Below are 144,179 nucleotides of genomic sequence, written 5' to 3'. Positions count from 1 at the left end.
TATAGTATTATTAATTAGTATTATTGACCTAATTAAGAAAACAAAACAAAAACTAAGTTTGGAGACAATAATCCCTTTGCATCATCGATCCATCAATACACCATGTGTTATGCATGATGCAATGCCTTTTTAATATATTCCATAAAATCAAAGAATTTTACCTCTTTTAGTATAATCTTTGCATTAAATTATTGATTAAATAATCAACAATGCATATAAAATATCTTTAATGATTTAGGTAAGTTTTAAATATTAGGTTTTTAATATTCTCAATCCTATGTTTGGAAAAAATTTAAATTTGGATTTGTATTGGATTTGAATAAAATGTAACAAAAATATTATATTAAAATTTGTGCAAATTCACTAAAATCCAACGGGCACCGTGGATGGTGAGAGTTCTCTATGAACCAGTGGGAATCGTGGATGGTAATGGAAATATGTTTTGAGAGTCGGGTTAGTCGAACGTCCAACTGATGCACAGAAGTCGTGTCCACATTCGGACTTTACCCTGATCAATGAGACCTGGGGGCGAAGGATGTTGATCTGTAGGCTTAGTGCTGCACCAAGGGGTCCAAAGGGTTCGTTGGTGGCTGGAGTTCCTATGTAATCGAAAAAAAAAAATCCAAATCTAAGATTTGGAAGTCATGCTCTCAAACGCGGTGTAATAAAATTATTGTGTACGCTAATACAAAAAATTACCATTTTATGTACGGGATATGTTAAAATTTAGGTTGTATTTAAATATTCAATAATGGAAAGAAAAAAAGCCTTCATGGGTATGGCGCGGTGGAAAGGCTTCAGCACGTAAGAAGGAGTATCGGGTGTTTAATTCTTGGTAGATACACTCACGGAACCAGTGTTACTTGTGGATGGTAAGAGTTTTCTCTGTGAGCCAACGGGGATCGTAGATGGTGAGAGTTCGCTCTGTGAGCCAATGGGGAGCATGGATGGTGAGAGTTCTCTGTGAGCCAACGGGGACCGTGGATGGTAATGGAGATGTGTCAGGGAGGTCGGGTTGGCTGAATGTCCAAATGATGCACGGAAGTTGTGTTCGCATTCGGACTTTACTTTGATTAGCGAGACCTGGGGGTGAATGATGTTGATCCGTAAGTTTGGTACCGCATTAGGGGATCCGAAGGGCTCATTGGTGGTTGGAGCTCCTATGTAATAAAAAAATTAAAAATAAATAAATAAGAGAGTTTTTTTTTTTTACAAAAATATTATTTTTTATTCAAAAATATACAAATGTATGTAAAGCCAAATATATATAGAATGTGTAATCGACTTTCCAAAAATTGATCGATAGTTGGCAAAGAGTCAACTAACTTTTGAAAAGTCAATATATGTGTAAATTTAGATGAGGGGTAACTGGCTTTTAATAAATTTATATGAAAATCTTATATACGCATTAAAAAACATAATATTTTTAAAAAACACTGTTGTCATCCTCATCTCTTGAGTCACAGCTATCGCCCCAACCTTCTAGCCTCTTGAATCACTATAGTCATACTCTTCGATATCTAGTTCAATTGAAACAATCACAAATAATACTATAATCGTTGTAATATCATAACTCTTAAATCACTAATAATAATAATAATAATAATAATAATAATAATAATAATAATAATAACACTTTGATGGAAAGAAACAAGTTATAATAAATGGGTTTCAAAGTATTTCTTTAATTTTAACATTTTTTATTACTTTGTTTTAAAAAATACACAAATTAGGTAGGCAAGAAAACAAAAGGCCACTATTAGATGAGGCAATAATAAAAGATGGATTGCAAAATTTAGAAATACAAGGTGTAAGGTAGAAACCCATTAAAGAATGTAGCTGTCACTGAAGCACTGCAAAATAAAATTAAGCAAATTTTTCAGTATACATAGCCAAAATTAATCTACCTAAACCATCCCCTCCATTACCAAAAATCACTCCATTGCAGATGCAATAGCAGACCAAGCCCCTATCTTCCACTGCAAAATCCTTCACTTCGTCATCAAAGGCCATCAAACCCCACCCACTAATTGAAAAATATATTATTGTGTAACTTGTGTGCATTGTGCTAAAATGAATTTGATTTTACATTGTAGGGGAAACTAACTATTTTCAACACAATGAATACCATAATCATCATAAATAGAAATGGAATTATATAAAATACATTAAAAATCATAATCTGTAATAGTAAATTTGTGATAATACAAAATGTTTTTATTAATCATTATTCCATAACATAGTATGGCGAAAGAATGAATATTATATGCCTTGAGTTTTACCATGATAATATGTATTCTTGCCTTTCTTCCATAATTGATGAAATAAAACAATAAACTTAAGAACTGTTTAAAAGTATAGATTTCAAGTTTTAAATATGATTTTGTGTGTGTAGACACTCCATTTTGTCCAAACGGCCAAACAAAAAAAGCAAAGACATTTTTATTGACATTATTACACTGTGTATACAATAGAGAGAAAAAAAGAAGAAGGAATACAACAAGGAATAATACAACAAAGATACAATACGACAGAAATAAATGCAAAAAAATAAAAGGAAGAGGAGACAAGAGTCTTGGAGTAGTGCTCGCACTTACACACCCGCACAAGGGAAATTGAGTAGTAATTAATAAAGGGTTAGTTGTTAAAAGCATCCCTGGGACTATAAATTAAGGTTCACAGGGAGAAATAGAGATATGAAGACATATAGATAGAGGGAGAGATATTGAAAGGAGTCACAATCATAGCAGCATTAAGCAATTCATAGAGAGATTCATATTTAGTGAGTAATAACATAAGCAGAGCAGAGCAATTCACAGAAACGGATAAATTCAAAGCAAAGAGGTTCATACACCAAAAGGGAAGCACAAGAACCTCACATAATTGAAAGGGCATCAATATCTTAGGTAAAGATCGACAGAGTGGATGTTGACTTTTTGAATTCGATTCCTGTTTTGATGTTGACAAAACACTTGGATCTAATGTGTGTGTCTAGTGTTTTGAATATGTTTACAATTCAGAATGCACACACAGAAAAGGAAGATGGAAGCCAGAAAAGACATAAAACTCACATCATACTGGTGTATTCCAAAAAGAGAAGAGAAAAAAGAAAAAGACATGTTTTGAATTGTAAATGCATTTAATTTCTTATTATTCAGTCTGTAATAATACATGCATCTGCATGATATGACTTAATGCTCAAATCGACCATAGATAGACCTTAGGGCAAACTTTGGTCAACCAAAGGTTGACAGATGTTGGTTTCTTTGGGTTTATTAAATAGCCCCAGTTGACCGACCCACTAACGTTGAAACTACCACGGTCAACTGAACACACTGTAAGCCAGAAGTCAAAATGTTGACAATGCCTCGGGCGACCGACCTAAAATGAACGTACCTTCCATTGTCGATCAAACCTAAAATATTGACTTTTCTCTTACCTTTGGTCGACCGACCTTATGGTTCAAAAACACCTCGGCCAACCGACCCTTATGAACCAGCAGACCATCCTTAAGTCCGGTTACCGAACCTACGAAGGTTTGGCAAATTGCCTTGGCTCAGCCAACCGGTCATTGCCCACAACCAACCAAACCTATTTCTAAAAACAAATTGGTTATGAGTGTTTGGTTGACTGACGTTGAAGGTCAGTCGACCAAACCTCTTGGGTTCTGAATTTTTTAAGGGCTTAAACGTAATTAATTTTAATTAAATAATTTAAAAAATGCTCAGTGTGTCCCTAATGGTCATATTTTTCTAAAAATATATATATACCTCTTCATAAGCTTAGATTAGTAATTCTGATTAACTTCCAAATTCTCTCAAAATATTTTGTTAATCAAAGTTCCCGATAACATTTTTATTGAAAAATCTTTTCTTTGAGGCAAATTTATTTTACTCTCTCCTAATCTCTCTCACTTATTACTTTTGCAAAATCATTTTTGAAAGAGAAAATTTTTGTGTGGGCATTTACTTTATATCATCCACTCTTACGTAAGCTTTGTTTTTCATAAAATTATTTTTGGAAGTTGGATTAAAGGTTCTCCCAATTATTTTATTTATAAATATTTTTGGGAGAAATTTTCTATTGCACAAATATTTGTGAGCTTAAATCCCAAATTCTCCAAATAATTTTTATTTGCAAAAATCTTTATTGGAGAACATATTCATTATATATATATATATATATATATATATATATATATATTCACATATACTTTATTTGTGCAAAAATTAGTTGAATGCAAAACCCTAGGTTCTCCTGTTATTCTTTCAAAAATAATTGCTAGGAGAAAATTTTATTAGGGTCATATCTTTGAGTATTTTATCATACACATCATTTCTCAAAGATTGAAAAATATTGTTTTCAGAAAACACCCTTACTCTGCTGAATACAATTCATATCTTATTAGAGTGCATGTTTTAGAGCTTAAATGTTGTATATTTTTGCTTGTATTTAGAAGCATTTTTATATGTACAAAATGTCTTTAATGTACCAGTTGAGTTCAGCCCAAAATTGAACTGTGGAGTCTCTACCCTGTAAGGGAGACCAGTTCGGCTCAGCCTGGCAATTGAGCTGGGATTTTTCTCACCCCGTAAGGAGAGATTGTAAGGTTGGGGTCAGCCTTGTTATCTGACCTAGGGTTTAAGTTGCCCCTTAAGGAAAGGTTGTAAATGGCTTCTGCTTTGTCCGTTTAAGTAAGCAAGGATAGTGGAATCCTTGGAGGGTATGCCCAAGGCGGGGACATAGGCTGGTTTGGCCAAACTTCGATAACAAATATCGTGTGTCACTCTCTCTCTATCTCATTTAATTACTGCACTTTAGTTTCCATGTGTATGCTTACTTATTTACTGTTGTAATTATATGCATGCAAGCATTTAATTTAAATGAGATATGCTGCACACGTATATGTTTGCACTGATAGCTTAATCGTTTTACATACACACTTTTAATATTAATGGGATATAAATTGTGGTGAATCAGAAAATATTTAAATTAGCCAAAATATTTTTAAAACCCAATTCACCCCCTCTTGGGAATACACCAATTCCAATAGTGGAAGATAACATGTAGGTTTTTTCTTGATTTATTCTTATATTTTCTTTGTTGTTTCATCAATATTCATTTAAAAAAAAAAAAGGAACAAAAACACTCTAATATCAATTGGATCTAACTCGTGGGTCCAAATCCAACCCACTGACCCAGATCCGATCCATTAACCTGACCTGTTGACTTAACCCCGTTGACCTGACCTATGGATTGACCTAACCTGTTGACCTAGACTCGATCCCTAGGACTCAGGTCCATTTGGACCTGGGTTCATTGACTCGTTGACTCATTCCCCTAGCCCACTGTTCATTTTTATACAAGCCAAAGACCCAATTTTTAAAACCTAAGTCCAATTTTTTTTTAAAAATCCCAGGGCCCAAATTTTTAAAAACCTACATTTTTTAAAATACTACGCCTTAGGCCCCCTTTTTTTTTTTTTCAAATCTAGGAGAAATTGAAGATGATGTAATGCATAAAGTTAAAGCAAGTTGGATAAAATGGAGAAGTGGTTCAAGTGTGCTCCGTGATCGTAGAATACCCTTAAAATTGAAAGGGACATTTTATAGGATAGCTATAAAACCAGCTATGGTATATGGATCAAAATGTTGGGCGACGAAGAAACTTAATATCCAAAAAGTAAAAGTTGCTGAGATGAGAATGCTTAGATGGATGAGTGGTATACATTGAAAGATAAATTAAGGAATGAACATATTCGTGGTAAGTTAGGTGTAGCTTTTTTGTCTTAACAAGGCTTATAAATCTTATTTTGATAATAACAAATCAAGGGAATTTAACATGTTTTGGTTAAAGTGATGATGTTTCAGGAATCAAGCTTTAGAGTTAAAAATCAAGAGATCACAAGTGATATTGAAAGCCTACATTCCAAACAAGTGATCAAAAGAAAGCTCAAAAGATCAAAGAAAGATAAATCTTATGAAAGCTTAAAGAATGTTGAAGTTCAAAGTCAAGATGGACTCAAAGGAAGACCGACATGAAGACTTCACACTTAGAATGTTTAAGTCTTAAGAAAGTCTTGTATAAGTACTTCATTTATAGTCAATATGGATGCTTTGAAACTCTTTAGGAATGATTATAGACTTAAAGACCCATTTTTACAACCTTGGAAAATATATTTTTCAAATTTCAAGTCAAATATTCCAAGGCTAAAAGCTAAAAGAATTTTCAGAAACAAATTCTTAAAAATAGTGAAATTGTACTCTTAGGTGCCTGACTGAGTTTTATTAGGTGACTGACAACTTATATGTTTTTAAGAAATGAACACAGAACCATGATAGGCACCTCATAGATCCATATCAGGCAATTGACAAGCTTTTGAGGTTGAGTAAGGCGACTGACTAAATACTCTCAGGCGCCTGATAGAGCGCTGACTTTTGAAATATGCTGATTTTTAAAGTGATATGCGACTGACATCTTTTTGTCAGGCGACCGAACTTCATAATTTTTAAATTAAAATGGTATGGGAAACATTTCAAAAGTATTTTTTTTAGGCTCCAAACTTTGTATAAACTTAGGAAATACTCCAAGTAAACTTGGGCAACACGAAATTGCTTTTAGAATTCTATAAATACATGAAAAACCAAAGGATTTTACAACAACTACTTACAATCAAGCATTCAAAGTCTCTAATTCTCATACTTTTCAAAAGCTCTCTTGCTCACGCATCCTTGCTGAAGTAATATTGATTTTTAATTGATACAACCACTCAGTTCTTGTGCTCTTACTGAATTTCCTTCAATCTAAAGAAGAACCCAGTGATAAATTTTTTAAGCTTCAAATTCATTCTTTATTGATATTTAATTTGAAGTATATTAGTGCTCTAACTTGTACTAATCAGCTCTGTTATGAGAGTGTCTTTGTTCACAAGAATTTTTTATTGTTTCTTGTTGTTTTTGACGGTTCAGGTTATTGAATTGTTGGATTACCAAGCGTGGGGTATCGCTTGGAGAGGAGGGTTCTATCCTATTTGAAGGAGTGTGTAAACGGTTTGCTCCCCCCCCGGTTAAAGGAATGGTATAGTGCAATCCTTGGGTGGTATACTTAAGGCGAGGACGTAAGCGGGTACATCCGAACCTCATAAAAATCCCGGTGTCACTCTCTCCTTATTCTCTTTAAATTTCAGCACATATATTCTGCGTGGATGTAGTAACCAGGAAAAATAAAATATAATAAAATGAAATAAATTAATTAAATTAACAAGTAAAATGAATAATATGATAAGGAAAATATATATATATATATATATATAAAAGTAAGTTATTATGATATATATGTAATATATAAAAAGTTGTACAAGCTTCTCCAAGAAGCTTTGCTTCAATTAGTAAGTTATTATAATATATATATATATATATATATATATATATATATATATATAAAGTTATACAAGCTTCTCCAAGAAGCTTTGCTTCAATTAGTAGGTTATTATAATATTAATATATATAATTATACAAGCCTCCCTAGGAAGCCCCACTGTTCTCTCTCTCTCTCTCTCTCCTCGATTCCGGGCCAGTTTTACGCCAGATCGACAAATCGAAGCCACCACGACGCTCCTGACGAAGTTCTCTACAAGTCTGCCGGAGCGGATTGTCAAGGAAACGAAGTTGGATTTCATCCCAAATCCAGGGTAAGACTTTTTACTCAATATTTAGATTTATGACAATTGATAAAAGTGTTATACGCTTAGAAATACTGAACTTTAATACTGGGAGTTTTCATTTCCAGGGGTGTTGAATTGGGAACATTGGAAATTATCCCTAAGCTGAGGTAAGACTTTTAAGCCTAATTTGACTTAACGGTAGTTATAAGAAATGTTATGCACGTAGAAATATTGAAGTTTAATAGTGAGAGTTTTTGTTTCCAGGGTTGTTGAGTTGGGAACCCTGCGAGTGCAGGGAAGATTTTCTTAGGGACTTTGCAGGAATCAGGTAAGGGGATAAACTAAACTAGTTCTTTTAGAGAATATATATATATATAGATGATATATGATTTATATTTGGGAAATATTGTTGAATATGATCGTAAGTTGAATATAGAAAACTTGTTTAGTGTGGCATGAGTATAAAATGTTGTGAAATACTGTTTTCTGGAATGAAATTATGATATGGGTTTTACAATGGGAAAACCGGCGTATGGGCCGAGATTTTTATATATGTGGTTTTCCGGCATACGAGCCGTGTTATGTTGTGATTTGCAAGCATACGGGCTGTGCTATGATATGGTTTGCCGGCGTACGGGTCATGCTATGTTGTGATTTGCTAGCCTACGGGCTGTGCTATGATATGGTTTGCCGGCGTATGGGCTGTGCTATGTTGTGATTTGCCAGCGTACGGGCTGTGCTATGATGTGATTGCCGGTGTACGGGCCGTGCTATGATAAAATGTGCAATACCGGCGTATGGGTTGATGATTTTCATGATATATGTATATATGCAAAATGATATGATTAATTTGTTAATTAATGATATGAGATATCCTTGTATCACAATTTTAACATATGTTATATAGTATCAGAACCTGGTTGGCTTGGTCTAGGCTAGCACTTGCACGGTACCGTTGCTATATGTCCATGGTCTTCGTGAATATGATATTTGTGTTAACGCCGCTGTACGGAGTGGTGTGAGATTGGATGGTCGATGTGGTTTATAAGAAGTGTGTTGATCGCCCCTGGTGTACGGATCAGGTCTGGCAGACCCATCGGACCTACAGACTACTGTTTGACTTGGCAGTGGTCGGCCAACCATTGTCAGGTCCCGCCTTCGGGCCACACAACCCACTCATATGGGGGTAATACAAGACAACAGACAACTAACCTACCAGGAATGTTTTTATGTTATTATTATTATATGAGATGAAATATGATTATGAAAAATGCAGTATGTTCTGCCATGTTTTGATGGTATATGTATGTTTTCCCAGATTTGATGAACAGTATTGAACATGTTATGTATGATATATGTTGAACACAGAATACTCATGTTGTCACACACTAGTATTAGTTTATTTCCCTTACTGAGAGGTGTCTCACCCCTAAACTTTACAAATTTTTCAGGAGTCCCAAATAGGAGAGCGGAAAAAGCCCCGCTGAAATAGTGTGGTTTATCTGCCCTTTTTGAAGGGTAAGTTTTTGGTAGGGATAGTATGACTTTGTGGGAATTGTCCCTAGATTTCATTTTTGGGATGTATATATGGAAGTGCAGTGATTGTAGTAACTCTGGTATATTGTATATGATTGTATATTTTATGCTGCTTAGGCTTCTGTTTTGTGCTCTGATGTATCCCTAGTACCCACGGGTCCAAGTGGACTATGATCTGCTGAGTTGGAATATGTGATGTTGATTTTTTTATTATTATTTAAAAAAAATACGTGGAAATTAAGCAAGTCGTGATAGTCTGGTATCAGAGCATAGGTTGCTAGGTTCTGTAGACTCTAGAATGCAGCGGAAACAATACCAGAGTTTAGGAAATGATTTGAGGTTGTTCTACAGTCTAGAGGCAGGACTTCCGTGGTAGTTTCTGTGTTTTTCCTAGGTGACGATTTCATGAAAACCATGGTAAGCTATTGTCTAGTTGTGTTCCTAGAATGTAGGACTGGGGATTAGAAATGAGTTAAAAATGTTGAGATAAGTGGTGAGGATCGGTGGGTAAATTATGAGGATAGGATTACTGAATTGCAATTGCTATTTTCTAGGATGGATCTAGAAGGAAATAGTGCCCATGCAAGTGGCAGTGATGAAGCAAAACCATCAGGTGCAGTTGGGATCGACTCTGACGCGGTATTACATAGCGTGGCTCAGCAGGTTATGGCTAAGATCGCTAAGAGTTCGAGGGAGCAGAGTGGTCCATATACAGGCCATGGGTGCACCATAGAGAAGTTCACGAAGATGAATCCTCCAGCATTCTTAAGTGGGGTTGATCCTATAGCCGCTGAGAACTGGATGCAGGAGATTGAGAAGATCTTGATTGTACTGCAGTGTACTGAGGAACAGAGGGTCCTCTTTGCCACCTATAGATTGACAAGAGAGGCTGAGAGGTTATGGAGTGCGGTGAGACTATTGGAGCAGCAGAGGGTGACTCCAATAGCTATGACATGGGACCGATTTAAAGAGCTGTTCTTTGACAGATACTTTCCAGCTACTATGAGGGAGGCTAAGGTAGAAGAATTCCCAATTCTGAAGCAAGGACAACTATCCGTCCCATAGTATGCAACACGTTTTATCGAGCTCTCGCCTCATACATTGTTCGTGATGAGGTGAAGAAGGCGAGGCAGTTTGAGAGAGGCTCGAGGCAGAGTATATTCAAGCAGGTAGTGGTGCTGCAAATCCAACACTTTGCTGAGTTAGTCGACAGGGCAGCCTTGGCAGAGGTTGGTGAGTGACTTGATGCAGAGGAGTAGGGACAGAGAAAGAGATCTGCATCTACCAGCTACCAGCAGGGTCATAGACCAGGCCAGTGGAGAAGAGGAAACCATGGAAGAGGAGGGAGACAAGAGATGGGAGGACGCGAGGTGCAGATAGGGCAAGGTCCTCCAGTTTGTAAGATTTGTGGTAGGACGCACTTGGGAGAGTGTCGAGCTGGTGGTGTAGTGTGCTATCGCTGGCGTAGATCGGGGCATATAGTGTGAGATTATCCTACCCCACCGGATGCAGCTCCGGTGTGCTATCGTTGTGGTAAATCGGGGCACATGGTACGAGACTGCCCTACCCCACCAGATGCAGTTCCAGCTCCTAGACCACATCGGGGAGGCTATTAGGCGCCACGTGGGGGCCAGTAGAGGAATACGGCACCAGCTAGGGTGTTTACTCTGACGCCGAGTGAGGCTGAGACGTCAGGTGATGTAATGACAGGTATGGTCATTATGCTTTCTTTTAAAGTTATTGCATTATTTGATTCAGGAGCTACACACTCGTTCGTGTCTTTAGGGTGTGTTAAATTATGCGGGGCTGAAACACAATCATTAGATGTTGAACTATTGGTATCTACACCGACTGGGTCGGTAGTAAGATGTAGTAGGGTACTTCGAGATTGTCCAGTTGGTATTCAAGGGAAGGCTTTGTCTGTTGATTTGATAGTGCTGGACATGCACGGGTTTGATGTTATATTTTGCATGGATTAGCTAGCAGCTAATTTTGCTAGCATAGATTGTCGTGCACGAGAAGTGATATTCAGATCTCTGAAGGAAGCAGAATTTAAGTTTGTAGGGTCTCAAGTACAATCCCCGCCTCAACTAGTTTCAGCTATTCAGGCCAGGAGACTATTACTGAGTGGGTGTCAGGGGTCTGTGGCTGTGGTGAAATAGATGTCAGAAAATGAATTGAAACTTGCTAGCACTCCTGTAGTAAAGGAGTTTACAGATGTTTTCCCAGATGAGTTACCAGGCTTGCCACCCAATCGAGAGGTAGATTTTTCCATAGATCTACTTCCAGGTACATCGCCTATTTCCAAAGTACCTTATTGAATGGCGCCAGTAGAGTTGGCAGAATTAAAAAATTAGTTGCAAGATCTGCTTGATAAGGGCTTCATACGACCCAGTGTATCTCCGTGGGGAGCTCCGGTGTTATTTGTGAAGAAGAAAGACAAGACTATGAGGATGTGTATAAACTACAAGGAAATTAATAAAGTAACAATCAAGAACAAATATCCTCTACCCCGTATTAACGATTTGTTTGACCAGCTCCAGGGTACATAGGTGTATTCGAAGATTGACCTCAGATTCGAATACTATCAGGTGAAAGTGAAAGCAGAAGAAGTCTTGAAGACCGCCTTCAGGACCCGGTATGGGCATTACAAGTTTCTCGTTATGCCGTTTGGATTGACGAATGCTCCTGCGGTATTTATGGACTTGATGAACAGAGTCTTTCACCGATACCTAAACCAATTTGTTATTGTTTTTATTGATGATGTACTGGTCTATTCGAGGAACTATGAGGAGCATAAGACGCACCTGAGGTAGGTTTTGTAAACACTTCGGGAAAAGAAGTTGTACGTCAAGTTCAATAAATGTTAATTTTGGCTTAAGAAGGTCGTGTTCTTGGGGCATGTTATATCTGGAGATGGTATTTCTGTGGATCCTAGCAAGATTGAGGCAGTAGTGAATTGGGCTAGACCGAGAAATGTCTAGGAGATCAGGAGTTTCTTGGGACTAGCTAGATATTACTGTCGTTCGTTGAGGGATTCTCAGCTTTGTCAGGACCCTTGACACGAATGACTAGGAAGAATGTTAGATTTGAGTGGGACGACTGCTGTGAGCAGAGTTTTCAATAGCTGAAGCAGAGGTTAGTCACAGCACCAGTTTTGGTTATCCCATTTGGGGGTGAGGGGTATGTCATTTATAGTGATGCGTCCTTGAAAGGACTTGGATGTGTATTGATATAGTATAGTAGGTTAGTTGCGTATGCGTCCAAGCAGTTGAAAGAATATGAGAAGAACTACCCTACACATGATCTTGAATTGGCTATAGTAGTACACGTGTTGAAAATTTGGAGGCATTACCTGTATGGCGAGCAGTGTGAGATTTTCTCCGACCACAAGAGCTTAAAGTATTTCTTCATGCAAAAGGAACTGAATATGAGGTAGAGAAGGTGGTTGGAGTTGATTAAGGATTTTGATTGTACCATCAATTATCACCCGGGGAAAGCGAACGTGGTAGCTGATGCGTTGAGCAGGAAATCCAAGGAGCTAGTGTTGGCGGCTATAGGGATCCAGCATCCGATCATGATGGATCTGGAGAGACTCGGCATAGAGTTAGTAGAGAGTGATCTCCTAGTATGTATTTGTCACGCCCCGAACCCCGAAATGGGACCCAAGGGTGAAAATGTAACTAACCTGTCCCTGTATGATAAAACATCCAAAGATATAGTACAATGGATGAGGGTCTGACCCCATGGGGTTCTCAAATACCCTAAACACATCCAATCACAAACATATACGCAGCGGAAATAGAAAACTATATACATATGTGTAGTACCATACCAAAGTCTATACACGAGCCAAACACAACTTTATCAAAACGTACAACCAACTGCCCAAATACAACTCAAAATGGCAACCCAACAAAAATACAGTCCTAGCACTTACCCAAGTGCTAAACGCAGTACACCGGCCACTATGCTCCCTACACCAGGATTCTAGTTCCGATTAATTGAAGGACCTGTAAAAATGTACGTACAGCAGGGGTGAGACACCTCTCGGTAAGGAAGAACACAGGTTATATCGGTGTGTGGCATTTAAGTGTTATCATGATGCAACATACACGTAGTTGAATGCAATCCAGTACTAATTCACACAGTGCATACGAGCACACACACATATGATCAACAATCTCGGTGTCATCACACCCTTCGGCCCGAAGCCGGTCCGCAACATTCGGCATTGGCCCGGCCAACCCGTGAAGCACAGCGCCACCGACACATGGCTAGTCCTCGACTCCCATGGCATCGTACCGGTGCTAACTTATGGATCCACGCCCTTCGTCCTGATCTGCCGAAATAGGCTCACACCCTCGGATATAGAGCCGGACACTCTTGCCAACATGGCAGGCGATAAACACACGCCCTCGGATATAGAGCCGCACACTCTCAGTACCTTGAACAATTTCGGAACCCAGTTCCTACTAGCATTTCAACATATCACACAAACATGCATTCTCATATAACCAAACAAACCACACCCATTTGGTAATCTAAATCATGGTTTTTCAAACAAATACATTTTAAACAAGTCAAGGCACGACCATCCTAATATCACAGTATAAATCACACATATACTCGGTTTTCAGCAAAACCCGGGATTCAGCCCGTCGCCCCCTTTTTCCTAAAACTATAATAATAAAAAACTCATAGTTTTCCCAGGTTAGATTCCCTTAAATGAGTAGCCAAAACACACACAGGACCGTGGACCACAGTTCCACCGTGTCCAATCTAAAAAATAACCAATATAAACATAGTTCCCCTTACCTTTCCTCGGAAAACAAATCCCAAACTCCAAGGCCCCTAAACAGTGAACTGAGTTCCAAAACCTACAAATCACAGTATAGAATATACTCACAAGACAGTTACCTATAAAACTACTGGATCAGAATTGAAAACCGAGCCTTACCTCGATTTTCGCCAAAACCCAAAAATCTCTGAAACGAGATTTCGATCCATAGAAGTTGTAGAGAATCCTTCCACGATCCTCATGGTAGCTTCCGTTTTTCGATTCCATCAACGATAGGCGAAGAATTCTAGAGAGAAGGAGAGAGTAGAGAGTTTAGAGAGAGAGAGAGAGAGAGAGAGAGAGAGAGAGAGAGAGAGAGAGAGAGAGAGAGAGAGGATTGAGTTGTCCTGATATGCTTTAGTTGTGGCCTTAGGGTTACCCAAGTATCAGAGTAGCGGAGTGCTACTTGTATGGGCCGGTAATCACCCTATCTTTGGGTAATCTCGTGGGCTAAATCTCTGCATGTGTTTGATTAGGTTTAGAAAATAATTTCAGAGTTATGTTAATGATTTGAAAGTGTAATTAAAATGATATCTATTTATCTCATGTTGGCCACGCGCTGTTTTAATATGTATATGTTTCTTCCCTTAGTGAGATGTGTCTCACTTGAATATGATTATTTCTTTTTCAGGATATCCTCGAGGTCGGGCTTAGGGAGCTCGAGGGTATTTAGTCTTTTGAGGAATATAAGGAAACAGGGTATATGCTATTGACATTTTAGATGTAAATATTTATGTTTTATGTTTTATGTCGTATTGATTTTTAAGGATGTTGAGGGATGAATGGTTGTGAAAATACTGAAATGTTTTTGGAATTATGTATCTATGGAAATGTAGGTGATGGATGAATTTTATGGATTTTTAGATAGGGTTAGTAAACTCTAGTATTATAGTATTATGGTATTACAGTATAATGTTATATGAAGATTATGTTTATGTTTTCTGCTGTGAATGTATTAATTTAAGGATTATTAGGATTTTATCAGGTATAACACATCGGACTTGGGTTTAAGGGTTCGTCGTGTTACATTACCTCTAATTTTTCTCATATTTCTTTGGCTGATTTACATGCCATGACCTTATCGAATTCATTTACATCAAGAGCACAATATAATGCATTCATAGCACTTGAATTTACTTGCAACATCTTATGGTCATTACCAGTCATCTCTTTTTCTTCTTTAGGTATTTCTTTACTATTCAAAATTTTAGTGGGGATAAGGTCACCTTGTGTGACAACTTTCCATACTTTCCAATCCATAGTTTATAAGTAAATTCTCATTCTTTGTTTCCAAAAGGTGTAGTTAATACCACAAAAGGCCTGGTCTAGTTGAGTATTGTCCCTTAGCAAAGGGAGATATGCCTAGGTGTGCCATAGGGATCTTTGTGTAGCTTCTAGGTTATGATTTACTACAAGCTCTCTCTGATACCAATTGAAAAGTAAGGTGTATTCCCAAGAGGGGGGTGAATTGGGATTTAAAATTTTCTTTTAAACTCTTTTTATAAATTCTTTCTCAACTAATTTTTGAATTCAACAAACACACATATATGATTTGATTTTCAATCTTAAATTCAGCCAAGACGCAATTTAAACCAAAAACCAATAGAACAATTCAATCAATCAAGATAATGCTTCACAATTTGAATTGTTATAACAATTTCAGCAAGTTTCCGAGATTTAATCTTTTGATGTTAAGTTGTAGCTAATGAATGGTCTGTTTAATAAACGTACGCCCTTAGAATGTTTCCGCAAGATTCAATCAATGTACTCCCCTTTTGAGGTTTCCACAATTCCCAATTACAAAATTACTTATAGCAATTTAAATAAACATCCACTGTCACGACCTGCTTAATTTCCACGTATTTTTTTTAAATAATAATAACAAAATCAACATCACATATTCCAACTCAGCAGATCATAGTCCACCTGGACCCGTGGGTACTAGGGATACATCAGAGTACAAAACAGAAGCCTAAGCAGCATAAAATATACAATCATATACACACCGTCATATCATACATCACAATATACCAGAGTTACTACAATCACTGTACTTCCATATATACATCCCAAAAATGAAATCTAGGGACAATTCCCACAAAGTCATACTATCCCCACCAAAAACTTACCCTTCAAAAGGGCAGATAAACCACACTATGTCAGCGGGGCTTTTCCCGCTATCCTATCTGGGACTCCTGAAAAATTTGTAAAGTTTAGGGGTGAGACACCTCTCGATAAGGGAAATAAACTAATACTAGTGTGTGGCAACATGAATATTCTGTGTTCAACATATATCATACATAACATGTTCAGTACTGTTTATCAAATCTGGGAAAACATACATATACCATCAAAACATGGCAGAACATACTGCATTTTTCATAATCATATTTCATCTCATATAATAATAATAATAATAATAATAACATAAAAACATTCCTGCTAGGTTAGCTGGCTGTTGTCATGTATTACCCCCACATGACTAGGTTGCGTTGCCCGAAGGCGAGACTTGACAATAGTTGGCCGACCACTGCCAAATCAAACAGTAGTATGTAGGTCCGATGGGTCTGCCAGACCTAGTCCGTACACCAGGGGCGATCATTACACCTCTTATAAACCACATCGACCATCCAATCTCACACCACTTCGTACAACGGCGTTAACATAAATATCATGATCATGAAGACCATGGACACATAGCAACGGTACTGTGCAAGTGCTAGCCTAGACCAAGCCAACCAGGTTCTGATACTATATAACATATGTTAAAACTGTTATACAGGGATATCTCATATCGTTAATTAACAGATTAATCATATCATTTTGCATATATACATATATCATGAAAATCATCAGCCCGTATGCCGGTATTACACATTTTATCATAGCACGACCCATACGCCAGCAATCACATCATAACACAGCCCGTACGCTGGCAAATCACAACATAGCACGGCTCGTACGTCGGCAAACCATATCATAGCATAGCCCGTATGCTGGCGAATCACAACATAGCATGGCACGTACGCCGGCAAACCATATCATAGCACAACCCGTATGCTGGAAAATCACAACATAGCACGACCCGTACGCCGGCAAACCACATATATAAAAATCTCAGCCCGTACGCCGGTTTTCCCATTGTAAAACCCATATCATAATCTCATTCCAGAAAACAATATTTCACAACATTTTATATTCATGCCACACTAAACAAGTTTTCTATATTCAACTTACGATCATATTCAACAATATTTCCCAAATATAAATCATATATCATATATATATATATATATATATATATTCTCAAAAAGAACTAACTTAGTTTATCCCCTTACCTGATTCTTGCAAAGTCCCTAAGAAAATCTTCTCTGCACCCGCAGGGTTCCCAACTCAACAACCCTGGAAACAAAAACTCTCATTATTAAACTTCAATATTTCTACGTGCATAACATTTCTCATAACTACCGTTAAGTCAAATTCGGCTTAAAAACTTTACCTCAGCTTACGGATAATTTCCAACGTTCCCAATTCAACACCCTTGGAAATGAAAACTCTTAGTATTAAAGTTTAGTATTTCTAAGTGTATAACATTTTTCTCAACTATTATAAATCCAAATATTGAGTAAAAAGTCTTACTCTGGATTTGGGATGAAATTCAACTTCGTTTCCCTGACGATCCGCTCTGGCAGACTTGTAGAGAATTTCACCAGGAGCGTCGTGGTGGCTTCGGTTTGTTGATCCGGCGTAAAACTGGCCCGAAATTGAAGAGAGAGAGAGAGAGAGAGAGAGAGAACGATGGGGCTTCCTAGGGAGGCTTGTACAATTATATATATTAATATTATAATAACCTACTAATTGAAGCAAAGCTTCTTGGAGAAGCTTGTATAACTTTATATATATATTAATATTATAATAACTTACTAATTGAAGCAAAGCTTCTTGGAGAAGCTTGTACAACTTTTTATATATTACATATATATCATAATAACTTACTTATATATATATATATATATGTTTCAGTATATATATATATATATATATTTTCCTTATCATACTATTCATTTTACTTCTTAATTTAATTAATTTATTTCATTTTATTATATATATATTTTTAATTTTATTTTTCCCGGTTACTATATTCCTCCCCCTTTAAAAGAATTTTGTCCTTGAAATTTACTGTTCCCATAACTCGCCATCCTTTAACCAGGAAAAATGGTCTACTCATTTTATTACCTACCCTCACTTATGGCGGAGGAATACCGTGGTTACATTTCGAGTCTTGGAAGATTACATATACAAAAAAAAAAAAAACCATTCTTCCAAAACTAAAATACTACACTAATTAAACCGTGACATGTACCTGCAAAAGAAACTACCTAACTACTTGCATTTTATCCCATCAACTTTCTTGGAATAGATGTGGATATCTCTATCTCATCTGCTCCTCGGATTCCCAAGAAGCTTCTTCTACTGCATGATTCCTCCACAAAACCTTTATTTAAGGAATTTTCTTATTACGTAACTCCTATACTTTCCTATCCAGAATTTGTACTGGTACCTCCTCATACCCCAGTGAATCACTAAACTCCAATTCATCGTAACTGATGATATGAGAAGGATCTAGGACGTACTTCCTCAATATAGCAACATGGAATACGTCGTGGATTCTAGATAACACAAGTGGCAAAGCTAGCCTGTAGGCTACCGGCCCCACTTTATCTAGAATCTCAAATGGACCAATAAACCTAGGACTAAGTTTACCTTTCTTCTCAAATCGCATAACCCCTTTCATCAGAGCTATCTTCAAAAACACATGATTACCCACATTGAATTCTAAATTCCTACGACGATGGTCGGCATAACTCTTTTTTCGGCTCTGAGCTGCATTGATCCTGTCTCTGATAAGCCAAACCTTATCACTCGCTTGCTGAACCAACTTTGGCCCCACAATTCGTCGCTCACCCACTTCATCCCAAAACAAAGGAGATCAACATCTCCTACCGTACAGAGCCTCAAATGGTGTCATGCCAATGCTGGACTGATAACTGTTATTATACGCAAACTCTACCAGTGGCCTAAATTGAGTCCAACTACCCCCAAAGTCTAATACACACGCTCTGAGCATGTCCTCTAATATCTGTATCGTTCTCTTAGTCTGCCTGTCTGACAAAGGATGGAATGCCATACTGAATGATAACTGAGACCCCAGAGCGTCCTGCAAACTCCTCCCAAATCGTGATGTAAATCGCGGGTCTCTATCCGACACAATTGATACTGGCACCTCATGAGAACGTACTATCTCCTGAATGTAAATCTCCACTAAACGGTTGAAGGAGTAGCTGATCTTGATAGGTATAAAGTGGGCAGTCTTAGTCAAACGGTCAACAATTACCTAGATGGCATTTTAGCCATGTAATATCGTCGGCAGTCCTGACACAAAGTCCATCGATATATGATCCCACTTCCACTCTGGGATGAATAACAGCTGCAACTGTCCTGCCGGCCTCTGGTGGTCAGCCTTTACCTACTGGCACGTTAAACACTGGGCTACATACTCGGCGATTTCTATCTTCATGCCACTCCACCAGAATGTTTCACGCAAGTCTCTATACATCTTCGTACTACTAGGATGAATGGTATACAAAGATCTGTGAGCTTCTTCTAAAATAGTCTTCATGATCTCAGTATCGGTAGGAACGCATAATCTGGAACGGAATCGCAAAGCTCCGTCATCTGCAATACTGAAATCCTCCCCCTGACCCATCTGTACTCTACATATCACCTCTGCTAATACTGGATCTTCCTTTTGAGCAGTTTTAATTCTTTCTTACAGAGTAGGCTGTACCACTGGGCTGGCAATACTAGAAGAACCCAAAATATAAAAAATGGGTTTAAATATTAAGAGAGGGGCAAAATTGAAAATTTTTGGGTCAAGGGCTATAAAAGGAAATTTCTATTACTTCTTCATTAAGTAAACTCACCTTACTCAACAAGCCCTCAAGTGTTAACTTGATCTCGTACTCACACATTTAACAATAGTTTACCGGCAAAGGCCCTAAGGATAGAGAATTCTACCCGCCCATACAAGTAGGTTTCCTCTGCCCTAGTACGTTATACAAGTACTGCCATATCTGAAGCTACTAGTGCACTCGCCTTTCTCAGCAAGCCCTCAGGCGAAGAGTTTGCCTTGCCTAATCGTAACATGTTTTACATACATAAATACTTCTAATAACATAATACTTTATTCATTTCTGTCATTATTCATTCATATACATCTGTTCATGTTCATAACTTTAAACATTGCATTTCATTTCACTTTAAGTGACTCTTTCCCATTTGTATTGTTCACATATGTCGTTTCATTCTATGGTCATTCCATTGTCATTTCATTACATAACATTTTCATTTCATTTCTTTGTGCTACAGTTGCTCTTTAGCCATCATTTGTTAGTCTACATAAAAATACGCTAGAATCTGCTTAGTTAGTCCACATAGAAATGCGTTAGAATCTGCTAACATGACTCTCTTTCAGTTATCTTACATTTACATGGTTGCATTTAACATACATAGGCAACATTGTCCATATCATTTTTTATTCTCAATACTTTACTTGCTTAGTCTGCATCTCATAGATTTAATATATATATTTGCACAGAATCTCATGCCACACAATTTGACAATAATTTCATACATATTCTTGTAAAATAAGCCAACCTACATTTAACATTTATATACTGAAAATACATCCCATTTCTTACATAATTCCTTAGAAATTACTTTTCACTTTCGTTCATTTATTTTCACATATACATAGCTATATAAACATTCCTAGGCTCAGAAAACATGGTTTTACATGGTTGGCATTTTAAATCCACATAAAAACATATATATAACACGTAATCCATTTTAATTCATGAAAAACCTGATATAATACATAAATTTCCTCTTTACCTGACTTTCAAACTACACCTATAGGATCCCCGAACCGATACCCACAGCGTTCACTTGGACCTTGAATCCAAAAATTCTATTTAATTAAATAAATTCCAATTAACTCAAATCTTAAGAAAAACACCTATTTACTACTTCTTAGGCTCCAAATAACATTATTACTTAAGAAAATCCTAAAATAACTCACTTACCCCGATTTTGAGATGTTTCCCAAACCTCACAACCCAACAATAAGCTCCTACAGCCTTGCAGAGAATGATCCTACGAACCTTGTGGTGGTTCTGGATCGTCAAACCGGGTCAAAACCGGCCCGAAATCGAAGAGAAAAGGTTGGGAGATCATTTTAGAGAGAGAGAGAGAGAGAGAGAGGAGAGAGAGAGAGAGAGAGAGAGAGAGAGGAGAGAGAGAGAGAGAGAGAGAGAGAGAGTTCGCGAGTTTTACACTGCAAATGAAGAATAACCTATTTATAGACAGGGCTTTGTCAACAAGACACATGGATTTGTCGACAAGGCACTGTAGAGACTTTGTCGACAAGAAGATACGTTCGTCGATGAAATTTAGAGTTCCAAAATTACACTCTCTTGGGATTCCTTCGTCGATGAGGAAATTATGTTCGTTGACGAGCTTTAGAAGGACACTCGTCGACGAAGACAGGACATTCATCGACGAGACCTGCTTTTCCTTCTTAAATCCTTCCTTTTTCCCTTATTACCCATTAATCCATTTCATTTACCATATTTCCTAATTATTTTAAATTCCGGGTCATTACATTCTCCCCTCCTTAAGAAATTTCGTCCTCAAAATTTTACTAACTAATTATCCGTTTACATGACTTAATTCATTTACTAACTACCATCATAAGAACTCAACATACATATCATCATTTAAATCATACAATCATTCTTCATTAAATTAAGTCATCTCACACTTGCTTCTCTGATGGCATCCTCCTCAGCTCGAGTGTGTACAACCAGAGTGGACCGCCTCTTCTAAGTGATACCTGCTGCTTTCCTCGATCATGATTATGATCAGATACCATAGGCAATGGTTCCCAGCAATCCTTCCTGACATGCCCTGGCTTACCGCACCTGAAGTAATTTGGGGTGCCATACCAACATTCGCCCCTACGTCTATTATTACACTTTGGACATACAGAGCCTATTGCTTCCTTCCCTTTCTTCGCTGATCCCTGACTGGCCTCAGATTGAAAATCAGAGGGTACAGGTTTCTTCTTCTGCTCTACAGACTCAATGTTGCCCTAGATACTCTTTTCCAGCACCGAAGCCTTATCAAAACTTCAGGTTCAAATTTGAACTCGGAGTTTTGGATCCTCAGGCACAAACCCAAGTCCAAAACCATGCCTGAATTATGCATGGAACCCCCTGTTCGAACCCCTTAACCATGTAACCCGAACCCCCTAACCCAAACTTAGGTTCAGGTTTAGAGCCCAACTGCCTTTGCACCAACTCAGCCCACTCGTTCTTAAAAAAAAAAATTTTAACTAGCACACTAACCTTTTTTAAAACCCCAAGCCCATCTAAGTTTTTTTTTTAAAAAAAGAAAAAATCAAAACCCTATTTTTTAAATACCCCAGCCTGTTCATTTTTTTTAAACCAACCCAATCTTCTTTTAAACTCATCCTAGTTTTAAAATTACAGATGGGTCGGCCCTATTTTTAAACTTCACTTTAGACTTGTTTTAAAAGGCTATTGAGCCGGCCCATTTTCAAAATCCAATGCAAGCCTTGTTCCAAAATCCAACAGGCCGGCCCATTTTGTTTTAAAACAAAGATTAACCGGGCCCTATTTTCTAAAAATCCAAATGAGGAGGCCCATCCAAAAACCTCGGCCCATTTGAATACCCAAGCCTATTTGAAATCAACCTTGAGGCCCACGGTTGCAAATCCCCAAAGCCCACTAAAGACCCCCATGCGCGGTCATGTTACCCACTTGGTCTCATCCGAGCCCCTTAACTCACTTTGGGTTGACTTGGGTGAGTCAACCCTCCTCTGACCCACCGAGTTGATACGAGTTGCCTCATCTTCAACCTCATGTCGATTCCCCACTAAAACCCTAGCCCTAACTAGAAACATCACAAACCAGATTCACCACACCTGAACATTGAGACACATATAAGCACCTTGATTTCCATTTTGACATAAACCCATACAGATCTGAACCCCAATTGCAACACAGAAACCCCAAACAACACTAGAATCATACACGCACATTGAACTTCAACCCAAATAAAAAAAAAATCAACCAAAAAAAAAGAAGAAAAGGGAAAAAACCTCATCTGTTTGAGCATTCTCGAATCTGGAAGATCCCCTTTGAGACCTATGAATCGCCCCCAAGTGTTTGTCATGGTCCTAACGGATGGCTTCGTGCTTCTTTATTTGACCATAGGGATGGGGTAGGAATATGTTTCTCAGTTTGATTAGGGTTCCTCCATGTCGATCTCTTGATGGCGAAGCACTCAGAAGGTCTGATGTGTGTGCCAAGCTCTGACGCCATGAACAACAGCCGACACGAAACTTGACCCCATGATCTCCATACGTGAGTAGAGGCAGGATGGGAGCTGGATTGGGGAGGAGAAAAGAGAAAGGTTGAAGGAAAATGGGATTGTTTCGGGGTGTGAGAAGAACTAAGAAGAAAGAAGAGAGAAAGGAGAGAGAGATAAAAAGAAGGAACAAGGAAAGGGAGATTGGGATAGGAAGCTGGGGTTTCTGGATCAGGATTTCCTAAGCTAGGGTTTCAGATGGGAGTAGGTTATAGAAACCCTAGGGTTTCCAAAAATAACCGGGAAAGAGGAGAGGAAGAGAGAGAGAGAGAGAGAGAGAGAGAGAGAGAGAGAGAGAGAGAGAGAGAGAGAGAGAGCACTCGAAAGAGAGGGAAGAGAAAAAAAATTGGTTTAAATATGAAAAGCCACAAGGCCACCGGATTCGAACACGTGGCAAAGTTTGACCCATTAGATCGAGTTGCGTGTGGATGCACCTGACAGCTATTGGATCTCTTACTTCCTCCAATGGCCAAGATCAATCTGTGTTAGGAGCCTTAATGGGGGGGGGGCTGCAAACTGCCAATCGTTTGAAGACACGTGGCCTTCACTACCCAAGTCTAACAGCTCCCCTCGTAGCAGTCGTTCAATCCATGCATTGATGAATGGCCACGATCACCCCTCCGTTAGATGCCTGCTCGGGTACCCCTCCAGATCCCCACACTCTTGACGTGTGGCAAGCCTGTCGCTAGGCATTTAATGCATACGATTGTAGTCTCTCGAGGTTGATGTGACCCACGTGCAGGTGTTAGTTCTCCACCACACAATATAAGTTAAAACGGATGATCAGGATCCTCTTCAGCCGAAAGACATCTCCAGATCTCACTCGCTTGTGACACGTGTCTTCGAGCGTTTAATGCCCGTGGTCCTGAGGCTGACATTCCAACACGCATGTTGACGCGTGGCTTCGCGTCTCCCTAGAAATTAATGTGTAGGTGGCTATGTATTCAATACCCTCCATCATTCGTCGTTCGATCCCCCACGCATCCACGGCTGAAATCGTAGCATCAGAAGCAGTGATGACACACGCTTCTCCACGTGCCATGTGGTAACAGGGCATTAATGGCCAAAGTTCCCAAGGCAACTGCCCTCTCACGCTCCTGCCTCCCCATTTCGGACCGTTGGATCCTCACCATTGGCGCACGCTCAAGATCGTGCCACATGATATGTTGATTTAGGTGTAATCCCAAAAGGGGAGTAAATTGAGTATTTTAAAATTCTTTAAAACCTATTTACCTCTTAGTCCCTCTTTATAGATTTGAAAAATTACTTATCAAGTTCATGTGAGGTTATTCAACATACATACATGCAATATAAGTAATGAAGTACGTTGCGGAAATTAAAAAGATAAGGGAAGAGAGAAGGCAAACACAATTTTATGAGGTTCAGCCAACCTGGCCTATGTCCTCACCTTGAGCAACTCACTCAAAGATTCCACTAAAATCCTTGCTCCTTAAATTGGGATAGAGCTTTCCTTACATCCACTACTTACAAGAGGTACAACGTCTTTCTATTCCGCTGCTTACAAGAGATACAACTCTTTCCTCAAACCCGGTTCACAATCCGAACCTTGATTACAATATAATATCAAATTTGAAAAACACTCAATGTTGCTTCTAACAAAACTAGTGAGTACAATTGAAATTCCTAACACATAATCATATGATGAAACTTGAAGCTTAATATGTATGTAACGATACAATTGTTAATGAATGAATATGTTTCACCAAATTTCTCTTTTATTAAATCTTCCAAAATATTTGTATGAGTAATAGCTTTGAAGACAAGAAGCACAAATATCAAATATGATCTTGTTAAAAAGTTTGTCTTGACTATTATGAAGATCTAACTCGATAAGCTTTTTCCCAAATTTTCAACCACAATATGATCTTTGTAATATGCAAATTAATATATATATGATGTGATTACCAAAGATCAAAACCTAATATAAGATTTTTCAGAAAATATCCCTCAATAATATATATATAGTTATGAACTTCTAGGGATATTTAATCAAGTGGTTTTGTAGTATCAAAAATATCAAATCTTTAACTAAATACACATTGAATAAAAAAACTATTTAACCAATGACATAATCTTTCACAAGTAATGATCTTGTCAAAACACTCTCTATATGTATATGAACACTCAAGATCGATCTTTCTCTAATAATATTCAATTATAAATGATGAGATGAGAAACTCTTGAAAATAATAAATGGATTTATCAAACCTTAATACCAAATAGAAATCAAGATGTGTAAATGAATTCCCTTTGTTTTTCTGAGTTGATTTTCCCAAGCTTGATGAGTATAAGTTGGAGTGCAGGCAATCGTATAGTAATATGTTCAAGTCTCTCAATTTTATGTCAAAAAGATGTTCTCTTCTCTTCTCATTGATCTTGGCTTACACACTAGGGTTTAAATGTTCAATATATAGGTGTCTTACCCTTAGAATAGATCTCAACCACTGAATAAAAAATTAGCTCGTGTGTTCTTTTATTAAAAATTATATTTTTAAACTTTCCCGCAGGTTCAGATGACTGAGGTTAAAGGCCCAGATAACTGAAGTTCTTTAAAGTTTCAAAAAATTAACTTGGACACGGGGTTAGACGATTGAAGTTGGGATTCAGTCTTCTGAAGTGTCAGGTTCAAACGACTAAAGTCTGAATTTAGTCTTCTGAGGTGCTTCTGCCAGGTTCTGTGTTTCACCATAAATTCTTCAGACAACTAAACTTAATCTTCGGTCTTCTAAAGAAATTCTTCAGATGACTAAATGATGAGTTCGGTCTTTTAGAGTGACCAATTCCTATATTTTTCTTTTTGGTTCAAAAAATCTGCTTTGCTCTCTTTCTTGGCTCTTTTATAATAATATTTTCTAGGGTTTTTGAAAATATATATAAGTCCATAAATATCCCCTATTGATGTTCATGAAATGGATGAGTCCTAAGGTCATTCTAGGGTATACGTTGAGCCTCAAATTAAATCATATGAATATGTAAATACATTAGTTCTAAGTACCCATTCCCATGACAAACTTGAACTTGTCGCTTGCATCTTCATTCTTCAACTCTTTTAGTTCTATGGATTTTTCCAAGATGTGTATGCTTTAACCTTCATGGCTTCTATGACTTGTTATCTTTCCGTGCATGCTAAATATTGTTCATGTTCACAATTTCAATGCACATATCAAATACCAAGTGATTTGTCATTATCAAATCCGGATTGGACTCATAGAGTCAACATGGTCCATCCCGCCGGCTTATATCTGCCCTTTGTAGCCCGCCATGTGGCACCACTAGTTCTGACCCAGACCTTAAATCAATCTTCGTGGATCGGTCAACATTGACCGGTCCTACCCCCTTCCCAAACCAGTTCTCACCAGTTCATCTCATTTTATTTTAAATAACTCCTTTTGAAATTTCAAACAAATCCATAAAAACCTTGAAAATTCAGAAAAATACCAGAAAAATTAGAGAAAATTCCAAAAAAATATTGTAAGTTAGTTAAAAATAATTCCATTCATTTTTGCGCACGCACATTTACACTTACACACACACATGTTCATTCACAAACACTCTCACACGTACATTTACCCTCACATGCGCATACATTCATATGCATACACTTATGCACACACAATCCATGCACATGCATGAACACACTCACACAAAGTACACTTTATTCATGTGTGCATCCTAACACCTGTACGCATGCATGCACGCACATGCATGTATGCACCCACACATGTGCACTCTCATAACCACACCCATGCATATTAAACGCTCATGCACATGCATGCGCACCCACATGCGTGACGTTCACATAGGCACACACCCATGCATTTGACATCTATACACATGCACGCACCTTTATGCACGTAGATAACACATGCACATGCACACACGCCTATGCAATATGTATCCATGCATGTGTTCACATACACACCTTAAACTCTTTGGTCTCGACCAAGACCTTAAACTGATTTTTCCCCCGAACCGGTCAGTGCTCAACCAGCTCCTCCCCGTACCGATTCACGCCGTTTTTCTCCATTTCACTTGTTTATTATTATTTAGATATCCAAAAAATTCACAGAAAATCCATAAAAATTCAAAAACTCAGAAAATTTCTAAAAAATGTTTTTTGACTTACCTTCATGGTTTTTGTCTTAATTTTATTTGTGTTATTTTAAGGTTTGGAAAAAATATTAAAAAATCAAATATATATATATATATATATATGTTTTCACACTTACAAAAAATCACAAAAATATTTTTTGGGCCCAAAAAATCATTTCTACCCCAAAAAAATTCCAAAAACCTCTCGGAACATTACTTTTCGCTTAGAAACTTCTATAAAGATTTCAAAACCCCAGGAGTGTATTTTCATAAACTATTTTCTCGATTTTCCATCCCAATGATTGCAACAAAGGTTATGGACTCTTCGGAGTATTAGATTGCCCCGGTTCTGAGGGAATACTATATAGTATCTTTTTTGTGCATTTTTTTTTTTTGAAAGTGAGTAATTTTGGAAAGCTTGTTAAATTTATTTTGAGATAATATTTATTAATTTGGTACTATTCGTAAGAACGGGTGCGCAAGGGGTGCTAATACCTTCCCTTCGCATAACCGTATTCCCGAACCCAACTCTGGTAACGTAGATCGATTCTATCCCTAACGGAGTAGTAATCAAGTGTTCTAACTGTACTTCAAAAGGTTAGTGACGACTCCATCACACATTGTTTTTCACAAAATATCTTTTTCAAAATTTACATCCATTTTTCCCAGTTTGCAGCCGCACCGATTTGCTAGAGTGGTCTCTGGTGAGTCCAGGACGTCGTGACAGGTATCAGACACGAGTCAGTTCGGTTGATTAAGATGATATGTTCAAAAAACATTTGGTCAGCTGAACTTGGTCAAACTGTTGATCCCTGAGAGGTTCGGTCAACTGAGCTGAATATAATCAGTTGGATTCGGTCAACCGAGCTGAATATAATCAGTTGGATTCGGTCAACCGAAACATTTTCAAATTTAATTTTAGGTCTATATTTTTGCTTGAATTTACCCTTAATACATATGGTATGATTTGTAAGACATAGGGGATTTGTGCAAGTGATTGTGTAGGGTCCTAGGTCGATCTATGGCCAAGGATTTTTAATTAGTTTCGAAAATCCAGTGTCAGTTGACCGATCCCTAAGGTCATTCTATGGTCTTGAGCTTACATCCACATCATGCATGTCATGCAATTATTACATATCAAATTTAAAAAAATGCAATACAATTGAAAGTAGATGTCTTCTTCTTCTTTCTTACTTTTCAAGCCTTATGGAATACGCCAGGATGTATGATTTTGAAGTCTTTCTGACTTTCATTTTCTTTTTATCTCATGTGCATGTTAAAATATAGACCTATTCATATAATAAATGTACACATGAAATACAGACAATTCATCAACATCAAAACAGGGATCAGACTCAAAAAGTCAACTCTCTCTCTCTCTCTCTCTCTCTCAATTCTGAATGAGAGTGAGAAAACTGGGGCACGACCCAATGACTGACTTCTCTCTCTCTCTGAATTTTCAATGAAGGTGGCAAAAAGGGGCACGACTTATTATTCGTGCCTTTAAAACAAGTTTGGATCTAAAAAGGAAAAAGAAATATGTTTATAAATGGGTCAAACCAAATTCAACCCAATTAATCTACAATTTAGTTGGTACCATATATACATAGAATTTAACATTTTTTATAAAAGCCAACTGAGTGATTTGAGGAGTACCAACTAAATTGTATATTAATTGGGTTGAATTTAGATTATATATATATATATGTGTGTGTGTGTGTGTATTAATTATGATATTTTATACATATATAATGTATTATGTATTTTTTAAACAAATAGAGATAAGACACAAGTTTTATAACTATATTTTTTTGAAATATTTGGGAGGAAAAAATAATAAATAGGTTATAAGCATTATTTTTCATATTTAAAATATTTTTTAAAAAAAATATTAAAAAATAAATTAAATAATAAATAAGTGTAACTGACTCACAAATGTTAAGATATTAATGAAAAATAAATAAATAAATAAATAAATATTGTTTTTTTAGAAAAATATTTAACTTATATTTGGTGAAATTTTAAAGAAAAATTTAAATAAATATATTATATATTTCTTAATGGATACTCGTTTATTAATTGGACGGGTTGGGATTTGTAATTTGTTCACCCATTTGTAAAATGAGTAAATCCAAACCCAAATCGTTTAAGTCCCACCTATTTATGACTTGATCGTTGATCCATTTTGCTACCCCTAATTTTGAATATATGTTTACTTTTTCGTGTAGGAAAAGTGAACAAAACTTAAAGAGGTGTTTAATTGTGGGAGACTATTTATTTTCATTTTTAAGTTTTGAAAAAATTATTAAAATTCGCTTAGTTTTGCAATATTTTGTATAAAACATTCAAAAATAATAAAAGGCATTGTGAATTTTTATTTATAAAAATAGTTTTATTTTTCATTCATAATTTTTAAAATAATAAAAAATATAACTTTACTTTCTATTTTTTAAATCTGTATTAAAAGTTTGAAAATATCCTTTTTTATTTATTTATTTTTTAAAATATTTCTTATATAATGTTTATGAATTTGGGAAACAATGTGTGATTTTCTAATTATTTAAAAACTTTTAGAAATAAAAAATTAAACTATTTTACATGGCGAAACATATCAATTTATTTTCTATATTTTGAAGATACAATTTTAAAAAAATAAGAATAAGCTTCTTTTTTATAATTTAAAAAAAATAAACAAGAAACTTTCATAACTTAGATAGACCCTAACATCATCTTGTTTTTGGCAAATAATTAATGTTTGACAAAGCATTTCGCACGATATACTGATTCTAGGTGTAAGACCCATGTGATTGTAGAATTCACTTGTGTGTGTAACATAGAATACCATTAAAAATGTATTTGTTAAAATTAGGAGTGTAATTAAACCATTTAAACTTAAATAATAATTGGTTGGTGCTCAAAAACATGACTTTTGAGACATGAAATTAAACTTATATGAACTTGAAAGAAATTTAATACAAATTTGAAGCACGTTTTAATTTATTTGAATTATACAAATTTAAATTTAATATCTAAATTTAATATTTGCAATACACAAGGTAAAAATTTTTAGTTTGTCGATTCAAAAACGTGTTTTTCCACAATGGCTATAGTGATCCTTTTTCAAATTTGTTGGGGATTGAATAGAGGATGAGCTCAATTACTAGAGAAAATAATGGACGAGGCAAATGTTCATGAAAGGGATAGGGCTTATGCTTAGGTTGGTTTGAATTTACCGCACATAAAATTGGTGAATTCAATGGATTTGATTCTAATTAGGGCAATATAGTTCCGTTGGTTTGATTTCCTATTGCAATGCACCAAATAACTTTAGTTTTATGAATTTCTAAACTAAGATGATCGTTTGCATACTCCTTTCAAAATCTCAAAATATTTAACAATTACCCTTTAGCTTTGTAATATGAATTGAAAGTCGCATGATAAAATAGAAAATCAACTATTAAAATTGATACAACCAAAATTAATATGCCCAAAATTGACAAATATGCCCATGGATGCGGGCAACCATAAGACCGGCCCTAGGTGTTGTTGGGTGTCTCGAACAACTCCCACTAAGCTATCAATAATCCCTAGTGTGGTTACGAAGACTGCAATTGATGGCTTACATAACCGCCCATGAGTTACTTGCAACTCATAAGTTGCTTGTGACCCCCTTGACATCATATAGTACCCCATGAATGCTAAGTTAGGGAAAGACCCACCCCTATTACTATAAAAAAGGGATCCTAGTGGGAGGTAAGCATCTCATTTTCACTCATTCACATTTACTGTTGCAATATAAGGCCCCCCCCCCCTGTAAAGACTTGAATAATTATCGTAATTTAATAATAGGAGGAGGAGAGAAAATAAGGAATTTAAATAGGGTCTCGTCGACAAACACAGGGAGTTCATCGACGAGTACACTTAAGGGGTTCGTCGATGAGGACACGTATCTCGTTGATGAGAATATACCGAGAGGCTATATTTTAGTTCTGAATTTTGTTGAGGAGGAGTAAGCATTCGTCGACGAACTTCCTTCTTGACCTCGTCAACGAAGTGATGTGTCTCGTCGACGAAGGCCAATGTATAAATAGCCTAAACTTGATTTTTCTGTAGAATTTTCATGTGCAAACCCTCCTCTCTCTCTCTCTCTCTCTCTCTCTCTCTCTCTCTCTCTCTCTCTCTCTCTCTCTCTCTCGTGTTCATCCCTTCCCCCTTCTCTCTAAAATTGCAGGCCGAATTCTTGCCGCTTCGACAATCCGAGGCCACCACGACACTCTTGGGAAAGTTCTCTTCAAGTTTGCTAGAGTGGATCGTTGGTGGGACTGCCTTGGATTTCATCCCAAATTCAAGGTAAGACTTTTATTCAATATTTGATTTTTCCATAGTTATAAGAAATGTAGTACATGGAGAGATACTGAAGTTTTGTTCTGAGAGATGTTGTTTTCAGACTGTTGAACGGGGAACCTTATGAGTGTAAAACTAAACTTTATAGGGGCTTTTTAGTTGTCAGGTAAGGGAATAAATTAAATAGTAATTTTTCATGAAAATTATTATTATTTAGTAGCAAATTTATATTCAGAAAGTATGTATTATATATGAGCATATTGGTAAAAATGTATATTTGGGAAAATACTGCTGTTATACAGGAATATGTATTTTCAGTATGAAATGTCAAGAAATATGATTTCAAAGTGGAATTTATGGTTTTATTCAGCATTGTGTGGCATGAATATTATTTTACTCAAATTGTATTATGTTGAATCAAGTTTATAGGAAAAGCATATTTGCAGTTATTTCAAGAATAATAAGATAAAACAGTACATTATGATTTCAAAATACATGATAAACAATATATTTATCCAGATTAGTATGTATGTTATGTTCGGTGCAAGGCCGTGGATTATGTATATTTTCGGCGCAAGGCCGCAGTTATGAATGTAATCTGTGCAAGGCCGCATTTTTTAATGCTATTATGGAAATCAGAAAATGCTATCAATCTATTTATGTTAAACAATATATTATCATGTATTATATGTTATCAGAACCCGAATGATAGTTCAGATCAATTCCACAAGCATGGTACCGTAGTTATACAATTCAGTTTAGTTCAGTTCAGACTTGTCCTAACTGCCCCTGCTAGTAGAGGGGGTGGGAGACGGATAGTCGATGTGGCTTCTAGTGTAGAGTTGTAGACGTCCACCTAGCAGTCCAGACCAGGGTATGGTGGGTCTATCGTACTTACAAACATTTTTGACTCGGTAGTGGTCGGCCAGCCATTGTTAGGTCCCGCCTTCGGGCTACACACCCCGTCATGGGGGGTAATACATGACATCAGCTAGCTATTCATCCTAGGTAAATTTCAGAATTACTAGTTATATCAGATGATTTATGAACTGTATGATTTAGTAGAATTATGATATTATATGTTTACTCAGTTATGCTATTAACGGTGTCTTCAAGTATATGACATGTACTGTATATCTATTATAGCATTAAATATTCATGTTACCACACAGTTGTATTTAGTTTATTTCCCTTACTGAGAGGTGTCTTACCCGAACTTAAATCATTTCAGGGAACCCAAAGAGACAGGCGGACCGAGGCCACTAGGAGGGTAAGTTTTTGAGCTAAGATTAGTAGGTTTTTGTTGAAAGATCCTTGATGTATCTTTTGATGTTTAGAGGATGGTACATATACAGTATTATGGTGGATTGTAGATAACTTTGGTATTATGCACTTTATGGTTTGGAGATTGTAATGTAATTTATTTTTACTGCTACTTAGGTTTCCGTTGTGTATGACAGGTGTATCTCCGCTACCCAAGGGTTCGGGTGACTTTATTATATGACTAATTAGTGGTATTAGGGTGGTAAATGTGATTAATTATTTGATAAGTTAAGCAGATTGTTACACCCTTTCTCTAACTTAGGCATCAGAGTGATCTCTCATAGTACACCTCGGATCCTCCAAGCCATTTTTATTTGTTTCTTCTCAAGTGGTCATAGTCGAAGGATGAAGCAATTGAAGTAGTGCAATTCTGGGCAATAATAGTTGGCGCTGAATATCAACCCAACTATGAGCACAACTTATGAGGCCCTGAAGATCAACCTAACTGATGAGCACATCTCACGAGGCCTTGAAAATTGGCCCAATTGATGAGCACCGCTCATGAGGGCTTGAAGATTGACTCGACTAGTGAGCACAACTTATGAGGCCCTGAAGCTTAGCCTAATTGACAAGCACCGCTCATGAGGCATTGAACACATTGGCTTGGAATGAGTCTTAGAATGGAAACATTAGCTCAGGTTAAGCCTGTTAGGGTTGAAACTAGCTCTGATTGAGTCGATTGACTTTGCAATTAGTCCGAATTGAGCCAATTGTCATTAAGGTTGGCTCGCAATGGGTAAGCTGAGGTTTAAATAGGCTCAGATTGATGCAGTTATTGTGATAGCCCTAACTCAGATAGAATTAGGCACTAGATGTATCAGCTCGGATTGAGCTGCTTGGAGTTGAGGTCAACTTAGAGTGGGCCGATTGAGGTTGAAATTGGCTCGAATTGAGCCGTTTGGAGTTAAAGTTGGCTCAAAATAGGTTGATTGAGGTTGAAATTGGCTCGGATTGAGCCGATTGTTGTGGCAGCCTCGGCTCAAATTAAGCCGTTTGGAGTTGAAATTGGCTCAAATTAAGCCAATTGAGGTTGAAAACGACTCGGATTAAGTCGGCTACTGTGGTAGTCTTGACTCAAATGGAGCTAGGTGCTAGAGTCGTTGGCTCGAAATGAGCCGATTGAGGTTGAATCCGACTTGGATTGAGCCGATTATTGTGTAAACCTCGAATATGATTTAGCCGAAATTGATAGGAATTGGCTCTTATTGGTAATTTGGGGGTTTGGTTCAAGTTATTACTCTCGAATAAAGAAAACTTGTTTCGAATATTCGAGAGTATTTTTTTTTGGGTTGGGGGGGGAGGGGGGGAAGGGGGGCAACTGATACAGCCAAAGTTAGTATGCCCAAATTTGACAAATATGCCTATGGAGGCAAGTGATCGTAAGGTCAGTCTTGGACGATGTTGGGTGTCTCGTATAACTCCCACTAAACTATCAATAATTCCTAGTGCGGTTACGAAGGCTTCAATTGTTGGCTTACATAATCGCCTATGAGTTACTTGCAACCTATGAGTTGCTTGTAACCCCCTAGACATAATGGAACCTTATGAATGCCAAGTTGGGGAAAGACTTGCCCTGATTACCATAAAAAAGGGATCCCAAGTGAGGTAATCATCTCATTCTCACTCATTCACATTTACCGTTGCAATATGAGCCTCCCATTTTCTAACTGAGGCATCAGAGTGATCCCCATCGCACACCTCAGATCCTCCAATCCATTCTTATTTGTTTCTTCTCAGGTGGTCATAGTTGAAGGACGAAGCAATTGAAGTAGTGCGAATTTGGCCAACAACAAAAATATTATTTTTTTATTTTTGTCAATTAGTTTTTTTTTTTTTCAAAATGATTGAACTATAAAAATTCCTTGTCTTAAAAAAATTATTACTAAATTTTATGCTCAATTAAGTATCTTTAATCAAATTTCATTAAGCTTTTATTAATATATCCATTGGTTTTACTTTAATGGTTCCGAAGCAATTTTAAATTTCATAAAATTCAATATAAATGTTATTATACTTTATTAACTTATGTATAAAATAAATTTAAAATTCAAACTCCATATTTCTAAATGTAATACGTGTTTTCATAAAAAACATGCACTATAAAAGCATTCCACGTCTATACTTTATATAGAATATAAAATATGAGACCACTCCCAATTTTCCATCCTTTTTATAACCTAACTCGTATAGTTAAAATGTAAAAAAAATAAAATTAATATAGTCAATAATTATTTATTAGATTTTTCAAGTCGACATTTTGTCCTGTTTTATTTAACACTTTACATCAACATGCATTAATAAATCATTTTAAATAATTAATTTAAAAAAGATTTATTATTTTCTCCAAACCAATAACCATTTGTAGATGTCCCAAATAAATAATCAATTTACAACCTTATTTCAAATGCCACCCGTTTGAGACTTTATTAAAATAAAAAAATATATCCTAAATAAATAAAATCTAAATAGTATTTCTATTTAAAATACAACAATTTATGGATGCCTTTATTAAAATAGAAAAATATTAAAAAATAAGCAGCATATAAGATCATTGAGTTATAAAAATATACATTGACACACATGAAGATAGTGAAAGATTAATAGTGCTAAACATATTAGTGGAAATTTAGTTAATCACAAACATGAGGTTGATGATTGGTGAAATATTTTTTAATCTAAAAATAAATAACTAATTAATAAAAAAATTCATATTCATCGAAGTAGCAATTTATGTGATGAAAGATAAAAAAATTACTAGTTACTTTTGTCACTTATTTGTGACTTAGAATCGGATTTTGATTTTATTTGAATTTGAATTTGAATTAACCTCAAAATATTCACATATTTAATTTTTGGAATTCAATTTTATAAAATTACTTATTTAAATAATTAAATTTAATTGAATCAAGCTCTAGATTTGTACAATATTATTTTTATAACTAAATTAAATCATAAGGTTTTAATTGTTAAAAAAAAAAAAAGAGTTTTGAGTTTAATAATTATAAAATTAATTAAATTTTGAAGTGTACAGAAGGGCTCCCTCTCTTTGTCTCTCCCTCGTTGGAGAGTTTGGAGCCAAAGCAAAGCTCAGAGCGTTAGTGCTTCGGAGATCAGAGCTATCGTCTCGATTCCGCACTTACATTTCTCGAACCTTATCTCATGGGAAGGCCTGACGAGGAGAAAACGACGGTGACCACCTGGAATCCACAATTTCCGGCGACTTCAGCCCCGTTTTCCTCGAAAAGTAGCCTCTTTCTTTAGCTCTTTGCCATTTTTCTCTTATACTGAAAACCCTAACCCTGATTTTGATACGAAACAGAGGGAGAGAATCAAAGCTATTTGGTTCCTTTTGCTCCTAGCCGAAACCCCAGCAACCACAATGAGAGCGTCAAATGCAGGCAAGCAGGCGATAGACGGTACAATTTTCGCATTTTCGAGATAAATTGATCTGAAAATTACTTTTTGTTAATGTTTTTATCGTAACGGTCAATGAATTAATAGTCCAACAGAATTCATCATAACCAATTACCTATTAATCTGTGAACGTAAGTCTTTAAAAATGGGTTTGTACTAACTTTGATTTGAAAAGGGGTGTTTGAAAAGCAAAACTCTTGGTTCTTTATCATTTCATACTGTTGCGGGGTAAAAATAGCAGGGATGCTCTTTCAACTCCCGTTGACCTGAAAGAGGAAGAAAAGAAAGGCTTGGAGGACCCGGGGTGTACTCCGGGGGATCACTCCGATGCCTAAGTAAGAGGAATGCTTTTAGAGAGGCTAAATGCAACAGTATAATTGTGTTGAATGACTTACCTTGACCTTTTCTCCGAATCTCTTCTTATAGAGGTTCGAGTTGACCGTAGGTTGGCTCGAATTTATTGCACGGGGGTGTGAATCGCTCTCCAGCCAGAAGTGCGTGCACCTATTACTCGGCTATTAAAGCCGCTGGCGTGGATCTTTCCTCCTCTTTATTGAGTTGGAACTGATTCCTCGTATGGATGTCAAACCCAGAGAAGGTGCAAGATGGGCGTTGACCTGCCCTCATTGGTTAGATTATTTTGGGCGTATCAGTTGTCTCCCCCCTCAGTTTCAAATTTCTGGAAAAAATTTTGAATAATTGTTTTGTCTGCATCTTGGTTTAATATTCCCAATCTATATTTGTTTCCTCTTCTTCTTCTCCTTCTTCTTCTTCTTCTTCTTCTCTCTTCTCTTTCTCTCCTCTCCTCTCCTCTTTTTTTTTTTTTTTTACCGAACAAGGTGCTGAGCAACCTGTGCCGAGCTGTCCGAGCTATTTTGTCCGAACTGTTCGTGCCGAGTTCTTTTGTTCGAGTTGCTTATGCCGAGCTGTTTTGTCCGAGCTCTTTGAAGAGTTGCTCGGACCAAGCTGTTTTGCCGAGTTGTTTTGTCTGAGCTGCTTTGTCAAGCTCTTTGAAGAGTTGCTCGAGCCGAGCAATTTTTCGAGCTGTCTTGCCAAGCTATTTTGTTCGAGCTGTCCGTGCTGAGCTGCTTAGTCCAAGCTCTTTAAAGAGTTGCTCGGGCCAAGCTGTCTTACCGAACTGTTTGTGCCGAGCTACTTCGTCCGACCTCTTTGAAGAGTTGCTCAGGCCGAGCTGTTTTGCCGAGCTATTTTGTCCGAGTTGTCGGTGCCAAGCTGCTTCGTCCGAGCTTTTTGAAGAGTTGTTCGGGTCGAGCTGTCTGACGTGCTCCATTAAGGGACGTTGGCTGACCTGTCTAACCTGCTCCATGAAGGGTATTCGGCCGACCTGGCCGACCTGTCCGACCTGTACCATGAGGGGAAATTGGCCAACCTGTCTGACCTGTTCCTTGGAGGGAATTTTTGTCGACCTGTCCAACCTGCTCCATGAGGGGAAATTGGCCGGTTTGCTCCATGAAGGGAATTTGGCAGACCTGTCCCATGGAGGGAATTTTTGCCGACATGTCCGACCTGTTCCAGGAGGGGGAATTGGCCGACTTGTTCCATGAAGGAAATTTGGCAGACCTGTCCCATGGAGGGAATTTTTGCCGCCCTATCCGACCTAGTCCAGGAGGGGGAATTCGCCAACCTGCTCCATGAGGGGGAATTGGCCGACTTGATCTGTTCCATGCATGGAAGTTGTCCGACCTGTCCCATGGAGGGAAACTAGATGAGTTGTCTGAGCCGCGCTCATGTGTTGGGCTGTTCTTGGCGTTCCATTTCATGTCCGTCTACGTGGCTGTTTTTTGGCCTGTCCATTCGTTCTCATCTGCTTGGCTGTTTTTGGCCTTTCGAGTCGTGCTCATCGTTTGGGCCTATAAGCCCGATGAGTCATGCTCATCTGCTGGGCTATTTTTAGCCTTACGAGTCGTGCTCATCGTTTGGGCCCTATAAGCCTAATAAGTTGTGCTCATCTGCTAGGCTATTTTTGGCCTTACGAGTCGTGCTCATTGTTTGGGTCTATAAGCCTGATGATTCGTACTCATCTGTTAGGTCGTTTTTGGAGCCAAACTTGGCAGCATCGCCTTAGCCACAGGTGTGTCATGCTTAGTGAGTTGTGCTCCTTTATTAGGTGTTTCATCTACTCATTTTCTCGAGGCGTTGTCACATCCTTCTTTTCCTGCGAAAGTGATAAATGCATGTTTTAAATGCACCATACCTTGGGAAGTGGGTCGGATGAAACGTTCTCATTTATGGTCCCTTGTCGATGTTGTGTCCGAGGCGATGTAGTCTTTTCGAGGCGCCGTTTGTCCTCGGGAAGTCGCGGTGTGCCTATGTCAGAGATCTCCTGTGGGTTTATGGGATTCTCTGCGTCCTTTTTCCCCTCGAGACCCAATCTTTTTTTGCAGATGAGAAATTTTGAGATTCCCGCCTCAGGGATTCGTGCCCTCATCTCTTTATAAAGGCCAGGAGACTCCTTCATTCTGCACATATCTTCCGAGTAGAGGGCTCCTTCGTTCTTTTCTCTTCTTCAATCCACGGGGTCTCCCATCTGTTGTTAGGTATGCTCCCCCTCTCTACTATATGTTTGTTTTGTTGTTCTTCATGTTCTTCGCTGTTCTTGCATTAACTTTATGTGTTTGATCTTTTTTTTGTAAGACGACCTTGTTGTTTGTGTGCGGAATTTTACTGTTTTGATCTGCTTGGGCATCTTTTCTTCTTTGTTTTTGTTGGGTGCTTGCCTGTTTGATCCGTTGGTAAAGGTATTATCTCATTCACGCTTTGTTTCCCCTCATGGAGTCTTCTTCACAGCCTTTGAGGGTTCTTACTACGGTGAGGAACGCCCGTTGTGACCTCACCCCTTCCGACTTACAGAATGTTCGTTACTTCTTTGCTATACCACAGGGTATTATTGTTAGGTTACCCTCTGCTTCCAAGTCAGCCCTTGATCCAGGTTCCGGAGAGCTCTGCCTCTATACATATTATTTAGATTTGGGTCTTAGGGCTTCCTTTTCCCCCCTTTGTCTCTAGTGTATTACGTTTCTACCGGATAGCGCTTTCCCAACTTGTTCCAAACTCCTATCTCTCGCTCACCTGTTTTGCCGTCCTTCTGCTCCGACTCAGCCACCAGCCAACAGTTCCTCTCTTTAGGAGTTGTTTCCAAATGCGAACACATTCTGTAGAGAAGGAGTTGTACTATTTCAACTCTCTACCAAGCTATAAACTTTTTTCGCCGGGCAGCTCTTCCATACATAATTGGAAGTCTCGTTACTTCTTTGCTTCGGGGGAGTTGAACTACAAGGGCTCTTTGGTCTGGTCTTCTCCTCTTGATGGTAATGTGGTCTCTCCCTTCTCCACCTTCTTCTGTAGGGCTACCAGTAGGTTATCCGCTAACTCAAATTTTTCCTTTTGTCCCTTTTCCTTTGTAGTTCGGGTGTGCCACCTTCTTCCAAGGCTTTCACCCGACGAGCAGGCCATCCTGAAAGAGCTTTGAGCCCTTGGAGAGCAAGGTATTGTCCCTCATGAGGAGCTGCTCCAAGAGTGTGTCCTCATTCAATGGGGGATCAGCCCCGTTTCCTCAAGTCTCTCCTCGCCTATGATTTCTACATGTATGTATTCGGATATTATCTCTATTGTTAGTGTTAACTCTTTTTCTCTCTACCCTTACAGATATGAACTTCACCAGATATGAATCTTTCATGGGGGAAGCTAGAAAGTAAAGGGTGAGCAGGAGTAGGAAGAAGAGAAGGGAGATTGAGGGGGAATCTTCCCAAAGGGATGCACCCGCTATAGGTGATTCAGGTGTCCATCAAGAAGAGATCAACGCTGCTCGTCCTCCGATCCCTTAGCCTCTTACTGAAGCAATTTTTCACAAGCCGACCCGTTCTGCCTCTACTCTCCGTCAGGCGGTGCACGCTGAGGATTTTGTGTAGGCCCAGTGTACTCTTCTTGACGCTCTTTCCATGAAGATCCGCCACACCTCATACCAGGTGTATATTCTTCAACTGGCTTCATTCTTCTCCCCTTATATATAGTTTTGTTGACCATTCTGTGTTTTTGTGTTCTCCTTCAGCTGGCGATGATGGCTCTGGCCCAGGAGGAGAAGGTTGCCGAGATGTACCAACAGACCTTGGACAGCAAGGAGAAGTACGTTGTTGCTCAAAACGAACTGCGCGAGGCCGAGGTCCGTGAGCGGGCTCTGCAAGTCAAGATTGAGCTCCTTCATAGGGAGGAGTTACCTGCCAGGGAAGCTGCCGCTGCTGCTACTGCCTCCCGAACTGTAGTAAAGGAGTACAAGGACTCCAACCAGTTCGTCATTGATACTTCCAAAGCATATCGAGTGGGATTCAGGAGGTGCCGGGACCAAGTCAAAACCAAACACCCTGAGCTTCCGCTGGTGTGAGCTCACATGGTTATGGCAATGAGAGTTCGAAATCCGCTGAAGATCTGGACGAGGATAAGGAGGGAGAGGAGGAGGAAGCTGGAGAGGGAAGTAAAGCAAACTAGTCTGTAGGAACTGAACTTGTAATTTTTCAAACTTTATTGACGTAATACAACTATTGTAATTGATACTTTTATTACAGCACTGCAAGAAGCGCTTTTTAAGAATAGTATTTTTTTAACATTTCCGAGTTCCATATGTTCTTAATCTCTTTCCCCCCTACATCTTCCAACTTGTATGTCCCTGGCTTTATCTCGGTTGTGACTCTGTATGGGCCCTCCCAGTTGGGCTTTAACTTGTGTGACCCTGACTCGGACGGGTTGTTCCGCGCCTTCCTTAGGACTAAGTCTCCCGGTTGGAAATTTCGTACTTTGACGCATTTCTTGTAGTACCTAGCTACTTTCTACTGGTATGCTGCAACTTTTAGACTCGCCTGATCTTATCTCTCTTCCAGTAAGTCTATTTCTGATCTGAGCTCTTCGTTGTTGGTTTGCTCGCTGAAGTACTGTCTTCGCCAAGAGGGTATCCCTACCTCTGCTGGGATGACCGCCTCTGTGCCGAAGGCGAGCATAAAAGGAGTTTCCCCTGTTGCCGCCCACTTGGTGGTGTGGTATGCCCATATGAGTGAAGGGAGTTCCTCTACCCATCTACCTTGCATAGACTCAAGTCGCATCCTCAACCCGTGCAGTATCGTCTGGTTCATATTCTCTACCTGTCCATTGCTCTGGGGGTGCGCTACTGATGCGAAGACGAGCTTAATAGATAGGTTCGAACAAAACTTTTTGAAGCATTTGTTGTCGAACTGCCTCCCGTGGTCCATAATTATTGCCCAAGGGATTCCGAATCGGCAAACCACTACTGTCCACACAAAGCGCGTAATGTTCCGCTCTGTTATGGTGGCTAAAGGTTCAACCTCTACCCACTTAGTAAAATAATCTATTGCTACCAACAAAAACTTTTTTTGGCCAGTCGTTTGTGGCAGAGGTCCGAGGATGTCTATCCTCCACTGCGCGAAAGGGTAGGGACTGGTTAGAGGGGAGAGTAGATTAGAGGGTACGTGTGGTACTACTGCGCATCTTTGACATCTGTCGCCTCGTTTGATGAGCTCGACCGCATCTTTTTTCATTGTAGGCCAGTAAAATCCCTGCCGCATGGCCTTGTGGGTCAGAGCCCTACTGGCAAGGTGGTTTCCGCACACTCCTTTGTGGATTTCCCGTAGTATGTACTCCCCTTCCTCGTTGCTTAGGCACCGAAGGTAGGGCAGTGTTAGGGATCGCCTGTAGAGCTTCCGGCCCATCAGTGTATATCTTGCAACTTTCCTCCTCAGTTTTAGAGCTTCCTTATTGTCCTCTAGTAGGGATCCGTTCTGAAGGTATAGGAATAGAGACGCTCTCCAATCGTCCTCACTGATTTTGGACTTTACTGAGTTAATTCTGTCCTCCTCGTATGAGGGTTTCCCTATTCGTTCAAGATAAATAGTGTCTTTCATTCCGAACTGGTTGTTGAGGCCAATTTTGCTAGTCCGTCGACCTTTTTGTTCTTTGCCCTTAGTATGTGTTCTATGTCAAACTGAACGAATGCTTTTGTGTATTCTTGGGCCGTAAAGAGATATTTCTTCATTCTTTGATCCCTAACCTCAAATTCTCCTTTCAGCTACTCTACCAGCAGCTGGGAATCACTCAATACCTTGATCTGTGCCACCCCTAATGCTTCTGCCAGGTGTAGGCCTGCTAACAAAGCTTCATATTCCGCATCGTTGTTGGTTGCTGTGAACTCCAGCTTTAGTGCGAAAAGAGTTTCACTGCTGTCTGGGGCTGAAAGGATGAATCCAGCTCCCTCTCCAGCAGCGTTAGAAGACCCATCAACATGCAGTGCCCATACGTCCGACTTAGTGGATGAATCGGGGAGTCTTTCTGCTGTAAAATCAGCAAGTACCTGGGCCTTGACAGCGGGCCTTGGTTGATACTGTATGTCAAACTCATTTAATTCGATTGACCACTTCGTCATCCTTCCCGAACTCTCTGACCGCTGTAGAATTTGTCTCATTGGTAGGTTTGTTAACACAACTACCTTGTGGGCTTGAAAATAGGGCCTTAATTTTCGTGCCGCATAGATGATGGAGAAGGCGACTTTTTCCGTCGTGCAATAGTTCTTTTTAGCTCCACTCAACACCTTGCTAGTGTAATATATGGGCTGATGCTTCCTGCCTTCTTCCTGGACCAAGACCGAGCTGACGACATTTTCTATGGATGCTATATATAGATAAAGGTCTTCCCCATTCTTTGCCTTTGTTAAGAGAGGAGGGGATCCAATGTATTGCTTAAGCTGTTCGAAGGCTTTGGCCTGTTTCTCCCCCCCACTCGAATCCTCCCTTTTTCCGTAGTGCTCTGAAGAAAGGTAAGCCTTTGTCCCCTGAGTAGGACACAAACCTGCTGAGGGAGGCTATCCTCCCAGTCAAAACTTGGATCTCTTTTTTAGTCCTCGGAGCTTCCATTTCCAGCAATGCTCATATTTTATCTGCGTTTGCTTTTATACCTCTATGAGTCACCATAAAGCCCAGGAACTTTCCTGCAGAAACGCCGAATACACACTTTGATGGGTTCAGTTTCATGTGGTACCGGCGAAGAAGCTCGAATGTTTCCCTCAAGTCTTTACAATGTTGCCCTGCTTCCATACTTTTTACCAACATATCGTTTACGTACGCCTCCATTGTTTTTCCGAGCTGATCTTTAAAGATTTTGTTCACCAACCTCTAATATGTGGCCCCTGCATTTTTTAAGCTGAAGGGCATCACCCTGTAACAATATAAGCGGCTTTCGGTGATGAAAGAAGTTTTTTCCTCGTCAGCTCGGCTCATAGGGATTTGGTTGTACCCTGAGTAGGCATCCATGAAACTGAGGAGCTCGTGCCCCGAGGTCGAGTCCACTAGCTGATCGATTTGAGGAAAAGGGAAGCTGTCCTTCGAGCACGCCTTATTCAGGTCTGTGAAGTCTATGCAAGTGCGCCATTTTCCGTTTGGCTTTCTTACTAGAACCACGTTGCTCAGCCACTCTGGGTAGTCTATCTCCCGGACGAAGTTGGCATGTACCAGCTTGGTCACTTCCTCATCGATTATTTTGATTCGCTTCATCGCGAAGCTCCTTTTTTTGTTTGTTTCACAGGTCGGTGATTGGGGTCGATCTACAACCTATCTCTATTACTATAGGATCAATGCCGAGCATATCTGCGGTCGACCAAGCGAACAAATCAGCAAATTCATCCAACAGTTCGCTCAGCTCTGCTCTCAAGGTGTCAGGCAGGTGACTTTTGATCTGTACACTTCTCTCTTGGTGGTCCTTCAGGGGTATATGCCTGATGTCTTCATCTACTGTACTAATTTGGGGATATTCTCCCTTTACTTCTAGATTTTCCACCGTTAGAGTTTCTCTAGCCTCCATCTTCCCATTGAGGGCCATTACATAGCAGCTCCGAGTAGCAGCCTGATCTCCCTTGGCAAATCCTATCCCTTGTGGTGTAGGGAATTTGATTTTGAGGTGGTATGTTGACGTTATAGCACGAACTGCGTTGAGGAAAGGGCGACCCAAGATGACATTGTACACCAAAGGTTGGTTGACAACAAGGAATTCCGTCAGCGTCGTGACTTGCTGCGGGTTCATCCCTATTATCACTGGTAACGTGATTGTTCCCAAGGGGTGAACAATGTCTCCTCCAAATCCTATCAGGGGAGTCGAGATCGGTTTGAGTCATTCCTTTCCGATCTTCATCCTGACTAGGACCGACTAGAATATGATGTTAGCCGAGCTCCCATTGTCTATCAATATGCGTCTAACCATGTAATTGGCCACAGGTAGGGAGAGCACCAGGGCGTCATCATGTGGCTGCTACACCCCTTCTTCGTCTCTGTTGTCAAAAGTTACGATGTCATCTTTTTTGTTTCGTTTGCTACTGGTTTCCCCCTTCTCCATTGATAGCACCTATTTAGCATATCTTTTGCGAGCACTCCCACTATCTCCTCCACTAGCGGATCCTCCGAAGATCACCGCGATTTCGCCTATGACCTGCTCTTCTTTTTCTTTTATGCCATGCCTCCTCTGTTTGAGAGGTTCCCGCACGGGATCTTCTCTCTTCACAAACTTTGACAGGTGTCCTCTTTTTATTAGGACTTCGATTTCTTTCTTTAATTGAATGCATTCTTCTGTGTCGTGGCCGTGATCCCTGTGGAATGCGCAGAACTTAGACATGTCCCGCTTATGAAGAGGTGTTCGCATGGGATCAGGCCACGAGATGTAATCCTTCTTTCTGATTTACATCAGTAATTTCGAGCGCGGTATGTTCAGGGGTGTGTAGGTGGAGAACTTGTTGTGTTGTCCTCTCATCTTTTGACCCAAGTGTAGCGCACTAGTCTCATGTCTTTTTGTGGATCTATAAGGATCTCCTGTTTCCCTACTACTGTTTTTCCTTTTCCGCTCTATGCAACTTCCTCTCGTATCCATCATCTCCTCCAGATTGATGTACTTCTGCGCTCAGACCATCAGCTCCCCCCATGTCTACCGATGACTTTTTCCCCAGCGAGTATAAGAAGCTTCTAGGATGGAGAGCCATTGTCAGGGCTACTAAGGCCACCCCTATGTCTAAGTTGCGGATTTCTAGGGTTGCCGTGTTGAAGCGATGCATAAAATCTTTTAGAGTCTCCTGCTCTCCTTGCTCCATACTCATGAGATGGCTAGTTGTTTTAGCAACTCTCCTACTGCTAAGGAAGTGGCTGGTGAAGAGTTGTTATATGTCTGAGAAGGAACCGATGGATTCGGGTCACAGTATTCGGTACCAATCTCTGGCAGTACCCTTAAAGGTGGTCGCAAAAGCTCGACATATGATTGCGTCTAGAGCCCCTTGCAACTGCATCAACATTTTAAAATTATTCAGGTGATCAATTGGGTCAGATAAACCTTTGTACCTATCAAAGGTGGGCATCTTAAATCTACTTGGAAATGGAGCCTCCATGATTTCTTTATTGAATGGCGGCTCCGAAGACCTCAGGGATGCTTCCCCGTAGTAGGGTTTGGTTCTGCCCTCTTTCATCATCTTCTCAATATGATCTATCTTTTTGATTCTTTCTTCGAGTTCCGTAGATCTTTGTTGGTTGACATCCACACTGTTTGCATCTTTTACCTTCTTGTTAAGGTAGGTTTTCTCCTCGTTCTCCACTAGTTTGTTAGCTTGTTTGTCTGCGCTTGGGTTCTCTTGCGGTTGGTGGAGGACGTGTCCTTCTTGACTCTTTTGTTGTAAGAGTTGGTTGAACATGTCCTTCATTTCCTTTTAGAAAGCGAGAAACTCCTCCCTACTAACACCAGGTGACTCAGCAGGTGCGGATTGAATGGATTGGGACGATTCTTTTGCAGCAGGGATGGAGGTAGAACTGTGTGAGGTTGGCATTGTTGGAAGGTCGAAAGTCGAGAGTAAGATATGATCGCCTCTTAAAAATTGGTTCCCACAGACGGCGCCAACTGTTGCGGGGTAAAAATAGCAGGGATGCTTCTTCGACTCCCGTTGACCTGAAAGAGGAAGAAAAGAAAGGCTTGGAGGACCAGGGGTGTACTCCGGGGGATCACTCCGATGCCTAAGTAAGAGGAATACTTTTAGAGAGGTTGAATGCAACAGTATAATTGTGTTGAATGACTTACCTTGGCCTTTTCTCTGAATCTCTTCTTATAGAGGCTCGAGTTGACTGTAGGTTGGCTTGAATTTATTGCGTGGGGGCGTGAATCGCTCTCCAGCCATAAGTGCGTGCACCTATTACTCGGCTATTAAAACTGCTGGCGTGGATCTCTCCTCCTTTTTATTGGGTTGGAGCTGATTACTCGTCTGGATGTCAAACCCGGAGAAGGTGCAAGATGGGCGTTGACCTGCCCTCATTGGTTAGATTATTTTGGGCGTATCACATACAAAAAGTGCCAAACAGTATCATCAATAGGAAGATTCCATCATCGTTTGCAGAGAAGAAAACCCATGCAGAATAAGTGAATAACTAACCAAGCAAGAAGGCAAGGCGCTTTAAACTGTTTATCGCTTGCCTTCCCATTAATTTGCTATTTAACTGATTTTCTTAATTTTGAAGGAAGTCAAACAACAGTGTCATTCTCAAATAATGAATTAAAAAATGCTTCTTCAGTTGCAGGAGGATGAGAAGTGAGAACTGTCTGCAGCAATAATCTTCTCCTTTTCAATATTACTAGTATTCATTGGAGAAGGGAGGAGGTCCTATTCTTTGAGGTCCTACTACAAAAAGTGGTTGTGTAAACTAAGTAGGAAAAAATAGAGTAATTCATGCAAACATATCCAAGCCAATCATGCACAATTACAAGCCAATAAAGGTAAAAATAAATAATTTGATAGCATAACACACAGTTTTGATGTGGAAAACCCTCTCTAAGGAGGGAAAACCACATGCCCAATGAAAAATACTCCACTATGTAATAATGGGATGCAAAATTTATCCTCCCAAGTTTGCTCCATTCTATGGTACAAGACAATGAGAAAACTTCAAATATCACCAAACAAGCTTCCAAGAACAATCTCACTGCACGCAACAAGATTCTCACAATTGAAAAAATACCCAAATCCTAGAATGTCTTCAAGCTATGCAAAGATGAAGAGCCATGGTCGAATTTGTAGTTGTATCCTTTTGTACAATGTGCTTGGAGCACTAACAACTAGCTAGATAAACTCAATAGCTCTCTTTATTTTTGTTATCATATTGTGCAACATCTCCCACTTATTATATCTAGCTGTGTAAGTAATGCATAGTATCGTTATATTTTGTAATTATAAATATATATATATATATATATATATATATATATAAGAATTTAGATGATTAGTTGTAAAAAATTCTCTCATGGTATCATTTGTGTATAATTTTAAGAGATTACTATTATACTCATTAATTGGAAATTACTTTCTTTTAAAAAGTAATAATAACAATAATAAATTAAATTATATGTCTTGAGGTGAATAAATAAATAAATATATCCATTCCCTCTCCACACGTGTTTGAGTGTTTCAATCAGGCCCCTCTCTCGCTCTCCCACACGCGCAAAAGATACGAACGAGGGGAGGGAGAAAATCGTGATTCTTCACTCTTAAGCTTCCATCGAAGCCGAAGATACGAATGATTATTTGCAGGTCATTCTTAAGGTACGCTCGGAATCCTCTGTTTGGTTGCAGCGAAAGAATGCAGGGGAAGGAGAAGAAAATGAAATATTTTGAATTATTTCAATACTCTGGGCCCAAGAGAGCGAAATTCTTCGTTAAAGCGAATCTTCTGCGAACTACTTAATTGAGCTTACTTCAATTTCTACAAGCTGTTTCAAGATTCATTTTTCAATGGCATTTCAGTGTTTAATCCGTTGGCTATGAGCATATGACCATGGATGAATTGGTTTGAATACTACATTTCAAAAGAGAAACGAAGAACTGTATTAAATACTGTTTAAATGCTTTTTTATGTTCATTTGCTAAATATTTCTTCCTTCCTTCATAGTTCTTCCATTTATTTTTGAGAAATTGTATTTTCATGTTCATTCTAATATATTTGCAGAGTTGATCGTGCTTGGAAATTTACAAATACAAGTATCAGATTAAAGCCCCGGAAAATACTTTCAGGTTTAGAGCATTGACTTATTTTTTCTTTAAATTGTCTAATTCTAGTTGGAAAAGAAATCAGTAAAGCTGCTTTTGGTTGAACAAAATTGGAATTGATAGGGATTTCTATAAAAATCTCGATTTCATTGTTTTTTTCATTGGCATGCGAATGTATGGGAGTATGGAATCTAAATTTAATTGAACTTCAGCAGTTCCTATGGAAACCAATATGTGTTTTTCAGCCAGGTGCTATAATTTCATTATGAAGACTCCAACTTTATGCAACTAAACAAGGTCTACATGCTTTGTTATATGTAAGTTGTCATGAACTTTAAGTCATTTTTTCAGAAATGAAAGAAGAAATGTACTGCAGGAAATAAAGAAGTAAAAACTGAATCTTGTAGAGAAAAACAAATCTCCAACTTGTATTATTTCTTGCATATCATCATGTACATCACAGACCTCATATATATACATGTAGAACTGTAACTGACAAACCAAATACTGCTAAATTAACAAGAAATGAATGCTGAAAAACAGAAAGAACTTTTAACAGAAAGGATACCGTCGACGGTTATAGGGCAAACCATCGACGGTTTTAGACAGAATCGAAACCGTCAATAAAGCAGAAGGCAAATGTTGATGGTTATAGGGCAAACCGTCGACGGTTTCAGATAGAGAGTAAACCGTCAGTGAAATCATTATAACCGTCGACGGTTTTATCCTGAAACATCTTGAAGCTTGCCTTGATTTCCTCGATACACTGTACTGACTTCCATGCTGGCTTCTTCATTAATATGTGTCATGAAATTTGATACTCCCCCTCAAGATGGAGTAAATGTTTATGACACCCATCTTGGATAAAATATTAGTGAAAAGACTGTAACCAAGGGGCTTAGTTAAAATATTGGCTAATTGACTAGCTAAAGAAACATGTAACGCTTTCAGAGTGCCTGCCAACAATTTTTTTTTTCGAACAATATGACAATCAATGTCGATATGTTTAGTACGTTCATGAAAAACTAGATTGGCAGCTATATGCAGTGCGACCTCATTGTCATAAAAGAGCACAACTGGTTTACATTGAATTGCAAGTAAATCTTTCAAAAATGTAGCAGCCAAGTAATTTCACATGTAGTTGACGCCATGGCATGATATTCAGCCTCTGCTTTAGACCTAGACGCTTCTTGGATTTCCATGAAATGAGGGATTGTCCAAGAAACACACAAAAACCAGTAATGGATTTTCTACTGTCTCTACATGCAACCCAATTTGCATCACAAAAAGCCTTCAACTATAAATCATTTACTGATGAAAAAAATAACCCTCGACTAGGATTGCTTTTAATGTATCTCAAGACACGATAAGCATAAGCCAAATGAGCTTCAGTGGGATTTGCAACATAGTGACTTAATATTTGAACTGAAAATGACAAGTCAGGTCTTGTAATGGTCAATTAGAGAAGTCTGCCTACTATTCTTATGTAACAAAGAGGATCTGAGAGAGGCTTTCCATCTGCTTTGGATAATCTCAAGTTCTGATCCATAGGAAATAAAGCTGGTTTACATGCCAAATACCTGGAATCAGACAATATTTCGAGAGCATACTTCCTTTGTGAGACCGCAATACCTTTTGTGGAACGAGCAATCCCAAGACCAAGAAAGTACTTCAATGGTTCGAGATCTTTGAGCTTAAAATGAGAATGAAGATACCTTTTTAAATCAGCCACAACACCATCATCATTACCAGTAATGATGATATCATCTGCATAAACCAACAATGCAATAAACGATTTATTTTCTAGTTGATTGAACAAAGTGTGATCAGCTGAAGATTGAACAAAATCATGAGCTAGCAAAGCAGAGGAAAACATTGAGAACCACTATCTTGATGCTTGCTTAAGACCATACAAAGACTTATGCAGTCTGCACACAAGATGAGCGCTAGTGGAAGTAGCTTGAGCAAACGGTAAATACTCCCTTTAAGCAGATGATCCCTTCAAATTGCAATGAAAACCTGGAGGTAAGGACATGTATACCTCCTTTTCCAAGTCTCCATGTAAAAATGCATTCTTGACATCCAATTGATGCAAAGACCAGTTCTTGGATGCAGCAATGGCTAACAAAACTCTTTCAATAACTGATTTGGCAATTGGTGAAAAAGTTTCCAAGTAGTCCAATTCTTCCTGTTGTGTATAACCTTTAGCAACCAATCGGGCCTAGTATCTTTCCACATAACCATTTGAGTTATATTTAATCTTGTAAACCCATTTACATCCAACAACTCGCTTGTTAGGAGGTAAGTGAGAGTGAGTTATAGTCCAACTTTTATTATCTTCCAAAGATTGAATATCATTAGCCATGATATTACACCATTGAGTGTGTTGAATGGCTTGTCGAAAAGATGTTGGTTCTTTTTGTAAAGAAATAGAAAGTGTGAATGCTTTATGAGAACAAGAAAGATTAGAATATGATAGAAAATTAGAAATTGGATATTGAGTGCCTGAGAGAAGACCTTTACTCAAAGAATCAGATGATGAAGTGGCATCTGTAGTATTAGCTAAGTTGTAATGGTAATCTACAAGATATGATGGATTGTTTTTGAATTCTAGTGGATTTTCTAATCTCAGGTTGCGAAGTAGTAGAATCAAGATTTTGTTGAGAAGTAGTTGGAGCTAAAGTATGTATTGGTTCAGTTAGGGAATTGGAAATAGTATCAACAGGATCTTGAGGAATGTTTTGAGTAGTATGATTTGATGGATATGTGAGTATATCAATAGGAATGAGATCATCTGTTTGAGAAATTGGTATGACTACTGATGGAGTGGGAATATCATGACCAGTTTTGAATGGAAATATAGATTCTCGAAAAATTACATCTCTAGATAAGAAAATGACATTGGTTTCTAAATCATAGAGTTTGTATCCCTTGGTGCCATATGGATATCCAAGAAATACACAAGGACAAGCTCTAGGTGTAAATTTGGAACAATTATGAGGTAGAGTAGATGCAAAACAAAGACAACCAAATACTCTAAGATGAGAATTAATTGGTGGTTTTGAGAATAACACTTCGTATGGTGTTTTATTAGATAGAAGAGGAGAAGGTGTTCTATTTATTAAGTAAGCTGCTGTGAGAACACATTCACTCAAGAAAACAAGGGTAAATTGGCATGGAATCTAAGAGATCTTGCCACATTTAATAAATGTTGATGCTTATGCTCAACTACATCATTTTTTTGAGGTGTAGCAACGCATGTTTGCTAATGCAAGATTCCCTTAGAAGAATAGAATTCAGGCATATCAAACTCAGCCCCTCTATCAATCCTTATAGCTTTGATATGAATATCAAATTGTGTCTCTATGAACTTAAAAAATGATTGAACTAGAGAGCGAGTGTCAGATATATTTTTTATTAGATATACCCAAGTAAAATGTGAATAATCATCCACAATTGTAAGAAAATATCTAAAACCAGTAATTGACTCAACAGAGAAAGGACCCCATGTGTCACAATGTATCAAATCAAATCAAAATTTTCATTTCTGATAGAAAGGCTAGTATTGACTGGCAATTTTTTATGTTTTGCCAATGGACAGATATTACAATTGAAATCAGAATGAGTATGTATATCATGGTCATATTAATGAAGAAGCCAGCATGGAAGTCAGCATGGTGTATCAAGGGAATCTAGGCAACATCTTTTGTAGTGTTTGAATCTTATGAAGAGAAGGATGACCTAGTCTAAAATGCCAAAGATCAAAAGGAGGAGGATTTACAGCGGAAGTGAAATTTACAGCAGAAGAAACACTAGAATTTACAACAGATGCTTGCAGCAGATATAGTCCAGCTACTTGCTTAGCCACCCCAATCGTCTTCCATGAGTGTAAGGTCTTGTATAAAACAAGAATGAGAAAGAAACAACAAACAACAAGAATTTTCTGTGAGTCTTTTGACTGAAATGAGGTTAAAAGAGAAAGATGAAACATACAGAACATTAAGAACTAATGAGTCTGATATTTTCACAGTTCCAATATGTGTAACGGGAATACATGTTCCATTAGGCAATTTTACTGATGTGTTTTTAATAAAGTTAATTGTAGTGAGATGCGAAATAGAACTGACCATGTGATCAGTAGCACCACTATCAATTATCCACGAATTTGGATGCTTAGAAACAGAATCAGGTAGATCAATCATACCTGATAAACTCAAAGAGTTTGAAGCAGCAGATGATTTGCTCATAGCATTCATGGTTGAGGGTTAAGGTGTCTGTGAAGAGGGTTGTAGAAACGAAAGAAGTTGTTGACACTGTTCTTTAGTGAAAGGAAACTGAAGATTTGTGGCAGAAAAATCTGAGTCATTGGAAGATAATGAAACTTGATGCGCAGAAGATGTCTTGGTTCTTGAATTCTGATGATATCCAGGAGGATATCCATGTAACTTGTAGCATCTGTCAACCGTATGCCCAGTGAGACCACAATGAGTACAAACTGGCCTGGGACGTTGCTTATGATGATTCTTGGCCATTGTTCGAGGAACATTCTTACTGAATAAAGCAGTAGTCTCTATTATCAAAGATGATCCCACCACCTTTTTTTGCTTTTGTTCTTGTAAAGTTAGAGATAAAACTCTTCAATAGATGGCATTGGATCCATGAGCAGAATTTGTCCTCGAATGTGTAAAAGAATCATTTAGACCCATAAAAAATTGAACAATATATTCCTTTTGATGTTGCTCAATTACTATTTTTAAAGCTCCGCAAGAACATCCCGGATTACAAGAACAACTGGGAATGGGTTTCACAGTAGAAAATTCATCCCATACAGCTTTCAACTTTGTGTAATAAGAACTAACAGAAGATTGATTTTGAACTAATGAAGCAAGATCTTTCATGAGTTGAAATAAGCTGGGGCCATTACTTTGTATGAATCTGATTTTCAGATTCCTCCAAACTTCTTCAGCAATTGAAGTGCTGATAACATTGGCAGCAATTTCTTGTGTGAGAGAATTCAAAATCCACGAAAGAACCATGTTGTTGCAACGGAACCATAGAATGTACAATGGATCAGACTAATCTTTAGGCTGAAAAAATGTTCCATCCACAAAACCTGTTTTGTTCTTGGCATTGAGAGCAGTCAACATTGATCTGCTCCATGTATAGTAATTCTCACCATTTAAAGGCTGAGAAACCAAGATTGAACCAGGACTTTCTCCATGATGGAGAAAAAATGGATTGGAAAAATCTTTAATAAAAAAATGAGAACTTGGCTCTGATACCATGTCAGAAATGAAATAAGAAATATACTGCTGGAAACAAAGAAGTAAATACTGAATCTTGGAGGGAAAACCAAATCTCCAACTTGTATTATTTCTTGCATATCATCATGTACATCACAAACCTCATATATATACACGTAGAATTGTAACTGACAAACCAAATAACTGCTAAATTAACAAGAAATGAATGGTGAAAAAAAAGAAAGAACTAACTTAACAGAAAGGAAACCATCGATGGTTACAGGTTAAACGGTCATCGGTTTCAGACAGAATCGAAACCGTCAATAAAGCAGAAGAAAACTGTCGACGGTTATAGGGCAAACGGTCGATGGTTTCAGATAGAGAGTAAACCGTTGGTGAAATCATTATAATTGTCGACGGTTTTATCCTGATACATCCTGATGCTTGCCTTGATTTCCTTGATACAGCATGCTGACTTCCATGCTGGCTTCTTCATTAGTGTAAGTCATAAAATTTGATACATTTTCCATTTTCCCTATCATCACATCTTGATGTGTTGAGAGTCATGTGACAAAAGGGAAAACAGAAAGTTGTTAAATGATCATGACATAAGTTTTGGTTATGGATGTGGAATAGCTTTTCAAATATTGTATTTGTGAGGGTGACAGTGGGGTCATGATGGCGAGGAAAAAGGAAAATAGGCTGAGATTTGTGTCATAAGTTTTAATTCTGAATGAGGAATAGCATCCAAGATTGATGTTCTGAACATATCAATGCTTATATTTTATGCATAAATATTTTATTTTTTCTTTTGAAGTTGTATTATTTCACTAAATAAGTATTAAATTTTTCGGAATTTGCGCCAAGTATGTCTCTTAAACTACATTTAAAGAACTGCATTATGATTCAGTTTTGCTGAGAAACACTTCGTTGGATTCATGAACCCTAAACATATACAATAAAACTTCCAGGTCAACCCCAGTGCGCAGCTCATTTGGCTGGAGGCCGTTGCTGGGAAATGTGGTTATTGGTTCAAATTTTTTCCCCCACTCCCATTGCCTCTTCACTTGTGCCTGTTAAGATATGTAAACTAAAAAGTTATTGAAAAACGTAGAAGCGTGTTTCAAAAACTTCTAGTATGCAACAATACATTTTCTAATAATTTTTTTATAGTATGCCTAAATTGTTTTGAACCTAATTATTTTTACGAAGACAATTGCATTTAGGATATTCTGCCTCTGAGGGGTAACAAATATGGCAAATGCCCTAGACGGGAAAATTATAGGAAGCTTGCTTGAGTTTGCTGTTAGCTCAAGCTTTGCTGCTGGTCTGTGGCAGGGATGCTGTTATTATCAAGGTTTGAGCTATCATAGGAAAATGAATGGAGCAAAAAATATTCAAAATGTTATGGACCGAAACAAAAAGCAAAGGATAATTACTGAACAAAGTGCACTCAATCCAATTCCAACGAAGGTTTGTTTTCTAGGCACTGGAAATGCATTGCATTATTGTTTTTTATCTTAAATTCTGCGATTTTCTTTTTCATGTTTTTGGTCATCTTATGCCTTCTATTTTTTTTTTCTTTGCCTTGGTTGTCTTAGCGAAAGTAAGGGCACTCAATACATTTTGCCTGCACTGTAATATGATCCTAACCAGGTGTTGCCTGCTAGCATGGGTTGATGGACTGGTTTGTTTCGTCATCTGAAACTGTATTGGTTTCCTTTTTTTATTTTTTTTCAATCTATCAATTTGTCTCATGTACAAAAGGTCTGAAAAGAAGAATTTTGTTTAATGGTTAGTTTAAAAAGGCCATTACCCAATTCTTCTCCTGCCAACTGCCCTAAGGGGTTGTTTGAATATGGATGATGGTTCTGACCTCTAACATCTTTCTTTTGGAGCACAAACCAAAGGCATTGCAGGTTGGTTTATCTATCATCTAACTGGGGCAATTACACACCCTTGTGAGGTCATTCGAATTTACCCATGGAAGGTTCTTTGGCTTTGATAGCAGAAGTTTTCTTGCCAGTGTCTGGATTTAGTTCAAGAATTCTACAACCAAGCTTCCCTTTTCAAGTTACCTCATTTAAGACTCTTATGTATTTTGGATAGGATTTTAGTTAATCTCATAAATTCATAATTAGCCAATTTAATATTTTGGATAGGCTTTTGGTTAAAATCTTTATGATTCGATCTGAGAATTCTTATACTAATTGATTCTAGGCTTGATAATTAGATGCTTTTTTGTGTTGATTTCTATTCTGTTTTGTCCATGGATTATCGACTCACTCGAAAAATGAGCAGCTCGAAAGCTATCCCAAGTATAGGAGTTCTGTCGTGTAATATTAAGCCCAAGGGCTAGATCGTCTCCTCAGGGAATGCGTTTAATCTCAGATTTTACGTTCTTCCAATCAAAATTAAATTGCACTGAACTCGGTTCAGATTCGGGTTTTCAAGATGGTTCAATTTCACTTTTGATGAATTAAATGACACGTAATTTAAAACTCTAAACTAACATTCACTAAATAAAAGAAAACAAGAATAGAAACCCTACGTCTACTTAAAGTAACATTGGGACACGCGTTAATAAAAACTGAAAACCTAAAACATGGAACTAAAACATGCAAGAATGGAAACTCTATTCTACCTAAGGAAACATCGAAACACGCACTAATTAAAAATGGTAACATTAATCATGGAATTAAAGCACATAATGGAAACTCAATCACACACACACACATTAAAAATCGAAACTTTAACAAAAATCAAGAACTCGAACCAAAATAAAAGAACACAAACAAAAACCTAAATTTAAATGCTATCGAAACACAATAAAAATGCAAACTTTGATAAATCTAACCCTAATTAGGCTGAGCTTCAAAAAGAACCAAAAATTAAAAACATTCGCAATTCAAAATTTCAAATAACCCAAAGAAAATTAATACTTAACAATTATCCGACTAACACAATATTCAAATTCAAAACTTTAAATAATCTTCAAAAGATAACATTTAACACTTATTCAACTAACCAAAAATTATATAAAAAGAAAGAAAAGATGAGAGAAAGAGAAAAAGAAAAGCCATGAAAGCTTTAGGCCGTGGCAGCAGGGTGCTGTGCTATGGACTGTGCAGTAGCTCGTGGAGGCTCATGGGTGGTTTGTTGATTCACGTACAGCAGAGAGGCTGGAGGTTGGGCAAGAGAAAGCAGAGAAATTGGAGAGAAGAGAAGAAGGAGAGCAGGGAAAAATAAGAGAGAAGAGACAAGGAGCAAAGCAGAATTGAAAAGAACAAATAAAACAAACTAAAGAAGAAGAAGAAAAAGAAGAGGAAGGAGAAGAGGAGAATGGGGAGCCATGGGGGCTTAATATTACACGACAGAACTCCTATACTTGGGATAGCTTTCGAGCTGCTCATTTTTCGAGTGAGTCAAGTTTTTGGCGCCGTTGCCGGGGACTAATTGGTGTCATCGAAGTGTTTCTTAGATTTCAGAGAGGTGTTTTCGAGCTGTGAACGTCTTCACAGCCTGGGTGATATCTACTTCCTCTCCTTTGACCTGTTTGCTTTTATTGCATTTATACTAAGTTTGTATGACTGGTTGGGCTAGAGATAACACGTTTAGACTAGTCAGGACAGACTCATCCATCTCATCATTGAGTGAACCTGTTTCACTTGAATCACTTGAATCACCATCTGACACGTGTAGCATCATGGCTGAAAATGAACCTCACGATATGGAGAACCCTAATAGGACACTCAGAGAATATTTGCAACCTGTTAGGACCAGCACCCCATCTTGCATTATTCTACCTTTGAATGCAAATGCTTTTAATTTTAAACCTGGGATGATTCCATTGTTACCTCATTTTCATGGCGTTGAATCTGAAAACCCATATTTGCATATTAAAGAGTTTGAAGAAGTTTGTTCCACTTTCATGGATAGAACATGCACTGAGGAGGTAATAAGATTGAAATTGTTCCCATTTTCTTTAAAAGACAAAGCAAAAACCTGGTTGAATTCCTTAAGACCAAGATCCATTGGGACTTGGCAAGAAATGCAAATGGAGTTTTTAAAGAAATTTTTTCCCATGCAAAGAACTAATGCTTTGAAAAGACAAATAATGAATTTTTGCCAAAAGGATGTGGAGACATTTTATCAGTGTTGGGAACGTTTCAAAGATCTCTTAAATGCATGTCCTCACCATGGGTATGAAAATTGGAGGGTCATCAGTTTTTACTATGAGGGATTGCAACCAAAGATGAGGCAATTTGTAGAAACAATGTGCAATGGCGAGTTTTTCAATAAAGGGCCTGAAGAAGCTTTTGATTATTTTGATTACTTGGCTGAAAATGCCCAATCTTGGGATGTCTCTGATGTGTATGATAGATCTGAAAAGCAAAAATGCATTGGTGGGGGTGGTAAGTATCAATTGAAAGAAGTTGATGATTTGAATGCTAGGCTTGCATTAATGTCTAAAAGGTTGGAGTCCATTGAACTTAAGAAGGTAAATGAAATGCACGTTTTGCCATCATCTTCTGAAAAATGCAGCATATGTGAGGATCCAGGGCATGTGACTGATGCATGTCCAACTATTCCTGCTTTTAAGGAAGTTTTGCTTGATCAATCTAACCCAGTGCATATGGTTTCTAAGAATTCTCTTGGACCTTATTCTAATACATATAATGCAGGTTGGAGAAATCATCCAAATCTCAGTTGGAAAAATGACCAAGTGGGGCCATCTACGCAGGGACCAAGTCAGTATAATCCTTATGCAGTCGCTAGCCAAGGCTTGGGGCCACCTCATTTTCCAAATCAGCCACCCCAAATGCAAAGAAGAGGAGTGGAAGACTCCATACAACAGCTAACTGTTAGCTTGCAACAGTTTATGCAGAGTCAGAGCACGATCAATAACCAAAACTCTCAGGCCATCAATGACATCAGAGGGACTCTCACTAAAGTAACCACCACTTTGAGTAACCAGGAGAAAGGAAAGTTTCCAGCTCAACCCCAGCCCAATCCACAAGGGCACAATCGATCATCTCAGCATTCAGGTGAAGGGAGCAACATGAAATCAGTGAAAGCTATTACAACTTTGAGGAATGGTAAGGTTTTGGGTGACCCTGCCCATAGTGCAGGGAGTTCAGGTAAAAATGCTAATCCTCCTCTTGATAGTGGTGAGTCGAGTACTTTAAATTCACATAATAATGCATGTTCCACACCTGCACCGTTTCCACAACGTTTGGTTTCTTTGCACAAGGATAAACAGCATGCTGAAATCTTGGAAATTTTTAAGCAAGTTAGGATTAACATTCCACTTCTAGATGCTATAAAACAAATTCCTGCTTATGCTAAATTTCTAAAGGATTTATGCACTGTAAAACGAAAACTGAATGTGCAGAAAAAGGCTTTCCTCACTGAGCAAGTTAGTGCTATTATTCAAAATCACACACCACCTAAGTACAAGGATCCTGGGTCACCTACTATTTCATGTGTCATCGGAAACTCTAAGATAGGGCAGGCTTTGCTAGACTTAGGTGCAGGGGTTAATTTGCTACCCTATAGTGTGTATGAACAATTGGGGCTAGGGGAATTGAAAACCACATCCATTATCTTGCAGCTTGCTAATAGATCCATAAAAATTCCTAAGGGTATCATTGAGGACGTCTTGGTCCAAGTGGATAAATTTTACTACCCTGTGGATTTTGTGGTCTTGGATATGAAAGTGTCATCCCACGCAAATTCTTCACCACCTGTGATTTTGGGAAGACCATTTTTAGCAACTTCTAATGCCATAATCAATTGTAGGAGTGGTGTTTTAAAATTGAGTTTTGGAAATATGACTTTAGAACTGAATATCTTCAATTTGTGCAGGCAACCTCAAGAACATGAAGAAATCCAAGAAGTCAATTCATTAGAATCTTTAATTGTAGACACTCCTTGGTTAAACTATGATTGTGATGAGCAGTGGGAGGAATTAGAAGATTCCCTTGATTTAACTGAGTCCACTGATCATTTTTCTTCGCTTTGTGTTGTAGGTGACTCAACTGAGATGCAATGGAAGCTTAAATTTGAACCATTACCGGCAATACAAACCCCCGCACAACCATCCGATGAGAAGGCACCAGTGTTAGAATTGAAGCCACTACCGCCAGAACTAAAATATGCCTACCTTGGACCAGAGAACTCATTCCCAGTGGTGATTTCTGCATTGTTGACGCTTGACCAAGAAAGTAAGTTGTTGAGAATTTTGACACAACACAAATCAGCCATTGGTTGGTCCATTGCCGACATTAAAGGTATAAGTCCTCTCATTTGTACACATAGGATATATTTGGAAGAGGATTCAAAACCCTCTAGAGAAATGCAAAGGAGACTAAACCCCACAATGAAAGAAGTGGTAAAAAAAGAAGTTTTGAAATTGTTAGACATAGGCATCATATATCCAATTGCTGACAGTAAATGGGTTAGTCCAATACAAGTTGTCCCAAAAAAATCTGGTATAACCGTTGTAGAAAATGATAAGGGAGAATTGGTGCCTACTAGAGAGACCACAGGTTGGAGGATGTGTGTAGATTATAGGAAATTGAATGCTGCCTCTAGGAAGGATCATTTTCCTTTGCCTTTCCTTGACCAGGTTTTAGAAAAAGTGGCAGGGCATGAATATTACTGTTTTTTAGATGGATTCTCCGGTTATTATCAAATAGAAATAGCTCCAGAGGACCAAGAGAAGACTACCTTTACTTGTCCCTTTGGAACTTTTGCCTTTAGGAGAATGCCATTTGGGCTATGCAATGCCCCGGCTACTTTTCAAAGATGCATGTTAAGTATTTTTAGCAACTTGATTGAGGACAGTGTAGAAGTATTCATGGATGATTTTTCAGTTTTTGGAAAAACATTTGATGCATGTTTGTCTAATTTGCAGGTTGTTTTGAAAATATGTGAAGAAAAGCAATTGTTGTTAAATTGGGAAAAATGTCACTTTATGGTCCAACAAGGAATAGTTTTGGGGCACATTGTATCCTCTCGAGGCATAGAGGTGGATAAAGCTAAAATAGACTTGATTTCAAATTTGCCTGCACCTAAAAATGTGAAAGATGTTAGATCATTTTTAGGGCATGCCGGTTTTTATAGAAGATTCATAAAGAATTTTAGCTTTATTTCTAAACCTCTTTGCAAACTTTTGATGCATGATGCTAAATTTGAATGGACCCAAGAGTGTCAAAATGGTTTCGATGAATTGAAAACATGTCTCACCACTGCACCTATCATTCGATCTCCTGACTGGTCACTTCCTTTTGAATTAATGTGTGATGCAAGTGACTTCGCTGTGGGGGCTGTTCTTGGACAACGAAGAGATAAACTGCCATATGTTATATACTATGCTAGTAAAACTTTAAATGCGGCACAAAAGAACTATTCCACCACAGAAAAAGAACTACTAGCTATAGTATTTGCATTGGATAAGTTTAGATCTTATCTTCTGGGTTCTCCTGTCATAATATTCACTGACCATGCAGCTTTGAAATTTCTACTGTCAAAAAAAGACACTAAGCCAAGACTGGTAAGGTGGATACTTTTGCTTCAAGAATTTGATCTCACAATAAAAGATAAAAAAGGAGTGGAGAACGTGGTGGCAGATCACCTTTCTCGGCTTCAACTAGAAGTTTCTGAGAAGTTTTCTTTAATTTCTGATAAATTTCCTGATGAACAATTATTTTCCGTTGAATATTTACCATGGTATGCTGATATTGTAAATTTCTTAGTTGCAGAGAAAACACCACCTCGTTGGAATGCTCAAGACATAAGAAGGTTGAAGACTGAAGCTAAGAATTTCTTTTACGATGATCCTTATCTTTTTAAATATTGTTCAGATCAGATCATTAGAAAGTGTGTGCCTAACAATGAAATTTCTAGTGTTTTAAATTTTTGCCACACAGAGGCTTGTGGTGGGCATTTTTCCGCCCACAAAACAGTGGCTAAAGTTCTTCAAAGTGGGTTTTATTGGCCAAATATGTTTAAGGATGCTTTGAGTTTCTGTAAAGCTTGTGAACCTTGTCAAAAATTAGGGGGAATCACTAGGAGAAACATGATGCCTTTACAACCTATACTAGTGATTGAAATTTTTGATTGTTGGGGTATAGATTTCATGGGACCATTTCCTTCTTCTTTTGGCTATTTATACATTTTGCTTGCCGTTGATTATGTTTCCAAGTGGGTTGAGGCAGTCCCTTGCAGAACTAATGACCATCAAGTGGTTGTAAAATTTTTGAAAGAAAACATTTTTGCAAGGTTTGGCATGCCTAAAGCCATAATTAGTGATCAAGGCACGCACTTTTGCAACAAACATGTTTCAGCCTTATTGAAGAAGTATGGTATCCATCACAAAATCTCTACTGCCTACCATCCTCAAACCAACGGGCAAGCTGAATTAGCAAATAGGGAAATTAAACACATCCTTGAGAAAACTGTTAACCCAAATAAAAAGGATTGGTCTTTGAGATTGTCTGATAGCTTGTGGGCTTATAGAACAGCTTTTAAAACCATTTTAGGCATGTCTCCATATAGATTAGTGTATGGTAAGGCTTGCCATTTGCCTGTAGAGTTGGAACATAAGGCGTATTGGGCAATTAAACAATGCAATTTTAACATTGATGATGCTGGTTGCGTGAGAAAATTGCAGTTATCTGAATTGGACGAGCTGAGGATGGATGCCTACAATAATTCTAAATTGTCCAAGAAGAGAATGAAGAACTTTCATGATAAACACATTCAGCGTAAGACTTTTGAGCCCGACCAACAGGTGCTATTGTACAACTCTCGCCTACACTTGTTTCCTAGTAAGTTAAGGTCTCGGTGGAGTGGACCTTTTATGGTGAAGAATGTTTTTCCTCATGGTGCTGTAGAGATTCTGAATCCTCAAAATGGTAATGTTTTTAAGGTTAATGGTCAAAGGCTCAAGCCTTTTATTTCTAACTTTGCACCTGAGGAATCTACTCTACATTTGCTTGATCCCACTTAGTATAGTTCATTTTCTTTTCTTTTCTTTTCCCTTTTTGTGTTTTTTTTTTTTTCTCATTTATATTTTTATTTTTCTCATTGTTTTCCTTTGATCTGTAGTTGTTATTTCTTATTCTCTAGCGTTATATTCCTTTCAAAGCGGTTCAGGTACTTCTTCTTTTTCTCGTTTATATTTTTAGAATTGTTTTGCTTTACGTTTAAATACTCTCTTGGGTAAATTCTTTCAATTCTCCTGCATCATTGGGGACAATGCTACATTCTAGTTGGGGGGTGGAAGAGAATTTATCCTGTGGTTTGTGTGCTTTAAACATATGTGGTTTGCCTTGGTAAAATGGTGTTATATAAAAAAAAAAAAACAAAAAAAAACAAAAAAAAAAAAATTCAAAAATCAAAAAGAAAGAGAGAAAGAAAGAAGAGCATTGAAGATTTACACTGCATTATCCCATTTTTAACATTAACTAGTACCCTTCACATACTTGCATATAACCTAAGAACTACACACTTGAGTCAATCATGCGTAGTTTTCTCTTTATATGATCTTATGACTCCATGAAGAGTCGATTGGTAGTACATTCGTGTTAATTTGGCTATATAATTTCCTGTATTTACACGGCATTTCACGAGGCTAAATAAACACATTCACGTGATTCATTGCACTTAGGGTTTCCTGTGAGCATCGAGAGAACACCCATGGAGACTATGACACCTTGTGAGATACTCTTGAGCTATTATCGTCCTTTTGAGCGTTAATATCAAATCAGAGTTCATGGAACTCAATTTTTTTTCTGGATGATTCCTTGTACACTAGTCTATGTTTTGATTTGCTAGCCTAGAGGTGACTTCTAGTGGGGAGATAGAAACCTAGGTCTTGTAGCCTACTCAAGATATGAAAGCTGAGCCACCCCTAGAGATAGACTTAGTTCAGAGACCACTATTCGAGCTCAATTCCCATTGATTGTTTGAAGATTACAAAAGAAGTGTTATGATTGTCTTAATTGATCAAGAAAAGACAGGAAATGAAAAATGAGCAGAAGAAAGGATAAGAAATAAAAATGCGCGTGAAATGAAATACTAATGTCTGCTCCACAGAAATATCACCAAAAGTCAAGGACACAACACATGTTCTCTACGTACGAAGAGTCTTCAACCAGTTAATGCCTCAGATGTGTTCATGACGAGTTTGTGAATAAGTTGATCTAGGGTGGTCTCAGTTGGATGTGGCGAGTAGGTGAGAAGATGCTAGGGTGAAGGACCTGACACCTCATAGATAGGCTAGATCCTTTCTAGACTAGTCCACTCCATATACTTAGCGTTGTTCCTTTTAATATGTGGGATGTTTGATCGCAACACTCCTCCTCACATATAATGAGTGAACCCATTTCTTTCTTTTTGAGTGTTTTTGAGGGTATACCAGTTAGGCCGAGTCAAAGCAACCGTTCTGTAGGTGTCCACTGGCGTCCTAGGTGTACTGAGTCACACACATCACGCACACCTCTAGAGTTTATCTGTTTATACTCGAACTTATATGAGTGCATTAACTCTAAATGTGCCACTAATTAACTTCATGTGAGTATACTACTCTCAAATCACATATAAACGATGAAACTTGTATGAGTGACGTGCTTTGGAGTCGTGTGCATTGAATATGAACAAGCTTGTGTGAAATTCAGTTATGTTCTTGTATGTGAAGTGGTATAGTTATGCCGCATGTGCATTGATTTCATGATTACTGGAGTATGTAGTTGTAGACACCACCCTAAGATTCATTCACGTAATTTGCTAGAGACTAGCAAAATGTTAGTTGGGGGGTGTGATTACGGGTCAAAACTGCGTAATTGGGCGTGTTAACCCGGGCTTTACGGCTTATATTTTTAATTAAAATGTCCAATTAAGTCTAATATTTTAATAAAGTGTCGAATTTAGTATTCTTGAGTTTCATTGCACAATTTATGAATTTTTGATAATTTTTTGTCGCAGGAAAAATCCCGGGAAACAAAACCGACACCTGTTCGTATTTCATGCATAACTTTTTCGTCCGAGCTCCGATTGAGACGATTCAAATTTCTGGAGAAAGAGGAAAGGATCATCTACAACTTTCGTGTTTTGAGTTTTGTGAGATACGGGCCCCAGAAGAGCAGAATTTGCGATGAACAGATAGCAAATAAAATGAAAAAAATAAAAAATATATATATATGAAAGGGAATTTGATGTGACCTGGCCATGCATGGCCGGGTCGGGTTGGCAAAATTTGGGTAGGGTTTTTTTTCTTTTTAAACTTCCCTAGCGCTGCTTCTAAGGAGGCTGGACGGTTCCTCTGTTCTCCTCTCCTCTCCTCTCTTCATTCCTCATCTTCTTCTTCTTCTTCTATTATTTTAGTTTTTTTTTCTTGTCTTGCTCTCCCCCTCTTCTCCCCAACCTTTCTTCATGTTTTTTTTTCCAGCCAACCAGCCGTGAGCCAGCAGCCACGACCCCCCCCTGCGGCACCATTCTTCTCTTTCCCCTGTTTTATCCTTTCCCGTCCCTTTGGCCTCCTCTCCAGCAGGTACACAGCAGAGCACAGTAGCGCTGAAACTCCTCAGGCTCCCTCTGCTGCAACTCCTACCCGCAGCCCCCTCTGCAACTTCATCACTGCCAGCCGAGCACACCCCCTGCCCAGCTCCTCTGCAAGCCCAAAGTCCCTCCTGCACGGCTGTTCACTTCATACCAGCATCTCCAGCGGCAGCAGACTCCACGGCTGTCCACAGAGTTACAAACGGCCAGCTGTGACTCCTCCCTCTGTTTTTCTTTTTTCTCTTTTCCTTCTCTATCTCTCTCTCCCTTTGTTTTTTTCTTTTATGTCTTCTTTTATTATTAAAGTGGTTATGATCAATGTTTTTATTTAGTGAAGTTAATTGAAAAAAAAAAAATTGATTTTGAATGTTATTGTATTTCAATTATTTATTTGAATTCTCAAGTAATATTAGCAGTGAATTTTATTCGTTTTAAATTAATTATTTTTGTTCGTAATTTTTGCTATAGGTTCGGTTTTTATTGTCTACGTATGTGTTTCATTGAGTTTTTATTGGTGCGTGGTTTAATTTCGTGTTCAAAGTTAGTGTCTTTAGTTAGCGTGAATTCTGATACTTACTTGATTAGACGTAGGATTTCCATTTTTTTTATTGCAAGCATGAGTGGCTAAGTTCGGTAACTCGGGGTGTGGGTCGATGTCGTTTGCGTTCCATGGTTTATTAGTTATCCTATGATATCATTGTTAAACTTTTATTTAGTTAAAACCGAAAATTGAAGGGATCGTTGATAAATCGCTAGCTCTTGCTTCTTGTTTTGTTGTTGACGTTAGGCACATCAAAACCTTGATTTAATCTAGGATTTTCATCAACTAATTTACACGACATTCGGTTGATGCGTAATAAGAGTTTTTATTTTCTTCCGTTTGGATGTGGCCAATTTACTCGATCTTTAGTGACAAAATTTCATCTTATTAATGCCTTGATTGGATTAACAAGAAGAGGAGTAAGGCCTAGGAAATTAATAAACGATGGAAGCAAGTAGACATTGACCCGTAACCCGAGTATTTGGTAAATTGTTTCAGTTAATCCGTTTAATTTGGTTGCGTTATTAGATTTACAGTTTTGGAAAATTGATAAAATTTTAGTTTCATTTTGATAGTTTACTCAACCTTTTCTCACTTTGTTTACTGTTTTCAAAATCGTAAAAGACCAAAAAGATTTTCAAACCCCATTTTTCAGCAACAGGATTTCACTAAACTTGCGTAAATACTTTGATACTCAGTGGTCCCTGTGGAATACGATCCTGGACTCATCCTTGATACAACTTGACTCGTTCTGAGTTATGCTTCCAAGTGCAGAAGTGTCAAGTTGTATCAAGGATGAGTCCAGGATCGTATTCCACAGGGACCACTGAGTATCAAAGTATTTACGCAAGTTTAGTGAAATCCTGTTGCTGAAAAATGGGGTTTGAAAATCTTTTTGGTCTTTTACGATTTTGAAAACAGTAAACAAAGTGAGAAAAGGTTGAGTAAACTATCAAAATGAAACTAAAATTTTATCAATTTTCCAAAACTGTAAATCTAATAACGCAACCAAATTAAACGGATTAACTGAAACAATTTACCAAATACTCGGGTTACGGGTCAATGTCTACTTGCTTCCATCGTTTATTAATTTCCTAGGCCTTACTCCTCTTCTTGTTAATCCAATCAAGGCATTAATAAGATGAAATTTTGTCACTAAAGATCGAGTAAATTGGCCACATCCAAACGGAAGAAAATAAAAACTCTTATTACGCATCAACCGAATGTCGTGTAAATTAGTTGATGAAAATCCTAGATTAAATCAAGGTTTTGATGTGCCTAACGTCAACAACAAAACAAGAAGCAAGAGCTAGCGATTTATCAACGATCCCTTCAATTTTCGGTTTTAACTAAATAAAAGTTTAACAATGATATCATAGGATAACTAATAAACCATGGAACGCAAACGGCATCGACCCACACCCCGAGTTACCGAACTTAGCCACTCATGCTTGCAATAAAAAAAATGGAAATCCTACGTCTAATCAAGTAAGTATCAGAATTCACGCTAACTAAAGACACTAACTTTGAACACGAAATTAAACCACGCACCAATAAAAATTCAATGAAACACATACGTAGACAATAAAAACCGAACCTATAGCAAAAATTACGAACAAAAATAATTAATTTAAAACGAATAAAATTCACTGCTAATATTACTTGAGAATTCAAATAAATAATTGAAATACAATAACATTCAAAATCAATTTTTTTTTTTCAATTAACTTCACTAAATAAAAACATTGATCATAACCACTTTAATAATAAAAGAAGACATAAAAGAAAAAAACAAAGGGAGAGAGAGATAGAGAAGGAAAAGAGAAAAAAGAAAAACAGAGGGAGGAGTCACAGCTGGCCGTTTGTAACTCTGTGGACAGCCGTGGAGTCTGCTGCCGCTGGAGATGCTGGTATGAAGTGAACAGCCGTGCAGGAGGGACTTTGGGCTTGCAGAGGAGCTGGGCAGGGGGTGTGCTCGGCTGGCAGTGATGAAGTTGCAGAGGGGGCTGCGGGTAGGAGTTGCAGCAGAGGGAGCCTGAGGAGTTTCAGCGCTACTGTGCTCTGCTGTGTACCTGCTGGAGAGGAGGCCAAAGGGACGGGAAAGGATAAAGCAGGGGAAAGAGAAGAATGGTGCCGCAGGGGGGGGGTCGTGGCTGCTGGCTCACGGCTGGTTGGCTGGAAAAAAAAACATGAAGAAAGGTTGGGGAGAAGAGGGGGAGAGCAAGACAAGAAAAAAAAACTAAAATAATAGAAGAAGAAGAAGAAGATGAGGAATGAAGAGAGGAGAGGAGAGGAGAACAGAGGAACCGTCCAGCCTCCTTAGAAGCAGCGCTGGGGAAGTTTAAAAAGAAAAAAAACCCTACCCAAATTTTGCCAACCCGACCCGGCCATGCATGGCCGGGTCACATCAAATTCCCTTTCATATATATATATTTTTTTATTTTTTTCATTTTATTTGCTATCTGTTCATCGCAAATTCTGCTCTTCTGGGACCCGTATCTCACAAAACTCAAAACACGAAAGTTGTAGATGATCCTTTCCTCTTTCTCCAGAAATTTGAATCGTCTCAATCGGAGCTTGGACGAAAAAGTTATGCATGAAATACGAACAGGTGTCGGTTTTGTTTCCCGGGATTTTTCCTGCGGCAAAAAATTATCAAAAATTCATAAATTGTGCAATGAAATTCAAGAATACTAAATTCGACACTTTATTAAAATATTAGACTTAATTGGACATTTTAATTAAAAATATAAGCCGTAAAGCCCGGGTTAACACGCCCAATTACGCAGTTTTGACCCGTAATCAATTATATAATTAAATTTGCAGAATTCTTGTTGGAGGATGTTGAAAAGTTGGAAGTTGAAAGTCAACCTCCAGAAGTGTCATCTTGCATTTCTAAGGGTGTTTCAAACATTCAAGATGTCAGCAAGGAAGGTGAAGGGCTGAATCAAGTTGATGCATGTTCTGGCTCTCACGCCTTGCATGCTATAGATGGGGATAAAACTTTGGAAGGAGGATCAATTCCTCCTGATGCTAAGCATTCAATATCCATTCTGGTAAGATTTTTTTTTGGGTAAATCCTCAAATGAATGGCTTATGAATATTTTGTTTATCCAAATTCCAGATCCATTTTCACAGTGGATTTTTCATATTTCCACTAGTCACATTCTATGTGTATTTTGCATTTTCTCCAGCTCACGTTTTCCATGCTATTGTTCTTCTCCATGCCAAGGCATTTTATTTTTTTACATTGAGCTATTAGATTCATAATTTTTCCCCTCTGAGAAGGGGTGAAACTGAGGATCTGAACCCCAGTGGTAGTGATCCATATTGGATTTCAATTTTTTGCCTCCCACATCATTCTTTACTAAAGCAGTGCCTCATGGGACTCACTGTTACAAACTAAACTGAAAAAGAAAATAATTGCTGTCCATTAATGGGATTACTGCTGCATATTTTTTTCACTAAAAAAATTTCAATTTTTTTATTTGTAATAAATATGACAGCAGTAAATTATGTTTAATACCCTTGCACATCCCTTTTTCTTCTCTCTCTCTCTCTCTTGTGTGTGTGTGTGTGTGTGTGTGTGGGGTTTTGAGTGGAGGAAATAGACCTTAAAGATATTAAAAATATATATATATATATATATATATAATTCCAAACATTGTGTATTGTCTTCTGCAATCTCATCAACCTTGAAGCCTGCCCTACAGCGTGCTTATATGTAAATATAATAGTAACTTGCATCATGTTTGAGATTACCTTGGTCTAAGTTTTCAATTTTGGAGAACCTTATTTGGTAAATCTTGTGCTATTTAATAACTTTTATTTATTTATTTATTATAAATACGTGGTTGTCTGAGACCCTTTGAACGCTTGACTAATTCACCGGTATAATGGGCTCGGCCTTTACCCCTATCCACTTAAATATAGAGTTTATTCTCCATTGGAAAGCCATTGCCCCCAAGACTTGAACCCTGACATCTAGCCAGGAAATCCTTGAGTTTACCAAATGAGCAACCCTTGGGGGGCATTTAATCGTGACAAGTCTTGTCAGAGAAAAACTAAAGGAGTAGTGTTAATGATTCATTATAAATCTGTGGCAAGTAGTTTTAGCTTTATTTTAAACATTAATTGAATTGATATTTCATTCATTGCCTTGCCCTACTTTCCTGTGCTCATCTGTCCTTTTCAGAAACGTACACGTGGATGTGACACTGAATTTGGAGTATTGACAATTTTTGGATTTGGGAGAGGAAAGAAGGGAAGGATTTTGTGGAGCTGTGCTTCTTTTGGCAATCTTTGGGTGTTGTCAATATATAGAAATGAGAGGATCTTGCGGGATAAGTTCACTGTTCATCTTTTGCTTTAGTATAGAGTTGTGTGCTTAGCCTCACCATCTGTTTCTTTTGGTGTTTTTGGGGGGTCATTCCTTGGTGATTTGTAGTGGGATTGGACAGCTGCTTTGATGCTATTTTAATTTTTATTTTCTTGCTGTATGTTTCAATGGGATGCCTTCTCCTTCTTGCTTTTTCTTCTCTCTTCTTATATAAATCCTTTTCTATGCAAAAACAATTTCAAGGAGGGTACTTTACGCCACATTGGAGCTGTCATAAAGAAAGCATATCTAGAGTCTCTTTGGCCTTGTTACTCATTGTTATGTTAAGGCATCTTGCACGTAGATGATTATGTTTACATGACATTTTAGCTTACAATGAAACAAGTGATCATTTGATTTTTAATTGTTAAATAGCTATGCAGTCTTCTAGCAAGTTGTTGGCTATTTGTTAGATTACCATATGCTTAAAAGTTTAAACTATTCGGTTGTGGGCCAATAACGTATATGAAGCTTTTAATGCTCCCCCACAGTTGCAACCTGATTTCGCGTGGAGAGATAAATAAAGGATAAATAACACCCATTACAAAGAGAAAAAGGCGTCCCCGGGCCATAAGGCTCCCCACTTTGCGAGAGTAGGGAAAGGGTTGTCACATTGCAAGCAAGATTACCCCTGCTTTTATGTAGAGAGACTGCTTCCTTGGACTTGAGCGCATGACCAATCGGTCAAAAAGGAGCAACCTTACTGTTGATCCAAGGATCGCACTCAAATAACCCACACTCAAATTAACCACCACACAGCTACACGGACAACAAGACTAGAACCCAGGATCGCCTGGGAAGCATAGCTCTAATACCATGTTTGATTACCATTTTACCTTAAAGCTTAAATTGTTAAATTGTGGGCCAACAATGTATATCAAGATGTAACACTATTTTTCGGAGGTTGGGTGAGCTTTATAAATGTGGGTTAATTTATGAAGGTGAAGTTTTAGGTGCTGGTAAGAGTAAGCAAGGGAAGCTTTTAAGTCACTGTACTTGGTTTGCTTTCCTTTGGGTTCTGTAAGGAGAGGGATCACAGAATCTTTAATGATCAGTTATGTTGTGTTGCTTTTGGATTTTGTGTTTTTCCTCGTCTCTCTTTGGGCTTTAGCGTCTAGTGCTTTTAAGGATATTTCTTTGAATGATCTGTAAAGAAATTGGAGGGCTACTTCTGTACTTTTTCTGTCTTTGCTGGAGGTCTTATACTTGTCCATTTCTATATTCTCTTGTTCTTCTTAGTAAATTTCTTTTTTGAAAACATTCATACGCACACAAACCCTTAGATGCATATATCATTCTCCTCCTTCAAGCACCACTTTTTCACATTCTACTGGTTAGGTAACACTCATCTTTGCTATCTGTCAGTACCATTACATTTCTTAATTCCAGTAACCTTACTGTTTGCTTTGATTTCTCATCTTTTTCTTGAAATCTTTTGAACAGCTAACTTCTTTAAATATTTTCTTTCTTTTTATTGTATGTGTGTTTTTCAATGGCTTTTTTGGCCAGGTAGGTGCTCCCTTAATTCGTTTCATCAAAGGAAAAGGGTATGAAACTCAGCATATAATCCCTGTTTTCATTATTTTTCCATTTTTGTCTCGATATCCTTTTTTTTAAAAAAATTCCTATCCCCTTGTGAACCACAGGGCATCTACACAAAAGAAAATTGAAGAGGACATGGGAGTTATAATCACATTTCCATTATTGAAGAAGGAGGATTCTATTAGTAAGCTATTGGTTCTTGATCAGTAATCTTTACATTTTATATATCATATTTTACACATTAACTTTGTCTATCCTTCACAGTTGTACTTCAACAAAATATGATTTTCTTCTACTACTATTTAATTACAGAAATACATGTCTAGAAAATGATTGCAATCAAATGAGGATGTTGAGATGGATGGGCTGGATGACTGGAGAAAGTGGGAGAGGGATGAGGCTAGGTGAAGGGAAATGTCCCTAATTGAAAGTTCTTAAGGTTTGAGGTATTCAAGTAATGCATATTGACCTTTTGTGATTATGCAGTGCATCTTAATGCTTGGCGTTCAGAAGATCTTTGGGGGCCTGTTGGTTCATGGAATCCTCCCAGGACTCTGATGTTGGAGACGCCACATGCCTGCTTTTCTGCCCCTTCGCGTCTATCCTCTCTCTGGGGGGTCCATCTACCTCACGGTGCTCACATGCAGACACATGTGATGCAGCACATACATATGTGCTGAGGCCTTATCTTTTTATACTCTTGTTAGGCAGGTTCATAATATTTGCTTTTGTTAATAATATTTACCTTTATTTGGTTTGTGTAAGCAATCCTTTCTTAGAGTTACTAACTCTTAGGTTAACTTCCTTCCAATCTTATTTCCTAAATTTGAGATGCAATACCATATCTTTCTCACTTGTTACTTTCACCATTATTTGGTGCATTTTCCTCTCCCCCTCTCTCTCAGCAAGACTTTTCACGTTTTATTCAGCTTGAAAATTAAAGTCAGTTTACAAGCTTTACAGGTTTTAAATGATCTATTTCTTAAATCATAATTTACTGTTGTTTGAAGACTATTGTTGGTAAACAAGATGTGTGCAAACTAGTGATTGCTCATCAAATTTCAGAATTCACCATCACTTTTGAAGAAGTGGAATGAGGTTTCATTTCTGAAAGGCTTCTTAGATGCTCAAAGTCCAGCTATTTTCAATCTCATGAACAATTTTTATTTTTATTTTTGAGTATTTCTTTGGCTTTCCTTGTGAATGATTATGGTTTGTATGAGCATGCTTTTGTGGAATTTATCAGTTGCATCAATACAACCTTTGTCACCCTAGTTCCAAAGAAAGTTGCGGCTGTTAATTCGAGTAGAGAGCATTGGAATGCTGTGAAGTGGATTATGAGATATCTTCGTGGCACTACTAATTTGAAACTTTTTTAATTGTCTAGAAAACATGTGCTTGTTGGCTATACAGATTCAAACATGGCTGGAGTTTGGACTCGAGGAAATCTACTTCAAACTATTTGATTACCTTTGCAGGGAGAGTTGTGGTTTGGCAATCCTTGTCTTTGCTCTAAGTTTGTGAGCATTTTGTGGTGTTTGAATTGTTGTAAACTTGCCCCTTAAATTATAATGGAGTTTTTTTATTGGGTCTCTTAGGCCCCGTAGTTTTTACCCTTCACATTGAAGGGGTTTTCCATGTTAAAATTGTGTCTCTATTGAGTGTGATTTTTTGTGTGCTTCTGGCAGATTCTTAATTGAATATTTTGCTGAGATTATTGGTTGTCATTGTTGGATATTTTGCTCTTCACTGGTTTATTGGCAAGGAAAGATTTATCTGTTGCTTTGGTTTTGTTTGTTGCCTTTCTTTCCCAACATTAGGTTTGTTTTTTAGTTTTTTTTTATTTTGAGGATTTATTTTCCGCTACTGATTGTACTCCTTTTCTTTTTTAACATGTCTTCTTTTATTTTTTATCTAAAATAAATAAATATAGCTTTAGATATTTTAAGTTCTTTGTGGTGCAAGACTGATTGGAAACAGAGTCAGGTCGAAAATGACAGAAAATTAAGAGAAAACTAGAAGAACATAACATAATTGGGAAAAATAAAGTGAGGGAAAATTGAAGCAAGACTCAGTTTAGGGCATAATTCTCAATATTTAGATCTCCTTCTCATGGTTATACATCAAGCCTTTAAATAGGCTTTCTCCTGACACTAGATGAGGAAACAATCTCTAGAAAATATCAAATCCTTAAAAAATAGCCCAGCACATAATTGTAAACTATTTAAATTGTAGAAACCCTAGATAATCATAAAGACTCTATATTATATCTCTGCCTATAGTAGACACAAAAATGTTGCTGAGTGTGATCCCCATCACTTAATCAAGAAATTGCTTCTCCAAAAAAGCCCCTCAATGCAGATTGCAGAATTTATCGGCTGCACACTATGTAGTCTAATTTTTTATGCCTGTATTTGTGCACTGTAATCTGTAATACAACAAAGGCCCAGTTTGTTGCTCTCATTTGTATTAGCTTAAGGATTCCTATATTTAAACGGTACATATCATGTCCTTTTTTACATGAGCTTAGGCAGTGCTGTCAAAGTTGCACTGTAGGAGTATGGGGCATCTGGCCAATGCACAGGATGGTAGTAGGTGATTATTGAAGCTTGAAGTATTTGTTGATAGAAAAAGAAATTTCTGAAGAGAGAAAAGAATTACCAGGCAAAGGATAAAGTATCCTTGTAAGGAGCAAAAGAAAAGGAGAAGTAAAAGAACAATGAAACATCATTTGTAATACTGCCAGCCAGACCCTCTGAAAATCTGAGAATCTGATCCTTTTGAAGCAATCAGAATAAAAATCCCAATGGAAAGTGAGAGAATCAACTCTATCCCAAAGCAAAGGCAGAGTCAGAGACCACTCGTTAAAGACATGGTCATTTTGTTCCAACCAAATTCCTCAAACAACAAAGAGAGCTGGTGTCCACAATCTTCTAGCATCCTTGTTCTTACCAAATCCTCTAAAAGATGTAAGCAGCACTCCAGAGAATTCAGATGTCCAATTCTGAACGAAGAAACTAAACGGTCTACTCAACAAGCGCCAAGCAACTATGGTCCAAGAAGTCTGACCTGTTCAAACACATAAGACAAGCATCCAAGGATAAAGCGTTATATGGCTGCCTATCTGCAATATATTGTATTGAAGCTTGAATTATTAAAAACTGGTTCTAATATAGTTTGATTGGTTAGCATGCAAGATAATTTTTTATGGTCAGTTTGGTCATTTATCATTATTGCTATGTGCTAGTGTTATGTTGGTAAGCTTGATTATTTCCACAGCCAACCATGAAAACCATAGCCTTATGTTGGTAAGCATGAGTATTTCCACGGCCACCCTGAAAACCAAAGCCTATAACCATAAATCCGCTGCTTGTCTACCATCATAGGAGAATTGCCAGCACTACCATACGTGATAGGCCTGAAAAACAGCCAGCAGCTTCCGAAAGCCACAACATTTGCTGGAAACTTCCTGGATTACACTGGCAGTACAGGAACACAAAAACCCTTTAGATTTTGTAGAACCAACACCATAGGCACCCACAGACATTGCCGATCTGCCCCTCACTGGAATCCCTTCACCAGAGCTCCTCCCACGCACCTGTACCTATCTAAGGCAAGCTAGGTCGATCCCATGTGCTGGTGCATGAAGGTTATTCTAGGAATGTTTCTTGAGTGAATTCCTCTATAAACATATTATTGAAGTTTTTGGTGATGTCTTTTGTCGAAGTATTTCAACTTTTTAAGTTGCTCTTGTGCGGGTAGAAATGATTGTTTCGTACTGTTTGAAGCTGTTTTTCAATGTTTATTGAGTTCATTGGGGCCTGAAACAGTGGTATTTTCTGTGTTTATGATTCGTTTTTATATGTCAGCTAGTGTCTCTCCCACTAGTCCTTGGGTTATCAATTTTGCCGCGACTGACCATCTGACAAGTGTAACCAACCTTTTTGGTTTTTTTTGCCATTAAGTATTCTAAAACTCTATCTCCAGCTACTCTTGTTGAAGGGTCCAGTGCTATGGTCAAGGGGATAGGTATGGTAAATCTCACTCCATCATCTTTTTTCTTCTTTTTTGTACATTCCTAAATCCCCCTTCAGTCTGATGTCTATCAATAAAATTACAATGTCATTAAATTGTTCTGTAATCTTTTTTCCTAATTCTATTGTTCAAGATCTAAAGACAAGGAAGACGATAGGCACACAATGTGAGGTTGGTAGACTTTACTACTTTGAGTCACTCTCTCCTCCTATTGCCTATAGTGCCGCTGCTACACCACATCAAATCCATTGTTGCCTTGGTGCAAGTTAAAATGGCTAGTTCTACTTTGAGCTCTATGTTTAATCTTGAGTGTCAGTCTTGTCAATTGGGAAAATTTTATCATGTTCCCTTTGCTTCCCTAGTCAACAAACGGGCGATTAGTCCTTTCATGTTAGTCCATTCCGATGTTTTGAGCGCTAGTTATGTTATGCGGCTTATGCCAAAGTTATGGTTTTGATACTTTGTTACATTTGTCAATGACTACTCTAGAATGAGTTGATTGTCATTTGATAAAATCATAAAAGATTGTTTTTTAATATATTTTGTGCCTTCTGTTCTCAAATAAGGACTCAATTTAGTATGTCAATCAAGATACTTCGTAGTGGCAATGCTAGGGAGTACTTTAGTACCCAATTCACTAGTTATATGACTAACTCTAGTATGACTCATAAGTTATATTGTACCGCTCCACAACAAAATGGAGTGACAGATAAAAAAAAACAGACATATTCTCGAAGTCACTTGTATCTTATTGTATCAAATGAATGTCACTAAGGTTTTTTAGAGTGATGCAATGCTCATTGCTTGCTTTCTCATCAATATAATGCCATCCTTTGTCCTTCGTGGTAGATCCTAAGTTCAATTATCTTCCCTAAGGCTCCTTTGTTCTCACTTCTTACTTGTATATCTAGTTGTGTGTCCTTGGTCCATCAATTAAGTCTAGGAATGGATTAGTTGGAACCTTGTGCTATTAAATGTATTTTTCTAGGTTGTTCCTGTACTCAAAAGGATATCGATGTTGTGGTCCTACTTTACATTGATTCTTTATCTCTGCTAATGTTACCTTTTTTGAGTTTACACCATACTATTTTGAGTCTTTGAGTTTTATTGACCTTGATGAGTCCCTTCTTCTACCCTGCCTTCCAAATCCTAACCTATTATCTTCACTTTGTCCTCCTACATCTTCCACTTCTGTGCGGAAAGGTAAATGCACTTGAATCATCCTAATTTGCAAGTGTACACTAGGTGACTCAAGGGTCTCCTCCATCTTCTACTTTTATGCCTCTAGTTCCTCGTCAGATGGTCCTATTTCCCAAGATGTTGATTGCATTATTGCTATATGAAAAAGGTAAACACACTTTTACCCAACGTCCAATCTCAAATTTTGTTTCTTATGATTTTTTGTCACCCTTGTATCACTATTTTTTTAGTACTCTTGTCTTCTATTGTTCTTCCAAAATGTATTTCTATAGCCCTACTTGATTATGGGTGGGGGACTGCAATGATTGAAGAGATGCATGTGCTACAAGATTATGATACTTGGGAGTTGGTACCTCTTGATAAGTCTCTAGTTGGTTGTCTTTGGATGTGTGCTATGAATGCCAATCCAGTTGATTTCATGGCTCGTTTGAAGGCTCATCTTGTTGCTAAGGGATATAGTCAAGTGTATGGTTTGATTTATTTAAACACAATCTATCTAGTTGATAAAGCACGCTTGTTCATCTTCTTAGCCATCACATGTCATTGGTGAAGAATGCTTTCCCGCATGGCGATCTTTAGGAGGAGGTCTATTTGTTGCTCAATGGGGTGCGTCTATGCAAAAAATCATTATATGGTTTAAAACAATCGCGTAGAGCATAGTTTAGCCAATTTAATACTATAGTACTTGGGGTTGGCCTCCAATGTTGTGCAGTATATCACTTTGTCAGATTCTTTTTCATGTATGTCGATGATATTGTGAATACTGGTGAGTGTTTTTGTGTGTGTGTGTGTGTATGTCGATGATATTGGGATTACTGGTGATGTGTATCAAAGTATACACGGCCTAAAGCATTTCTTATAGATTAAGTTTCAAACCAAAGATTTGAGACCACTAAAGTACTTCCTAGGTATAGAAGTATTAGATCTCATATGGAGCACTTGTAATAAAGGAAGTATGTTCTTGATCTATTAGATAAGATTGGGTTGTTAGGATCCAAAAACATTTTGATACCCCTATGGATCCTAATGGTAAGATAGATATGGGTGGTTTGTAGCCTGACATAGGATGGTACAATAGACTTGTTGGAAAGTTGAATCATCTTAGTCACTTTATTGGATATTTCTTTTGTAGTAAGTGTTGTGAGTTAGTTTGATTCCTTGAGAAAAAGTCATTAAGATGCAGTTATTTCGCATTTTGAGCTATCTCAAAGGTGCATCTGGGAGAGATCTTTTATATCAAGGTTGAGGTCACACTTATACTTAGGGATATATAAAAGCAAATTAGTTAGGTCAATTTCCAATAGAAGATCTACATTTAGGTATTGTATCTTTGTTACTAGTAATTTGGTCTCTCGAAAGAGTAAGAAACATGCCTAACCATAGTAGTGCCCATGGCTCACACTACATGTGATTTAGTTTGGTTGAAAAACATGTTGGAAGAGTTGGGTTTTCCACATTCTTTGTCTATGAAGTTGATGTTTGATAACCGAGCTACTATTCATATTGACCTCAACCTGATCTTCAATGAGCAGACAAAACTCATTGAAGTTGATTGTCACTTTGTTTGGAAGAAACTTGTTTAGAGGCTCACTACAATCATTCATTAGAAGTTTGATTTGCAGCTTGCTAATTTATTCACTAAAGCCTTGGGGAGTGCTTATGTTAAATTCATTTGTAACAAATTAGGAGCATATGATATCTATGCTCCAACTTGAGGGGGAGCATTAACTGTTATTATGGTCATTTAGCATTATTAGAATTTGTTAGCGTTATGTTGGTAAGTGTGAGTTTATAAAGTTTTTCGGTCATTGGTATGTACTTGACATTAATTATAAATAGAGGGAGAGACCTCCTGTTGTGCCTAGGTCTTCCATTTCACCCAATTCTTCAACAATAATAATAGAAGTATGAATGTGTGTAGTGTGTGTAAAACATTGTTTGACAAAAATGTCCTTATTTTTTTATGTTTGTTTACACAAAAATACCCTTAAATAGGTCTAGAAAAGTATGCTGTTTTATTTGACAAATTTTATCCTTTCTAATTTTTCTTAAACAAAATATCTTCACATTGCCAAATTCTAGTTGCCAATGCCACTATTCTTCTTTAAGCATGATATACATTGTTGGTCCACAATCTAATAGCTTTAACTTTTAGGTGGAGAGGTAATTGAATATGGTGTCAGAGTTATGATTGCCAGGAGGTTCCTGGTTCTAATCTTGTTGCCTGCATTTATTGTATGTGTTTTAAAAATATCTTATTCCATGTTATGAGTGTTATTTGTCATTTGTTATCTCTCAACATGCAACTGGTATGCACAGGTAAGCTTTTAACTGAAGTGGTAATCTCTTATCTTCCAATGTATTATGATTAAACAAGTTTGCATTGTGCATAAAGTACATCTTATTAAAATAAAAAATTATGAAACTAGAAAGCTCTACTTTAACTCATGAATTTTTGATCAAATGAGCTGAAAACAAAGCACTACAAATTGAACCAAAAGAAAAAATAATATATACTACAATGTGACCTTTAGTTCTTGTATATAATAAATATATTCATTTATAGAACTAATAATAAACATATTTAATCAACATTATTCACTTGAAAAAGTTGCACCTAAGAAATTTGCTAGTAATAATAAAAGATATAAATAAGGCAGGGAAAGCATATTCCAAGAAACTATTGTCAAATTCTGAATATATACACCAGTAGACTATTCATTTTAAGATTAAATTTCTTAAACAGTTCCTGGGTACAAAATAAGCTACCTTTGTTACACTAGAACCTTGGATTAGATTCTCAATACATTCCCCCGTTAGATTCTCAATACATTTCCACCGCCCCCCCTACTGAAAAGTTTTGGCTTGAAGCCTCTTCTCCACCCATGAAGGTGATAATACTGGGCTCATTTCGAACTCCGCCGTCTCTGTTTGCTGATAATTTGTTTCTGACTCCTCAAATTTCACCTTCTCAGTAGGAAGCACCTTAACCCGCCATACCTTAAATGTTCGATCCAAGCTTGCACTATAAACTAACAGTCCCTGAACAGTATTCTCTCTTTCCAAAGAAGCAGCTAAGCTTCTCACTGGCCCATGATGTCCTTCCATGACAGCAAGACACGAATGGAGGTTGTTTCCTTCCTCTCTCCTCCATATTCGTATTGTTGCATCATCCGAACCACTAAAGATTAGTTCCCCTATTGTTACTAGGCAAAGAACTGCAAGATGATGGCCTTGTAAAAATCCTCCATGGTTAAATCTGCTGGACATTCTCTCTTTTTCACAGAAGTTTATAAGCCCATCTGACGAGCCAGAGTAGAGGAAGCAAGTGCTGTGTGATGAGCTCAATGCCAAGGCGTTGACTGGCGAGAGTTGAAATTTCAGTGTCATGATGAGATTATGTGAGCTTTCTCCATAAACTCTTCTCCATATCTTTGCTGTGCCATCAGAGGAGCAGGTGAAAACACACCCATCTAGTTGATTGATGACAATGTCATTAACTCGACCTTCATGAGCCATGAAAGAATCAATACACCGATTTTCTAAGACCTTCCAAGCTTTTACAGTTTTGTCCCATGAGCCTGTGTATAAAATCTTCTCAACATGGTTGTAAGCAATGCAGGAGATGGAATCTTTGTGTTGATTGGTATTCTTCTTTGGAAACCGTAAGAACGAGTTTTTTCGAGGTAAGCTTGCAATCTTCTTTGGTCGAAAATTCTCTTTGAGTGTGACATCCCATGCACGAATTTTGCAGTCATTATGAGCAGAGAAGAGCAGGTTCCCACATGCCAAGATGGCTCGAACTTTTCCAGAATTCGCTTTAATATAGCCCATTTCAATACAATCCGGTTGCTTCCATGCATAAATTCGACTACTTTCAGAGCCTGTCAATATGAAATCTCTTGAGACTGCAATAGATAAGATGTTACCTTCATGGCGGTGGACAGAAGCCAAACAATGGTAGAGAAGAGTTGGAGAGGGAGATGAGTGTGCAGGAGAGAGTGCCCATGGCGTCTCGGGACTCATAAGTGACATTGGGATCGATGATGCGGAAGCAGATGATGTTCTTGCTGAAGCAATGTGGCAAGTGGAGTCCGATGTATTTTGACAGCTTCCAAAGGAAACTCTCCTGCCTAAATGTATTTTTTTTCTTTCTTCATCCATGATGCTCCTAAGGGCTCTTTTGCCATAGATTTCCATGGCACCGGTGCGAAGAGATGGACTTATGCTTCAAGCAAGCACTGTCTGGGATTGACAGATCTGGATTAAAGTTCGTTAAATATATAGACCTGGAGCGTTTGGATGGGGGCCAGTTTAGGCTTTTAGGTCATTAAAGGGATGTCTCATCAATTTTTAGCAGTGAGGGATCACTGTTGAGTGGGAAATTTTATAAACATGAGGGGAAATGAATGTTGTATAGTGTTGGTGATGGTGATCATGCCTGCACCCAAACATATATAGCACAAATAATGTAGTATTGTTGCAGGACTTAGGTTAAGTTCATTTGGTATTGTTGTGGTGAATTATTTAGTTTTGTCAGAATGAAATTTGATGACGCATTACACTCCATGGAGGATTGAAAATTTATGAAAATGTCTTGATTAGAATCTGTATATTGTGTGATCACCCTTCAAGAACCAGATGATGTTGCCTGTTAGAAAATTTGAGCAAATCCAACAGTGTCTTTCCCTGAATTCGAGGCAGCTGTGCATGCATTGAATTTAGCAAGTGAGGACTCAAGACAAAAAAATCTACCACATCTAACCCAATTAAGACGTCTCCCTCTTCCTGCCCTTGTGCTCTGTGCTTTCTATGCCCTTCCAACCACTCATCGGTTTTTTTATCAGTAAATGATAAATTACTCGTCCATGGCTTTTAGTGCGGGTGTCATTTAAGGCTCAATAATTTCTCTCTACTCTTCTCTGGGAAAAGTATGCTTCAGTTGATGGAAAGCTCACATTGTTTTATGAGGTGGTTTGGAAAGCCCTTCTATCAGACTCTCCTGGCCGTTGTCAGTATTGAATGCATTTCTCCTCTTTTGAAAAAGCAAAAAATAAAAAGAAACAATTTTAGGGCCTAAAAATTAATAAGAATAAGACATAAATTCAGTTGTTTTTTTTTTTTTTTTACATATGTATTTTTTTATTTTTATTTTTTTTCAATAACCAAACATGAGAGGGTAGTTTTTTTTTTTTTTTCTTGAATTCATTGTCGTTATCTTTGAAAGTATTGATTTAGGATGAATTTGAATATAATTTTATATGATATCTTGTTTAAATCTTCACAACTTCAAATTCAAATTTAAAATTTTAAGTTTTTAAAACTCTTGAACTTCCATTAAGGTTCCAACTATAGAACCACATCAATAAATAAGTGATAGCGGCCAATTGATACGTGTCTTCAACCTCTTGTTTTGCCATTTTAGAGTATTCAGGCTTGAGTGAAAATTAGAGGTTGTTTTTTATGAGTTTTTTCTTATTTATCCTTTTTTTTAAAAAAATATATTAAATAATACCTTTCTTGGGAATATAATTCCCGGAATAGTCCTGACGTAATCTCGTTATGCAGAAGAATATAGTTCTTGATTTATTATTTTTTTAAAAATATATGTTAAATAATATTTTTTTTGAGAAAATAATTTTTGAAATGATACGTGACAAATCTTGTTACTCAAAGTAGCGAGATTACGTTAGAGCTATTTCGAGAATTATTTTCTTAAAAAATGTATTATTTAACATATTTAAAAAAAAAAAAGGATAACTAGGTAAAAAATTCTGCTTTTTATGGCAAGATATCTTTTTCCTTCCTTTCCGGAGGATAAAGATTGTTGTAGCATTAAATAAATTATGTAAAACTGTGTCATTTTCCTGACACAAAAACTATAACAAATAGGTCCCATTCTTCATTTATTATACAATTGTATAATATATGATCCGTTATTGCACATTTCACATCTGCCATTTAAAATTGTGCCAATGCCGGGTTTCTTTATTTTCAAACAATAGAAATTGGGCCATATAATTTAAAGTGGGCGTTGTCTCTTATGTCTATCCATGAAACCAAAGGTCAGTCTGCTGCTAATTCACAAAAATTTCATAGCCCAAAGAATTTTGGTTAGCAAAAGAAAAGAAAAACAAAAAATAAATTAATTTTTTCATTGTATTTTCCATCCAAAATTTTCATTGCCAAAAAGAGAAGGTAATTTTTTTATGAAATTTCACGGCCACATCTATTGAACGAAGAACAATGTGAACATAAATCTACTTATATGGATTCTAAGTTAAATTAACTTATGGATATAGTAGGTGATATATATATATATATATATATATATATATATATATATATATATATATATATAAGCACTCTTTTTGTGTTTATTTTTCTTACTTGACATGAAATTTCAAATTTAATTGTTATGTCATCAGTGAAGCCTTATTAGATGATTACAGTGTCACCAAGTTCTTATTATTATAATTATTAAAATATTGATAGCATATTTTCTATGATTCTGAAAACTAGGTGAGCCAATCTAGTGAAATCATTGGATTGGTCGGACCTTGGATCAATTCTGATGGTTGAGCCTACAACATCAACATCATATCATATATAATTATATCTTTATGGACAAAACACACTTACTCCTTGAGAGATTTGACCCAAAAATAATATATTTTTTAAAATATTTTAAAAAAATTTCAAAGATCTCTTGGGATTTCAAAATGTTGTTAGTGTGATTCCAATAGGGGGTGAATTGAGTTTCAAAATTTTTTGGTTAATTTAAAGTAAGCGTCGATTCACCACATATCATATCTCATTCAAAATATACACGTGTATGTAAAAAAATTGAAAAATAAATACATACATACACGAGTGCCGCAAATCTCATTTAAATTGAATGTGTGCATGCAAATAATTATAACTGTAAATGAACAAACATGCACGTATGGAAATTAAAGTGGAGAAATTAAATGAGATAAGGAAAGAGAAACACATGATATTTGTTATTGAAATTCGACCGAATCAGCCTACCTTCCCGCCTTGGATATACCCCCAAGGATTCAACTGCCTTTGCTCACTTAAACGAAGAGAGTAGAAGCTGTTTACAACATTTCCTCATGGGAGCAGGTAAATCCCAAGTCAGATTAACAGGGCTGACCCCAACCTTCACACCTCTCTTTACAGAACGAGAAATACCCCAACTCAATTATTAGGCTGAGCCGAACTAGTCTCCCTTACAGAGCGGAGATTTCCTAATTCAATTTTCGGGCTGAACCTAACTAGTATCCCTTACGGGGTGGAAACTCTCCTATTCAATTTACGGGATGAACCTAACTAATGCAATAAAAATATTTTTTGTATATATGAAATGCTTCTAAAAAATACTAGTAAAGATGTACATGTTTAAGTTCAAAATGCACTCTCTAATGATATAAAATATTGCTCAGAGAGTAAGGGTGTTTTTCTCGTAATAACATTTTCAATCTTTGAAAAATAATATATATGATATGCACAGTAAAGATTTAAACCCAAATAAAAATTTCTCCACAAAAATGCAAAATAATGTGAAAAACCTTTAATCTTACTCTCAAAGATTGATTTACAAAAGCGAAGGCTTGAGAGAGTAGGTGGTTTTGAAAAAAAACAAAATGCCCAAACAAAAGTATATGTTCTCTTTCAAAAGATTTTCTATAGAGTAATAAATAAAGAGAGTTTGGAGAGTATAAAAATTTTATCCCAACAATGATTTTGCAATAAAAATATAAGTGGGGTAACTTTGATTAATAAGAGATTAAAAATATTTGAGAGAAAATTATTTGCTAATCAAAATTACTAATCTAAGCTTATGAAGGGACATATATAGATTTTTTAAAAAATATGACCGTTAGGGACTCGCTGGGTATTTTTCAAATCGTTTAATTAAAAATTGATTACATTTAATCCCTTAAAAAATTCGTAACTCGAGAGGTTCGGTTGGCTAACCTTCAACGTCAGTTGATCGAACACTCACAACCAATTTGTTTTCAGAAATAGGTTCGGTTAGCTGTGGGTAATGACTGGTTGGCTGAGCTAATGCAATTTGCCAAACCTTCGTAAGTTCAGTCGCTCGGACATAAGGTTGGTCTATCGGTTCATAAGGGTCAGTCGAGCAAGGTGTTTTTGACCCATAAGGTCGGTCGGGCGGGGTAGGTGGAAAACCCAAGTTTCATGGTTCGATCGACTGTGGAAGGTATATTCATTTTAAGTTGGTCGCCCGAGACATGGTCAACATTTTGACTTCTAGCCTACAGTGTGTTCGGTCAACCATGGTGATTTAAACGTTACTTGGTTGGTCGACCGAGACTATTTAAAAACAAAAAAATCCATCGTCAGTCGACCTGCCCTAAGGTTTGTCTATGGTCGATCTGAACATTAAGTCATATTGTTGGAATTGATGTATTCCCAAAAGGGGGTGAATTGAGTATTTAAAAATTTATGTCTACGTTCAACTAAACTCCAGCAGCAGTATAACCACAACCTAGGGTCTGTCTAAATAATCGTAAATCCAATCAACACATGTGAAGCATATAATGAATCAGGCATACAACATACATATGCTGAAAATGAAAGTGCAAAAAATAAATTGCGGAAATATAAAGTATACGCACGATATGTTATCGGGGTTCGGCCTATACTGCCTATGTCTTCGCCTCAAGCTCACAGTAAGAGGATTCCACTAAGGGCTCACTTCACGGGTGGAGCGACACCGAATACAACACCTTACTAGGATGGTGCACCTAACTTTCCTAATCGGGTCAAAGCCAATTCGAGACTTTTTACAAGGCAAGTCTCCCTCTTCAGGCCCATGCCTGGAATACAACAAATAATCAAATTTATGTACAAAAAAATGTGCTTCTTATGCTAAGCAGATATGTACTACTATGCTTAATCAATTAATGCACTCATATATGATAGGATATTAAACTCAAGTGAGATTTTGTTAATTAATGTGTTAACTCTCAACAGTATGTATGTCAAAGTGTGTATGTGAGAGTAAGACTTTTGATTTCAAGATAATGTGCTTGTAATGTGATTAACCAAAAGCTCTCTATAACCCTGACCAAATATCACAATAATGTTTTTCAAATGTAAAGCTAAAAAATAATAGGGTTTAAAGCTCATAAATGAGGTACGTGAAGCTTTAAAAAGCTTAAAATATTAAGCATCGATTCACCACATATCATATCTCATTCAAAATATACACGTGTATGTAAAAAAAATTGAAAAATAAATACATACATACACGAGTGCTGCAAATCTCATTTAAATTGAATGTGTGCATGCAAATAATTATAACTGTAAATGAACAGACATATACTTATGGAAATTAAAGTGCAGAAATTAAATGAGATAAGGAGAGAGGAACACACGATATTTGTTATCGAGTTCGGCTAAGCTAGCCTACGTCCCCGCCTTGGACATATCCCCAAGGATTCCACTATCTCTGCTTACTTAAACGAACGAAGTAGAAGCCGTTTACAATATTTCCTTACGGAGCAAGGTCAACCCTTGGTTAGATTAACAAGGCTGATTCCAACCTTCACACCTCTCCTTACGAGACGGGGAATACTCCAGCTCAATTATTAGTTTGAGTCGAACTGGTCTCCTTTACGAGGCAAAGACTCCCCAGTTTAATTTTCGGGCTGAACCCAACTGGTCTCCCTTACGGGGCGTAAACTCTCCTGTTCAATTTACGGGATAAACTGAACCGATGCAATAAAAATATTTTTCGTACATATGAAATGCTTCTAAAAAATACAAGCAAAGATGTACATGTTTAAGTTCAAAATGTACTCTCTAATGATATGAAATATTGCTTAGAGAGTAAGGGTGTTTTTCTCAAAATAACAATATCAATCTTTGAAAAATAATGTATATGATATGCACAGTAAAGATTTAAATGCAAATAAAAATTTCTCCACAAAAATATTTATCAAAGCAAAATAATGTGAAGAACCTTTAATCTTACTTTCATATGTGAGGAGAAGTGTCGCAAACGAACATCCCACATACTGAAAGGAACAAACGCTAAGTATATGGAGTGGACTAGTCAGAGAAGGATCTAGCCTATCTATGAGGTGTCGGGTCCTTCACCCTAACATCTTCTCACCTACTTGTCATATCCAATCGAAACCACCCTAGATCAACTTATTCAAAACTTGACGTGAATACATCTGAGGCACTAAACGGTTGAAGAAGCTTTATACATAGAGAAAATGTGTCGTGTTCTTGACTTTTTTGTAGTATTCCTGTGGAGCAAGCATTAGCATTTCATTTAATGTGCATTTCTATTTCTTATTCTTTCTTCTACTCATTCTTCATTTTCTGTCTTTTCTTGATCAATTAGGATAATCATTACACTTATTTTGTTATCTTCATACCATTGACGGGAATTAAGCTCTAACAGTGGTCCATGAACTAAGTCTATCTCTAGGCGTGGTTCACCCTTCATATCTTGAGTAGGCTACAAAACCTAGGTTTCTATCTCTCCACTAGATGTCACCTCTAGGCTAACAAATCAAAAACAGTGACTAGTGTATAAAGAATCATCCAGAAGGAAAGAGAACTGAGTTCCATGAACTCTAATTTGATGTTAACACTCAAAAGGACAATAAATAGCTCAAGGATATCTCACAAAGCATCATAGTCGCCACGGGTGTTCTCTCAATACTCACAAGAAACCCTAAGTGCAATGAATCACGTGAATGTGTTTATTTAGCCTCGTGAGATGCCATGTAAATACAAGAAATTATATAGTCAGATTAACACGCGTGTACTACCAATCAATTCTTTATGGAGTTACAAGGTCATATAAAGAGAAACTACGCATAAATGACTCAAGTGTGAAATTCTTAGGTTATATGCAAGTATGTGAAGGGTATGAGTCAGTGTTAAGCATAACCTAATTTAGTGTAATTCCTCGCTACTCTTCCTTTCTTTTTTTTTTTTACTTTTTTTTTTAAATTAATATATTAAAACCAGCAAGTATACGTGCACAGTGCCACATGCAATGCTCACCCCCCCCCCCCCCAACTAAAGTGGAACATTGTCCTCAATGTGAAAGCATAGGGGAAATAGAAAAATTGTGCATAGGAAAAGTAGGGCGTACCTGGGTGGAGAAGTAATGGAAAAGGAAAAGTGAACTACAAGAAAATGTACTTAAAAGTTAACTAAAAATAAAATAAGGTAAAACAAAAGGAAAAGAAGGGAAAAAAAAAACATCACAGTTGTCTGGCGGAGGCTTTGGAGGAATTTCATCTGATGGGTGCAGGTCTATAAATTGCACTAGTGGGTCTCCAAATTTGAGCTGCCACAATGAGTCACTCTTCATACCTGCGTGAAAGTCAGCCTCAAATGAATTAATACTCGTCAAAATACCAGACAATACGTGTGCAGATCGACTTTCTTGTTTTAACAAGAAAGGGTCTTTATTCGGTATATTTTTCAGGAAATTTACTTCTTTACGAACTAGTGTTTGAGGAAAAGTTATTGGAACAATTACCTATAGTTCTTCAGAAGCATTAGTATTAAAAGTTTTACCTAATTCCTTGAAAATTAGACTCTCACCAGTCTGCTCACCCTCTTTATCGAGTGTACCCATCATCTTACCACTGCAGGGATCTGTTTCAACATTGGGCTCCTTGACATCTAATTTAGCTGGGAGTGACGATTCCACATTTGCCAAGATCTGCATATAAGATACCACGGGTTGGTACTTCTTATTAGTATCAGCTTCCTCATTAACTAACTACTCCACTTCTAGGCCCGTTTCCTCTGATTTTTCTTTAAATTCATCTGTTTCAGCCACAACTTTTGGTGCTGGGACAACCGGTTGTATGTTAATGAGCATTTCAGGTTGGGAAACTTCCTTCTCGCTTCTCGAAGTAATGGCGGCCTCCGCCGTCTCAAGAGAAACATCGTGTATTTGTTGTTGTGGCTGTTGGTATTCTTGAGGACTAGGCTGAGGTTCAACGGGCAATTCCTCTTTTTCTAAGATGTCCAACTGCGTGTTTATCACATTAATGATGTCCCACAATTCATTATAATGATTGAATTGAGTCTGCATGAACTACTGGAGCATGTTCGCCATCTGTGTCATGCTATCATCAAAAATTCCTAACAGCGTACAACTCTGAGGGATCTGTTATGGCTGATATTGAGGTGGAGGGTTGTCTAGGTAGTATGTTGGCTCATATGCATCTCCACCACCGATTGTGTTGATAGGGTGTACTATCATGGGTGCCTGATTGTATCGTGTATTCTACTGTGGGACACTTTTAGTTAGGTAATCAAAGAATGATAGTACCTGATCTGGATCCTCACTGAAGGACTCTCCATTACACATGGTATGGACAAAGTGTTTGCAATTAGGGGTAAGAGCAGTATAAAAACAATCAGTTAACCTCCATGAGTCAAACCCGTGATGTAAACAAGTACTTAGCAAATCCTTGAATTGCTTCCAGCAAACCCGAAATGTCTTGTCACCTTGCTGCACAAACTAAATAATCTGTTCTTGCAAAAACTGAGTTCTCTGTGAGGGACAAAACATATGCAGAAATTCGCACTCCATATCAGCCCAATTAGTGATAGAGTGAGGTCTCAAGGAATGAAACCACGTATGAGCCCCATCCTGCAAAAAAGCAAGAAATAAACGCAATCTAGTAGATTCATCAGTTCTAGCATGAAAGAAACATATTGTAGGTTAACTCGAACTCTGACAGGTGCTGATAAGAGCACTCAAATTTTGTCCCATAGAATTGGGGTAGTAATGACGTCCTCCTGTGCTACATCATAAAATCAAGCTCTTCATTAGGCAAAACAGTGGAAGAGGGTGCAGTGGTGTATTCAAGCTGCAAAAGTTCATCATCGTGCGTGGTGTAAGTGCAGCCATATTTGTTTATTTATTTTTTCCAAACTCAATTTTTTTTCCTTTTTTGTTTTCTTTTTTTTTTTCTTTTTCATAAGACTAATTAAAATGGCGGGAAAACACTAATTTGAGAATAAGACCGACATTCTTCGACAACGGTGCCAAAAACTTGACTCACTCGAAAAATGAGCAATTCGGAAGCTATCCCAAGTATAGGAGTTACGTCGTGTAATACTCAACCCAAGGGCTAGATAGTCTCCTCAGGGAATGCGTTTTAATCTTAAGTTTTACATTCTCTCAATCGAAAAATAAAAATTACTGAATTCAGTTCAGATTTGGGATTTTCAAGATTGATTGAGATTTCCTTCGACAAATTAAATGAACACGCGAATTAAAACCCTAATCTTAACATGCACTGAACTAAAGACGGTAACTTTAAACACGTAATTAAAACACGCAACAATGAAACTCACACAAACATAAACGCAGACGATAAAAAACCAAACCTTTAACAAGAATCAAGAACTCGAACTAAAATTAAACCATTAACGGCTTAAATGATAACATAACACAATAAAAACACGAGCTTTAATAAAATCGACCCTAACTAAATTGAGTTTCAACAAAAAATTAAATCTTAAAAAAAAAAAACAACCGAACTTAATTTAAAAGATTAACTTAAATCTACCGCTAATTAAGAGCAAATAAATAAATACCTTACAATGTTCAACAATTACAATTTCAAATAAACTTAAAAAAAAAAAAAATTTATCATTATCCAGATAGCTAACAGATAAAAAAACAATTTAAGAACTAAACTTTTATCAATTCACTGTCTAACAAATAAAAGAAAGAAAAGATAAAATAGAGAGAGAGAGAGAGAGAGAGAGAGAGAGAGAGAGAGAGAGAGAGAGAGAGAGAGAGAGAGAGAGATGGCACTTGGTTTGCTGTGGAACTGGAGTGGCCGGCTGCAAGGTGGCCGGCCGTAGTTGGTGCTCGAGTGGCTGTTGTGTAGCTCTTGGGTGGTTGTTGTGTCGTGCAGCAGCGCAAGGAATGGTTTCTTGCCTCGGGTGCAGCTAGTGAACTCTCGGGAGGCTGGCTGCTGCTGTGGACTGTTGCAGCAGATGGAACAGAGGAGTTGTGCTGTGGTGTTGGAGGTCTTCGGTGGCTCGGAGCTGGAGCTGAGGCTGCTCGTGTTTGCTGCTAGAAGGTGTTGTAGAGGGGAACAAGGAAGAGGGAGCCGAGAGAGAGAGAGAGAGGTTAGAGTAACTGAGAGAGAGAGGAAGAGAGAATAAGAAGAGAAACTAAAAAAAAAAAAAACAAAGAGGGAGAGAGTAGGGAAGCAGGGGAAGAGAGGGATAAATTGAGGGCTGAAAAAAATAGAGAGGGAGAGAGTGAGGGAAGAGAAGGGATGTGCACGGGGGCACACACCAGCACGAGGAAAAAAGAAAGGGTTAAATAGGGAGGGAGGAAAACAGCCGTATGACTTGCGAGCTGACTCGACCCGGCTTGCATGGCCGGGTCACATCAATATTATTTTTTTTTTTCATTTTTTCTCTTCGTGAAAAAGGCCCATTTTGACCTTCTTGAAGCCCGTTTCTCTCAATGCTCAAAAACAGAAGTTGTATATAATCTTCTTGTCTTTCTCTTGAATTTAGAATCATCTCGATTGGAGTTTGGATGGAAAAGTTATGCGCAAATTACAAACTGATGCCGGTTTTAACTCTTGAGAATTTTCATAGGATAAAAAATGCCAAAAATTCAAAAATTTCTCAATAAAGCCCAAATATTATAAATAGAACACATTTTTAAAATATTGAGAGTAATTAGACATTTAATTAAGAATATAAGTCCTAATGCCCGGATTAAAATACCTAATTACGCAGTTTAAGCGCGTAATCAGCTTAGAGTTCGAGGAGAGCAGACCCTTTTTATAGGGAAATGGCCGCGTGTCGTGGAAATCAAGAGAGAGCGATGTGTGCCACTCTGTAACGTCCTAAAGCTCTTATACCACTTTGTAACGCCTTGAACCCGTCAACTGGGCCCCGGGGTGTTATGTGTTCCATTAACCTATCTCTGATACCATAAATATCATTTATGTAGTGGAAAATTATTAAACTGCCTCAAATAAAATACCAGAGTACTATACTGTACAACTAAAAAGAGTTTCCATTTACCCATATTACATAACCAGCATTTAAAACAAAAAAGTTATATGTTCCAGTATTTTACATTCACTCACAATCACAAAAAAAAAAAAAAAAACTAAACCCTGCCTAGGCTTTCAAGCCCGATCTCCACAAGGACCTAAAAAGTTAATAAATCACTGGGATGAGACACTTCTCAGTAAGGATAGAATAAATTATATCAGTGTGTGGCAAATGAGTTTTAGTATTCACCAATAACTTAATAGACACTTGCAGATAGTACTCACACATGCATTCTCATCCATAACACAGAAATCCACATACACATACATCTCATGTATTACCATAGTACATCTACCATCACAGATCATACCACAATATATCCACAATCATGATGCATTCAATTCACATACACTATTATTTATAGCGAGAGTTTCCCGAGGATTGGGGAGTTAACATGCCCATACATGTAACGCCCCCAATTTGCTCTCACACCTTATGTAACTTTGCCCATTTAGCCTGGGTGCAGCTACAACTAATACCTATTAGGGCACTCGCCTTACTCATCAAGCCCTCGGGCAGAAAGTTTACCTAGCTTCAATAACACATAATGCCACAGTATAAAATTACATTTAATACTTTGCTATAATTAACTTTCATTTGCCAACTAGAACCCACACACATTCAATATCAACCATACCACATAATCTGCATACATTTCTACCACATCACATCACAATTACCATACATTCAATTCATATTCATGCACGCACATCCATAATTGAAATGCACATTTCTACATCACACCGTTACTTTCTGGCCTCCTCGCTGCGTACTGAGCATCTCTCCCCATCGTTCTCGATCCGTGGCCCACCTAGGGACTTTACTGCGTACTTCTCAGTACGTGACCCACACAGGGACTTTCATATCACACAACTGCGCACTGAGCATCCCTCCCCTTCGTTCTCAACACGTATATCACAACTGGCATCCACGGTTACACTTTCACAATGACTTATTCATAGTAATTTGGTAAAACGAACTCCTTAGGCCTACCAACGTTTTACCCCCATTTATATAAATGAGAATACAATGAACTCCTTAGGCCTGCCAACGTTATATTGTGAAATACCCGAATAATCACACAAAACAAATCACCCAAAAATATCAATTCATTTACCATAATAATCATAACCAGTTTATTATGAAGAATTAATCTCATGCCTCACAGTTTGAATGTCATATCATACCCTAATAATTTGACCAGAAAAATTATATCACATAATACTCAGTTTCAATCGGTTGGATTTTGAAAATACAACTATCATAACGTTTCTAAAATCATAAATTCCAGTTTAATCAGTTCAAATTTAATAAAAAGTTGGTGTAATTTATTCCCCTTACTTGATTTAGAGAAAATGCCTAAAATGATCAAGAGATGAAGATCCTAGCTTTATGAAACTGTCGTAGAAAACTGATCCGGCAACTCGAGAGAGATAAGAAAGACGTTTGGGGAACGAGAGTGGCTTTGGGTGACCCTAGAAGTGAGAGAGAATCATGTGAGGGATGAGTGAGAGAGAGAGAGAGAGAGAGAGAGAGAGAGAGAGAGAGAGAGAGAGAGAGAGAGAGAACTGATTTTTCTAAAAAAAAAAGACCTAATGTCTATTTATAGGTGTTAGGATCAAGCGCTACTAGTTCTTCTAAAACCAATTGGTGGTAGAAGGGGCGCAACCTTTTCCTTTAAACGGCAGCGCAGAACCCCGCACTAAGCGTCAGGTGGACATGAGGGGCTACACCAATTCTAAGTAGGGGTGCCGACGGGTTGGCATGCCAAGCATTGTCGAGCTAGGGCCCACTGCTTTGATCCCTCACATTGACCGCTGACTTGTAGCTACCCTGGGAGCGCTCGAACCCGTGACCTCGCTCTGATACCACTTGCTAGGATCAAGCGCTACTAGTTCTTCTAAAACCAATTGGTGGTAGAAGGGGCGCAACCTTTTCCTTTAAACGGCAGCGCAGAACCCCGCACTAAGCGTCGGGTGGACATAAGGGGCTGCACCAATTCTAAGTAGGGGTGCCAACGGGCTGGCATGCCAAGCACTGTCAAGCTGGGGCCCACTACTACGATCCCTCGCAACAGGGTTGACCGCTGACTTCCCATAAAGCCAACAATAGGCAAGTTGTCCCCGCACAAACCAAAAACACCCTTATATGCTCTCGGTAGTTTGCTCTGCAAGAAAATCGTTGATGGTTTATCTAAGTCCCACCAAACCGTCGACGGTTTGGTCCTGACCAAACCCTTTTCCTTTTTTTATTTATTTATTTATTTTCCTTTTATTTTCTGGGTTCGGATCTATACAATCTCCCCTTCTTATAGAAATTTCATTCTTGAAATTCGTTAATCAATCATTTGACATAACTATATTATTACCTAACTAACCTTATACCAAAATTTCATCATACTCCATATATTCGAATAACTACGTTATCATAGTATTAAATAAAATTATTACTTAACTCAATTCATAAACACGTTACCTGCTGCCACACCACGAGCAATGTCTGCTCCGGTCAGGGTAAGTGTGTAAACACGAGTCGGGCCATCGCGAGGCACCATATTGTTCCTCCGGTTCTAATCAGGAGTGGGTGCGTTATTCGGTGGTCCATGACAATCTCGAGCTATATGGTCGTACCTGCCGCACCGATAGCACACAGTACTCCCACCCCGGCATTCCCCCCAATGCCTTTGATTACATCTAGCACAGTGGGGGTGTGATGAATTTTTCCAATAGTCTCGATCGGCCCTATCTGACCTATGACCCATAGTATCTCTGTCTCCCCTCCATGAACCCTGTCTAGCATCTGCATAGGAGTTGGGAGGCATAGGTCTTTTCCTATTCTCTGACATCTCTGCACCTCTCTGGAGTCTCAACTCTGCTACAATGGCTTTGACCACCACCTCTCATTAGCTTCTCTTGAGATTTCCAAAAATGTCACAAACCTTTCTTGAGATATTTAAAAAAAAAAAAAACCTCATAAGATGTTCTTAGTATTCTTTAGGTTTCTATAGCTTTTAAAATTTAAGAAGAAATTAATTTTTTTTTTTTTTTTATGAACTTTAAGGAAGGTCAATATTTTTTTATGAACCTTAGAGAAAGTCAATAGTTTTTGCTTAACTTAGAGAAGATCAACTTATATATATTTTGTTTGAATTTTGAGTAACTTTGAAAAAAATAAATTAAATTAATAATTTTTATTTCAAAATAATTTAAAAGCGATCTAACTAATAATCTCCCGAAAATACATTCGGGATGCTTGAAAAGTTTTAAAAAAGAAGAGGATGTGGGGGCTGTGAAGATGGTCATGGTACAACGAAGAGCTGAAATGCGGAATGGTGAGCAATGAAAGATCACCAACTTGCTTTCAGCCAAGCTTCTCCTCACGCCCGCCCGATACACCTGTAGGTTTGAGCTCTGCTGTTGCTGCTTTGTTATTCTATTTATCCCATCATGGTGTCTGTTTAACAATCGATGAACGATTTTGCAGAGCAGGCGTAGGCCAATGATAATAACTATCACCACTAGAGCCGATATAATGTAAGTTTTAGCAAAAACAGAAGAGCCTTTGCACGCCAACACAAGCCCTACGCACACAATTATAATATGTATATGTCTTTCTATATAGCAGAAACAGAGTAGGCTGCAAGGCTGCATGCATATATACATACATACATACATACATACATACATACATATGCTTTTAGTTTGCAACGTGGATGGGGATTTTTTTGAGTGCACAAAAGGGTTCCATCCTTCCTTGTTCATCCATGTTGATTATGGAGGAAGAAGGCTTCAATTCTTGGTGTGAACTATTAAGCTTCTTGTGTTTTTTGTATTCTTGCCTTGAGCCCTGGGTGGTGCACCTCACTTTTGTTTCAAGCATGGAACATTGCATTTCATTCCTCTCTCCATCTCTCTTTCTGAATTCTGAATGAAGGTGACTAAATTGGGACACAACGCAATGACTGACTTCTCTCTCTCTCCCTCTCTCTCTCTCTCTGAATTTTGAATGGTGACCAAATTGGGGCACGACCCAATGACTGACTTCTCTCTCTCTCTGAATTCTGAATGAAGGTGGCAAAAAGGGGCACGACTTATTATTCGTGCCTTTAAAACAAGTTTGGATCTAAAAAAGAAAAAGAAATATGTTTATAAATGGGTCAATCCAAATTCAACCCAATTAATATACAATTTAGTTGGTACCATATATATATATATATATGTATTAATTATGATATTTGATACATATATAATGTATTATGTATTTTTTAAACAAATAGAGATAAGACACAAGTTGTATAACTATATATTTTTGAAATATTTGGGAGGAAAAAAATAATAAATAGGTTATAAGCGTTATTTTTCATATTTAAAATATTTTTTAAAAATAATTTAAAAAGTTAAATAATAAATAAGTGTAACTGACTCGCAAATTTTAAGATATTCATGAAAAAAGAATAAATAAATATTGTGTTTTTAGAAAAATATTTAAGTTATATTTGGTAAAATTTTAAAGAAAAATTAAAATAAATATATTATATATTTCTTCACGGATACTCGTTTATTAATTGGATGGGTTTAGATTTGTAATTTGTTCACCTATTTGTAAAATGAGTAAATCCAAACCCAAATCGTTTAAGTGTAACGACCTCAAAACTACATCATTTTTTTCCTTTCTTCATAATATATAAATATTAACTATTTTGATACCCTCTACTATGAAACTCGGCCTTAGCAGGTACCGGGGTAATCCTGTATATAATATTCATACCTACGCAGCGGAAACATAAACCATACATCCATACATACTATATAATACCAGAATCCAGTACATACCAACCATAGCTATACAAAATAATTCTCTCCAGTATTATCTACCCCAAAAATACAAAATTCCGTCAAAAACTCACCCTACAACCAGGGTAATCAAATAAACTCACTATCCGCAAGCCTGATCTGCTTGCCTAGTTGGCTTACCTAAAAATTGATAAAGTAATGGGGTGAGACAACGCTTAGTAAGTGGAAATATGCTATTACTAGCGTGTGGTGACCGAATCGTAAAACTATAATAATAGTATGTAAAATTTCATGATCTGGTAAATCTGTAAAAATACATATATCACAGGTATATGTTGGTCTAACAAGGTCTTTCAATTGGTTTTCGTGATAACAAACAAAGGATAATTTAACTTGAAAAAGGTTGAGTTTTGGTGTTTCAAGAAATATGGATAAAGTATGGCTCAAAGCAAAGCTCAAATATAGCTCAAGTATGGTTTAAGAGAAGAATAAGTATAAGTTAAGTATGAATATAACTTCTCAATGATCCAAAGAGGGTCTAACATACTTGAAGCTCAAGCAAATTGTTCAAAGAATCTCAAGAGCAAAGAGAACTCAAGCATGAAGGCTTAGGAAACATATTTGTAAGTATTTCAAAGGGCAAAATATCTTTGAAATATATTTTGAAGCTTTTTCTAAGAGATTATCAAGGTTTAAAGACCTATTTAAATATATTGAATTGAGTTTTTATAAAATTCATGGGAGAGCAAAACATTTTTAAAGAATGCTTTTTGATAAAACAGATTTTAATAAGCTCAAATGACTGAACTTTTCAGTACAGATGACTGAAGTAGAGACTTCAAATGACTGAACTTTAAGTTCAGACATCTGAAGAATTACTTTAGACATTTGAAGATTAAGTGCAGACGTCTGAAGAATTTCCAGAACAGGCAGAGAGTTGCAATAGCAAGTTCAGATGTCTGAACTTGCGACTTCAAACATATGAACCTGCGACATCAGACGTCTGAACCCTGACTTCAGACATCTGACCCTATATCCAGTTCTATTTTTTAAAGGTTTAAGAAACTTCAGACGACTGACCTCGACACTTCAGACGTCTGAACACTGTTCAACGGGCAAAAATTTTAAAACTCTTATTTTTAAATTGTAGCCGTTTGAAACCCAAATTTTCTAACAACTTGGAAAACTCTTTAAGGAAACTCTTGTAACAAGGAAACCTACTTGGAAGCCTATAAATACATGGTTCTTGTGAATCAAAAATTTATCCCAAGCATTGAAATTCTCTCAAAACTCTCTTGCTCTCAAAATCTCTTTTACTCAATCTCTTGCAAAGCTGAAAGAATTGTTGTTGTGATATTTTGTTCATCAAATCCTGAAAAATTACTGATTTCTCATCTGGAGAAAAGGATTTTGGTGAATTCTTTGAAAAGCTTCAAAAGTTTATTTTATTCTTGATATTTTATATTTTGAAGTACATAGTTTTGATTTGTACTAATCTGCTCTTTGTGTGAGCTTCTCTTGTACACTAGATTTTGATATTTCTCTTGTAGATTTTGAACTATTCCAGGCTATTGGAACGTTGACCAAACAAGGGCATATTGTTTGGCGAAGGCGGGCTCTAGCCTTGACCAAAGGAGTGGTTGTAAACAGGCGTTATTCCACCCGGTAACGGAATTGCTATAGTGGAATCCTTTGGTATTTTGCCAAGGGCGAGGACGTAGGCTGTGTCGAAGCTGAACCTCATAAAAATCTTGTGTCTTTCTCTCTATTTTACATACTATACTTGCTATGTTGTATAATTTCAAAGTGCAGGTTACAAGTTCCAAAGAGAAAGAAACGAAGACTCTTGGTATTTAGAGAGTACGTTTCCATTAACCATTTGCGGAAACCCAAAAGGGAGTACGTTGGTTAATCTGTGGAAATATTAATCAAGAGAAGCGCATACTAAAAGCTAATTCAAAGAAGGTGATAAACATTCACAGGGAAATCAACAAAAGCAAAATTATCCTTGATTGAGTGATTGAATTATTTTAGCTATATTGATTGTCTTGTTCATTTAAATTACAAGTATTTTAAAGTGTGCTTATAAATTATCTGTTGTGCTTTCTTTAGTATCTTAAAAAAATTAAATATCATCAAATTAAAAAGATTCCAATTCACCTCGCCTCTTGGGAAGCTATTCCTAATTTCAATTGGTATCAGAGCCAGGTTATAGAAATTCCTAACAAGAAACTATAAAAAGATCTAATGGCAAACATTGGAGTAGCACCCTTTGGTGAAGGCCAATCCTCAACCCATCCACCAATCTTTTGTGGACACAATTATACATTCTAGAAAAAGAGAATGGAAATATGTCTCCAACGCATGGATTGGAAAGCTTGGAAAGTAGTTATGGATGGAAATCTTATCCCCAATAAAATAGTTGATGGAAAACATATTCCAAAAGAAAATAAAGATAAGACTGACCTAGACTATAAAATGCTTCAAATAAATGTAAGTGCTATAAATGCGTTATATTATGCATTGGATGCTAATGAGTTTAACCGAGTTATGGCCTGCAAAATAGCTAAGGAGATTTGGGATAAACTAGAAGTAACTTATAAAGGAACCATTGATGTTAGAGATAATAGGATAGACATGTTAACGAGTGAATACGAAGCATTTAAAATGAATTCTGATGAAACGATATCAAGCATGTACACTAGATTTACTCACATAATAAACTCCTTAAGTGCCTTAGGAAAAACCTATACTACTTATGAAATGATCATAAAAATTCTAAGAGGCCTACCCTCTATTTGGGAATCAAAGGCCACAACTATCATGGAAGGAAGAAACTTAAAGACTACTTCATTGGATGAACTTATAGGTTCACTTCTCACATATGAAATGGCATTGAAAGAAAGAAATCCTAAACCTAAGCATAAAAGATCCATAGCTCTAAAAGCATCTAGCCATAGCACTAGTGAAGAAGAAAGCGAAACAAGTGACTTAGATCAAGATGAGCTGGCTTTTATTACTAAGAGACTAGGAAAATTCTATAAAAGAAATAAAAGGTTTCCTAGAAAGTTTAATAAAAAGAAAATTGAAAAAGGAGAGACAAGTAGGAAAGAAAGTAAAGGTAAGAATGAACTACCAATTTGTTATCATTGCAAAAAGCCAGGGCATATCAAACCGGATTGTCCATTATTCAAGAAAGACAAGAAGAAAAATAAGGAAGCAATGAAAGCTACTTGGGATGACTCGAGCTCCAGCGAAACTAAAATCGAATCAAGTGAACAGGAGATGGCAAATATATGCTTCATGGCGAACAATGAAGAAGTAAATTCTTATTACTCTACATCTGAATCTCAAAATGAGTCTGGTGATGAGTCATGTGATAGCTTGTCTTCTTATAAGGAATTACAAACTAAATTATTCTCACTACATAAAAGATCTATAAAAGTGTCTAAAAGAAATATAACTTTGAAAGATCAAAATCAAGAACTAGAAAAGCAACTTGAATCATTCAAAGCTATTGAAGAAGAAAGATATACTTATAATAAGCAACTGGAAGAAGAAATAAACATAGTAAAACAAGAGTTAGACAAAACTCATAAAGAAGGCTTGAATAAGAAAGATTTAGAAATAAATGAACTCAAAAAGGTAATTGAGGATAAAGAAAAGATTATCTATGATTTTATCAAAGGTAAAGAAAACTTTGAAAAGATGATTGGACAGCAAAGGCTTCATGGAAACAAAGAAGGAATAGGCTACAACGGTAAAGCAAATAAAAGGAATAAAAAGCTGTACATGGGATATTTTGTTAAGGAAGCTAAGTTTTATGCTAGTACTTCATCAAATAACAAACATGAACACACCACTTGCTATATGTGCAAAACTAAAGGTCATGTGATGTTCAATTGTCCATTAAAAAGAAAATATGTTAAAGTTCAAGGAGAATGGAAAGAAAATAGTGGAACTAATAACAAAATAAAGAAAATCAAAAGAATTTGGGTACCAAAAACTAACATATAGTGTCTCTCATTGTAGGTTTGCCTTAGGACAACAATGACAACGGACAAATGGTACTTGGACAGCAGGTGCTCAAGGCATATGACCGGTGACAAGACCAAGTTCACTACTTTAAAACAAAAGGATGGGGGATACGTCACCTTCGGCGACAATGTCAAAGGTAAAATTGTTGGTATTGAAAAAATTGGTAAAGAATCTTCACTCACTATAGATAATGTATTATTAGTGGAAGGACTAAAACATAACCTTTTAAGTATTAGTCAATTAAGCGATAAAGGGTTCGAAGTAATCTTCATGAAGGAAAAATGTGTTATCCAAAATCCCAAAAATAAAGAAATCTTGTTTATGGCTTATAGAATAAATAATGTATATTGTATAAATCGTGAGAAAATAGCAAATCAAAACATAACTTGTTTAACAGTTATGAATGAAGTAAGTTGGTTATGGCATAGGAAACTAGGTCATGCTAGCATGGATCTACTATCCAAATTATCTAAGAAAAATCTTATAAAATGACTACCAAATACTAAATTCATAAAAGACAAGTTGTTTAATGCGTGTCAAAAGGGAAAACAAGTAAAAACTAGTTTTAAGAAGAAAAAATACATATCCACTAAAAGACCTCTAGAACTCTTGCATCTAGACTTATTTGGTGCAACTAGAACCTTAAGCTTAGGTGGAAAATAATATGCTTTTGTTATAGTAGATGATTATTCAAGATTCACTTGGGTAATCTTTTTAGAAAACAAAGATGAAGCTTGTAACCAATTAATAAACTTATGTAAGAAATTACAAAATGAGAAAGGTTACAATGTAACAAGCTTTAGAAGTGATCGAGGAAGAGAGTTTAAAAATAAGAAAGTTGATAAATTTTGTAATGAACAAGGAATAACTCATAATTTTTCAGCGCCTAAAACTCCACAACAAAATGGAGTTGTTGAAAGGAAAAATAGAACTTTACAAGAAATGACAAGAACAGTGATAAATGAAAATAATCTGCCTAAATATTTTTGGATAGAAGCTGTAAATACTACATGTTATATTGTAAATAGGGTATCAATAAGGTCAAAAATAGATAAAACACCATATGAACTTTGGAAAGATAGAAAACCTAATATTTCCTACTTTCATGTATTCGGATGTAAATGCTTTATATTAAATACTAAAGATGATTTAGGAAAATTTGATACAAAGTCAGATGAAGGTATCTTCTTAGGGTATTCTACAAATAGTAAAGCTTATAGGATTTATAATAAAAGAACTTCTACAATCATGGAATCAATTCATATAACTTTTGATGAATCAAATAATTATGACATTAAAGATATGAATGATGAAAAAGAAGTTATGTCTCAAAAAGAAAAAGACATTGAAATAAAAGAGGAAAAGGATAATGATGCTTCAAATGAAAACTTTACAGTAAATTGAATCTTCCTAAAGAATGGAAATATAACAAAAATCACCCAAAAGAACAAATACTTGGTGAAACATCAAAAGGGATAACAACTAGAGCCTCACTAAAAAATATTTGTAATCATTATGCATTTTTGTCTCAAGATGAATCTAAAAATATTAAAGATGCTTTAAATGATGATTCTCTTAGCAATGCAAGAGAAATTAAATCAATTTGAAAGAAGTCAAGTATGGGAACTTATACCAAAACCCAAAGATAAATCAATTATAGGAACTAAATGGGTGTTTAGAAATATAAAGGATGAAAATGGAGTTGTTATAAGAAATAAAGTTAGGCTAGTGGCACAAGGGTATAATCAAGAAGAGGGAATTGATTATGATGAAACTTTTGCACCTGTGGCAAGGATGGAAGTTATTAGGATGCTTTTAGCTTATGCAGCTCATAAGGATTTTAAGTTATATTAAATGGATGTAAAGAGTGCATTTTTAAATGGATATATAAATGAAGAAGTTTATGTCAAACAACCTCTAGGTTTTGAAAATTCTAAAAATCCAAACCATGTATTCAAATTGACAAAGGCTCTTTATGGTTTGAAACAAGCTCCAAAAGCTTGGTATGAGAGGTTAAGTAAATTTTTACTTAAAAATGAATTTACAAGAGGAAAAGTTGATAGTACCTTATTTATTAAATCCAAAAACAAAGATATGCTAATAGTCCAAATATATGTGGATGATGTTATTTGGAGCAACAAATGAAGATCTATGTAAAAAATTTGCCACATGTATGCAAAAAGAATTTGAGATGAGTATGATGGGGGAGTTAAATTATTTTCTAGGACTACAAATAAAGCAAGCTAAAAATGGAACTTTTATAAATCAAACTAAGTACATCAAGGATATGCTCAAAAAGTTTGACATGGAACAGAGTAAACCTATAGGAACTCCTATGAGTACAACTTCAAGTCTTGATAGAGATGAAACAGGAAAGCAAGTAGACATCACACACTATAGAGGAATTATTGGTAGCTTATTATACTTAACTGCTAGTAGACCGGATATTATGTTTAGTGTGTGTATGTGTGCTAGATTTCAATCAGCCCCTAGGGAATCACACTTAACAGCTGTCAAAAGAATTCTTAGGTACTTGGTAGGATCACTTGATTTAGGGTTATGGTATCCAAAGGACATGGATTTTAATATGATAAGTTATTCTGATGCTGATTATATCGAATGTAAGATTGATAAAAAGAGTACAAGTGGCACATGTCACTTTCTAGGACAATCATTGGTGTCATGGTTTTCAAAGAAACAAAATTCTATAGTTTTATCAACCACCGAAGCTGAATATGTAGCCGCAGGAAGTTGTTGTGCTCAAATCCTATATATGAAACAACAATTAAAGGATTTTAATTTAGAATATAAAACAATTTCGATAAAGTGTGATAATACAAGTGCCATAAATATATCTAAAAATCCAATTTCACACTCAAGAACTAAGCATATAGACATAAGACATCATTTTTTGAGAGATCATGTCAAAAAAGAAGATATCATTCTTGAATTTATAAATACAAGTGATCAATGGGCTGATATTTTTACAAAACCTTTAAGTGAAGAAAGATTTATACATATTAGGAGGGAACTTGGGTTAATCTACAGCAGAGAAGTGTATTAGATGTAAAATTCCAGAATTTATGTGCACTTATGACGTCTAATGTTAATACCCCAGACGTCTAAACACTATAGCAGAATAGTTCAGATGACTGAACCTAGGACTTCAGACGTCTAAACTCATATTGACTTTTAAACTTCCAGATTTTTAAGACTTCAAACGTCTGTACTTATCTTCAGACATCTGAAGTCGCGAGATTTAAATATTTCCAGCGCACTAAACCCTAACTTCAGACCTCTGAAGTTCCTTGCTTCATTCATCCGAACTTCAAACACTTCATCTTCCCTCACTTTTCCTTCACTCCGAAATCCCTTCTTTACTTAAATTCATCACACGACATATAGGGTTTCTGAAAGTTTGTATCTCCATGCCTCGAACCAAGCAGACTACAAACAAAGGTTCTTCCTCAGGGAGGGAAACCCAAAATATCAACAAATGGTTAGTTGCTCCTTGAGCTCAACTTCATTATAAAAATTCCTTGAGTTCTGTAGAACCAATCTTAGGTAAAGTCTTGGATGTATCATTCTTTGTCACTGAATTTCTGGATATCCTTACCTCGTTTCGTGATATTGGATGGTATGACTTTATCACTCAACAACCCAAAGGTTGTTTTCCTCATTTAGTCAAAATTTTCTATGCAAATATGCAATATGAACATGGGATTTTCTCTTCATAAGTTAAAGGAAAGAAAATACTGTTGAATTCTGAAATATTATCTCCCATTTTCAAAATTACTCTAGGAGATTTTAATAGTCCTGTGTTTGCTCAGTCTTGGATCCTAGAACAAGGATTCACTCTCGCAGAATTTCTTCCCATGATTATGGAACATGAGCCTGTTTATTTTGCACATCTTCCACTGTACAGGCAATTGAATTTAAAAGGCCAAATTCTTCATAAGTTAGTTTCAAATAATATCTTACCAAAACAAGGTTCTTTTGATCATCTTTCTTATATCGAATGTTTTGTTCTTTGGTGTCTACTTAAAGGCAAGAAATTAGATTTGGCTAGTTTGATTGTTCGTTGGATGTGGACCAAGTTGGAATCCATTCGAGTTATTCTTCCTTATGGAGGAATTCTTACTCTCCTCTTTACTCAACTTAACATTACCAATGTTTCTGAGTTTTTCATAAAAAGGACTCGATATGATCTTTTTAATGAAACTTCTCTCAAACAAATGGGATATGATAAGGGAAGTTCCGGATGGTATTTGAAAGCTGCAAAGACTACACATGCACCACCTGCATCTGTAGCAGCTTCAGCTTCAGCTTCAGCCTCAGCCTCAACCTTTGCTCCAGTATCAACAGCTGCTCAATCCTCTTCCACACAAGAACTTGGCTCATCTCCAGAAGCACCTTTTTGGTTCTTATCATTTCAACAAGATTTATCTAGTTTCTCTTCTTAAGTACGCACTGGTCTTCAGAATATCAAAGAAAAGGTCACATCACTTGACAAACGGGTCACTTAAATGGAAAAATACCCTGCCAAATCCTCTAAAAGCAGTGATCCCATGGACATTAGCTCTGCTCCTCAGAGTGGAGATGATGATGCTAGTGATGATGATGATGCTTCTACAGAAAAAGAAGGAAATTCTGAAGATGACGGTGATGAAGGAAATATTGAAGAAGAAGGGACTCAAGAAGAAGGAGACGAAGAAGAGAAAGGAGATGGCTCTGAAGAAGAAGACTAGGAAAGCTAGATGTTCTCTAGTTTAGGTTCCTATGTAACTTTTTGTTTAAAAGAATCACAACTTATGTATCTTAAATTATCTGTACTCCTGCTACAATGTAACTTTTTGTTGTATGGAACATATATATATATATATATATATATATATATATATATATATATATTATCTCTTTAGAGAATGACTTTTGATGGTTCTTTATAATTGACTTATTCTTTTTGAATAATGACAAAGGGGGAGTAAGAGTAGTGCTTAGTAAAGATAAAAACTGAAAGTAAATGGATTATGAATAAGTACATGTGAACTTAAGTAAAAGTACATGTGAACTTAAAAAAAAGATACTTTCAGGCTAAATGAAAAATGTTATATGTGAACTTGATATTGCTAAATGAACTACAAACATATATGAAAATTTGATCTTGATGAATAAACTTTGATCTTGATGGATAAACTACAACATATTTTGATGATCCATGTGTGAACTTGATTATGAATATATGTGAATTTACATGAGAACCTGGTTCTTGGATATATATGAACTACATGGATATATGAACTTAAAATTTCATATGGCTTTTAGCAAAGGGGAGTATTTGTTTTTACTTTCTTGTTAATATTCATAGTAAGGGGGAGTAATTTATTTTACATAAATCTTTTATCTTTACTCCTTGTTTGTCATCATCAAAAAGGGGGAGATTGTTGGTCTAACAAGGTCTTTCAATTGGTTTTGGTGATAACAACCAAAGGATAATTTAACTTGAAAAAGGTTGAGTTTTGGTGTTTTAGGAAATATGGATCAAGTATGGCTCAAAGCAAAGCTCAAATATAGCTCAAGTATGGTTTAAGAGAAGAATACGTATAAGTCAAGTATGAAGATAACTTCTCAATGATCCAAAGAGGGTCTAACATATTTGAAGCTCAAGGAAATTGTTCAAAGAATCTCAAGAGCAAAGAGAACTCAAGCATGAAGGCTTAGGAAACATATTTGTAAGTATTTCAAAAGGCAAAATATCTTTGAAATATATTTTGAAACTCTTTCTAAGAGATTATCAAGGTTTAAAGACCTATTTAAATATATTGTATTAAGTTTTTATAAAATTCATAGGAGAGCAAAACAGTTTTAAAGAACGCTTTTTGATAAAATAGATTTTAATAAGCTTAGATGACTGAACTTTTCAATTCAGATGATTGAAGTAGAGACTTCAGATGACTGAACTTTAAGTTCAGACATCTGAATAATTACTTCATACGTCTGAAGATTAAGTGCAGACGTCTGAAGAATTTCCAGAACAGACAGAGAGTTGCAGCAGCAAGTTCAGACGTCTGAACTTGCGACTTCGGACATATGAACTTGTGACATCAGACGTCTGAACCCTGACATCAGACGTCTGAACCCTGACATCAGACGTCTGAACCTTGACTTCAGACATCTGATCCTGTATCCAGTTCTATTTTTTAAGGGTTTAAGAAACTTCAGACGACTGACCTCGACACTTCAAACGTCTTAACACTGTTCAACGGGCAAAAATTTTAAAACTCTTATTATTAAATTGTAGCCGTTTGAAACCCAAATTTTCTAACAACTTGGGAAACTCTTTAAGGAAACTCTTGTAACAACGAAACCTACTTGGAAGCCTATAAATACATGGTTCTTGTGAATCAAAAATTTATCCCAGCATTGAAATTCTCTGAAAGCTCTCTTGCTCTCAAAATCTCTTTTACTCAACCTCTTGCAAAGCTGAAAGAATTGTTGTTGTGATCTTTTGTTCATCAAATCCTGAAGAATTATTGATTTCTCATCTGGAGAAAAGGATTTTGGTGAATTCTTTGAAAAGCTTCAAAAGTTTATTTCATTCTTGATATTTTATCTTTTGAAGTACATAGTTTTGATTTGTACTAATCTGCTCTTTGTGTGAGCTTCTCTTGTATACTAGATTTTGATATTTCTCTTGTAGATTTTGAACGATTCCAGACTATTGGAACATTGACCAAACAAGTGCATATTGTTTGGAGAAGGCGGCCTCTAGCCTTGACTAAAGGAGTGGTTGTAAACAGGCGTTGTTCCACCCGGTAACGGAACTGCTATAGTGGAATCCTTTGGTATTTTGCGAAGGGCGAGGACGTAAACTGTGTTGAAGCCGAATCTTGTAAAAATCTTGTATCTTTCTCTCTATTTTACATACTATACTTGCTGAGTTGTATAATTTCAAAGTGCAGGTTACAAGTTCCAAAGAGAAAGAAACAAAGACTCTTGGTATTTAGAGAGTACATTTCGATTAAACGTTTGCGGAAACCCAAAAAGGAGTATGTTGGTTAATCTGCAAAAATCTTAATCAAGAGAAATGCATATTAAAATCTAATTCAAAGAAGGTGATAAACATTTACAGGGAAATCAACAAAAGCAAAATTATCCTTGATTGAGTGATTGAATTATTTTAGCTTTATTGATTGTCTTGTTCATTTAAATTACAAGTATTCTAAAGTGTGCTTATAAATTATTTGTTGTGTCTTTAGTATCTTAAAAAAATTAAATATCATCAAATTAAAAAGATTCCAATTCACCCCCTCTCTTGGGAAGTTATTCCTAATTTCAGTATAGTAGCTTAAATATATATGTATCATCTGAACTTTCTATCATTCATACTGCTAATATCATACTATATATAACAAAAGTTGTAAAATTGTATACATATACATAACTATGCTCTTTATCCTTGGAATTCTGGATGTCATGATTTGACCCCTCATGACAGGGTTGTGGGGCTCGTAGGCGGGACTTAATCTGGTCGGCCCTCCAGATAAGTCACTATACTCTACACTACCTCAGTCCGGCCAAACTGCATCCACTCCTAGGCTTGGGACTAAGTACTACCTCGTCAAACCGCCCCCCCCCCCCCAACCCAGCTAACTGGGGAGCTGCATACTCTTCGAGCACGATTGACGGTACCCACACACTATTTGAGATATGTGGTTGCACTCTATCTATATATAGCAACGGTACCGTGCTCTGTATTCTTTATCTGTATCTGTCTGTAATAATTCCTCAGGGATCTGATACTATATATATATATATATATATATATATATATATACATATATACTCTTTTATTGTTTTCATTATGTTTCCAAAATTACCATAATGCCATCTTTTGTACTATAAATACTGTAATCTCTGTATTCTGTATCTGTATACTCTGAATTTTATGGTAGTAGGAAACATGACATACTATAAATATTGTATATACTGTTCTGAATAAAGCTATAATATACTGATCTGAGTAAAACTGTAATATACTATTCTGGATAAATATCTGTAATATACTGATCTGTATAAAACTATAACATACTTACTGAGTAAAACTGTAACATACTATTCTCGATAAATATCTGTGATATACTGATCTGTATAAAACTATAACATACTGATTTAAGTAAAACTGTAATATACTGTTCTTGATAAATATCTCTAATATACTGTCTATATCTATGTATTCTGTATAGTATGATACACTGTAAAAACTATATAAGTTCTTCATCACATAAATATCTACTCAGGCCACACAGACATTTAAAACTTATATTCTGTAAAACTGGGTAATAAGCTGGTATATACATATGTGTAAAATCTTTGATAGCATTATAAAAATTCCTAACATAGCATATTTCCCTTACCTAATTTCTGAAAAAACCCCCTGCTGAATTCTGGCCCTACACCCGCAGGGTTCTCCACTCAACACCCTGAAAACAACATCCCCCAGAACAAAACATCAGTATTTTCTTACCTATAGCATTTCTTATAACTAAGAGGAAGACATAATCTAAATAAAATACCTTACCCTGGATTTGAGATGAATTCCAAACCAACTTCTCCCCACGATCAGCCCTGGTAGACTTGCAGAGAACTTCACCAGGAGCGTCGTGGTGGCCTCAGATCTTCAATCCGACGAGAAATGGGGTCAGGATTGAAGAGAGAAGGAGTGAGGGCTTTTTAGAGAGAGAAAGGGAGAGTTTGTCCTGAAAATTCATCCAAAAATTTGAGTTTTCACTATTTATGGAGCCAGATTCGTCGAAGAGACACATCACCTCGTCGACGAGTCCTTAAGTAATTTCGTCGATGAACCTATTCCCTCGTCGACGAGTTTCAGTCAGCCTTAAACCCTTTCTTGGTATCTCCTCATCGATGAGACATGGCTTCGTCGACAAGGCCTCCTCATGCCCTTATCGACAAACTCCCTGTGTTCATCGACGAGGCCCTGTATAAAATTTTCCGGGCTATTACATTAAGTCCCACCTATTTATGACCCGATCATTGGCCCATTTTGCTACCCTTAATTTTGGATATATGTTTACTTTTTCGTGCAGGAAAAGTGAACAAAACTTAAAGAGGTGTTTAATTGTGGGAGACTATTTATTTTCATTTTTAAGTTTTTAAAAAATTATTAAAATTCGCTTAGTTTTGCAATATTTTGTATAAAACATTCGAAAATAATAAAAGGCATTGCAAATTTTTATTTATTAAAATAGTTTTATTTTTCATTAATAATTTTTAAAATAATAAAAAATATAACTTTACTTTCTATTTTTTAAATTTGTATTAAAAGTTGGAAAATATCTTTTTTTATTTTTTTTAAAAAAAAATTATTTCTTATATAATTTTTATGAATTTGGGAATTTAAAAAAATTATTTCTTATATAATTTTTATGAATTTGGGAAACAATGTGTGATTTTGTAATTATTTAAAAACTTTTAGAAATAAAAAAATAAACTATTTTACATGTCGAAACATATCGAATTATTTTCTATATTTTGAAGATAAAATTTTTAAAAATAAAAATAAGCTTCTTTTTATAATTTAAAAAAAAAATAAACAAGAAACTTTCATAACTAGATAGACCCTAACATCATTACTTTCTATTTTTTAAATCTATATTAAAAGTTGGAAAATATCCTTTTTTTATTTGTTTTTAAAAAAAATTATTTCTTACATAATTTTCATGAATTTGGGAAACAATGTGTGATTTTGAAATTATTTAAAAACTTTTAGAAATAAAAAAATTAAACTATTTTACACGTCGAAACACATCGATTTATTTTCTATATTTTGAAGATAAATTTTTTTAAAAATAAGAATAAGCTTCTTTTTTATAATTAAAAAAAAAAAAAAAAAACAAGAAACTTTCATAACTAGATAGACCCTAACATCATCTTGTTTTTAGCAAATGATTAATGTAAGACTCATGTGGTTGTAGAATTCACTTGTGTGTGTAACATTCAAAATGACTTAAATAATAATTGGTTGGTGCTCAAAAACATGACTTTTGAGACATGAATTTAAACTTATATGAACTTGAAAGAAATTTAATACAAATTTGAAGCACGTTTTAATTTATTTGAATTATACAAATTTAAATTTAATATCCGAATTTAATATTTTCTGTAACAATCCAAAAATTACACCGTTTTTTTTTTATATATATAAATTACTCTGATACCCCTGTAATACCTGCTATAATATCTCAGGCCCCAGATGGGCACTGAGGTATCCCTGTACACAAATTGATACACCTATGCAGTGGAAAATAAATAGTTATACACCCATACTTACAATACCAAAATTCATTGTTCCCAAACCATACATACATATTTACACATCACCCCAGTATCATCTACTCAAAAATATAATCCCCTGATTACACTTATCCTATAAACAGGGCAGTACAAAAGATCTCTCTATTTGTAAGTCTGATCTGCTCGCCTAGCTGGATCACCTGAAAAATGTTAAATCACTGGGATGAGACAACGCTCAGTAAGAGAAAATATGCTATTACTAGTGTGTGGCGACTGAGTTTCATAAATATTATACTGACAATATCTAAAATTGTAGAAGCTGGTAAATCAATATATAGTATAACTTGCATTTATTATAGTGTAAAGTATAACTATAATATCTGAATTTTCTACTTTTCATACTTCTAGTATCATACTTTATCTGTTGTTATTCTATGAATCTATATACATATACATAACTGAGATGTTTACCCTGGAAAATTGTACATTATGGTTTAACCCCTTATGACAAGGTTGTGCGGCCCCTAGGCGGGACTTAATACTGGTTGGCCTACCAGGTAAGTCAATTGTACTATACTAATCCTCAGTCCGGCCAAACTACAACCTCTCCTAGGCTCGGAACTAGTAACTACCTCGTCAAACCGGCCACCTCAACCCAGTCTTTTGGGGAGTTTGCAATCCCTCCAGGTATGGTTGACGGAAACCATCCACACACTATCTAAGATGTGTGGTTGCACTTTGATCTATACTAGTAACTATACTGTGCTCTACTAATTGAACATAACTTGAGTCATCAGGTTCTGATACTATATATATTATTTCTATAGATATCCTACTGTTTTCATCATGATTCCAAAATAACCATAACACTATAAATCTGATATGAAAATACTATAATATATGACTAAAATAATTGTAATATTTTACTGAAATAATCTGTAATGTCTGAGTAATATGGTTTTAGAAATCATGGCATTCTATAAATACTGTAAAATACTTTTCTGTGTAATATTTGTAAAATATATGTATGGTAAATATCGGTCTGTAAGATATATCTGTCTATATATACACTGTTGACTCTATGAGTCCAATCCTGTTTTGATAATGACAAATCACTTAGTATTTGATCTGTGCATTGAGATTGTGAACAGGAACAATATTTAGCATGCACGGAAGGTTAGAAAGTCATGGAAGCCATGAGGATTAAAGTATATACATCTTGGCACAATCCATGAAACTAAAAGAGTAGAAGAATGAAGATGCAAGCGTTAAGATCAAGATTGTCATGGGAATGGGTATTTAGAACTGAATGTATTTACATATTTCATATGATTTAATTCAAAACTCAAAATATACCTTAGACTGACCTTAGGACTCATGCATCTAATGAAAATCTTTTAGGAGTTATTCATTGACTTAGAGACTCTATTTAAAATCTTAGAAAATATTTTATGAAGAAGCAAAGCAAGAAAGCAAAAATGGTTATTGAAATTAAAATATAAAAAAAACTGAAGTTGGACTACCCAGACGATTGAGGATTACCCTCAAACATCTGAAGATGCAACTTCAGACGTCTGAAGAATTTCCTTAGAAGACTGAAAAATTAGTTCAGTCGTCTGAAGAATTAATTGTTGAAACACAGAAAAAGCAGAATACCTTCAGACGTCTGAACCTTAAGTTCAATCGTCTGACCCTGTGTCTAATTCAAATTTTCAAAGCTTTAAGGAACATCAGACGTCTGAACCCTAATCTTCAGTTGTCTAAACCTGCGGGAAGTTTAAAATTTTGATCTTTAGCGAGAGAACACGCAGGTTATACACTTGATCAATTTGATCCAACAATCAGAACTTATTTTAAGGCCAAGATTACCTATATAATGAACCTCTAAACCCTAGTGCCCCAACTCTTTGGATAATGTTGAGAAACTTGATCATATTGCAATACAATTGCCTGCACTCCAACTATATTCATCAAGTTTAGGCAAATCATCTCAGCTTTTCGAAGGGATTTCATCTACATATCTTGAAAGCAAGCTCTAGTGATTGAGGTTTGGGAAACAAGGGATTGGTTTGTGTTTTCAATATATAGATATCTTGAAGATTTTTCATATCTCATACTCATACATCTATTACTCTTATTGAAAAAGAAAAATCCTTGTGTTGTTACATAAAATAAAATAAAAAAATTGTGAAAGGATTTTCTAAACATTGAATATTTGGTGATCTTCAAGTTCTTATTTTCATTCAAAGGCTCAATACTTTGTTATTGCAAAATCTACTTGATTGAAAAGTCTAAAGGTTCTTAATATATATTTGTGAGAAATTTTGTGTGACAAGCAGTGTTTAAAATTTGTAGCTGATAGCCAGCGTAAAATTTGTCAGATCATTATGATATGAATCCATACCGAATATTTTCTGGGGCATCCCCTACGAGCGACGCGTTGCACTTGAACCACACGGGTGTAGCAAAAAGTGGGCGAGGGTTGGCTAGGTCGTCGCCCTTAAGCGACGCGCCGTGTTGGCGCCCAGGTACAGTGTCAAATATGCGAGGGTTCCTGCATCATTCTGGACGTGGGAAGGTAAAGACATTAATTCGGGAAACTAGGATTACATTAGCAACTTGGAATATAGGGACACTTTTGGGTAAAAGCATGGAAATTGTGGATACAATGACTAGAAGAAGAATTAATATATTGCCTTCAAGAAACTAAATGGGTGGGGGAGAAAGCTAGAGAAATCGATAAATCGGGATTTAAACTTTGGTACACTGGAAAAGAAAAACATAAGAATGGAGTAGGCATGATTATAAACAAAAACTTAAAAGATAGCGTTGTGGATGTAACTAGAGTAAGGGATAGAATTATAAAAATCAAGATGGTATTCAGACAAGAGATAATAAATATCATTAGTGCTTATGCTCCTCATGTTGGATTAGCAGAAAATCTTAAGAGACAAATTTGGGAAGATATGGATAGTATTATACAAGGCATACCAGGGACTGAGAAAATATTTATAGGAGGAGATCTGAATGGACATATTGGAAGAGATAATAAAAATTATGAGAGGATACATAGAGGATGTGGATATGGAGACCAAAATGAGTCTGGGGAGATGATCTTAGACTTTGCTATGTCATATGATTTTAGTATAATGAATACTTGCTTTAAGAAGAGAGAAGAACACTTAGTAACCTTTAAAAGTGGACAAAATAGAAGTCAAATAGATTTTTTTTTAACTAGGAGGGTATATCGTTTATCATGCAAGGATTGTAAAGTTATTCCAGGTGAAAGTCTAACCACACAACATAGAGTCTTAATGTTAGATATATGCATTAAAAAATGGAAGAAAAAGGATAAAATAAACCAGTGTAGAAGAACTAGATGGTAGAACCTAAAAGGAGAAAATATAATAATATTTAAAGATAAAATGATCAAAGATGGGGATTGGACCTTAGAGGATGGGATAGATTCAAATACTCTTTGGAATAGATTAGTTAGCTCTATTAAAAAGATAGCAAAAGAGATTTTAGGTGAATCAAGGGGAAGATTCTCAAATAGCAAAGAAAGTTGGTGGTGGGATAAAGATGTACAAAATATCATAAAGACAAAAAGAATTTGGTATAAAATGTGGAAAAAATGTAGAAACAGAGATAACTTTGAAAAATATAAGGAGGCAAGAAAAGATGCAAAAAGGGCCGTTAGTGAAGCTAAATATAGATCATTTAATAGTTTGTATGATAGATTAGGTACAAAAGAAGGGGAAAGAGATATATTTAAACTTGCTAAAGTTAGAGAAAGGAAGAACAAAGACTTAGGAAATGTAAAATGTATAAAAAGTGAGGATGATATTGTCTTGGTTAAGGACGAAGATATTAAAGAAAGATGACGAAGTTACTTTAGTAAGTTGTTTAATGAAAATCAAATAGAAGGCTTAAATTTAGAATTGTCAAATGAGGAAAAGACTAAAAATATAAGATTTATTCACAAAATTAGAGTTAACAAAGTTAAGTTTGCACTAAAAAAGATGAAAAATGGGAAAGCTATGGGAGCAGATAACATCCCAATTGAAGTTTAAAAATGCTTGGGTGATAACGGTATTATATGGTTAACTAATTTATTTAATACAATTGTAAAAACTAAGAAAATGTCAAATGAATGGAGAAAAAACACTTTAATACCTATAGAAAAAACACTTTAATACCTATATACAAAAATAAAGGAGATATTCAAAATTGTAATAATTATTGTAGAATTAAACTTATGAGTCATACGATGAAACTATGGGAAAGAGTAGTTAAACAAAGATTAAGGTTAGAAACGAAGATCTCAAAAATCAATTTGGTTTTATGCCTGGGAGATCTACCACAGAAGCTATTTATCTTTTAAGAAGATTAATGGAAAATTTTAGGGAAAAGAAGAGGGACTTGCATATGATATTTATTGACCTTGAGAAAGCATATAATAGGATACCTAGGGAAGTTCTATGGTGGGTTTTAGAAAAAAAGGGCGTATGTTGTAGGCATACCGATGTCATTAAGGATATGTACAATGGAGTAATGACTAGTGTAAAGACTATAGATGGAGAAACTAGAGAATTTCTAATTACCATAGGTGTACATCAAGGATCTGCTTTGAGTCCATATCTTTTTGCTTTAGTGATGGACCAATTGACTAAGAGTATTCAAAAGGAGGTTCCATGGTGTATGTTTTTTGCGAATGATATTGTATTATTTGACGAAACTAGGGATGGAGTAGTGGCTAAGTTAGAATTATGGAGAGAAACTTTGGAATCTAGAGGCTTTAAGATAAGTAGAAATAAAACAGAATATATGAAATGTAATTTTAGTAATGATTGGAGGAATATTGGAGACAAAGTTAAACTTGATGATGAAGAAATAAATAGCACTTGTAGATTTCGATACCTTGGATCTATTATGCAATCTGAAGGAGAAATTGAAGATGATGTAATGCATAGAGTTAAAGCCGGTTGGGTAAAATGGAGAAGTGCTTCAAGTGTTCTATGTGATCGTAGAATACCCTTAAAATTGAAATGAAAGTTTTATAGGACAGCTATAAGACCAGCTATGCTATATGGATCAGAATATTAGGTGACGAAGAAGCATAATATCCAAAAAGTAAAAGTTACCGAGATGAGGATGCTTAGATGGATGAGTGGTATAACATTGAAAGATAAATTAATGAATGAACATATTCGTGGTAAGTTAGGTGTAGCTCCTATAGGAGATAAGATAAGGGAGGGACGACTCAGATGGTATGGACACTTGCAACATAGGGCTTATAGTGCACCTGTGAGGAAGAGTGACTTAGTTACTGTGGGGGGCAGTAGAAGGGGTAGGGGTAGACCTAAAATAACTTGGGAGGAGATAGTGAGTAAGGATTTAATATCCTTGAATCTATCAAAAGAAATGGTCCATGATTGCATAAATTGGAGGAAAAGGATTCATATAGCCGACCCCACTTAGTGGGACTAAGGCTTGGTTTTGTTCTAAGTAGTGTTTAAAATCTTTGCAATATTCAAAGTCTTTTATTTATTCAAAGATTCAACTTCACAAATTATTTGATAGTAAGAACTTAGATCTTCATAATATTCAAAACCAATTTTTTAATAAGATCACATTCGGTATTCTTGCATCTAGTAAGTTGAACTAAAACCCTAAGTTCTCCAAAGCATTTACTTATATAATTATCTTGGGAAATTTGATCATAGGGAAATTTTGTGAAGCGTATCATTCATATAACAATTACATCATTACATACATACTGAACTTCAAGTTTTATCATATGGATATGTGTTACGAATTTCCATTGTACTCACTAGTTTTGTTAGAAGTAATATTGAGTTTTTTGCAGATTTTAAATTTTATATTGTAATCACGGTTCGGGTTGTGAACCAGGTGATGAGGAAGATGTGCCTCGTGTAAGTAGCGGATTGTAAGGGAAGCTCCGTCCTGGTTAAAGGAGTAGGGATTTAGTGGAATCCTTGAGTGGGTTGCTCAAGGCGAGGATGTAGGCCGGGTTGGCTGAAGCTCGTAAAAACTATATTTGTCTTCACTCTTCCTTTACTCCTTTTTATTTTCGCAACACATTTCATTACATATCTTGCATGTGTGTATGTTAAATAACCTCACATGCACTTGATAATTAATTATGTAAAATAGAATTTATTAAGATAATAATTTGAATAAATTTCAAACCCCTGCAATTAATTTGTTAAATATTGTAATAGGGATTAAGTGGTAAAATAAAATTAAAGATTTTTTAAAATATCCAATTCACCCCCCTCTTGGGGTTACACCTGAATTAACATACACTGTAATTCTTAATTCTGTAAAAACCAATAAAACATGTTTCTATGCAAAAACACTGTAAATCATGATATTCTGAAATACTATATAAATTTTGTACTAAACAAATATCTACTCAGGCCACACAATTAATAAAACTCATGTTCTAAAATCTGGAAAAGTGTATAATTTATACCCTGTACTTTAATAAACAAATACTATAATTTACTAATAATATTTCTTAATTTACTTGTATAGCATATTTCCTTTACCTAATTGACTGGGAGGCTTGTCTCCAATTCCACTCCCACGCCCTCTGCGTACTATCCTCAAAATTCGAAAATATTACATATATATATTTCCAATAAATCAATTATATTTCTCTAAACCTACATACTCATAATTTTCTGAACTATATCTTACCTGGGCTCCTAGGAATATTCACTAAGGTCCTTAACCCATGTCTGTAGGATCCCAAAAACACCATATTCTTGAAATCATAACATCCTAATTTATTCCACAAAACACCAGTATATTTCCATACAACACAAAATCTAAACTCAAGTAAGCCTAGTAATACTAAAAATACTCCAATAATCTAATTACCCTGGTTTTGGTATGGTGCCCAAGTTGACCAACAAACTATCTACTTCAATAGACTTATAGAGAATCTCCCCAAGATCAATGTGACGACTTCTAATAGTCAAAACAGGAAGAAACGGGGCAAGAAATTTAGAGAGAAGGAGAGAGAACCGAGTTAGAGAGAGAAAGAAAAGAGAAAAAATGAATTTCTCTCGCTTAAACCTAATTTTTTGCTATTTATAGACCTTTGGACATGTGGCCTCGTCGACAAGCCACGTCATCTCATCAATGAAGGCAAGAAAGGAGTTCGTCAACAAATTTCAGGTCCTGAAATCACCCTTCTCAGTTTATTTTCATCGACAAGACATGTGTCCTTGTCGACATGCCCAAGCAGGCAATTCGTCGACAAACTCTCTGCGTTCATTGACGAGACCCTGCTGCATCCTTTTGAAAATTTGTTTTTCTCTACTTTTTATTTAATTACTATAAATTTTCCAGGGTTACTACATTCTTCCCTCCTTATAAAATTTCGTCCTTGAAATTTTCTATCTGTAGTGAACACCATCCACTAAAGAAAATAAGCTAATTATTTTATTACTTACCTTCACTTATGGCGGAGGAATACCATGGTTACAAAAGTAGTTCTGGAAGATTACAAATATACTTATGAAATAAAAGATCTTCCAAAACTAAGGCACTACCTACCCTATAATCTAAAATACAACTATACATTCATCATTCTGTGCTGAATAAAATAAAACTATTGTGATCTAAATAACACTAACTATTACTATATCCCATTAAACAGGTGTGGGTATTTCTGTCTAATCTCTTCCTCAAGATCCCACGAAGCTTCTTTTATGGCATCATTCTTCCATAGGACTTTTACTAATTGAATTTTCTTAGTACGCAATTCCTGTTCCTTTCTGTCTAAGATCTCCTCTAGTGCTTCCTCATATGCTAATGAATCTGTGAGCTCTACCTCTGCATAGTTGATTACGTGGAAAGGGTCTGGGTTGTATTTCCTCAACATGAAATACGTCATGAATTCTAGATAGGGCTGGTGGAAGAGCTAGCTTGTAAGCAACTGACCCCACTCTCTTAAGTATCTCAAATGGGTCAATGTACCTAGGGCTCAGCTTACCCTTCTTTCCAAATCTCATAACTCCCCTCAGTGGAGCTACCTTCAAAAATACCCGATCTCCCATGTCAAATTCTAACTCCCAGCAGTGAGTATTTGCATAGCTTTTTTGCCAACTTTGAGCTACACTAATTCTATATTTAATTAGTCAGACTTTATTGTACACCTATTGCACCAATTCTAGTCCGAGAACTTGCCTGTCACCCACTTCATCCCAGTACAGTGGAGAACGAAATCTCCTACCATATAATGCCTCATATGGTGTCATGTCGATGCTGGCCTGATAGTTATTATTAAATGCGAACTCAACCAGCGGCATATACTGGGTCTAGTTGTAAGAACCCGAACCATGATAAATGGGTTTAAATAAATAAGAGAGGGGCAAACTGGAAATTTGGCATATTTCATCGACGAAGCCAGATTTCGTCAACGAAATTCAGAGACTTGTCGACGAGGAGAAGCCAAGGAGTTTTAGAAAATGGGAATATCTAGATTTGTTGACGAGGCCACCGATTCATCGACGAACGCAGTGTAAAATTCGTCGACGAGGGCACCATTTCATCGACGAATTGGGCCGAGTCATGGGCTATAAATAGAAATTTTATTACTTCTTCATTAAGAAATCTCAATCCTATCTCTCTCTCTCTCTCTAGAACTCTCCCTACTCTCTCTCTCTCTAGATTTCTTCAACGATCGTTGATGGAATCGAAAATTTGAAGTTACCATGAGGATCGTGGAAGGATTCTCTACAGTTTCTACAGATCGGAATCTCGTTTCAGAGATTTTTGGGTTTTGGCAAAAAATAGAGGTAAGGCTCGGTTTTCATTTCTGATCCGATAGTTTTGTAGGTAGCAGTGTCGTGAGTATATTTTGTACTGTGATTTGTAGGTTTTGGAACTCGGTTCACTGTTTAAGGGCATTGGATTTTTGGATTTGGTATTCAGGGAAAAGGTAAGGGGAAACTGTGTTATATTGGTTATTTTTGAAATCGGACTCGGTGAAACTGTAGTTCACAGTCCTTTGTGTGTTTTGGCTACTCATTTGGGGGGGATCTAACGGGGGAAACTATGGGTTTTTCATTATTACAGTTTTGGGAAAAAGGAGGCGACGGGCTTCATCCCTGGTTTTGTTGAAAACCAAGCATATATTGTGATTTATACTATGAAATTGGGATGGCCGTGCCTTGAATTTTTTTTTAAACTGTATTTGTTTGGAAAACCATGATTTAGATTACCAAATGGGTGTGGTTTGTTTGCTTATATGAGCATGCATGTGTCTGTGATATGTTGAAATGCTAGCAAGAACGCGGTTCCGAAATTATTCCAGGTACTGAGAGTGTCCGGCTCTATATCCGAGGGCGTATAAAATTGCTGGCCATAAATTGGCAAGAGTGTCCAACTCTATATTCGAGGATGTGAGCCTATTCTAGTAGATCAGGCCGAAGGGTGTGGATCCACCAGTTTAGCGCCGGTACGATGCCATGGGAGTCGAGGACTAGCCATGTGCCAGTGGCGCCGTGTTCACGGGTTGGCAACGGGCCAATGTCGTATGTCGCGGGTCGGCTTCGTGCCGAAGGGTATAACGACACCAGGATTACTGATCATGTGTATGTGTATGGGTGCTTGTATGCACTGTGTGAAATTAGTACTGGAATGCATTTAACTACGTGTATGTTGTATCATGATAACACTCAAATGCCACACACTGATATTACATGTGTTCTTCCTTACTGAGAGGTGTCTCACCCCTGCTATATGTACATTTTTACAAGTCCTTCAAGTAACCGGAACTAGCGTCCTGGTGTAGGGAGTGTAGTGGTCGATGTATTGCGTATAGCGCTTAAGTAAGTGCTAGGACTGTATTTTTGACGGGTTGCCGTTTTGAGATGTTTTGGGCACTCGTTTGTACGTTTTTGATAAAGCCATGTTCTGCTCTTGTATAGACTCTGGTATGGTACTATTTATATGGTTATAGAATGACCTTTCTCCACTACGTATATGATTGTGATTTGATGTGTTTAGGGTGCTTGGGAACCCCACGGGGTCGGACCCTCATCCATTATACTGTATCCTTGGATGTTTATCAGGTACAGGAATAGGTTAGATTATATTTTCACCCTTGGGTCTCATTTCGGGGTTCGGGGCGTGACACCAGTTACCCCTAAAATCTAGCACACAAGCTCGCAGCATATCCTTAAGTATCTAGATTGTCCTCTCGGTCAGCCCAACAGTCTGAGGATGAAAAGTTGTGCTAAATGCTAACTGTGACCCCATAGTCTCCTGAAAACTCTTCCAAAATAGTGACGTAAATCAGGAGCCACTGTCTGAGATTATGGATACCGGCACTCCATGGGAGCAAACTATCTCTTGAATGTACAACTCTGCTAGCCTGTCCATAGAATAACTGATTTTGATAGGGATAAAATGAGCTATCTTTGTCAACCGATCTATTACCACCCATATAGCATTTGGTTTCTATCGCGCTGGCAGCAGCCCTGTCACAAAATCCATGGAGACGTGATCCCATTTCCATTCAGGGATGTAGAGTGGCTGCAACTGCCCTGCAGGTCTTCGGTGCTCAGCCTTTATCTGCTGGCACGTCAAGCACTGCTTTACGAATTCAGCAATTTCCTTATTCACACTGCTCCTCTAGAAGGTTTCCCATAGATCCCAAGACATTTTAGTACTACCTGGATGCACAGTATATAGAGATTTGTGTGCCTCCTCTAAGATAATCCTCCCGATCACAGCATCTGCAGGAACATATAATCTAGTACGGAACCGCAAGGCACCGTCATCTGATATGCTGAACTCCTCCTCCTGCCCGTCTTGCACTTGCTCTATTAATTCTACGCCTAGCCTCTCCAAATCCATCTGAATAGGGCGCTGAATCTCCACTCCTGACACCACTGTTCCTGTCGTTTTCCTGCTCAATGCATCAGCCACCACTTTTGCTTTCCCTGGATGGTAGCTGATTGTATAATCATAGTCCTTGATGAGCTCCAACCATTTTCTCTGTTGCATATTCAAATCTTTTTGGGTGAAGAAATACTTTAAACTTTTATGATCAGTGAAAATCTCACATTTCATACCATAAAGATAATGCCTCCAAATTTTCAGAGCATACACCACTGCTGCTAATTCTATATCGTGCACCAGGTAGTTCTTTTCATATTATTTAAGTTATCTAGATGCGTAAGCAATGACTCTTTCATGCTGCATTAACACACATCTGAGTCCCTTCAAAAATACATCACTATATATCTCAAACCCATCCTCCCCTGATGGAAGAGTTAGTACCGGTGCTGAAACCAACCGCCGCTTTAACTCCTGGAAGCTCTGCTCACAATCATCAATCCAATCAAACTTCACATTTTTCCTCGTGAGTTGTGTTAATGGACTCGATAATCTGGAGAAACCATCTACAAAGCATCAGTAGTAGCCTGCCAAGCCTAGAAAACTCTTAACCTCCTAGACATTTCTTGGCCTCACCCAACTCACCACTACCTCTATCTTACTCAAGTCAACCGATATACCATCCTCGGAGATCACATGCCCGAGGAAAGTAACCTGCCTTAACTAGAATTCACATTTCTTGAATTTTGCGTACAACTTTCTTTCTCTCAATATCTGCAACACCAGCCTCAAATGATGCTCGTGCTGCTCAAAACTCCTCGAGTAGACCAATATATCATCAATGGAAATCACAACAAACTGGTCCAAGTTGTAACGACCTGCCTATTTTGCCATATGCTTTTTTTTCCTGTAATAATAATATTAATAATTCTAACATTCTTCTAAAATGTCATAAATACATATACAATCATCCATAGAAGATCAAAATAATATTCCCAGGATCTCAACCCAAAAATCCATTTGACCCTAGCTCATCCACTTACCCTACAAATAGGGTAGTTCAGTCCACTCCTACTGTTGCGGGGCTCTATCTGCCCTCCTGTCTGGATTTTCTAAAATTGTTTATAATGCTGGGGTGAGAAACCTCTTAGTAAGAGAAATAAACTAACACCAATGTGTGGCAACATAAGTGTTTCCGTGTTATACATAATTTCAGTACATAATTCATATCTAGTAAAAACTTTATGTATCGTATCTGAATAAAACATGAAACATCATAAAATGAAATAGCGTACTAAATTTTTGTACATGGAAATCATCTTATATAATTGTACAATACATGAATAATACCCAGGATGGATAACTAGTTAATGTCATGTATTACCCCCACATAATTGGGTTGTGCGGCCCGAAGGCGGGACCTAGCAATGGTTGGCTGACCATACTAAGTCAAACATGAGTCAGTAAGTACATTGGGTCTACCCCACCTGGTTCAGATTGCTAGGGGAGTGCCTACACTACCATGAAGCCACATCGACTGTCATCCCCCACACTCTATATAAGATGTGTGGTAGCACTATCTTGAACTTGCACTTGAACTTGAACTTGTAGCTACGGTACCGTGCTCGTGAAACCAGGTAGCTCATCTAGGAAGACATCTGAAAATTCCTTCACCACTAGCTTATTAGCAAGTTTTAATTCATTTTCTGACATTTCCTTTACAAAGGCTATAAACCCCTGACATCCCTCCACGAGCAGTCTTTTCGCCTGCATGGTTGACACTAACTGAGGCGGGGAACACACCTGTGACCCCACAAATTTGAATTCTTGCTTGCATGGGGGTCTGAATATCACATCTTTCAGATGACAGACGATATTAGCATAATTAGCTGCCAACTAGTCCATACCCAGTATTACATCGAATCCATACATATCTAGCATAATCAGGTCAGCTGGTAACACCCTCCCCTGAATTTCTACCGAATAACCCCTAAGCACTCTACGACACTTCATCACTGACCCTGACGATATAGCTACTGACAATCCTACATCTAATAATTGAGTCTCATTTTTAGACAATTTAACATAGGTTGCAGACACAAAGGAATGAGTAGCACATGAATCAAATAAAAGATTAACTTGATATGGTAAAACAGTAAAGGTACCTGTCACTACATCTACGGCAGTCTCAGCGTCTCCTGGCATCAAGGTGTAAACTCTCGCCAGGGCTACATTCCTCTATGGGCCTCCACAGGGTGCCTGATAACCTCCACTGTAAGGTCTGGGAGCAGGAGCGGTACCAACTGGTGTAGGACAATCTCGTATTAGATGTCCAGGTCAACCGTAGTGATAACAAACGCCCTTTCCCACTCGACACTCTCCTTAGTGTCTCTTCCCACATGTTTGACAGACAGGGTAGCTTTGTACTACCTGGACCTCACGACCCACAGCTTCTTGCCTCCGTCCCCTACCATAACTTCCTCTCCTCCACTAGCCCCGACTAGACCCTTGCTAGAAACCTGAAGGCGTGGATCTCTTCTTCTGTCCCTGCTCCTTTACGTCCATCCGCTCACTGGCCTCAGCCACAACTGCTCTGTCTACAAATTCCAGCAAAATCCAGAACTTTCAAAACTGCTACCTGCTTGAGGATTTCTCGCCTTAGACCTCTTTCAAATTGCCTTGTCTTCTTTACTTCATTAGGAACAATATACAGAGCAAAGCGAGGCAACTCTATGAAACTCGTCGCGTACTGCTAGACTGACTATTTTCCCTGTTTCAAATTCAGAAACTCCTCCACTTTAGCCTCTCTAATAGTGGCGGGAAAATATCTGTCGAAGAATATTTCTTTAAATCGGTCCCATGTCATCTCTATAGGCACTAACCTCTGCTGCTCCAAGAGTTTCACTGCCATCCACCATCTCTCAGCCTCTCTTGTCAGTTTATACGTGGCAAATAAAACCCTCTGCTCCCCTGTACACTGTAGCACTGCCAACACCTTTTCAATCTTCTACATCCAGTTCTCAGCGACTGCAGGATCAGTTCCTCCTGAGAAAATTGGAGGATTCATCTTTGTAAACTTCTTAATCATACATCTGTGGGCTGCAGACAGACCTCCCCACTCCTTGGAGTTTCTGGAAATTTCAGTCATGACTTGCTAAGTTGCGCTGCGTAATACTGCATCTGAATCGCCACCAGCTACAGCCGAGGGTCCAACACCCACACTACCACTTGCATGCGCGCTACCACCTCCAGGGTTCATCCTAGTAAGATAATAAACTACGCTTTAGGACCCTATAACCATAACATATCCAACACATTTCATCTAACTGGTATATCATATTCTTAATTAATTTATCCTACCTGATCTTAATTCAAGGTTCAATCCTACAACCTAAACACCCAACCCGATAATAGTTTGCTATGGTTTTCCTGAAATCATCACCCTAGGAAAGACACATAAACCATCTCCAAACTACCAAACAAAACCTCAAATTCATTTGTCCTATACTCTAGTATTGTTTCCGCAGCATTCTGAAGTCCATAGAACCAAGCAACCTTGGCTCTGATACCAAACTGTGACGACCTACCTATTTTGCCATATGTTTTTTTTTTCTTGTAATAATAATATTAATAATTCTAACATTTTTATAAACTGTCATAAATACATATATAGTCATCCATAGAAGACCAAAATAATATTCCTACGATCTCAACCCAAAAATCCATCTGACACTAGCTCGTCCACTTACCCTACTAATAGGGTAGCTCAATCCACTCCTACTGCTACAGGGCTCTATCTGCCCTCCTACCTCGATTTCCTGAAATTGTTTATAATGCTTGGGTGACACACCTCTCAGTAAGGGAAATAAACTAATACCATTGTGTGGTAATATGAGTATTTTCGTGTAATACATAATATCAGTACATAATTAATATCTAGTAAAAAATGTCTATATCGTATCTGAATAAAACATGATACATCATAATATGAAATAGTGTATTGAATTTCTATACATAGAAATCATCTTATATAATTTTACAATACATGAATAATACCCAAGATGGACATCTAGTTGATGTTATGTATTACCCCCACATGACTGGGTTGTGCGGTCCAAAGGCAGGACCTAGCAATGGTTGACCGACTATGTTTAGTCAAACATGAGTTTGCAAGTACGATGGACCTGCCTCACCTAGTTCGGACTGCCAGGGGAGCGCTTGCACTACCATGAAGCTACATCCATCTCTCACACTCTACATAAGATGTGTGGAAGCACTATCTTGAACTTGTACTTGAACTTGAACTTGTAGCTACGGTACCGTGCTCGTGAAATCTAAACTAAACCATATGGGTTCTAATAACATATAGTACGTTTCATATATTGGTACATAACTATTTCATAATCATAATAATATCTGACATGTCAATATTTCATGAAATCTTGCATATCATACATAATAACGGCATCTGAGCCAACATGAATCACGGCATCTGCGCCGACATATCATAACATGAAAATCACGGCATCTATGCCGGCGTATCATAACATGAAAGTCACGACATCTGCGTCGGCATTTCATGTAACGCCTCAACCTGGATATGCCAGGGAGCACTGCGTCTCTCCTCCTCCACCTAGACCAGACAACAGGGGGACAGGCCTTATCGGACTAATAACTGGCCCCATAGACCAACACATGTCCTTTTCAGTGTGTTTTGTTCTCACCCACACACTTCTTGAGAAAACTTCTCAGAAGGTCACCCATCCCAAGATTATTCCAAGCAGAGCACACTTAACAATGGAGTTCTTATGGCAAGGCTCTCGAAAAGAAAGGTGCACCTTGTTGATATGGATAGTAACATCTAATCCTTTTAAACCTTTCTTTCACGGGGTATCACATTCTCTCCTACTTACAAAATGCAACGTCCTCGTTGTGAACCCAAATTTCCAAACTCAGGGGATGTGAATCTCATCACACTTCCAGCTGGGTTATTTCTCTGATACCATTTTGTAATGCCCCAACTTGGATCTGCCAAGGAGCATTGTATCTCTCCTCCTCCACTTCGACCAGACAACAAGGGGACGAGCCTTATCGGACTAATGACTGACTGGCCCCACAGACCAACACGTGTCCTTTTCAATGTGTTTTTTCCTCACTCACACACTTCCTGAGAAAACTTCTTAGAAGCTCACCCATCCCAAGACTACTCCCAGCCAAGCACGCTTAACGATGGAGTCCTTATAGGAAGGCTCCCGTAAAGAAATGTGCACCTTGCTGATATGGGTGGTAACATCTAATCCTTTTAAGTCTTTCCTCCACGGGGTATCACATTATACATTGCAACACCCCTGTCCTTTATACAAACCCAGAGTGCTACTACGTATACGAAATAGTTGTATTTGATAAGCATACATAAAGAACCCACCCTAAACAGGGACAAACGGGTGTATCTCATACATATCTGTATTCATGCACATCGGAAAACATAAACATTCTTATGGGGTTCAATTAGACACATACCAGAGTTCTATTTGTATTCCTCAGTACAAAAGATCCATGTTCAAAACATAAACATATTACATCCCCTTACAAAAAAACCTAGTACTGATACAATAACTTACGTCTACTAACAAGACTATAAGCGCCAAAGTCCCTCTAGAAGAACTAGGACCGACGTCCTATAGGACCTAAAACAAAGGTTGTAAGATTGGGGTGAGACACTTCTCAGTAAAGTGGAAGATATTGCCATCTTCCCACATTATACATAAGATGTGTGGTAGCACTATCTTGAACTTGTGTTTGAACTTAAACTTGTACCTACGGTACCATGCTCGTGAAATCTAAAATAAACCATACGCGTTCTGATAACATATAGTACGTTTCATATACTGGTACATAACTGTTTCATAATCATAATAATATCTGATGTTAATATTTCATGAAATCTTGCATATTATACATAATAACGGCATCTGAGACAACATAAATCACGACATCTGCGTCAGCATATCATAACATGAAAATCACGGCATCTGCGCCGACGTATCATAACATGAAAGTCACGACATCTGTGCCGGCATTTTATGTAACACCCCAACCTGGACATGTCAGGGAGCACTGCGTCTCTCCTCCTCCACCTAGACCAGACAACAGGGTGACGGGCCTTATCGGACTAAAGACTGGCCCCAAAAACCAACACGTGTCCTTTTGAGTGTGTTTTGTCCTCACTCACACACTTCTTGAGAAAACTTCTCAGAAGGTCACCCATCCCAAGACTACTCCAAGCCAAGCATGCTTAATGATGAAGTTCTTATAGGAAGGCTCCCGAAAAGAAAGGTGCACCTTGTTGATATAGGTAGTAACATCTAATCATCTTAAGCCTTTTTTCTACGGGGTATCACATTCTCCCCAACTTACAGAACGCAACGTCCTCGTTGCGAACCCACATTTCCAAACCCAGGCAATGTGAATCTCATCATACTTCCAGCTGGGTTATTTCTCTGATACCATTTTGTAACGCCCCAACCAGGATCTGCCAGGGAGCACCGTGTCTCTCCTCCTCCACTTGGACCAGACAATAGGGAGATGGGCCTTATCGGACCAATGACTGACTGGCCCCACAGACCAACACATGTCCTTTTCAGTGTGTTTTTTCCTCACTCACACACTTCCTGAGAAAATTTCTCAGAAGGTCACCCATTTAGAGTTTACTCCAAGCCAAGCACGCTTAACAATGAAGTTCTTATGGGAAGGCTCCCGAAAAGAAAGGTGTGCCTTGTTGATATGGGTAGTAACATCTAATCCTTTTAAGTCTTTCTTCCACGGGGTATCACATTATACTCTGCAACGCCCCCGTCCTTTATACGAACCCAGAGTGCTACTATGCATACGAAATACCTGTATTTGATAAGCATACATAAAGAACCCGCACTAAATAGGGAAAAACGGGTGTATCTCATACATATCTGTATTCATGCACATCGGAAAACATAAACATTCTTACAGGGTTCTATTAGACACATACCAGAGTTCTATTTGTATTCCTGAGTACAAAAGATCAATGTTTAAAACATAGACATATTACATCCCTTTACATTTAGTCAGGCTAACAACCCAGTACTGATACAATAACTTACATCTACTAACAAGACTAGGCGCGCCAAAGTCCCTCTAGAAGAACTAGGACCGATGTCTTGTAGGACTTGAAACAAAGGTTGTAAGATTGGGGTGAGACACTTCTCAGTAAGGTGGAAGATATTGCATTAGCACGTGACTACATGATTTTATTCCAATTAAAAATAGTTGCAAAATATCGCATTCACAATACCGTACTATCAGAGATATATAAACACAATACAGCATCATTACAAGCAAGAGTCCCCGAGGTTAGGGCAGGGTACAAGCCTATACACTGTACCATTCCCTACACACGGTACTCAACCGTGTGACTTTGCCTATTTCAGTTTTTAAATCATGTATATAAAAATTTAGGACAATGACCAGCTTTGGAACTTTCAGTAATATGCCTAATTACCCCGTGGCACGAGTTGTCCACTGATAACTTTGACAGAGCCCTGTTCGTGCAGGCACTGTCAAGCATCACAGATATAGTCCGGCTGCCCCACCTAGTATATTATTTCACCAGTGGCCCCATACACTTCTACAAGTCGACTATCTCGATACCCACACTGATTCACATGTGTGGTTGCACTATACCTCAGTAAGCAACGGAATCGCGCCTCTAGCTATTTAAAGTCTCAGATAACCTGGAGTATCTTTCAACCCCTTTAGAGTGTCTTTCAACTCCTTTAGTAACAAGTTGTGGTCCCAATCAATCATATATATAATTTACAATAAAACATAACAACCTGTGCAGTTCCAATATTTTCACAATCGTAATCATGCAATCTTTCATGCATTTTTCTTTTCTATTAGTTAGTGGGGTTAACCGGCACAAATGTTCTCGGTTCAACCCTTTTACATTTTAAAGCTCGGTGATTAACCAGCACCTGTTTTCCACATTTTTAGATAAAACAATGGAATTTTAATTTTCATATTTTATTCACAAGTATAATAGTTTAGTATGTTCCAGTTCACATCATATGTCACGTTCGTATCGTCAAAACCCGCTTTAGTCAGTGTATAATTCGAAAAATATCATTTGGACAGCAAACATGGGTATCAAGCAATTCTTACCTTAGTTTTTAAACAATTAAAGTAGTTTTGGAAAGTTTGGAGTTCATATACCAAAACCCCTATTTTTTTCCAAAAACTGTAAAACTGTAAAATCGTAACAACATTTATACCCAGCAAAAACTGTCTGTATCATATATGAATAAAACATGATACATCATAACATGAAATAGCGTACTAAATTTCTGTGCATAGAAATCATCTTATATAATTTTACAATACATGAATAATACCCAGTATGGATAACTAGTTGATGTCATGTATTACCCCCACATGACTGGGTTGTGCGGCTCGAAGGCAGGACCTAGCAATGGTTGGCCAAGCATGATAAGTCAAACATTAGTCTATAAGTATGATGGGCCTGCCCCACCTAGTCCGGACTGCCAGGGGAGCACCTGCACTACCATGAAGGCACATCGACTGCCATCTCCCACATTATACATAAGATGTGTGGTAGCACTATCTTGAACTTGTGTTTGAACTTGAACTTGTACCTATGGTACCATGCTCGTGAAATCTAAACTAAACCATACGCGTTCTGATAACATATAGTACGTTTCATATACTGGTACATAACTGTTTCATAATCATAATAATATCTGATGTTAATATTTCATGAAATCTTGCATATCATACATAATAATGGCATCTGAGCCAACATGAATCACGACATCTGCGTCGGCATATCATAACATGAAAATCACAGCATCTGCACCGGCGTATCATAACATGAAAGTCACAACATCTGCGCCGACATTTCATGTAACGCCCCAACCTAGATATGTCAGGGAGCACTGCGTCTCTCCTCCTTCACCTAGACCAGACAACAGGGGGACGGGCCTTATCGGACTAATGACTGGTCCCAAAAAATAACATGTGTCCTTTTGAGTGTGTTTTGTCCTCACTCACACACTTCTTAAGAAAACTTCTCTGAAGGTCACCCATCCCAAGATTACTCAAAGCCAAGCACACTTAACAATGAAGTTCTTATAGGAAGACTCCAAAAAAGAAAGGTACACCTTGTTGATATGGGTTGTAACATCTAATCCTCTTAAGCCTTTTTTCTACGGGGTATCACATTCTCCCCCACTTACAGAACACAACGTCCTCGTTGCGAACTCGCATTTCGAAAACCAGGCAATGTGAATCTCATCACACTTCTAGCTGGGTTATTTCTTTGATACCATTTTGTAACACCTCAACCTGGATCTGTCAATGAGCACTACATCTCTTTTCCTTCACCTCAACCAGACAATAGGAGGACGGGCCTTATTGGACTAATGACTAGCCCCACAGACCAACACGTGTCCTTTTCAGTGTGTTTTTTCCTCACTCACACACTTCTTGAGAAAACTTCTTATAAGGTCACCCATCCAAAGATTACTCCAAACCAAGCACGCTTAACAATGGAATTCTTATGGGAAGGCTCCCTAAAAGAAAGGTGCACCTTGTTGATATGGGTAGTAACATCTAATCCTTTTAAGTCTTTCTTCCATAAGGTATCACATTATACACTGCAAAGCCCCCATCCTTTATACGAACCCAGTGTGCTACTACACATACAGAATACCTATATCTGATAAGCATACATAAACAACCTACCCTAAACAGGGACAAATAGGTGTATCTCATGCATATCTATATTCATGCACAGCAGGAAACATAAACATTATTATGGGGTTCTATTAGACATATACCAGAGTTCTATTTATATTCCTTAGTACAAAATATCCATGTTTAAAACATAAACATATTACATCCCCTTACATTCAGTCAAGATAACAACCCAGTACTAATACAAAAACTTATGTCTACTAACAAGACTATACGCACCAAAGTCCCTCTAGAAGAATTAGGACCGACATCCTGTAGGACATGAAACAAAGTTTGTAAGATTGGGGTGAGACACTTCTCAGTAAGGTGGAAGATATTACATAAGCACGTGACTACATGATTTTATTCCAATTACAAACAGTTGCACAGTATCGCATTCACAGTACAGTACTATCAGAGATATATAAACATAATACATCATCATTACAAGTGAGTGTCCCCGAGGTTAGGCTAGCGTACATGCCCATACTCTATACGATTCCCTCCACATGGTACTCAACCCTATGAGTTTGCCCATTTCAATTTTTAAATCATGTATATGAAAATTTAGGACAATGGCTAGCTTTTGAACTTTCAGTAATATGCTTAATTACCCCATGGCACGGGTTGTGCACTGGTAACTCTGACAGAGCCCTATTCGTGCAGGCACTGTCGAGCATCACGGATATAGACTAGCTGCCCCACATGGTCTATTATTTCACCAGTGGCCCCATACACTTCTGCAAGCCGACTATCTCGATACCCACACTGATTCACATGTGTGGTTGCACTATACCTCAATAAGCAACGGAACCACACCTCTAGCTATTTAAAGCCTAAGATAACCTAGAGTTTCTTTCAACTCCTTCCAAGTGTCTTTCAACTCCTTTAGTAACAAGTTGTGGTCCCAATCAATCATATATATAATTTACAATAAAATAAAATAACCTATGTAGTTCCAATATTTTCACAACCGTAATCATGCATTTTTCTTTTCTGTCAATCAGTGGGGTTAACCGGCACAAACATTCTCGGTTCAACCTTTTTACATTTTAAAGCTCGGTGATTAATCGGCACCTGTTTTCCACATTTTCAGATAACAGAATGGAATTTCAGTTTTCATAGTTCATTCATAAGTATAACAATTCAGTATGTTCCAGTTCACATCATATGTCACGTTTGTTTCGTTAAAAACCAATTTAGTCAGTGTATAATTCAAAAAATACCATTTGGACCGCAAACATGGGTATCAAGTAGTTCCTACTTTAGTTTTAAAACAATTAAAGTAGTTTTGGCAAGTTTGGAGTTCATATACCAAAACCCCTATTTTTTCCAAAAATCGTAAAACCATAAAATCGTAAGAAACGGTATTTATACGTGGTAAAATTTTGCAGATAAGCAGTCAAAGTATGCATAAAAGCATAAGTCATCTTTCTAGCGGTTCAGTTTTCTACAAATACTAATGTAACCAAATCTCCTTACCTTAATCCCAAAAATAGAAATACGAACGGATCGGTCCAAAACAACGACACAGGATCCCCAAAACCTAAAAATCGAAGAACATTACTTCACTATAATCACGACTACTACATATATACCGAATCAAAAACGGAATCATATGCTTACCTTGATTTTAGGGAAAAACCCAAAAATTCTCAGATCGAAAATTTGATCCATTTAAACTGTAGAGATTCTATTCCTAACCCATATAGTGATGTCAGATTGTTGATTCCGGTTTAGACAGCACGGAATCCTAGAGAGAGAGTGTGTTGGTTCGTGTTCTAGAGAGAGAGAGGAAGAAAGTGGAATAACTTAGTAGAGAAGAAAAGGATATTCTATTTATAACTAGGTTGACTCGGCCAGCCTCGTCGACGAGTCGGAGTTCTTGTCAACGAGCAACAGAAGAGACTTCGTGGCCAAGTAAGTGACCTCCTCGACAAGCCTGAGATTTTAGAATCTCTGCAAATCCTTTGGCATCTCCTCGTCAACAGGTCTTTGCATCTCGTCGCCGAGCAACAGAAGAGACCTCGTCGACGAGAAATGGAGCCTCGTCGACAAGCTCTATTGTTTTATCCTTTTCAATTTCCCTTCTCTTTTCTTTATTTATTTTTTGGATTTGGGTCCCTACATTTCGTAACGTACTGAACATGAAATTCTTGTACTGTTTAACATAATATTCATAAAATCATAATTCCTGTATTGTTTTCATGGTTTTCTTGAAAATTGAGAAAAACATGCTTATTCTAGGAAAATCATAATATTCTTATATAATATAATTTCATGAAAATTATACTCATGCCAAACAAGTATGAATAATATTTTTAAGCATAAAACTTAATCTGAAATCATATTTCCTGATATATATATATATATAACATTAAATCCATTTTCCTGTTCAATTGCAGTGTTCCCAAACATTGTGCTAATACATACATAATTTCTGAAAAATAAATGTTGTAATATGGTAAATAATTTCATGAAAAATATTGACTTAGTTTATCCCCTTACCTGACTTTCTGAGAAGCCCGAAAACCCACCAACCCTACACCTGCAGTGTTCCCAGCACAACACTCTAAAATTACATTTTCCCCCAACAAAACATCAGTATTATCTTACCCTACATATTCTCCTTAGTCCAGAAACACCAAGTACCTTATAAAACTAAAAATAACTAACTTACCCAAATTTTGGGATTGTGCCCAAGTTGGCCTAACCAACAATCTACTGCTGCAGATATGAAGAGAACCTTCCCAGGAGTAGAGTGGCGGCTTCAGATAGTCAAACCGGTGTGAAATGAGGCCGAATTTCTAGAGAGAAGGCAGAGGGGATGAAGTTAGAGAGAGAGAGAGAGAGAGAGAGAAATCATGCATCTTTCTCACGTAGGAAAATGAATTCTTGACCTTTTAGAGAATGCTTGTCAACGTGTCCTCGTTGACGAGCCACATCTCCTCGTCGACAAGTCCAAGAAGGAGTTTTGTGGACTAACACTTATCCCACATCAACGAAATTCAGGCCCTGGGAAATAGTCACTCGGTAAGTTCTTGTCGACGATACACATGTCCCCGTCGACGATCCCAAAAAGCCTGTTCGTCGACGAATGCGCTGTGTTCGTTAACGAGACCCTGCTGAATTCCCCTTTAAAATTTCCTTTCTTTCCTTTCCTTTATTATTTAATTAGTATAATTCACCTGGTCTCTACAGAGGTACTGATGGAACACCCGATTCATTAAATCCATAAATACTACTGGTGCATTAGTGAACCCAAACGACATCACCAAAAATTCGTAATGCCCATATCTGGTTCGAAATGTTGTTTTCAAAATGTCATCTGCTCTAAGTTTTACCTGATGATAATATGATCGCAGGTCAATTTTAGAATAGACCTGGGTCCCCTGGAGCTTATCAAATAAGTTGTTAATCCTAGGAAGAGGATATTTATTCTTGACTGTTAATTTGTTTATCTCCCTATAATCTATACACATCCTCATAGTCCCATCTTTATTTTTCACGAACAGGATTGGGGACCCCCACGGCGACACACTGGGCCTAATAAATCCTTTATCCAACAACTTCTGCAACTGATCTTTCAATTCCTTCAATTCGGCTAGAGCCATATGGTATGGTGCTTTAGATACCAGTGCCAACCGTGGTAGTAGATCCACGGTAAATTCAATGTCTCAGTCTAGTGGTAAGCCAAACAATTCTTCTAGAAAAAACATCTGGAAATTTTATGACTACTGAAATATCAACCTGTTTTAGGTCTTCTTTTGGCAATTCCTTTATGTAGGCAACATAGCCCTGGCAATCACCCTGTAGCAGTCTCCTCACCTGAATAGCTGACACTAGCTATGGCGAGGTATGCACACATGAACCTACAAATCTGTATTCTTGCTCACTCAGGGGGTCTAAAAATCACTTCTTTTTTATGGCAATCTATGCTGCCGTGATTAGCTACCAACCCATCCATACCTAGTATTACATCAAACCCCTGCATATCTAGTACCACGAGAACGGCTAGTAGTACTTTCTCCTGAATGCTCACTAGAAAGTTCTGAAGTACCTTCCTACATCTCACCATAGATCCCGTTGTTGTAACTACAAACAACTCAACATCTAATAACTATGCCTCTACCCCAGTTACTTTAACAAACCCCACCGATACAAATGAATGGGTGGCACTTGTGTCAAATAAAACAACTTTATATGGTAAAATAATAAGTATACCTGTAACAACATTTCCAGCAGCTTTGGCATCTCCTGGTCTCAAAGCATAAACCCTCACCAGTGCTCTATTCCTCTTCTGGCCTCCACGAGGCACCTGGTAACCGCCCTGAAATGGTCTAGGAGCTTATGCATAGTTCGATGGTCCCCGACAAGATCGAACCATAAGCCAAGTATCCCACATCTGTAACAAACATTCTCACCCAACTAGCACTCGCCCGAATATCTCTGACCACACTTGGAGCAAATGGGATTAGTCTATCCACCCTGATACCCACTGTGTCCTGTCATCTGCCTCTGACCCTTACTAGCTCTGCTTCCTCTCCATGGACCCCGACTAGGCCCGGTCTAAAAACTCAAAGGTGTGGGCCTCTTCCTCTAGCTTGGTACTCCCACATCTGCCTGCTCACTCTTCTCTGCTACCATGGCCCTATCTACAAACTTTGAGAAGTCATGTATCTTAAGAACTGCCACCTGTTTATAAACGTCCCACCTTAAATTCCTCTCAAACATCCTGGAATTCTTAGCTTCATCTAGGACAATATAAGGGCAGAAGCACGACTACTCAATGAATTTCGCCGCATACTGCTGGACTATCATCGATCCCTAAGATAAGCTTAGAAATTCTTGTACTTTAGCCCCTCTAACCGAGGCAGGATAGTATATGTCAAATAATATGTCCCTAAATTATGCCTAGGTCATCGACACTGGAATGGATCTTTGCTCCTCCAGTAATCTAGTGGTTGTCTACCATCTCTCGGCCTCCCCTATCAGCTTATACGTGGCATAAAGGGCCCTCTGCTCATTGGTGCAGTGGTGCACCATAAAAATATTATCTATCTCCTGCATCCAGTTCTCTGTGACTACAGAATCAGCCGCTCCTGGAAATACTGGTGGATTCATCTTTTAAATTTTTCTATTGTGCATCCCTGAGCTGCAGATGGACCTCCCCGCTCCCCAGAGCTCTGGGCAATCTCAACCATGACCTGCTGAGCCACACTATGTAACACAGCATATGAATCCCCGCCTCCTACACTAGTAGGCCCTACTCCATCGTCGCCACTAGCATGAGCGCTACTACCTCTTGGGTCTATCCTGCAATATTACCAAATTATTCTGAGAATCTGAACCTTACAATGCTATACTAACTAAAATACACCTTACTTCCTATCACTAATTTAAGGTCTAGCCCTACCATAGGGAAATAGAATTTGACAATAGTTTACTATGGTTTTCGTAAAATCGTCACCCTAGGAAAATTATAGAAACCACCCCGAAATTTTACCACTATACCGCAAAACAAAACCCTAAATTTTCATCCTAATTCCCCAACATTAACTGTCTAATATCCTATTCCACTCTTCTTAAAATTCCATTCCTATATTCTAGTATTGTTTTCCGCTGTACTCTAGAGTCTACAGAATCTAACAACTTAGGCTCTGATACCAAACTGTAACAACCCAAAAATTTCACCATTTTTTTTATAAATTACTCTAATACCCCTATAATACCTGCTATAACATCTCAGGCCCCAGATGAGCACTACGGCATCCCTGTACACAAATTGACACACTTATGCAGCGGAAAACATATAGTCATACACCTATATTTACAATACCAGAATTCAGTGTTCCCAAACCATATATACATATTTACACATCACCCCAGTATCATCCACCCAAAAATACAATCCCCTAATTACATTTACCCTATAAACAGGGTAGTACAAAAGATGTCTCTATCTGCGAGCCTGATCTACTCGCCTAACTGGATCACTTGAAAAATGTTAAATTACTGGGATAAGACAACGCTAAGTAAAAGGAAATATGCTATTGTTAGTGTGTGGCAACTGATTTTTGTAAATACTATACTGACAATATCTATAACTGTAGAAGCTGGTAAATCAATATATAGTATAACTTGCATCTATCATAGTTTAAAGTACAACTATAATATTTGAGTTTTCTACTTTTCATACTTCTAGTATCATACTTTATCTGTTGTTATTCTGTATACATATACATAACTGAGATGTTTACCCTAAAAAATTATACATCATGATTTAACCCCTTATGAAAGGGTTGTACGGCCCATAGGCGGGACTTAATCCTAGTTGACCTACCAGGTAAGTCAACTGTACTATACCAATCCTTAGTTTGGCCAAACTGCAACCTCTCCTAGGCTCGGAATTGGTAACAACCTTGTCAAACCGGCCACCTCAACCCAGTCTTCTAGGGAGTCTGCAATCCCTCCAGGCACGGCTGACGGAAACCATCCACACACTGTTTAAGATGTGTGGTTACACTCTGATCTATACTAGCAACAGTGCCGTGCTCTACTAATTGAACATAACTTAATTCATCAGGGTCTGATACTATATATACTATTTCTATAGATATCCTACAATTTTCATCATGATTCCAAAATAACCATAACACTATAAATCTAATATGAAAATATTATAATATTTGACTAAAATAACTGTAATATCTGACGAAAATAATCTATAATGTCTGAGTGTTATGGTTTTGGAAATCATGGCATTCTGTAAATACTGTAAAATATTTGCCTATATAATATTTTTAAATTATTTGTCTGGTAAATATCGGTCTGTAAGATATATCTGTCTACATATACTCTATAATTCTTAATTCTGTAATAACCCGTAAAACATGTTTCAATGCAAAAACATTGTAAATCATGATATTCTAAAATACTATATAAACTACGTACTAAACAAATATTTACTCAGGCCACACAATTAATAAAACTCATGTTCTAAAATCTGGAAAACTGTATAATGTATACTCTGTACTTTAATAAACAAATACTATAATTTACTGATAATATTTCTTAATTTACTAGCATAGCATATTTCCCTTACCTAATTGACTGGGAGGCTTGCCTCTAATTCCACTCCCATGCCCTCAACGTACTATCCTCAAAATCCTAAAATATTACATATATATATATATATATATATCCAATAAATCAATTATATTTCTCTAAACTTAGATACTCATAAATTTCTGAACTATATATATATATATATATATATCTAATAAATCAATTATATTTTTCTAAACTTACATACTCATAATTTTTTGAACTATAATTTACGCAGACTCCTAGGAATATTCACTAGAGTCCTCAACACATGTCTGCAACGTCCTAAAAACACCCTAGTCCTGAAATCATAACATCTTAATTTATTCCACAAAACACTAGTATATTTTCATACAACACAAAATCTAAACTCAGGTAAGCCTAGTAATACTGAAAATACTCTAATAATCTACTTACCCTAGTTTTCGGATGGTGCCCAAGTTGGCCAAACCAACTATCTACTCCGACAAATTTGTAGAGAATCTTCCCACGATAAACATGGCAGCTTCTAATTGTCGAAACGGGGAGAAACGAGGTGAGAAATTTAGAGATAAAGAGAGAGAACCGAGTTAGAGAGAGAAAGAAAAAAGAGAAAATGAAACGGGGTAACTTCTGATCCTCGAAACGGGGAGAAACGAACTCTCTGCATTCATTGATGAGACCTTGCTGTATCCTTTTGAAATTTTCTTTTTCTCTACGTAATGACCCCGACCCGCCACGTGGGCCCAGAGTGCTACTTTAGTGACGTCTATGTACCTAATACCTTGTTCATCATATATAAAACACGTATATGTAACAAAAATAAAATAAAAATCCTCAAATTACATTACTAGAGTTCTAACTATCTTTATACATAAATATATCCATTTTCACATAATTACATCCCACAAAACAAAACAAAAATTAAATATCTATCTACACACTACCTACATGAATTTACACCTCTAGCCTGGCTCCTCCAGCACACTAGACACGATCTCTTGGATTTCATGAAAAGATAGTTTGTAAAGTAGGGGAGAGGCACAGTTCAGTAAGGAAAAGACTAAGTTAATGTCAGTGTATGGCCAGCATGCATTTAATGTACAAAAAATAATCAGTTCACTATGTAGATAAACACATTTATGAAAACATTCTTATTTTACACTCACACACACAATTAGCCGAGGATAGGGAATATTACCCGCCCATACAAGTAGCTTCCCTCTACTCTAATACCATTACTGCTACTAGGCCCCTTTCTCAGAAGGCCCTCAAAACTATCTTATTAATTATTCGTATTCACATAAATTAACAGATATGCATATAAGACACTTCCTGTGACAAAAACTTCATTTACTTTCCCCATGGCACGGGTTGTGCGACCCGAAGGCTGGACTAATGTCTTGGCGGATCCACCCAGACAATAGTCATTTATACTCTCCGCTGACATACTTCGTGGGTATACACAGTTCCAAATGCTGGTCCGATTGCACTCACCCAGGGGGTGCATTCACCTCACGTAGGCAAATCGGACAAGGTCACCCTACACCTCTCAGCATATGTGTGGGTGCATATGGCCACATAACAAATCTCTAGCAATGGTACCGTGCTCACAATACAATAGTCCCTAGGGTTCTTAAAGCATATCATGCAATTTAGATAATAGAAAATACCATTTAAAACATTAATTCATATATATTCCCTGTTATTCCAAAACCTGGCCCCCGGCCACAAAATACAATCTGACTTAAAGCCGTTTAAACAAAACCCCGACCCTCGGCCATCAAATCAAAGTCCTACATTTTTCACAAGAAGTTTCAGAATTTTTCACAACAATTCTAGTATTTCTCAAACAATTCAGTATTTCAAAATCTCAAATCTAGATATACGATAATCCGAACAAATTAAATCATCTGCCACACAATTTTTCACGTTTTAACATATCCATATAAACAAACAAGCTTTCCACCGTTCATTTTATTCAAAAATACCATACCATATATCCTAAATTTGTAAAATCCATTTCAAACGGTTGGTTTTCAAAATAACCTTTAAATTCTCAAATAAATAAATAAATATATTTATATAAACATAACAATTAAATGGATTCAAATTTCATAAAATTACTGACTTAACTTAACTCCCTTACCTGATTCCTGAAAAAAGCCCGCTAACACCCCGACCTATGCCCCACGGCGTTCCAAATCCCTGAAACCCTAAAATTCAAATTTCACTATATTACTCATCACAATCCTTAAAGTAACTTTTCCTACAATTTCCCTAGGCTCTGAATACCCTAAATAGCCTAATAAAGCCTAAATTATTAAACTTACCCCTGATTTAGGATTGGTACCCCGAAGATCCAATTCGAAAACCCACTCCGGCTAGATTGTAGAGATCTCCCCACAAATCTCCTGAAAATTTTCGTTTGTTAATTGGGCTTATAATTTAAGAAAAATTGAGGTAAGAGTGAAAATTGGTCTTACCCCAAGAGATATGCCTACGCCACTCCTATGACAAATCCGCTCCAGTAAGATTATCGGTGGCGGTGATAGGAACCCAACGGTATCTTCGGATTTTCGATCGACTGAATATCGGAGACGAGATTGAGGAGAGTGAGAGAGAGGGGACGGAGGAGACGTAGGGGCGCCTCTATTCTTTTCTTCTTCTTGAAGGATCTCAGGATCCTTCAAGTTCATAAATATATATATATATATATATATATATTATATATCATTGTAATATTATATTATTATTATATTATTTAATTAATAATAATTATTAATTAATTAATTAATTTTAAAAAAAATTAAATTTTTTAATAATTTTAATTTTAATTTTTTAAATTTTTTTTATGATCACTACATTCTCCCTTCCTTACAAAAATTTCGTCCTCGAAATTTGTTAACTATTACCAATTACCTTCTTAATTCACGATCTCTATCTACAGAAGAGTCGGTAGCCACCCACATAGCGGCCCCATCCCACATTTATTAATTACCCTCACTTGTGGTGGGGGAATATCGTGGTTACAATACTGCCTTTGGGAAATTACAAAACCATTACAAATTTTCCCAAAGACTATCCATAATTAAAACTACCAACAACTAACTACACAACCTACTCTAATCCCTCCATATACAACCATACCCTTACTCGTCTGGCACTAGCCCTCGCTGAACAGTTGCAGGTACTTCTGGCGTATTTTCGTTCTAACTCCCAAGATGCCTCCTTAACTGCATGATTTCACCACAGCACCTTCACTAATGGTATATCCTTAGTACGCAGTTTCTGTATTTTCTGATCCAGAATCTGAACTAGTACCTCCTCGTATGCCAGAGTATCCCCGATCTCTAACGATTCATAATTGATCACATGTAAGGGGTCTGGAACGTACCTCCTCAACATGGACATGTGGAACATGTCGTGTATCCTGGACAGCGCTAGGGGTAGTGCTATCTTGTATGCCGCCGAACCAATCCTTTCCAAAATCTCGAACGGCCCAATGTATGTAGGGCTTAGATTGCCTTTCTTTCCATACCTCATCACCCCCTTCATCGGAGCAATCCTCAAGAATATCATATCACCTACTTTGAATTCTAGCTCCCGTCGGCAAGTATCCGCATAACTCTTCTGCCGACTCTAGGCTGCTTTGATCATTTTCCTTATAAGTTCGACCTTTGCAGAGGCCTGTTGAACAAGTTCTGGTCCCAAAATCTGCCGCTTGCCTACTTTATCCCAATACAACGAAGATCGGCACCGGCGACCATACAAAGCCTCTTATGGTGCCATTCCAATACTGGCCTAGTGACTGTTATTATATGCAAACTCAACCAACGACAGATATCGGACCCAACTACCCCCAAAATCTAACACACATGCCCGTAGTATATCCTCAAGAATCTGAATGGTTCGTTCGGACTGTCCATCCGTCTGAGGGTGAAATGTAGTACAGAAAGTGAGTTGAGAACCCATGTTCCCTGCAAACTCTTCCATAAATGGGAAGGGAACCGTGGATCCTGATTTGAAATGATGGACACGGGCACGCCATGCATTCTGACTATCTCCTAAACATAGAGTTCTGCTAGCTTATCCATGTTATAACTGGTTCTAACCAGAATGAAATGGGCAGTCTTTGTCAATCTGTCAACAACTACCCATATGGCATTTTGCCCATACAACACTGAAGGCAATCCCAATACAAAGTCCTTTGAGATATGCTCCCACTTCCACGTAGGGATGTTCAGTGGTTGAAGTGGTCCCGCTGGCCTCTAGTGTTCTATCTTCACCTGCTGACATGTCAAGCACTGACCCACAAATTTAGCAATTTCCCTCTTCATGTTACTCCACCAAAATGTTTCACACAAGTCTCTATACATCTTCGTGCTACCTGGGTGAACAGTACAGAGAGAACGGTTAGCTTCCCCTAGAATCATCCTCTTTATCTCTTCATCATCTGGCACACATAATCGAGTGTGAAATCTAAGAACTCCATCCTCAGCAACATTAAAGTTTGTGTCTCTACAATCTCCATCAACTCTGCATCTTCCAACTAAACTATTCTAATTCTCTCCCATAAAGTCGGTTGAACCACCGAACTAGAAATGAATGCCCGATGATTCCCTTCTACCAATTCTACACCCAACCTCTCTAGGTCCATCATGATCTAGTGCGAAGCCATAACTGCTGAGGCTGACGTACCCCTATATTTCTGGCTCAATGCATCGGCTACCACGTTCGCCTTTCTTAGGTGATAGCCAATGGTGCAATCGTAATCCTTTATCAACTTGAGCCATCTACACTGCCTCATATTCAATTCCTTCTAGGTGAAGAAGTAC

The 144,179-nt window shown here is 37.2% G+C and overlaps 1 protein-coding gene across 1 annotated transcript; it reads right to left on the bottom strand.

The window, feature by feature from the left end:
• Window positions 1-80,173: 80,173 nt before the first annotated feature.
• LOC131158474 (protein JINGUBANG-like) lies at window positions 80,174-81,526 on the bottom strand. Its single transcript, XM_058113342.1, has one exon. It carries the CDS (start codon window positions 81,524-81,526, stop codon window positions 80,174-80,176), a length of 1,353 nt encoding a protein of 450 aa, XP_057969325.1.
• Between the last annotated feature and the right edge of the window lie 62,653 nt (window positions 81,527-144,179).

The sequence above is a fragment of the Malania oleifera genome, chromosome 6 (genome assembly GCF_029873635.1).
Source record: "Malania oleifera isolate guangnan ecotype guangnan chromosome 6, ASM2987363v1, whole genome shotgun sequence".
Taxonomy (NCBI): domain Eukaryota; kingdom Viridiplantae; phylum Streptophyta; class Magnoliopsida; order Santalales; family Ximeniaceae; genus Malania; species Malania oleifera.
Note: the sequence above shows the minus strand (reverse complement) of the source record. Positions and strands in the feature narration are given on the sequence as shown.

Coding starts and splice junctions, on each gene's coding strand:
- LOC131158474 (XM_058113342.1), bottom strand. CDS start 81,526: ATGGAAATCTATGGCAAAAGAGCCCTTAGGAGCATCATGGATGAAGAA.